General features: G+C 40.0%; 1 protein-coding gene across 2 annotated transcripts; it reads right to left on the minus strand.

The window, feature by feature from the left end:
- Positions 1–1,939: 1,939 nt before the first annotated feature.
- BTAF1 (B-TFIID TATA-box binding protein associated factor 1) lies at positions 1,940–93,120 on the minus strand. 2 transcript variants are annotated; one of them, XM_067552884.1, is made up of 38 exons: positions 92,809–93,120; positions 82,375–82,498; positions 81,209–81,323; positions 79,782–79,928; positions 73,150–73,313; positions 72,674–72,810; positions 71,279–71,390; positions 68,871–68,939; positions 64,979–65,068; positions 61,537–61,632; positions 61,267–61,443; positions 60,513–60,653; positions 60,215–60,339; positions 55,415–55,535; positions 55,095–55,199; positions 54,683–54,832; positions 53,109–53,251; positions 52,725–52,899; positions 51,883–52,086; positions 44,218–44,644; positions 42,715–42,905; positions 40,072–40,225; positions 39,872–39,981; positions 38,514–38,715; positions 33,890–34,038; positions 24,225–24,377; positions 17,676–17,797; positions 17,421–17,588; positions 17,131–17,208; positions 16,910–17,039; positions 15,976–16,117; positions 15,671–15,801; positions 15,060–15,185; positions 13,939–14,091; positions 12,469–12,680; positions 9,453–9,612; positions 2,897–3,067; positions 1,940–2,555 (listed from the first exon to the last, which is right to left on the minus strand). In XM_067552884.1, exons 1-38 carry the CDS (start codon positions 92,820–92,822, stop codon positions 2,415–2,417), a joined length of 5,529 nt encoding a protein of 1,842 aa, XP_067408985.1. In that variant the 5' UTR covers positions 92,823–93,120; the 3' UTR covers positions 1,940–2,414. The 2 variants fall into 2 exon arrangements, with proteins under 2 accessions (XP_067408985.1, XP_067408984.1); XM_067552883.1 differs by having other exon boundaries at positions 73,108–73,313.
- Between the last annotated feature and the right edge of the window lie 8,759 nt (positions 93,121–101,879).

The raw sequence follows: 101,879 nt of genomic DNA on the forward strand, positions 1-101,879 counted from the left end.
AAACTTGACTGAGCTTGATGTCATTCAATCTCAAAATTTAGTCAGATTTTCCTTTAGTCTGACTTTATATAAATTGCTTTGAAGCATCCCCTCATTGGTGTTTTAGGTCTCCTTCCTGCTCTAAAACATTTTCATTGAAGGATTATAGCTTGCACATCCAATCCTCTTATTAAACACCAACATTAAATTATTCCAGGCTCCCCAGCCCTTGGCCAGGGGCAAGGACCATCTTGATGTCACATCCAAGAAGACCACCAGCATAAGGAGGATTAGAGTTGCATGGCAACATAGAAATGTGCCAAAGAACAGCCAATTTAAAGTCGGCACATGGAAATGTAATGCAGTGTAGGTGACTATATGGCAGTGAACGGGGGTACAGCTTTGCAGTGCTCCAGCAAATTCCCAGCATGGAATGCTTGTGGTTGCAGAGTTCCCCAAGTTACTTTTAAATTAATGCAATGTTTTATGGTTAGATAAAAACACTTCTCTATTGAAAATAAAGAAAAACATTTATCTTCTTTTTCATCATTGATGTCTTGGAGTCACTTCAAGATTAATGCATAAAAGAGTTGTCAACATTATCTCCGAATGCTTACAAAATTCATGCATAGTAATTTTTAGCAATAGCAAATAAAATTTTAGAACAGAAGGACACCAAAGCCTATTAGTCACACACTGTTCATCTTTTCTTGAAGTAGAAAAAACCCAGGCACTGTACATGAAGATACTTGCTATGCATCTAAGGGAGAAAGATGCTTCATCTTTGCAGTGTATAGTAACAAATCAGGTTCATCCCAGCACCAAAATATTCACCAATGACCCAACTATACTTTTCCAAAGAATTACTCACTATGCACAAAACTGGTCTTTCGCATTCACACCCCATACAAAGAGAGTTATATATTCCCAATTTTGTTTTTATTATTCTTTCCGTGGAATGCTAGTTGAATATTACAATATTGCAGTTTGTAACTACTGAAATGTGACATTCATTTCCAAATGCATCAGAACAGTCTTGCTTTTTAACAGGATTTTTTGTGGGGTTTTTTTGTTTGTTTTAACAAAGCAATCTGTTATTTTACATAGTTGAGGTCTCTGATGGTTTTCAGTCTCAAAAGCTTAAGTGCACAACAAGCTACAAACCATAGATTTTGATATCTATACATATATCCTATATATGTATTCATTCAGACAGCTTGTGTAAATGTATCTATAATTTAATATATTTATAAAATGGTGTACATACATGCACATCTATAAACAAAAACACCATCTTTACTATCAACTCCCTTTCATAAAAAGCTGCTTAATGTACAGCTACTGTATACTCACTCCCATCTATTAAAGTCCTTTATAATCTGTTACATGATTTTAACTCAAATACTCTATTCCCTCAGATTGAGTGTAGGTATTTCAATGATGATATGTATGTACATCTATATCCCTAAAGAAAATATTTCCCCTCTCCTGTTTAAGAGGTTTTAATTCATGCACTAGTACAGTAAACAGTCCCTTCAGCATGGATTTTAGAATTCTAAACAGTGTAAAATCTACTTCTGGAAAAGTTCTGTTTGTATATTTGTTCTTTTAGTTACAAAAAATATATAGGATTGAAACCTATTGAATACATAGATCTCTGAATGGGGCTATATTCTATCCTTATAGATAAATTAAAAAAGTACACCCTCTTAATGGGATGTATAGGTGGCCTTAAACAGACCATTTACCTGTATTTAGTATAACATTACATTAAAAAGTTGAAATCAACTGCTCTCAAAGTGATGTCAAAAGACTGAAAAGCATTATATATTTATATTCAATATACAAAGATAGGCAATAAACCTAGCTCCATTTAGTTTCCCAACACACTTTCTAGCTTTTAAGGTTTGCCATGGATGATATACATCCTGAAATGATCTGAATGAAAGATCATTATAACTTGTTAAGTTGAAAAACTTACTTTTTAATAAATCATAAAAGCAAGTTGTGTTTAAAATTAAAAAAAATGTACACTGAACAACCTGAAGTACTCACTGAAATATTTGTACAAAACTATAGATACAGCAAGGAACAATGGTGGACTTACTTCAAAAGGAAGTAACACTTGTTAGCATATGTAAAACTTGCTATATTTTATTCCTCTACCAAGTAAGAATTTGCATCTGTTTAGCATGTAAAATTCAAACCACCTCACAATATGTTTACATTTAAAGTTTTATACAGTGCAAATATTTAAGACAGAATAACTTCCCCAGTGGAACAGATGACACTATTCAGTGTCAGTCTTTCGCTGATTCTTTTCAAGAAGTCTATTTACATATTGAGCTATAGGTTCACTATATATGCTTTGAAATTTGCTGAATATCAGCAGAAAAATGTGAACTAGCAGCAACTAAATTAAGAATATATGATGGTTACTTGAGTGAATGCATAAAATTTTCTAGACTGTATTCAGAATCATACTGTTCTGGATCCCAAAGTTCTCCCAGATTTTCAAGAACTGATTTCATAGATGCTTTCCCAGAAGTAGTATCTGCTTTTTCAGTTTTCCCATCCTTAAAAGGAAAAAAATGGACACATTTCAACTGTAAGTTAAAAAACAGATATGTAATTCTATAATATTTATTAGTCAAACATCTTATTTATTCCTAGTTTCCCTTTACACATATTAACACCGCAACATCTCTGAAGGATTGATATTGGTGCTTTTTGGAGCATTGTGGAGTCTATTCCAAGAGGACGAGAGTAACTGCTACTTGGGGAATTTCTTGGTGTTTATTATTCCATTTCAAATGCTTGTCTGCCCTGTAATCTTTGGATTCACATCATAGCATTTTTTATTTTTAAAGCTTTAATTGCTTATTTTTAGTAGATAATTTTGCAAATGATTCTTTACCTTGTCAAGAGTGAATAGGTCAAGAAGCTGATCTGTTCCCATGCTTTGTAGGCTAGAATTCTCTTGGCTAATCACTGTATTTGCAATATTCATTTTAAACTTCTGCAGACCCATAATTTTCTCTTCCAAAGTTCCTCTCGTTATCAAGCGATACACATTGACAACACGTTTCTGAAAGAAAAATGTCATTATGCAAACAATATTAAAATAGTCTAGACATGGTTTAAAAAATGTTAATTACAAACCATGGCATGGAGTAAGGAAGATTTGGGCAAGAGGCAGCTTTTAGTGAGTGGAGCCATACAGGTAAAGGCAAAATAAAGTGCCAACCTGCTCAGGTAGTGCTCTCTGCTGTCTTATAGTGACTGGAGTAGATTTCCTAGACTCTTGTTCTCCCCAGCTCACAAGACATGGACAAAGCACACAATGTCCTTGAGGAAAACGGAAGAGTCTTGTGTTCACAGCAATATTTCTACTCATTAAGGGCATGATCCTGAACACACAACTCCCATTTAAAAGTCAACTGGTATTGTGGATGCTTGACACCTCTCAGAATAAGGACTTTAGACCACAGTTCAGCAAAGCACTTAAGCACATGCTTAAATGCTTTTCTGAATTAAGGTATTTACAAGGTCTTCAAAAGACAGTCAATTTCAGGCATTTGTTGATAAAAGGATACACAGGGATGTTAAGTCAAGATGATCACAGTACACCATGGGAAAAGTAAAATCTAAACTCCCAACATGAATGCAGATGAGAGGAAAAATAATGAAACACTTACATAGCCCTTTTCACTTAAGGTGCTCAAAAATGCTTTCCCATTAAACCTCCAACCCTATGAAGTACAGCAAGTATAACCACTTTATAAATGAAGATCTGAAGCACAGTCCGTTTAAATAACTTGTCTAAGATCAGTCATTGGCAGAACTGAAAGGAAAATCTAGAATATCTCCTGATCTCACATGCAAGCCACCATACAACATTCCTTTCCTCATTCAGTTGTTTGATCAAGCCTAGCTGTACTTGAAAAAAACAATACAAAAATCACAAGAAAACAATGGACAAAGAGCAAGCACTGATGTTTTCATAGTCTAGCCATGCTCCCTCAATTCCTGCTAGCTTCCAGATAAATTATTCCAAAGATGTAAAACTTGCAGATTAATAATAAATATATAGAGGTAACAAAATAACTATGTACATTAGATAAACGAAGACAGTCATATGGCAATGATTCCACTTAATATCTGACCTTTGACTCATGAGCCATCCAGGGTGAGTAGAACTGAGAGAGATGCTGCTAGCAGAAAGAGAATCAGTAGGAAATTTTACATTCTGCAGCCCAGCATCTTCCACATTTCTTGCGGTCTGGGAAGTAGCAAGCAGTAAACAGATGTAGCAAATGTTATAGAAAAGGTCAGAAAAAGGTCTCTCTCCCAATCTATATTTGTTCAAAAAGGCAAAGTCATGTCCAAGCCACTGCCTGCAGAACTTTCCTCCCAAAGTATCCTTCTGGAGAGAACAGGAAGTCTATTTTGTAGTGCTCATTAAAAGTGGTAGCATTTGATCAGGTGGCAGTCTCATTCTGAATTAGATAGTGCTTTACAGGGTTATTTGAGATGGGGGACTAGACAAAAAATGGGTGGGTGTGGAGCCCATAATTTGAGGGAGTATCCCTGACTCACTGGTCTGTGATCAAAGCAACCCATTCTTCCAGGAGATGGGGCAACTTGTTCTCAAGCTTCACCGGGTCTCAGAACAAAGACCTGAAATGTGGTCTCACAGATGATCTGTAACCCATCCAAATATTTTTTCCTTGGGTATCATGGAGGTGACCAAGAGGTGGGCCAAAAGCCTGCATCGTAAGTTTTGAGGTACTGGTTCTAAGCCTCTTCGGTGGATAAAAAGCTGGATATGAGGCAGTGTGCCCTGGTTGTCAAGAAGGCCAATGGCATATTGGGCTGCATTAGGAGGGGCATTGCTAGCAGGCCGTGAACCGGGTCAGTTTTGGGCCCCCCAATACAAAAAGGATGTGAGAAGGATCCCCAAAGAGGGACAGGAGAAGGTGAAATGGATAGAGTACCCATCACAGATGATCTTTAGCACCCATCTGTCAAATATTATCTATTCCCAAGTGCTGTGGAATGGGGTGAAGTGGCATCCATGGATGTGAAAGGTTGACCAGTGTTAGATGGTGTTGAAGGGAATGGTCTGACAGCACCCTGACCAACTCATCAGTACTGAATTTTTGAGGTGGATGGTTGGAAAGGAGCAGGCTATGGGCCCAATGGTTTACGTTTTCAGAACCTAGACTACTTCTTTTGTGGTTCGTAAAAAATATTGGATTGTGTAGTGTCTCAAGCGAGATTTGAATAAGGGCTGAGGACTATTTTGTCTTCTGCCCCAAATATGTAAATTCCAAGCAACAGAAAAGTAGCCCTGCAATCTTTAAGTGTGTGGAGGGAAGTGTGTTTTTTGCAAGCTATTTTGTGTCTTTGAAGTGAAGGTCCTCCACAGGTGTCTGCAATTCCTTGGGGGAAACCCAATAAGTGTAACCAAGAAGCTCCCTTCATCAAAGTGGCAGTAGAGATGGGACACACTACTGTGTCAGCTGCATCGAGCGCTGACCGGAGTAGCGTCTTGGACACCAGTTGACCTTCATTGAGGATAGTCCTAAATTGATCTTTGGTCAGATTCTGGAAGCTGTTCTACAACATGGAATTGAGTTTTGAGTAGTTGACAGTCCTATTTTGCTGTTGGGGACTTGTCATTTGCAATGTATAATTGTAACATGGTAGATTAATACACCTTTCTCCCAAAGAGGTGGAGGCATTTCCAATCCCTTTTGGGGTTGGATTTCATCTGATGTTGGACGACCTCTTGAGTTTACCACATCCACAAATGATCAAAATTAGGGGGTGGGTGGGAGGAGAGAAATTCCAGGTCTTTTGCTGGCATATAATATTTAAGCGGCCCGCTTACAGGTTGGTGAGACCAATGAAAGGGTCTGCCATACAAGTTTGTCTGGGTCCAAGGGATCCTCATTGATAGGGAGAGCTACTCTGGATGAGGCAGAGGAGTGCAATATGTCCAGTTAGTTTATGGTGTGATTCTGCCGCCTCATGTAGTGGTAATTGCAGTGTGTCTGCCACCCTCTAAACCAAGTCTTGAAAAAGTTTAAAGTCATCTGCTAGTGGCAATGGAGGGGGCATCACTGTCTCATCTGGTAATTAGTCTGAGGTGTACCCTCTTCCTCAACAATCAGCCTCCTGGTTCTTCCCTCATCTCTTCAGAAGGTCTGGATGTGGTGGCAAAAGGAAGGTGCCTCACTGGCACCTAGTAAGCCATGCTAGAACTTCAGGAGACACTAGGTCTATATGCCTGCTACAGATCCCAATAAAGCCATTGGGATGGCAAGAAAGGGTCCGGTGGTTGGTACCATGGTTGTCCACCATACCAGGGATGCTGAGGGTCAGATGGACGGTATGGTTGAGGAGGTCCAGATTGGTAATGGGTATCATAAGGTGTGAGAGAGGAGAGACGAGAAACTACCTCTTCCTGCTCACTGTTTGACTACCCACTTCAGAATGGGGGTGCATGGAATGATGTTGAAGGGGAATCTGGGCTCGAGGCAGACTCAGTACCAGAACTCTGGTACCAAGTAGAGAAGACTCAGGTACATCAGACAATATCAGGTCTCTCGAGTATCTAAAGTCTGGCACCTGTGGTGGACGATGGTGTCGAGATGACTGTACTGATGGAGTCGGTGATGCAGTCCTGGTTGAACAATTCACCAGTGTTTGGCATACCATTGACAGTACGGACGCTGTTATCCACACCAATGGAGCCTTCCCTAAGACAAGGTCTCTGTCTTAGTCTTGTCCAGTCGGTACTGATGTTTCATTGCTTGTGCCCACTGGGTCTTTAGGTAGCCCAATGTGCTCCGCTGGGACAGTACTGTGTGAGCTCTGGGTACCACATTTGGACGGCTTTGGTGCTGTCGGTATTGATTATACCAAATGAGCTGGTCATCTTTACCTGGTTCAGGGCTTGTTCTGGGGACCCATGGCTGTCTTTTTAGAAGCCTTATGGGAGTGGCTCATAGTTGTCGTCTTAGGCTCACCTCTCTTGGATGTAGAGAGCTGTGGTGAGGATTCCCACTGTTCTGAATCCTAATGTGTGTCTGAAGGCGGTTGGAGAGCTGCTTCTGTTAGGAGTTTAAGCTTCAGCTCTGTCCTTTTATGCCAGCTATTTAAGTTGCGGTCCCAAACCATGCTTCTGGGGAATGTGGTTTCCCTAAGGTGACAGACACAATGAAGATGTCCATCTGTCACCAGGACAGATTCTTTGCAGCTGAGACACTTCTTAAAGTCCAGTGAACTGGGCATGCTCTGTCCCGGGGCAGTCCCCAGACTGGGAGTGGTTGAACAATTTTTTCTTAAAAAAAAAAAAAAAAAAAAAAAAAAAAGAGACAAAGAAAACTAAGTTGTAGCTAGAAAAGAAACAATTAACAGGTCTTTAGTAGGTTAATGAGCCGAGAAATGAACAGTTGAAAGTTTTGTCTCTAGTCAGAGGTGGTTGAGAAGGAACTGAGGGTTTGCCCATGCAATGCTGGTTAGCTTCGTGACAGAGCACAAGGAGGGACAGTGCGTATGTGGGGCGAAGGGACACTGCTACCAATGTTCTCTGATCAGCAGCACACACACCTACAGCAGAGCACCCATAGGGACACTATTCAAAGAAGAACACCTGTTCCAGAACCCTCACTTGATCTTCCATGTGTCCTGGCGATTAATCCCAGACCTTTAAGATGAAGTCTTGAAAGGTATCTGATGTGTGTGATTGCACCCATAGAGTGATTCCTTCTGCATGATACTAGGACACCTAGCAATTGAAGGCTCAGTGCAATAGTGGGTCTCTTGCTGTTCCAAAACAATATGAGGATGTCTTGAGTCTTCTGGAACCTCTCTAGAGATGGATAGATCCTTGCTATTGAAGTGTCTATGTTCGTTCCAAAGTGAGTTATTTGGGTGGACAGAATGCAGGAGCTTTTCTTGATGATAAATCAATGTGCCTGCAGGAAATTCAAGGTCAGAGATGTATTTCTGTGTGCTGTTGGGAAGGATGGTGCTTTGGTTAAGATGTCATCCAGGAAGGGATGCCAGTGGATCCTGTGTGACCTGAATCTGGCTATTATTACCACCACCATCTTTGTAAAGACTCATTACCAGATCCACTGAAGTCAGAAAGTCCCCCTGGGACAGGGATGACACTGTAAAGGTTAAGATCTCCTTCCAGAACTTAATTTTCTTCATCATATGTTGAGCCTTTTGAAATCTAGAATGACTCTGCTTCTCTCTGTACGCTTCTCAATGAAGATGAAGACTTTCTTCTGAGGGAACATTCTCTATTACTTCTATATCGAGGAGGTCGGAATTACAGAAGGGTAGAACCAGAAGGGATCTCAATAGGTCATCTAATCTAGTCCTCTGCCCTCAAGGCAGGACTAAGTAATAACTAGGCCATTCCTGACACGTGTTTGTCTAACCTGTTATTAAAAACCTCCAATGACAGAGATCCTACAACCTCCCTAGGGAATATGTTCCAGTGCTTCATTACTTGAAGTTAGATAGCTTTTCCTAATGTCCAGCCTAAACCTTCCTTACTGTAATTTAAGACCATTGCATCTTGTCCTAGCCTTAAAGGTTAAGGAGAACAATTAAAAAAAAAAAAAAAAAAGTCTTGAGTGAGATCTAAGTCCTCACCTGCTGGGTCCCATTCCCCCAGGAAAGGGGAATGGGGAAATGCTTCCAGAGCCTTCCTGGCCAAATTGGGAAGGAAGAAGGTGCTTATGAGCCCTGCTTCTTTTCTAAGGGTGCTCAGGAACCATTTTAGGATGGAGGTGGGGAAGGGGCATTTATAACTCCACAATTCTGTCCCCTCTGTTCTCCAGGGGCCCCTTAGGTCAGCTGACTGAGGTCTTCCTCATCCTTGGGATTTCTTTCAGCTCTGCCCATAGACTCCTGATCCTTTTCCCTCATGTTGGCTGCTCCGTGGGCAGGGGATACCACATGCCTGGGATGTAACAGTTAAGGACAAAAGGCTGGATACAGGCTGGGCAAACCCTAACCCTAACCCTGTGAGGGCAGTCTCACAGATGAAGCACTGTTTGGATTTCACTTCTAGGTACAGCAGAGCAGCCAGCAGGGAGGCACTGCAGCCAAGGCTTTGTGGGTTTCCAACACCTGCCCAAAAAACTAGCTCAGGGGGAGAAAGGAGATCACTGCTCACCACTGCCCTAAAATTCTGACAAAACAAACCAGCCAATCCAAAAAACCCTTAGGCAGATACTGTAAAAAATGCAGTCCACATATTGCCCTGAAAGCAAGCAAGAGCTGAGGGGGTGTAACCAGACTATGCGACTCCAAAACTCTTGTCTGTCCATGAGCTGCAAAGAGGAGAGCAATACAGACCTGAAAAATTGTTGAAGATGCTGGGCTGCAGAAACAAAGAAAGGGGTTTTTGATAACTCATGAAAGTTTAACAATTGGTGTTTTACCTGCCCAATACGATGCGCTCTATCCATTGCTTGCAGATCTCTCATTGGGTTCCAGTCATGTTCCACAAACACTACTGTGTCAGCTCCTGTTAAGTTAAGTCCCAGTCCACCAACATGAGTGGTAAGCAAAAGAACATCTATGGATGGGTCATTATTAAACCTATATATACAAATAGAAGAGTAAAGTATTTAGAAGGTCATAGAGTGACAACGCATGACTGCAGAAATGAAAATTATTCTAATTATTTGTAGTTTTATTCATTTCGTACAGAACTTTGCCCAATTTTTTTCCAATGCTTGTTAAAGATTTTTTTTAAATCACCTGAAAGAAGTTAATTTACAAAGGCAGAGATTGTAGTTCACTAGAAGAGGAAATAATTCAGTAAAAACTACTTTACATTATTTATAAAAATAACCCACATCCCAAAATTAAAGGTTAGTTGAGGTAAAAGCTAATGTGAATGAAAGCATGTGTTTCCTTAAAACACTTCTCTAATCTGTTTCCTAAAACTCAGAAAGGTTAATTTTTGACTAACTGCTACCATGTCAATAATGCTAGTGCCCCAATTCACTTTTGTTAATGTAGAAAATTTCCAGTAGTTGGTGGCACAAAAATCATACAAACCACTTGCAACCTCCATTCTGCTGGGGGATTCAGAGCCAACTGGTGCAAGCCCTTTACGCAGGTGGGGTTGGCCAGGGCATGTTAATTCAATGCATTGACTAGGCCTGGCTCCTTCGGGATTACTAAATGGAACTTAAAGCTGCCCTCCCTGGTTGAATTCCCAGGGAGTGGTAGCAATACTGCTGCCTGCCCTCTCCATAGGAACACTCTCTCCTTGGGTGCAGCTGCATCCATGGATACACAGGAACCATTTGTGGGAGTCAATCTGACCTACAGTCACCAGAAACAGCTGCACTATAGGTGAACAGTGGAGGGTACACTAATCTAAACAGGCTTTTCAGAGCCTTACAATAGGGTCACTATTATAATACTGGAAAGAACAGGCCATTGACACAAGTTTGTGTCAGGCTATTTAGAATTCTAATGGGTCTAAAAAAGGAAGTCTACATAATACTACCATGTATTATTTTTTGAAGTACAAATATGGAATCTAGTATACTATTTAGTGGATGTTTTGTTACAGGTAAGAGGATATTTTCTTCACCAATCCTCCTGCCTGAACCCTCCTGATTATTGGGATCAGAAGTCTAAATGGGAACAAGGGTGTGAAAATTAGTCAGTGCAACTTCACTGTTCTCTAATCTCCAGGCTGCTAGTACTGCTGCTCAGGTGTGTGCATGATTTACTCTATTCCACTTCCCTACTATTTACTATTCCATTTCACTACTATGCATAGCTTCCCAAAAGCAGCAGCAGATTGAAAGTTAGTTTCGCTGTTGTCCCCAGTGTTCTGATAAGCAGCAATGAAATTAACTACAGCTGTCCTTATTACCATATTCGGATTCTATGAAAGCTATGAGCAGCGACATAGGCTTTGGAGTCGTTTGTCTTAAGACAAGTTTAGCCGGGACAGTGCTGGCTTCCTCAGTTCACAACCATAAGAACTAGAAACTTTTTTTCTTTTTTTAAATAAAAGTTAAATCTGCAGAAGCACTCTAGTCATTAGGGAAACTTTCCTAGTTGTCATTGGCAAGTGGACTACTGAATTTACAAGTCTGTTTAATCTAGGATAAATTGGGTTTTGAGTATTGTCTTGTGATGTTACTGGCAGGCGCTTTCAAAGACAATGTTATTGTAACATACTGCTGGGAATACCCAGATCTGGGGGCCATCATGTTACTTCTCTGCCTCCGCAAGCATGAGTTTTACTCGAGATTAGACTGAGTCAGTCCCTGGCACACCATATGTGTCTTCCTCACCAGCAAATTTCTCAAGGCTCCCCCAACCCAAGCCTTGCCAGTGAGCTTCAGCTCCGCAGAGATGTTTCTTTGCAATGAACAACATCACTATACATTCACAGAAGATATTTTAGTATGCTGAGACAGTACATTACAATTTATTAAAATAAGTAAAAACACACTTCCCTTCAAAACACAGCATTGAACTGTTCTACAGTAAAAGCAAAACGAGTGTATTAAGGAAAAAGAGCATGGATTAAGTGATACTAAGCAAGAGAGATAAAAGTAGAGATGGTTACAAACAAAAGTGAAAACATGCATCAAAGTCAAACTTAATCTAGTAAAATACAGTCTTTGTTCAAGATGGTGTTTCTCTCAGCTTGTGTGAGGGGTCAAGAATATATGGAAGGCTCCAGTCCTCTTCTTGAAGAGCACCATACAAGTACCAACAGATACAATTTTGAACAGAAGGCCAAATCGTCTATGGATAGATGATTCTGCCACAGTAACAAAGTACTTAATTTCTCTAGGGAAAAAACTACTATAGCAATAGTCTAAATATTCAAAAATCATGAGATTGGCTTTGAAAAAAATTGAAAACTTTTAAAAATAAAATTTTGGTTATTTTTATTTGCTTCCTGGTTGCGTATTACATTTGCAACCATGAGGGATATAAGTTTATTTTAAAAAGAAAGCAAAGTTTCTCCCATATTCAAGAAAAAAACACTCAACATTGCAAAGAGTTGGAAACATTGCAATAGACCAGGACAGCAAGAAACCAGGAATTAGTATTGCATCCAGGTCTCTGCATGATGGACAGAGGAGCAAAAGATGGCTCAGAAATAAATGTTTTTGGCTATAAAATAAAGACCTGTTCCTTGCTAATCAACTAATATTTGTGAACACATATCTTTACACTGGTTCATTTAATCAGATTAAAGTTACAAGATCAGTTATGCAATGATGGTCTGCCAGTATAATCTAATGACATGTAGCAATTACATTTACATAAGTAGAAATTATAGTACACGATCATATTTAGAAACTGCAAGAGCTCCCATGAGATAAGAGCCACTTTTATTCTGTACTCAAATAAGTAATACCATCGTCATCTGCCTTAAAAACACAAGAGGAAAAGGAGAGAGTAACTTACCGTGAAACAATGGAATGCCTTTGACCAGCAGGTATGCTGCCATCTAATCGCAAATATGTAACAGAGGGTAAGTGAGGTTTGAGAAGGTCATGTTCTACTATATCCAGCATGCTCTTGAGCTGACAGAAGATGAGTATCCTGTGCTGAGCCACAACAGCTTCTGTGCCACTCTCTGAAGAGCCACTGTTTCCCAAACCACAGTCTAGTAGCAGCTTCAAGTAAATTTTAAAATAAATTACCACAATGGATTATGTCTCTTGTAAATATTTATATTTACACTACTGGCAGAATAAAATAGAATACACAATGAATATGAATAAAAATGCATGCTCTCTAGAAAATTGGTTTTAAACAAGAGGTTTGCTATCCAATATTAGGTTCATAAGAGGGGTATAGCTTATTTAAAAATAATACATAATCATGTGTGGTTATACAGGACACTAATTCAATGTCTTCAACCACCAGGTGATTATATATAATCACTAAGTCAAACAATTTTCTGCCAAGAGTAAGATGAAGCAGTAAACCAAAGAACAGAAAAAACAACTTTCATATTTCACATACCTCGCACAAAGTACTTGAAATAAACAATGACTAAGGTCTGATCCTGCACTATGATCAATGTTTGCAGACTACTGTGCCCACACAGATTACAGTGCAGGACTGGAGACTTAATGAGATCTCCATGCAATAACTACACAACTTCTGTATTTGTACAAAATGAACACTTCTTACATATCCCATCTTCTTAATTACATATGCTTATAAGAAATGTAGTACTATTTTTCTAAAAATTAAATTTTAGCAAATATTTCTAGTGATAATTTCCAAATATATTAAGATTTGAAAAGTTATAGCTGCTTGCCTGAAAACGATGGTCCCATGCTAAGAGTGAACACATCGTTAGAAAATAGTCCAATACATTCAATTTTACATGGAAATTAAAAATACATCAAATATAAAAATACATCAATTTAAAAATCACTTCTGCCTGAAACCTTTTAACTTGCTGTTATTAAAAGTAACATCTCTGCTTGTTAGAACTAAGATTAGAGTGGAAAAAAAACATCTCCCCATTTTTCCCAGTTTGTTTGCTGGCACTGTTATTTGACTGCATGTTTACTGTCAGCTTCACAGCCTCCTCTGTAAAATCAAATAGTTTTGCCCCAATTCAGCATCTCATATTGACTGCAAGGGGTCTCTTCTGTTTGTGTGAATCATTTGCATAGCAATGATTGACAGAAATTATTTAAACATTACCCCCAAAAAACCAAACCACAACAGGAAAGTGGGTCTGTAAAACCAGAAAAATGGCAGAGACTCAGGGACAGATTAACTAATTTTTAAAATAAACTAAATTTCTAATTGATAGTCTTTTAAAAAACAGTTATACAATAATCATAGTAATTATGGAACTGTATATACATTTATTAATTTTGGAATACATAACATGTATTTAAGTATACTTACTTGTTTTAATGCGGACAGTTTAGGGGCATGCTGGATATCTCGAAGGGATGAATCATGAGCAGCAAGCTGCTCTGTGGTTCTCTTGTATTCTGGATGTTGGGTTGTTAACACTAATGCTGGATGGTTACATAGTTTTCGTAAATATTGCAATGCCTTTTAAATTTTGAGAGAAAAAAGTTCAGTGGTGAGGTTAGCAACTAAAGATGATGGAAAATAGGGTGAACGAAATTGATGTGTAGTGTTGTGGCCTACTTGGCCTTATTTCACAAGTTTGACTACAAAATAGATTTTTAAAGATGTTTGCATCATACAATTATTTAAAATAAAGTTAATTCCAGCTGAAAACCTTGCCACTGCCAGTATTAAAACGATATTGGTTCCAGCTATAGGACAGTGCATGAATCCCTCTCAACGGAGCGTTGTGACTGAAACAACAAGACAGGGACCTGGAAGCTTTGTGAAGCCCTTCAGAGAAGTACTGCCTTCCCCATTCACTCAATGTTTTCTTTGGATCTAAATTTATGAAGGCTTGTGATCATTTACAGTTCAGTCTGATGGGGAAAGACTCCAACTTCTACCAACACAGAACAGCATGCTTTCCATTACAATAGAAAAAATAAATTTAGTGGGATAATTTCTAACATTTATTTCAGTGTTTGAGACTATTGTAATGAAACTAATACTGATAAGATTAAAATTATTCTTACCTGTAGTTTTTGATATTTAAATAAATTCACTGGTAAAAAGAACTGTTTAGAATCCATTTGCAATTTAGAGTAAAAGCCTCTAGCATATGGAATACTTAAATATAGATTAATTCAGCAGAACACATAAAAGAAAGCTTAATATTTTAAGCAGGAAGTTTCACACTAAAATGATAACACATCAAAATGTAATTTAACCATCATAGCTCTTCACACCACATTCCAGACAATTTGATAACAGCTATGGAAATTGCTTCATTAAAGTAACTGTAGCTTCAGGATTTAACCAAACTTAACTATATTTCAACATCCAGTGTACAAATTACCTTTTCAGCTGAACGTAGGAAGATTAAGTAGGATTTCCTGGATTTTACTAGAAATACATTAAGGGAGTACAAATTACTGAAAAATTTGTACCTGAAACACATGTCCTGTAGCTTTAAGCTTTGGCCTTTCAGTCTCCTCACTCAGTGAAGCTGATGAAACAGTTTCATCAACATCACATTTGGCACGAGACTTGGCAAAATCTTCATAAAGCTGAACCTGTAGGGCCCCCGGACCCCAGGAGAAAGAAACGAATGCTTGTTCAACATAAAACAAGAATTAAAGAATTTAAATTCCAAGCTGCCTAATAAAGCAATAAATGGAGAAGAAAACTTTTAAAGTCAATTATCTCACCCTACATATAAATTGTGGTATCAATATTAAGTTATTTCTCATTACTTGAAAATTTTACTTTTCAAGCTAAAATTTGCAAATTCGTGCATATTGTTCAAGTAACAAACCAGTAATTATCTCCTACAACTACCCATGTTAGTGATGCCAGAAACACACTCCCTAGTGATTTTAAATGCAAATTTTATAAGAAAAAAGCCAAGATTTTCAAACCTGGGTGCTCTAAAGTATGGCAAGGCTCACACTAAACTGACTCCAGGATCATGGAGCTGCAACTGGCTCCTTGGTACTCCCAATTATGCTGAGCAGATGCCGAGTACAATAGAGATTCTTTTCCTTTTTTTTAAATTTACCTGCAGAGAACTGAGAGTACAATAATAATCTTGAATAATTTTGGGTGGAAGATCCTGTAGTACATCTTCTTTCATTCTTCTCAAAAGAAATGGCAATACTTGACGGTGCAGTGCTTCCATTGCAAGAACTCCTAGGTGTCAGACATAGCAAATAGGTCAGAAACCACAACAAAGTAGCAGATTCTGCTTGTGATGTTGGAAGTAAAGACTTTATACTCCTATATTAAAGGGTTTGATGGTTTCAGCAGCAAATTTGAATTACAAAGAAATAAGCAAGAAAACTGAGTGTGGAGCTTGTTCCTTACCTGCCTCTTGTTCTCGACTAGAACTCCGGGCATCTCTACTTGCTAATATTGGTTTGCCATAACGAGCTGCAAACTGGCGTTCAGTACCCAAAAATCCTGGCATTAGGAAGTCAAACAGTGACCACAACTCTAAAACGTTATTCTGAAGATAAGACAAAAATTTGTTAAAACATTTCCAAGACTGGCACAGTTTCCAATATTATGGAGAATTTCCTTTTTTATTTCTGAATTTTTACCCTAAAATACAGTGCAATAAAAACTCTCAAGATCATTTATGATCCTTTAGCTATTTTACGTGTCTGGGAGATTGACAATTGGGTAGGAATGAAATCAAGGATTAGGTAAGGGGAAAGCCCCAATGGCACCTTTTTAGGTGGGGTCAAAGTGACATCAGAGAGTGCACTCTGTACCAGTGACTCCACTTTCTACCTTGTTCCACCCAACACCTCCAGGCACCAATCAAACCCAGCCCTCTGGATAGCAGCAGAGAAAGTGGGAGTACAGGGGGGCACTGGAGGCTTCAACCCTATGTGAGGCAGACATCCCAGGGAGAGAGGTTTTATATAGCGGCAGGGGGCTCAAAATGCAAGTGAGTTCAAGTTCATATGATGATCATGTGTCGTGAGTCCTTGGCATGGAACCCCCCTGGGTTCCATAAAGGTGGAAAACCCACCCACTCTGAAACAAACAGTTTGGAAAAAAATGGAGTGGGAGATACTTGAATACCCCCACTACTGTGGGTTTTTCCATATGAAAAATGGAGAGAGTGAGCCTCAGATATTCAGGAAAACAATAATGGATATTTCACGGCAATAAGCTATATACTGAACAGGACAATAAAGGATAACGAAGGCAGCAAAGTGACTGCAAAAATAATTTACATTTTCAGAGGGTGGGAATAGAAGAGAAGGGGCAAAAGGAGAGTAGCAATTACCTGGATTGGTGTCCCAGAAAGAATTATCCTATAATTTGCAGTCAATTGCTTTACTGCTTTTGACAATTTTGTTTTTCCATTTTTGATTACATGGCCTTCATCAAGAATACAGTAGTTAAACTTAATATTTCTAGGAAATAAAAAGGAAGTCTTATTTAGGATTTTTAAAGTATTAATATATAGTATTAATATATAGCAAGCAGCCAAACATCAGTTCTTACCTGAAGAAATCAATGTCATTTCGCACAACATCATATGAAGCCACTATGAGATTGTGCCTTTTCACCTGATGTTGCAATCTTAAAACAGAAGAGGAGAAATGATGTACAGGGAAAATATAAATAAACAGGTTTTCATTTACACCCACAAAAGTAGATTAAATATTCTACAGTTTATTGTCTACATAAAAAACTAAGTTATTTTTTCAGCAGTATATAAATAATTTTTAAATTAATCTTAATCAGAGAATATATTTTAAAGTCAAAAGGTTTTTTTGCAATGTTGTGCTTACCTTGCTCTTTCAGTGGGAGGTCCAGTATAGTGCAAAGGATTGAGATATTCTTTGGAGCAAAATTTACTCACTTCATCCACCCAATGACCTGTAAGCGTTGGAGGACAAACCACCAAAGATGGAAGAGGAACACTGTCTACCAGTTTAGTTCTTGCATATTCTTGAGCCCTTTAGAGTATCAAACGTTAAAAAAACAATGTTACTTTTAGCATCTTAAAAAACATCTTCTACTTGCATGACAGAACAGCAGCTTACCTGAGGCAATGATCTCCTGCAAGAATACAAATGGACTGCAATGTTTTTCCTAAACCCATATCATCACAAAGAATTCCATGAAGTTTGTACTTATTGAGAAATGCCAGCCAATTCACACCATCCTTTAAAAAGAGAAAGTGCAGAAGACAAAAAGTGTAAAAAAAGTCAGGTGTTTTGATTAGAGCAATCAATCTCATTCAGAACAACACTTGAGTAATGGATCTGCCACGCATGGTTGACCTCCTGCCTAAATTTAATCAAACTTTTAAAAGACAACGATAGGTGTCCATGTATTGCACTGGGTGCCTATCCCATAAATTCAACCCCCCCAAAACAAGAGACTGCCCATAAATGTATCCACTTCAAACCACCACCTCCATAGCAGCTTTACAAAAATTGCTCTTAGGAGGCTGGAAAATGGATCAGCAGCCACTGAAGAAACTTTTAAACAAACACTTGCCAAGACAAATTCATGAGCATCCTAGTCAGTTTCCATTTCAAGTCCTTCACTGTGTAATGTACCACTGCTTGGCTACTAAAATATCCAGAGGGCAGAAAAAGAGTATCTCCCCAGATCCACGGCTGATGGCCTCTGCACTTTGTTTGCTTTGATATTCATTACCACCAACCTCAAGATTCAAATATCATGAGTTAGATCATCAAAAAATGATGGCATGCTAAGAAAAAAAATACATCTGGTTTCTAAACCTCCTCCAATATATGTGACCGATTGAAAATTCAACCTTAATTGCATATAAGTATATGATAACTTGGATGGAAATCTCAACTCCCTGTCTCTGTCTGCTCCCTCCCTCAACTGCACAAAGGCCTCCCTTGAACACCCACTACCTCTATCGGACTCCCTCCTGGACTTTGCAGTCTCCACGCCTCTGCCCTCTTTCTTCAGTCAGAAAGCTGTCCTGGGCTTCCTCTGCCATTAACTATTCTTCCTGGATTTGGTGGGGTGGGGACTTTGAGGGTGCTGCTGCTGCTAACAAGTTCATGGAGAGGGAAGGGGGGGGGGGCGGGGAGGAGAGTTGACACCCACCCATACACTCCACTCTGCTCTGCTCCAGGGATTTATCTTGTTCAGAGCACACTGGGGAGCCCCAGTACTGCTGCTTGCAATGGCCAAAGGAAGGAAAACTGCAGCACTCAGACAACTCCTGTGCTGCCTGATTGTTAGCAAGATTGCAGGTGCTGTCCCCTCCCCTGCCAGAAAAAAAATATGCCTGAAATCATAGTTTTCACAATAGTATCCCAGATGTTGTTAATAGTGATATTAGGGGCAGCTCAGAATTGCTGCTGATCAGTTTTCTGGCAAGTTTTCAGAAATTCTGAATGCATGGGAATGAGGGGAAGTTGTGTTTTTAGCTACTTTAAGATCTTCAGTCATCACTGTTCCTTGAAGAAGTTTTTTTTTTAAAACTAAACTTTCAAATGACATCAAACTTCCCAGTCTTACCTTGCTAGAAAAGTTTCAGTGCTATTATTTTATTCTTACCTTGCTTTTCTCCCTGCTGCTTCTTAAAGATCGCAGCTATGAGAGTAGTTCATGTTTTATAAATTCTTTTGCTCTTAAAAGATCTTTTCCAATGTGCCCAACTTCATGAAGTAGAAGCAGGTTTAGGAAAATACATCCTATTGCAGTAATATGTAGATATTTGTCCTTTATGAGGTCTCCTGATGCTTTTGTATTACTGGTATTGTAAGTCAGCAGAGGAGCAAATAACTTTCCCTCCTCCTATTTTCTTTAGTACTTCACATATTTCACTAATATACTCTGCTGAATGTCTGTTCTCCTGTTTCAGTGCTCTTGTAAAATAAATCTGACATATATGAAGGACTGTTTATGATTCCTTTCCCCTGTACATCTGACCACTCAACTTTAAGTGATGCCAGATGAAATGCTTCATTGATTTCTTTTCGTGCACAGTTTGCATTCAACGTTCATATTCTGAGTGCAGAAGAGGCTTGCTCAAAGAATGTCTGCTAGGTGCCCTGTATGATGGTATTAATAGTTTAAATGGTTCCTGCCAATAACGTTTTAGTGACTGATAGTGGAGAACTAGAAGCATATATTGCCCTTGCAAGAACTTGGTTAATATTTTGTCACTATACAGGCATCACCTTGTCTATAAATGAAGTCATTGTTGGGAGTCTTCTGGATATAGCTGGCTAAAACGCTTAGTTTTCCTGATGACTGAAGAGCTGAACTTGAGTGTACAGCACTTCCAGATGGTGGTGTCACAGAAGCTGAAGGACTTATGGATTTAGGATGGATTGTTGCAAACACAACCATTGTCAACGTCATCTCTTTTTCTTGACCTTCATTTCCACTCATGAAGGATTTTTTTTTTTTTTTTTTAAACTTCTGCAGGACATTTTACATGCAAGGATGTATTTGGCTATCCTGGTAGCATTTGAAAATGCATATTTCACTTGGCAGTATTTGCAAAATAATTTTTCTGAGTGACTTTCAGTGTGGAAATGCTTCTATGTGATAGAAGGTGGTCATATCATTTTTGTTAATAGTTTTATTTTCCTTCTCCCTTAAGAGCTCCTCCATGCTAGGTACATTTGGTTCCTACCACAGATCTCCTGGGTCAGGAGCTGGATGGAGAATCTATTCCAGCTCTTCAATATTCTCTTTCAAGGCTCTGAAGGCACAGTCCTCCTGCTATTTGTCCCAGTGACTCCACACAAGCAGGCAGGCTGGCTGCAGACTGTTAGGTCCCCTGCACGACTGAAGGTGTCCGCCTCCCAATCCACTGAGAAGAGATGTCTCTGTATGAGTGTGCTGCTCATCAGGGCCAGCCACGGAGTACAGCAGCTTCAGATTAGCAGCTGCTTCCCCCGCATGTTCACACTGTCTCCATACCAAACTCCACTTCCAAGACAGAAGTCACCAGAGGCAGGCAAGCTACCAGAAGGGCCTCTAAGTTTCTAGGTTTTTCCAGACCCTCACATCTTTAGCCATGCCCCTTGCTTCCACCCACTACAGCTGCGGATTTTTCACACCTCTCCCTGATGTAGTTATACTGATACAGCTCTGTGGTGTAGACCTGGCTGAAGAGTTTTTCTTAAAATTGTAAGAATCACTTAGTTGATTTAGTAACTAAATCAACTTTCGAAAACTTCAACTATGCACATATTTTTCCCCACAGAAAATGAATCAATTCATAGCTTCCAAATTCAAAGACTAGCAGGGTGGGGTGGCTGCAGCAAGCATTAATCCCGGAAACAAAAAAGGACCACTTTGCTATCATGGAAGATACAAGCAGGGTTCTTCACTGACTGATCAATTTCAAGACCCACATCATTCAGGTGAGGCAACTAAGGATAAGTATTCCCAGGGAAAGATGATTGGACACAATTCTTAAGTATAAACTTGTCTGAGTTTCGGCAGCCAACAGCTCCACTTCAGAACTGCCAAATTTCTGCCAAAGGAAAGACCTCCTGATTTTACAATCATTTGAGTTGTGAGTCAAATGTTTAATCAGGAAGTCTGCTTTCTGATTTAGGGTCCCCCTTTATATGGGCTGTAGTGATCAATGAAAGGATTCCTCATCCAGAATAGTATATATACTATTCTGGAGTGGAATTTTGGGCTGCTTCTATTTCCTTCTTGGTTGTTAAAAATCCACCAGGGAGGTTTTTCTGTTTGTACTAGAAGGAAGTCACCTTGCAGTTGAAGCCAGGACCTGAGAATTGCCTGATTCACTATCCTTAAATCCAGTAAATTTGTTTATACTTACTTTCACAAAGTTCCTATAACTCCTAAATCGTGGGATGAGGGGGAAGAGACCATTTGTAAAATGTAAGAAAATTGGAGGGTTCATCCATTTGAAGAATATTTTTTTGAATGGTTGTCTGCTATCCAGGATCTTAGCAACTGCTGCTGTCTGAATTAAAGGCCATGACACTAGCAGCAAAACCCATGGAATCCTTAGATGAGTGACTCATCTAAAGCAACAGAATGCAAGGTTTTCTTTAACACTGTCAAGAATTCTTTGTGTTTGATGGGGTCTACATAGGTCAGGTCAGTTAAACATGATAGAATAGCCCAGGCAAAACAAGTGGCAGCAAAGGACTTTGTAGGAAGGTTTGTAGTATCTCTTAGGGAAACCTAAATTTTTCATCATTTCAATTTTGGGGGAAAAATCCCTTCAGACAGGCTCATGTTTGGTGAAGTGGAGTCTACTGCTACTGCGACTTTAAGCAAGACCTGTCATTTTCTTTTGGTTCCTAAACTATAACATATTCTGTGGTCTCTCTCTCACCAGGACATTTGCCTTTTTCATGGTTTTCCTATGGACAAAAACTTCCAAAGAGGGTGGGGGGGGGGGGGGGGGAAGGGAGGAAAGGGTTGTTTTCAACTTCTATTTTAAAAATAGACAGCAAAACACCCTATTGGCTAAATATCTCCTTTTTTGGCTGGATTTCAAATGAGCACCACAAGTTCAATGAAGTCATATGGAATATCAGCATTCTTCAGATTCTTTCCAAGACGTTTCAGGGGAGACTTTTTCCCTTGGTAGTGGATGAAAGCTAACTTTGGATACAAAGCTTCTTCTACTTTAATTGCAAATAAATATGGTGGAAAGTCAGCATTTTTACTGAAGTACAACTGCCTTGCAATTCCTTTTTCCTCAACTGACAGTTTTTCCTGCATATTTTCTATGAAGGAGGTTGGCCAACTTGTGCACAGAATTAATTGCCTCATGAAATCTCTTTTGCACTTTTGCTTTGTGTGGTGTAAGATCTTAATTTATCAGCAGATCACATCATATTTTGCATGCAACAGCATTTGCTGATGTTTCCCTTTCGAATATGTTAAGTGTCATAGCAACTGATTTCAACTGACTTAAGAACGCTTTACTTCTTGGTAAATCCCTTGATTAGTTATACTGATCATTCTGTCTTCAAGTTTTGCCTCATTATCACTCACAATACTGAGATAATGCAGCCAATTTTTAAAGTATGTTTCCAGGCATGTTATTTGACTGTTCATTTGAGAGTCACCAGGAATTTGGGGGTTTACACACCGTTGGCATTCTTTTAACAAGACTTACGAAGATACTTCTGTAAATCTACAACATGTTTAATCAACATATTTGGTGCAAGGTCTTGTCCAAGTAGCTTTAGCCAATGTGATGTACATCCATATGTAACCAAAGTGTCATCATCTTGTTCTAAATCACTTCTCACATTTTGCATCTCTCTCATTGTCTGTCCAGTAGCTCTTAGCAAATGAACTGTATGGCTGTGGTGTTAATACCTTGGCTTTTCTTGCGAGTGTATGCAGTACTTTCCAGTCTTCTTATTGCTTCCAGAATCAACCACTGGCACATAACCCTCAGTTTTCCCTATCTGCACACAGTTATCTCTGGGTTATTATGCACATTACTCCAGCCATTATGTATTAATATGACTGCTTTTCATGTAATTCACTGAACACTTCTACCATCAAGCCAACAGTAATTACCTCTAGCAGTTTACCGGCTTTCAATAAGTGCTTTGTAGTCTGGCCTTCGGCAGGTGATTATTGCTTGAAAATTTGGATGTGTAACAGACAAGGGAACATTACAGTCATTAAAAAAAAATTCTGCAATTTTCAAGTCTCTTTTGTTTTAGTTCTGGAATTGTTTTTATTATAAGCCTATCCATTTGTGGTTGAAAAACCATACTACTACTACTTTGTTGCCGTTGGCTAACCTCAATCTGTTTGGTTTTTTTAAAAATGTACTTAGCAATGGCAATACAGTATTGTCATTATCTTCATCCTCAGTCTGATTTTAATACTTGGATCCGTTTAGCCAAAGTCAGTTGTTCTGATGTGTTGGTTCTTTCCACTGCATTTTGATTAATATTTCAGTCTGCCTTCTAACTCACTTTTTCTTTGCAATTTCTGTATGTAAGACTCTGCCATCTTCAACGTTCTCAAAATTAGCCATGAATTGGTCAAGTGGTCTTCCACCTTTACTCCTGCTGAAATATTTTACTTGAGTCACTGTATTCACAGAGTTCAATTGCATGGCAACCAGGAAGTTCAAGAGAAGGTACTGACTGGACAGTTAGTTTGGTAGTTTACCTCAAATAGAAGAACTTCTGAATCTGGGAATCCCTCTGTTTGCTAAACATATTATTTTCATTGCTAAACAAAGAATGGGAATTTCCAGATTCAGACGTTTCAGTTTCTGTTTGAAGTAGACAGGCAACAGCATACAGCTTTAGGTTGAGCCTCTTTTTTGTTTTATTACCTCTGATTAAAATTAGGCCATGTTACTGCAAAGCTATCAAGTTGCTATATGTTTTCAGTAATTTTCATTAATCTATTTTAATAGTTTTATTTTTCTCAGTTTCCAGATTAAATTGGGTTTAAACCGGTACTTACGAGTGCCCTGTCCTAAACTAGATTTTCCCAGGAAAATTGCCAACCCTGAAAGTCAGTTGGTTTACTGTTAGTTTGAGAGTTCAAAATTTGTTACAATTATGCATCAATAAGTCATCATGCTTTTCTTGTAAAGTAAAAGCAGAAATTTTTACCTGCTGATATTTTCTGAGCTCTGCTTTGATTGGGACTGGAATTTTATAGTTTTCCAATTTTTTTCCATCCAGAAGTTGCTCCAGAAAATGGCGCTCTTTGGCTTTCATTAGGATTAATTCTTCAGACATGTTCGGTGGATCTGGAATGCCAGCCTGAAATGATGATTAAAAATACAGTTACATTGTACAAAAGGAGTCATTTCTTATCTAGAAAGTGAATGAATGCGAACTAGAGTCTTACATTCCCCAGAAGAGCGTTTAATAAGCATATAGCAATTTTGCAATGTTATATTCCAAAGGCTTCCTTTATTACATACTTGAAAAAGGCCACTTGTTCGATCCCCAATAGGCTAGCTCATCCAAAGCTGTAGAATGGACAAAACATTTACCAAAAGGAAAAAGTGCACTATAAGCTTTTGTAAACAAAAAAGAGGAACATTGATCCTACCTGTAAAATTGTGAGGATGCTGGGCTGCTCTGACTTTACTAAATAAGGTAGTTTCACCAATTGGCTGATAAAAGACTGGAAACTTTTCTTCCTAAGATACAACCTACCCCCAAAAACTAGTAGATCACTTCCCCAAGAGAACTCAAATTCCAAACCATAATCTAAGGTGAGAACAAACTAGAAAGATAGGGTTCCAGTTGTTGGAGGGGTGTGAGTGAACACTACAACGAACCATTATCAGGACTTTTTAAAAAAAAAAAAAAGACAGTTGCTGATCTTAGGCGAAAAGGCAAAAGCAGAGAACTGAGAACACTGACGACCTATGGTGAATCACAGAAGTGTGTTGAGAGGCGGTTATAGGTATGAATTCACTGAAGGTGCGAAAGCCTCCTGGCTTCATGACTGCAGTGTTGGACCAAATGCTTGTAAACTGCAGGCTCTTGAGCAGTCTGACATGAATCAAAGGATCTTTTTGGCAGCCTAGGAAACTTACACTTCGCCATAGGTAAGGCACGTTTTACATCAGGTTTCACCTGGATTCTGAGATTAATGACCTAACAGCTAAGTGAACTGGGAAGCAAACATCAGCCTTTGCCTGTGCTTAAGAAAGGAGAGAAACTGTTTCTTTGCCTCAGAGAGTTTAAAGGTAGATGACACTGTCCCCACTAAGTGTCTCAAAGTCTTCTGAAGGAAATTGTCTAGCATACTATTGACCAGAGGGCTCCAAGTACTGGTTAACTGGGATATGGGGTCCCAGTCCAGAAAACAATTCCCTTCTTCTGAGCTTCCAAGGATGGTGGGCCTGCAAATGTGATGGTGGTATTTGTGGCCTTTGTGCAAGCTTCAATGTCACTCACTGATGACTAAAACGGGAACAGTGGATGGGAAGATGTTGAATTAAAGAATATGAAGCCAGTCCCAGACCATAATTTGGCAGTTTGTCTGCTCCCTCATTTTGTTTTGTGTAGGGGGAAAAAGAGAAGGCAATGATGGCTGCAGTTGAAAAGGACAGAATGGAACCCCTCTCACAGAAGAGCATGCCAGCCTATTCCTGAAGCCTGACTGCCTCAGGTAAGTAGGGATGATGATGAGAGATTTCCTTCTGCCTTAATCTCTTGGAAGTCAGAGTTTAAAAACCACCCAATGTTCAGATTGAGGTGGGGTTGCCTGTTCCCCTTACCATACTTCCCCAGTGGTCAGCCACCACTTTCCAGATAGATTCAATTCCAGCTGGGCAGCCCTATAGTACCAAACCTAGGGACAGGGTGAACTCAGTGGCCCTCTCTACTCCCTAGTGGAAGAGTGGTTCTAGGTGGCAGAAAAGTCAGACCTAAATACCTTTAAAAATCTTGCCCATAGGGCCTACTCTGGTACCATGTTTGAGTCACCTACAAAATGCCTTGAGACTCCTCTTCTGATTGAGCTGCCCCCATCTTTACTTAGCTGACTGAAGTGTCAGATTTCTGTCAAGCCAAAGAAGTGACTGATTAGTGGGGGTTGGCGGCTAGTTGAGGAGATAAAGCTCCAGAATCTTCTCAGCCACATGCTAGTGCTATTTAATAAAGGAAAGGAGCAAGCAACCCAATTTTCAGATTGTTGTAGTGCTCCAATCAGCAAGGTATGCAGTTTTATTTTGATTTTTTAAATACAGTACCGGTTCAACCACCTTTTCTATTTTATATTTAAAAAATGAAAAACAAACAAAAGTCCTGTGTCAACTTACAGCAAAACTGTTCATCAATAGAAGGTACAAGACAGCAATGATAAATTGAATTGTTTACTCTGTAGTATCTCTTCCAAACATTTTTCTAGTACTATATTTTCATGGCTGATTGGAATGAATATAGTGAAGTTAAATGATCAGAGAAATACAAAAACTGAGTACACTGAATTATCAACTTCCAAATACAATCTCACAACCACTTTAAAATAGGCGTTTCACTGTTCTGCTTGATTAGGAGCTAATATACATCAGAAATCCCATGTTTGTTCATAGCTCTTTTACTCATTCAGCAACTGAAGAGATCAGGTGGCAATCCTGACACATCCTCCAAAACACACACATTTGGGATAAAGTTTCCCTTCTTCTGTAATTAGGAATATTAAAATCAATTTTCATACTAATGCCTGGACCACAGTCCTGACAAAAAAGGACTGCTTCTGAGGATTAGACGTCCATTTTAGGAGACATTTACAAAATGTGTTGATGGATTACCAAATGGCACTTTTGCTTATTTCTTCTGTAGAGGTTGATGGTCTTTCTACACAACAGACTACCACGGAACAAGTCCAGTGGGCTCTTCTCCCTTCTGTAATCAGTCTGTCTGCAGCTGCATGTGCTTCAATACAGCAGTAACTCATCCACTTAACTACGTAGGATTTACATGCTTTTAAGAACAGACATTTAGGATGGAATGAGAAGAGATGTAACCCTGAATGAATTAGTTCCAAATTAAATCTTCCCCATTCAGAAATGTGTACATTTGGTGTTTTAAAGAAGGTCCAATCTCCCAAAACCAAAAAGCAATCATGAGAAACTGAGTGGGAGGAAACATTTATAAAACAAGTGTCAGTGTTGCTGGCTACTTTAAGGGGGGGTGATCTCAGTCCAGGCTACTAAAGATGAGCTCATTTAAGGGGAACAAGTCTATCTTGATAGTTAATTGAGGAATGAGCACCTGGACCTGATAAAACACCATCAGGGTACTGTTGCAGGAAATGCTCACAGAGACAGACACTCCCCTAAGGGGGAGAGACTGTCAGAGATCACAGCTGTGAATCCTACAAGTTCAAGGGGAGACATTATTTCAAGTTTATTTGTGGATTTAATGAAGTGGAACCCCAGCTGGGGAATTTTGTCTTGCACCCTTTTGGGCTCTATGGAGTTCTTAAGGTGTCTTGAAGGAAGGGAAACTGAGGCAGGGAATGTTTGCAGCACCACACTAGATCAGCAATGGGGACACCTCATGTGACAATAATGTGAATGATGGGAACAAATCAGTTTCACAGACCAATATGGATCATGTGGTATGGTGGGATCATTTAAACATGTATAACCTTGCATTTGGTTGTATTATAATGCATCTAAACACAAAGAAAACCGGTTGCACTTACAAGATGAAAGACTGTACCCTTGAATGCAGTAGCACTGACTCTGGAGCTACTGTAGACAACCAACTGAACATGAGCTCCCAGTGTGATGCTGTAGCTACAAGGTCAAACATGATTTTTGGTTGCATGACTAAGGAAACAGCAATAGCAAGGTACTACCTCTCTGTATACCACATTAGTGAGGCCATTAATGGAATACTGCATCCAGCTCTGTTGTCTGCACTTCAAAAAGGATGTTGAAAAATTGGAAAGGGTTAGAAAAGAAGAGCTAAAAATTGATTCAAAGTCTGAAAATCATGCCTTCAAGAACTAAAGCAGCTCAATCTACTTAGTTTGTTTATCAAAGAGAAGGTTAACAGGTAACCTGTTAACTGTCTACAAGTATGTACATAGGGGAAAAGTTTCCAGCTCATTAATCTAGTAGAAAGAGGCAGGCAAAAATCAGATGTTTGGAAACTGAAGCTAGACAAATTCAGACTAGAACAAAAATGGTGAAAATATTTAACAGTGATAGTAAGTAGCAACTGGGACAATTTACTTAAGGATGTAGTAGGTTCTCCATTACTTGAAGCCTTTAAATCAAAACTGAGTATTAAGAGAGAGAGGCTATAGCTTTAATAGAATTAAAAGGGACTGATGCAGAAGTTACTGGGTAACGTTCTTTGACCTGTGCAGGTCAGATAGATCATCAAAATCTTCCTTTCTGGCCTTAAAGTTTATGAATCTATGTTAGGCTTTTGGCCACATGACTATTTCCCACTTAAGGATGTGAGAGAACCCTTGAGATTTTCCTTTTAGAGGGAGGACTGATTGAACCAGAGGGTTGTTGGGATTTTTAAACTCTTTCCACTTCCTCATGTCCAAAAAGCCTCCCATATCTCTGATTGGTGAGAATAATTCAGCTTGTTGAGCCCCAACTGCTCAGAGAGACTGGTCCACCTTACAGAGATGTCTTTGAAGGCATCTTAGCCAGAGATGAATGCAAAGGCTCCACCCTGTTGGCTAGACTAAGCCACTTTCTGACAAGTTAAAGGTCCACAGAGGTGCCAGAGATTTACTTCTGCAGTTTCTGCGATGGTCTCCTCTCAGATAAATTAATCACGCCAAAACAAGGAGGGGCTCTATTACAACTAAGGAGAGAACATTTGTTTAACGTTTCCGCTAGAATCCAGTTTTTCCTATTTGTTCAATTTCATGCTACCACACTGCACCAATCTTAAGTGTTCATAGAAGTTACAATAAATTAAATCAAATTCTTACAATATTTTAGTTAATATTTATTTGAAAAAGGGAATCAAGAAGGAATTAAGAACTCAGGTGGGAGTTTCTAGATTCATGAGCAGATACTGATCTCCAGAACCTATGCCAGCATATTAAGGTCCTTAGTCTCTGCTGTTCCCTCCCAGGGCTTATGCATTTTCTTTTCCTCCATAAAAGGCTGCTTGCCATCCAGTCATTAACAGATAATCAGAAAAAGCCATCTCAGTTTCCTGAGTTTTATATTTAAAAACAAATTAAAAACTAAAAATCTGTCTAAATCTTTGGGGGAACATTCAATTCTAGTCTCAATGCATATATGACTCAAAAATATCTTTATTAAGGTTTTAATATAAAAACTTAAAGTGCTTTACAGAAGGGCTAGCTTTTAATTCTAGTTCCACTGCTGAACAGAGCTGTGCTGTGCAAATAGCAAGGGATTAAAAACAAATGTAAATGTAGGCCCAATCTATTTATCTAGTTAGCAAGGGTGCTCAAGTGTCTTTTTTAGAATTAAAATGTTGTAGCTTTAGTTTCTTATTACAAGATCTTCCTTTAATTTTTTGGATATTGGCAAATCTCATTCTAAAAGTATATTTAATGTCTATGTTTAGTCAAATTCCATGTCACATGTCCATAGAATTAAAGTAGTTCAGTTAGTTTCTTCAGAAGAGTTTTCTAATTGAAATTGATAATGGTCCAAGGGCTCAGATATTCCTCATGAATTATCGAGACATTTAATTTATTGACGAAGAACTCTGTTTTACTTATTTATAACCTTTACACTGAATATTTAATATAAATACATGAAATCGATACTATTGTCTAACCTTACATCCTTGTACTGCATATTCATTAAAATTTCATCCAATGAACAGTTCTCCCCCCAGGCTAAGTCAGTCACGTGAGTGACTTATTACAGATTGTGGGAGAGAGTCCTACTTTGGGGTGAGATTGGAATGAATTTTGCTCATTTGTACCAATTTGTGATTAAGCGGAGGTACAGAAATCGACTAAAGCTCCAGATGTTTTAAAAGAAAAAATTAAAAAATAAAGGTAGTTTATACATCAGCATGAATGTAACGGTGAACTCAGAGAAGTTTGTTGACAAATGGTTCAGAGGAAGAGAAGGAGAGCACCAAGTATACAGCCCTGAAGGATATTAAAAAGGTGGCTCAACCCTAAGGGAAATGCAAATAAATGGCTAGGGATACAGAATCACCAAGAAAATACAGTACTCCAGAAGAACAAAGAGGAGAAGATGTGGAGCAAGAAAGTAATGGACAGTGTAGTGTCAAAGACAGATAGGTTAAGAAAAGTGGGGAAGAAAACACTGCCAAGAAGAAGTCATTAGTAACTTTGGTGAAAACAGCCTGTGTGAAATAGCAAGCCAAGTTGCAAAGGATTAAATAATTTTAAAAGAATAGGACCAGACTATTTGCTACTCAGGGAGTTTAGAGATGGAGAAGGGAGGAAGGGGCAACAGTTAGAGAGACTGAAGAAGTTGATTGAGAGTTCTCAAGGCAGGAGAAACCAGATTGTGCTTGAAGATAAGGAAAAAAGAGGAAACATATGAAAGCAGGAAACTATTGAATTGAGGGAACCAGTCAAGAAAATAATAATTTTTTCCCCTAATGTATTAGTCTAATTTGTAACAGAAAAAGAAAGATCTCCTTTTCTAAAATTCCCCCCCCTCAAAAACCCTACCACCTGCAGCATTCTATCCCTCCTTCTCAGCTCCCCCAGCTAGATCATCAAGTCCCTTCCTGTTCTTGTCTCCACTCACACATCCTCTAAAATGACTCCAATCCCTTTATCATTATACATTCAAGTTCCTTCTTTTCAAAGTGAACCCTCTTAGGTCTCCCTTGTGAGCCAGCAGGGTTTATTAAACCTCCAAACACTTCTGAACCAAGGCAGAACTAAATTTTGGCCTTTGTTCAGAAATTTAGGTATGTGTTAAAATCCACTTGTCACCAGAAAGTTCTCTTTAAGACTCTAGTGCTCATGAACATACATTTCTCTTACGGCAATTATCTGGTGAAGAAATATTGGTTTCCTGAAAAAGAACATTTACTTACCATACAGTAACTGTGGTTCAACAGGCTGCAGTCAGTGTGGATCCCCCTGTAGGATGTGCATGAAACTAGAGCCTTTAGAGTGAGAGGTCTGCTGGGGCTGCACATGCACATCTCTGTGCCTCCTTGCACTCCCCTACAAGGGCATGGCCAGCCCTTCCCTCCATTCCCTCACAATTCAAAGCCCATATTGTGAGGGCTCTGAAAAAGCAGGTATGAAGAGTGGGTCATGGGATTCATACCAACTACATTACTTAGAAAGGATAAGTAACCAGTCTTCAGTAATTGTGGTTCTTCATTTTTTGAGTATGCCTCAGTTTGGATCCCACTATAGGTAACTGGCAAGCAGTTACCACTCTGGAGGTTGGGAATGAGGAGTTTTACCTGTGTTAGTCTAATGACTTAATTACTGCTCTCCCAAACTTGGCTTCAGACCTAGATGCCATGTTGAGGGCATGTCTGACAAGTCAGTGGCTTGCTCAAGGTTACTGTTTTGCAGAATATACATATCAGCATGTTTCTGATGCAGGATAAGACACTGCCTATGTTCTGCTAAGAGTGTACCTTGACATTTGAAAGGAGATGCTTACCAGCTAACTGATAAGAGATGGAGAATGCAGTGTGGGCCCACCTAAACATTCCCGCCATGAGATGGCTTGATCTTTTGATGAGCTGGATATAGCCACAACAAGAATCTAAAAAGCTTAGGTCCTGTTATAGTAGGTCAAGGACCTGGAAATAGCCAAAGTATTCAGCTTCTCTCCAGTATTGAACGTGGCTTCGAAACAAAGATTAGTAAATTAATCGTTTTAGGGATGCAGTTACGTTGTGGTCTCGCAACCAACCTGTCCTGTGAAAAGATGTGTAGGGAGATATGGCCATAGGGCTTGAATTCACTGACACGCCATGCTCATACAACGACAAGAATGAAGACTGTCTTAAAGATAAGAATAAAACAATCCTATGATGACTCAACAAAAAACAAAAAAACAAAACCAGAGGTCCCATGTGAGAGGAGAGTAAGTATGCAGGAGACCCTTGAGGAATCTCAATACTATCTGATACAAGCAGATTGAGTACTCTTACTGACCTGTCGCATTCAGATATTGCTACAAGGGAGAATTTGAGAGAACTAAATGCTAACAGTATGTCATCGAGGATCTTTGGTCATCACAGTTGCTCCAATACTGCAGCCAAGATCCAGTGTTATCATTTATGTTGACTAGCTCGTCATAGGTACGAGATTTGACAGGAGCACTGCTTCAGGCAACGTTCATTTGTTTGTCTTGAGACTCTCATAATTAACGTGGGGTCATTCCTCAGCTTCTGCTTGATCATATTGTCACCAGTCTTCACCACCACAGTGCTAGCTGGCTTTAGAATACACCAATATTTTTGTTCAAGGTCAGTGCCTTCAGAAGTTGTTTTGAAGGAGTCTGGTTATCCAGGATCATTGGTATTTATTGGCAATTGTAATTCTGTAGTCTTCTGCAGTGATTTTTGGGGTAAGGGATTTTCAGAGGAAAAGCTCTTTCTGGATTTCAGCCCTATTTTTCTTGTAAACCCTGCTTTAAGTGCAAAAAGTCACTCTGCTTCAACTGTGGAATCACAACCAGTGTCTCCATAATAATGGAGTAGCCATCTGTTCAAAGTGTAGGAGTAAACCTTTACAGTACTAGAAATCATCTTTACAAAATACAATTAATCAAAAATGAAGGTGTGTGTTTAGTAAGTTTGTTCATTCGCAAACTCATTTGTTTTGCCATTTATAAAAATAAGAACACAGAAGGCAGCAAAGTTCAATTTAAGTTCAGTGTAAGCAAAACCATGAAGAAAACAGTCTAGTTTAGAGAAATTGCTTGATACTAGATTCAGTTCTGAATCCAGAAAAAACCTTAGTATCTTGAGTCATACACAATCTTGTTAACAGTTCTCAAAGAGCTGCAACTCACGGAGTCATATCACTGATGAAAATCCAGTGTAAGTGAATTTTGAATCCTATATTCTATTACCATCTACTGGTGAAAAAAAGTTACTCACAAACAGTATTTTCTAGACTGCAACACTGGGGAAAACCTTAAAATAAGCAAAATTTAGAAGAAAGATTTAACTGTGTTAATGATAATTAAAATAAAATATCCGATAAACTGGTTCCTACTTAATGTAGTTACAATATATTTAACATTCTACTTGATCTTTATTTAGATTTTCAGAGGTTACCCAATGTTAAAGGTGAATGTATACCATTTACCAGAGTTTTATTTATTTTCCATGACTAGCATTTCATTTTCCCCCCTTTCGCTCAATTGAACAGTTTTCTGTGCATTTCTCATGACATAGTAACAAGAAATATTCATTGGAAATCAGGGTAAAACACACTTTAAATGTTAACACGTGGGTCTCTTAAAATAATTGTGGAAAAATTAGGAAGAGTAGAATAATGCACAAAATAGGGAATATTTGATCTTACCTTAATAAGGTGGTGTTACACACATCATCAGCTCTGAGATTTTTTTTTTTTTTTAAAAAAAAAAAAAAGAGAACCAACCACCATACTGGAGTAAGTTGTCTAAATTTAGAAAAATGCTAATGGAGGGTCCAATTTTGCCCTTACATACACAGGTGCCCCTTCTAGTTACTTCTATATGAACTGAACCTATATGAGAGCTGAGTTGGTTCCTTAGACTCAAGAATTGGCAATCTTCAATTTGTGGTTAATGAACAATAAAAGGGCAAAGACCACACCCCCACCCATAAAAAGTCCAACTTACCTCAAGGGGCATTAGTCTAATTAGTGTTGCAAAGCACTGAGTAGCCATGAAACGTACACTGTCCGTCTGATCACTCATTCTACCCAAAACTGGGACCACTAGAAGGACAATATATGGAACAATACCAACATCTAGCTGTTCCATTACAGCTGGATTCATTATTAAGGAAATATTTTAACCAGTTCAATACCTTCTTTACATTAAAACCACAATGGTATATTTTGTACTTGTGATTAGTAGTTAAGACTTCAACAAATCACATCCTGTACATCAGCAAAAAAAATTTGCATTAGCATCAAGTCAACAGGAGCAGAATTTTATACAAATACATAGTGGGAGACAATTGGTCAGGCAATATTAGAAAAATTAAATCATTTAAGGACAAACGACTTCTAGAAATGCTGCAATTCTTTGAAAGGGATACTGAAAACAAAAGAGCTTTCATCTCTCCAAAGGACTGCCAAAGTTAAGTTAAACCTAAATAGAAATCATGTTGACATTTAAAAAGTCAGATATAGAATGACGTCGATTACACATGTCCTCAGGGAGAGGAATCTTAAAAAAAAAAAAAAAAAAAAAAAAAAAAGAAGTGCTTAGACTGCCAATACAATCATAAAAGCCAGGAAATCACTTAAGTCCTTGGCCAATCTTTATCAACCTCAACCACATTTGCGCCTTCTCCAGTTCAACTTGCCTGCATTCTCAACCCACAAATATGCAACCTTTGATTCTGACCACATGGAGGGTTAGAAATTGGATCATCACTAATTATCTGAAATGTTGTATTGAAGTAGAGTGTTAGTGTATATGATGTAGATTTTTAGTTGATATTTTCCTAGATTGTTAATGGACAGAATGGTTTGCTTCTGCAAGATTTAGTATTCATCTTAGGAAATAATTGTTTGTAGCTTTAGTAATGTTATTTAGGTATTGCAATGAGGAAATAAGCATTGCACTTTTTCAAATGGTTATGTGGTTGGAATTAAGGTTGCACATTTTGTGTTAAGGAGGCACATGAACTATGACTAATGGATATGGGAAAGGTAAGGTGGAGAAAGCTAAACCTTGCCATTCACAATTATGATTTAGGTGAGATAAACCATAAAAGAGGCAGAAAGTCACTAGTTGTATCCATCTATATCCCCAGTCACTACCACAAGCCTAGTCTCCCTCCCACCACCGTGCTTCCCTCTTCTATCATGTGCAGCTTTTAACATAAAAGAATATAAAAACCTCAATGTTTACATGAGTGGCGTGGTGGGAAACGTGGATAGTGGATACATGGGAGCCAACTCTGGGAAGCAGGGTGCTGTGAGGACATGAACATAATGCAGGAGAGAAGATTACAAGGGTGCTCAGAGCTGAAGAGGGTTGGGCCATGTGTGGGCTGTGCATGAGGAGGATGGGAAAGAAGTGGGGTGGGAAAGAGCACCAATAAACTGGTTATGGTTCACCAGAATGTAGTTCCTATAGGCTCCTCCTATGCCAGCTTAGTCCCCACATACTTGTTCAACCCCTTCAGCTCCCCATGGTATGGGTGCATCAGGAAAATTGAGCAGGAAAGGTAGTAAAACGTGAGAATTTAAGTTGAGGAGTGGGGCTAATGGGTGTTTGCAGCTGTACAGATACAGCCTAGATACTTTATATCAAGCATCAGCACTTAAATATTCCACCAATGCTGCTGCCTTAAAATCACCTGCTCATCAGGCAGCAACCTCCAGGAATCAGAGATTCTACACAAACACTAGTGCAGGGGATGACAAACTTTGTGGCCTGAGGGCCACATCTGGGTATAGAAATTGTATAGCAGGCCATTAATGCTCCAAGAGCAGCTCCAGTCAGGGCATCACTGGGCCCACATGGTAGGAGAAGGTGAGGGAGGGAAGGGGTGAGGCTAGGAGGGGAAGCAGCTGCCATCGTAATCCAGCCAGAGCACTGCTGAGCCCATTGGTGGGAGAGGGGCAAGGGAAAGGTGTGGGGCTGGGAAGGGGAGCGGCCACCACACAGTTTGTTCCGCAATCTTTCTGAGGACCACCTTAATGGAGCTCTTGGACCACTGGTTGAGTTGGAGGGCCTGATAAAAAGCTCAGACAGGCTATATGTGGCCCGTGGGCTGTAGTTTGCCCACGCCTACACTAGTGCATTGAGAGCTCCCCGGATAGGTGACATGGCTGTCTAGCTAGACAAATGCAAACAAATCTGAGGACAACGGCAAACATTCAAAAGTTAGTAAATATTTTCCTAAAAAATTAAAGAGAATTGCATTTTCTGTTGTACAGAATTAGTTTGGCAAAATTGGAGACAAACAAAAAATAAGGGATTTTAGCCCTCTGAAACGCAAATTTCAACATACCTTATACTACAAAGTTGCTTCTGACACAATCAGAATATTTTTAAAATTTAACTGAAGTAGCACAAAAAAATTCTAGGCTGGACACACAATAGGACTAAATGTTTCTCTTCCTCCCCTCCGTCTAGAAAACTGCACAATCCAAAGATTTAATGCACCATTACAGTGATAAACACCAGCATACTGCTATTGACAGGAATCTTGATGTCTTGTGTCACAGCCTGCAGCATCTGCTACAGTACACATCATTACTCAGCCTAAGTGCTGAGTAACTCAGATATTGAAATTACTACAACTATAAAAGGAGAAAAATGTGAAGTAGAAAAAAGAGTGGGTAGGCACAATCACATGACCAATTTAAGATTTGCATTCTGCTTGAAACTAGTGAAGTAATAATAGATCATTCTACTGGCTACAGGCTAAAGGTTTCCCTTCTGCTTCAGGACTCACTGTTGACTCATTTGCTCGGATATCTCACATGCAAATAAATCAAGAAAAATGTGTTTACTTTCAGGTCATTTGAAAGTGAAGTTTTCTTTGGCTATGAAGATTTGTAGAAACTGCTCAAGGTTGAAATGATTGTATGGACAATCATTTCAATGAAGACAAAAATAGTTAACTGCAAAAGATGCAGATATTCCTTCCCTGCTCACTTAAGAACTATTTTCTTTAGAAATGCTCAAAATAGTTCTTTTTTTAAGCTCTGGCATTACAAGTGAAAGGAGAGGTTATTTAACTATATAGTAACTAGACAGATGTTTTGCCCCTATGGGATCCTCCAATTCAGATATGCATGTGCACCCATGCACCTCTGATCAGAGATTTTCAACAGCAGAATCCATGGATTTGCACCTGTGCCCTACATCTCCTTGTGCTCTGGATTGAGGATATGTAGGGAATGGCAGATCCACTGCTGCTCCAGTTTGTCCTCTACTACGAAACTTGGTGAGAGACCATAACTCAGAAGCAGAGGGGAAGGACAGCATCTAGTGGAACACCCATATAGACAAAGCACCTCAAAGAACTTCAGTTTCTGTACAAGTGAATAACCTCTCCTTTGTGTATTGGTCCCTGTGGGTGACTCCCTAGCAGTGCCTCAACTACTGAGGTGGGAACTGAGGGGCAGGGTCTAGTACCAACTGGCCAACTCTTATGGACTCCAGACATTGTGGGTTGTGCAAATACAGAAACCCTATCACCAGCTGAGCAAAAAGCTGCGCAAGGTAGACCCTGACAGAACTTGCACATGCCTGAGGTTCTCAAACTCAACAGGTAGTTGAGAACGTGAATCAAGGAGGACTCTGAAGGAGACAGTAGTCTCTGGGTGCATTGGAAGTGGAAAAAATTTCCATTTTTGTAGGCAAGTATTTCTTGTACATGGCTTCCTACTATTCAGCAGTATATTGCAAACTTCAGATGAGTAGTCAATTTTGAAGTCCAGGAGCTATCCAGGAGCCAGGCCCTGGGGATTCGGTGAGAAAGGCTGGGTGGCTTTAATTTTCCAGATTCCTGCATCAGCAGATCTGGAATCAGAGACGGGGAAAAGGTGGTTACAGAAATAGGTGGGTCAGCTCTGGGAACCATACCTGCCTTGGCCAAGTTGGTGCTATGAGAATCATTCTTGCTCTCTCTTACTGTTCAGGAATTTGAGAAGTAATGACATGGGAATTGCCACATTGGATCACACCAGTAAGTCAGTCTGAAATCCTGCCATTAACAGGGGCCAGTACCAGATGCTTCAGAAGATGGTGCAAGAATTCTAGGCAGTTAATAGTTGGCTTATGACCTAAGCACAAGGATTTACAGCCCTTATAGAATGCTTATCTTGCCTTAAAAACTTGCAGTTCCTTATCCAATTAAAATGTTTAATTCTTTTGATAGCTCCATTTAGCTTTAGGCCTTGATGCTTTTTGTGGTAGTTTGCCACAGATTCACAACAACATGATGTGCATACCCTTTTATCATTTAAAAAACCCAAAACTTATTGCCTTTCAGTTTCACTGGCTGTCCTCTTGTTCCTGAAATAAAAAGGAAGGGCAACCCTGCAATTCTCTTTCATACTATTTCCACTAAAACCCCACCAGGAGCAAAAAACAAACACACAAACACACAAACCCTCATCAGCTGGGCAATTGAAGTATCCAACCAGAAGCCCAGGATCCTACTTTAGGACCACACCACAACATTTTACTTTCATTCTCATTTTCTATTTTTTACATTACAAAAATTATATTTTTTGCTAATCACAATTTTAGATAATACAAGCAAGGATACAAGCAAGTGCTTCAATTGCACCCTCTTGTTTGGTATGGTCATCTATTGCTCCCAGCCATGGAAGAACCTTCTCTAACAAAATATTCATTGTTTCCATGGTAGCTATTTTGCTCATGACACCTAGACAACGAGCAACCATGTGTCTCACTGCAGTACTGGGATGTTGAAGGCACATATAAAGATGAGGCAAATGCTGTATCAACTGAAAAGAGAAAAAAGGCATCTCAATATGGACTATTTTCTATTTTAGCAATTATTGTATCCTAGCCAATCTCAAAAGATTCCTATATCTCAAGTCTTCTCAGATATCTCTTCATTCAGGAGAAAACAGTATATACGGCCCACATAAACACAACGTGAGACTTTAGTTTACTTGCAACTGGACGAAGAATATTCTCCAGCACAGCAAGAAGTCAATTAGCAAGACAGATGTATAAAGTTTTGAAAACCAGAATTTAAAAATCTAAGTCCTCTATAGATAGAGAAGAAATTTCAAGCTGCAAAATTATCTCGATCTGTGATATTTGTTTGGTGCTTAGCACTTTTCAAAAGTCATATTTACTGAAGTGCCTAAATATGGCATTACGAACCTAACTTGAGTCTTCTTTAAAAATCTTAGCCTCTAAGTTTAGGAGAGAGAGTCTTTTCAGTTAGTCACTTTCTCCCTTGCCAAGTATACAGGGAAATATTGGACCACCTGGTATCCCAGTCAATCATATTGGCCACCCTTCCTTCCACTTGAAATCATTTCACATTTCTGAGTCAGCTACAGCAACTGCTTATTCAGAAAACAGAATTAGGAAAATATTTAATTATATTTGTCTCTATACTTTACAGTTTAACAGCAAAGAAGAGAGAGAGGCCCAAATGACCAGTCAGCTCCCCACATACAATTTGGAAACTTTTGAACCAGAACAAAGTACATTTAAATTCAAGGAGCTTGCTGTTGTCTTTGACATAAACAGAATGATGCAAAGTGCACTGTAGCTTGAATTTTAGAAATTACTAACAACTAGATTTCCAAACAGCTTTCCTCCTTCTTTAGGGAGGATATATGAACAAATAAGAAAATTTGATTTTTTGACCTATCCTACACCTTTGTAGATAAAACAAATATAGACCTGAACTATATTTAAACACATACATGGCATAAAGGAATAGAACAAGAAGCTTTCATATCTAAAAGCTACATAAAAAATGCAGCAGGCTGTGTCTTTTCTTAAGGAGATTAGTATAAGTGAAAAGAGCACACAAGCAATCTAAAGAACTGAAAGATTGTACCAAGTACATGGAAACAATGGCAATGAATGCAAATTGTTTTGTCAGGAAATTGCTTTGGAGCATAACATGCTAATTACCAAAGGATGAAGCTGAATGTCCATTGAAGCTGCTGTTGTTTCAAAAACCTGTAGAGAATTCACCAACTCCTGAGCAGGAACATCTCCCTTTTCCAATAAGGACCTTCGATCTGTTAAAACAGATGTCCAGTTTCAGATAACAAACACTGCTATAATACAACAAACAACCACCACCAACTTGTCATAAGAAGTGTACATACCAAAACTGTTTAGGTCAATATTATTTCTTAGTGGACCAACCATAGCATCCCAGAGATGTGGCAATCCTATTGCCATTTCAGCACCAAAATGTTTAGCTATAGTAGATAAGGCAAATTCAGCTCCTCTCCTCTGTACAATATATGGCTTCTGAGCCTAGAATTAAATGTGATTCAGGTAATAAGGATATTAGAGGAATTTAAAAATGAAGCAAAGCTTGTTACATTCTAGCAAGGTTTACATGTTACACAATTCTGCAAACTGAACAAAAATAAAACAAAGAATTCCCCCACACACAAATTGTAAGCAGACTGTTTACCAACATTATACACTACTGTTCATCAAGATGAAGATTTAGGGCTTGGCTACATGGAGAAAAGCCTGGACTAGCTAGCGTACGCTAGCTACTCTGCATGAACCCCCCATGCAGAGACACTCACTGTGTACTAACAGTGCCTCGTGCATTTATAAGCTTAATAATCTTTAGAAATGTATTAATCTAAACCACACAAAGCCATTGTTAGTGCACAAAAATTGTGTCCACACACAGAGTTCATGAAGAGAAGCTACTGGTTTTAAATTCACACACATACACTGCACATTAACTTCCCCATGCAGACAAGTCCTCAGAGCACAATCTGAGTTTGCTGCACCTTTGGTGGTAGAAGAAACTGAAGGAAAATTGGGGAATGCTCCCTCTTTTATACCTTTGGAACCCTGTACCAAGAGAAAGAGGAGAGGGAAGGGTGAGTCACTTCAGTGACTACTGCTCTCTAGAAAACTCTGGAGGCTCACAGTACAGATAATCTCACTTGTAGAGAATTTAAGTATGTAGGAGGCAAATTTGAACTATTTGTGGTTATTATGGAGCATCCAGTTAGTAGTTCCTTCTGTTATAAATCCCAAATTTAACTACGTAGTTAAGCACATGCATAACAATTAGCAGGCAAGTAATCCTATTAAAGTCAAGGGGACTTAGTCACCTGTTTAAAAAGTTGTGTTTTAACTACCTTGCTGAATCAGGGCCATAACTGCTTACGAATTTCAAGTTACAATGTAATAGATTTTGCCAGCCTTACTGGGGTTGAGTATTTACCTGTGTAAACAGTCCCAGTGAAGTAAATGGAAGTCTTTGCAGAATAAGCATGGCAAAATGTGTCTTACTTCTGCAAATATCCTGTTGAAGTTCATGCTTTGGACTTGTCTACACTAAGGAGTTTTAGAAGAAAAATATGCACTGATGGGAGCCAAAAGCATACACAAGGCTCTGCCAACCTGCGCTATGTATACCACAGTCAGTTAAAATCCTGCTGTGGAGCAGGTTTAAACTGAATTAGAAAAAAGTTCCCAGTGTTTTCCACTAAGATTCTCTAGAATAGATGCACCCCTTGAGTTTCAGAGCCACACAAAGTTACATTTGGCATTATAGAAACTGTTCCCCTCCCCCCTTACAGAAAACACAGCAAGCATCTCTTCTCCACAAAATACCTCAAAATAGCTACCTCTCTATTGAGCATACAGAACTAATTTTGTGCCATTTCCAGTTTACTGGTTGGAATTACTTCTAAAATATGCATCTTTTTTCATGGTTTGTGAACTTCTTAACTTTCCCCAGATAAGCTTCTGCAGAAGATACTCAACTTTTTTTTTTTTGATCTTTTACAGGAAGAACATTGTGGTTCCTTTTTTCTTTTACAATTAAAGAAAGTGTGTGTAAGAAAGATATTTTTCTCAGTAATTAATTCATTTAATTATTTACACAAAGGCATGTATGTAGAATGTGTGTAAGGGAACAAAATAATGTATAATTACAAAGCCATGTTACTATACCTCTGAGAAACTTCTAGATTCAAGCTAAAAGTTAGTGATGTGTAGAAAGAAAGATACTTAGCATTTAACTGTTGTGACCTTATCTTAGCTAGTGTAAGTTCAGTTGAAAAATATCAATTCTAAGTCTATTGTATGAAGCAAATGAGTTCTAATTTTCTAGCTACTATTCATATATCAGTTTAACACTACCTTCTACTGGGTTCCCAAAGCAATACTATATCTATACTTGCATAGTAAATAATAGCTTACAATTATTTAGCAGTAAATTTTAATGAATGTGTGTTAATGGGATGCTTTCAGATTCCTAAATTAAACAAGTTAATACAACAACACTTGCAAAAATAATTTCAACACGTTACAAGAGTGAAATTCACACGTTCTTAAAGTCTTCTGGTTCTTGAGACATTTTTCTGCCTCAAATTTTTGTAATACATCTTGAGCATTCTTTCTTCCCTCCCTGAAAATATACAGACATCAGGGAGGGGGCACATTTTTGGTGTAGTATTTGAGAATTTAACTGCACATCTCATTTATATTCGTAACTCTTTTGCTCAGGACTAAGTATTTTCCTTCAGAATTATTTTATTTTAAGTTTAATACCACTTCAGATATTTAATCTTTCCTGTATTTGAACATTTTTTTAATTAAGCAGCATGATGAATTTAAGAAGTTAACATGAACTCAGTTTTACCAAGAAAAAACTATTTCTTCATTCTTTGTGTAACCCCATTGACTGAAATACAGCTACATTTAGGAAGAACATTTTCATTAAGTATAATGATAATCAACATAAGAAAGATCTAAAACATATTTACCTCATCAAGTTCTGTGGTGATATTTCCACTACTGCCTGTGGGAAGGTCTGCAATTTGGGCTTTTGGAGCCTTTGGTGTAGGACCTCGCCTACTCGTGATAGCAAAAGCAGCTTTCTGATGTCTGTATAATGTAATTATTCCTCTGTGCTGGGTGACAGTATGGTGCATCCCATCTCTCTCAGAGCTGGGTCCTATTATAGAATAAAGTTGACAATCTACTTTAAAAAAAGAAGTACCAGAGTAGGTGGCAGTGGTAAAAACCTGCTATTGTTTGTCTGTCTCTCTCAACTTATTTTACAAAGAAGGGTAAATATCATTATGGGAACAATGAAAGGTGCTTTACACCAGATCACACTGAGTCAGTGACAGAGCTACAAATGGAAGCCACATCTCCCAAATTAGTGAGTATCTAATCCACTGGGCCACACTGAGGGGAAGAAAAAACCACACACACACACACACACACACCCCCCCCCGTACTTCATAGTGAAATGTAATGTATACTTGCAAAAACTTTAGGGAAAGCAGCATATATTGTCATACCAAAGTTATTATGCTGCATACTCATTCCCAAACTGAGTTGTTTTTTGTTAAAAAAAAAAAAATTTACCCTGAAATTTAAGATGGAAAATATACTTTGGGCACCCACATACCTAAAGGAAGGATTAATACAGATGTGGTTAACTAGTTTTATTTTTTTAAGCTACTTTTCAAGTAGTACCAGCGATATTAAAGTCAGTTAACCACAGTTTTAGATTTCATGAGATATGTGGGTACCATATACATCATGCGTTACCTGGAATTTCCTTCAGAAGTATTTTACTTCCAAATTCTAAACACACAAAGGGCATAAAAATGTTAGTCTAGGCTTACAGTAGATTTAATGTCTCAAAAAAAATTGTCTCAAATTTTAGGATTCAGATTGTTCATTCGACAAGTAGAGATTTACTTTTCAGCCACAAGAAAAGAACAGCATTAATTTTCAAGACTATTTTTGCAGGATCTGATTTCTTCCATTAAATTCTTACATGTATTTGTGAACATTTCCTTTTCATTTGTCTTTTTAGACTGCAGAACTACAGCATGCAATCAAATTAGGTTTATTCCATGTAACATTCTACCAGCGATATTATTCTCCTAACATAACAGTTACACACCCCTCATTTCTATACAGCATCACACTTCTGCTTTATGAAATATTTCAATTTAAAAAAACATCTTAAGAATCAGGGTGGGGTTTTGTGTGTGTGAAGAGGTCTTTCACACAAACTTTCAGAAAATTCCCTAAAACCCACCCTTCAGCTACACTGCTATGTTCAAAGGCATAAATGTACATAGCACATAAGAGATGTCTGAAAACCTGTTACTAGCTGCTACATTTAAAACAGCTAATTGTACTTTTATATAGTAGATAAATACATAACAAGCAGACCAGTCATGTAGATAAAATCAAATATTGCATTTACACAATTATTTTCAAAACTGACAGACTAGGCAGTATACCTTTAGAGTTTTCATGGCTGCTTTGAGGTTGTGCAGGACATGCTGCTAAGGGAGTAAGATGGGGGTCCACACAGAGAGAATTGCAGAGATTTTTTATGATCTTCGAGTTGGGGCATGGAGATCTTGATGTACACTGTTGAAGTAACTTAGCTACACATAAAGCTGCATAGTTTTGTACCAGTGTATTCTCTTCTTTTTTGACAGTTTCCATTAAAGGTTTTATGACAGGGTTTAGTTTTTCTGGAAGTTGTTGCAAACTCACAACAGCACATGCAGCAAAAGTATGGACTCGCAGCTGTAACACTTGCCATTCCTGGTTTGTTTCTGTAACAGTCATTTGCACTTGCTGTCGTTTGCTGTCTAATTGTTGTAAAATTTTAGAATTTAAATTAAAAGCTGATGTAACTTCATTGAAAACGGTAGTAACCTAATGAAAAGAAAACCAGAATTAAAGCAAACTTGTGCTTTTAACAAAATCAGATTTCCTCCAAATGAGGAGGTGGAGTGTGTAAACGAGGAAAGAAATACTGGGTCAAACACACACAGGTGATCACACTTTCACTTCAACTTTAACACTGAGTGAAATTCTGGCCCCAATTAAACCAATGGGAGTTTTGCTTAAAAGGCCTTTCTTCCCCATTTTTCCCCCCTTGCCTTTTTCGTTTTATTCCCCTCATTTTTTAAAATTACTAGTTAGTACCTATGACTTGGGATTCCCACGAAACAAAATTTATTTTGATATGGTGGCTATTTATTAGTTCTACATAAAGCTTCAGTCAGAATATAAAATAATGTTTCCAAGTTTTTTTAAACCTACACTCAACTTCTCTTGACATCTGTCAAACAGAAGAATCCTCCCCACCCCCACCCGGGGCCAAGCATGTCCTCTTACATTCCTCCAATAGATTTTACCCTTCCTTAATATCTCTCATCATTAACTTTTGTCTCTCCTCACTTTTGTTTGCCATTCCATTTCCCTCCATTTACACCCACAAGTCCCTTCTCCCTTATTTTCCCCCAGGTTACTTGCAGGACTTCTGTCCCATTATTCCTCACCTGGGACATAAATAGGTAGTTAGAAGGATTCCACGTAAGTCCCAACTCCAAAGAATACTCTTTAGTATCTGCCCAACTCCCACCAGTCAATTCTGCAGCAAGACCCAGTTGACTGGCAAAGTGGCAAGTTACTGAAACTTGGAGTGGGATGAGGGAAGTCTGGGAACTCCCCATGTCTAGGTTGTCCTGTGACCAGGCAGAAATAGCCAGATGTTCCCTACTTGCCAGCATTGGAGTCAGAAAAAGATATAAGCAAGGGGAGTTGTGCTGTCCAGCATGCTGGGGTGCAAGATGTGCAGTGCTGCAGAGACACATGGAAGTTAAGCTGCTCCTCAACTGACTTTGTAATAAAAGAATTGCAGTGCTCCTGGAATACTTAAGATCTTTGATTTAACATGGGCCTTACATTTGCTGTCTAATGGGCTTTTGCTGACCTCATTACCCCTTAAACTTGCCCCCAGTACACAGATAGAGAGCAAGATGAAATCTGGTAGGGACACTGCTGCACATATTCTGTGGTACAGAGCACATTACTAGATGAAAATAGTAAAATTGTTAATAATGAAGCAGCACATTCAAGTGTGCCACAAATATTTGTGTTGCATTTGTAAAGAAGCAGGATGATCTATTCATATCATACAGAATGATGCAGTACTTCCCTGTCCATTAGTAATTAAGGTGAGTTAGACAACCTTTGCTACAGCTAAGTGTTTAAGTCATCAGGCCTGGATAACTTGCACCCAAGAGTCCTATAAAAGAGGAGATCAGATTGCTAATGTTAAGTTTTAATAAATCATGGAATACCAGAAAAAGTCCAGAAGCCTGAAAGAATGCCAATATGGTGCCAATATTCAATAAGGGCAAACAAACAGAAGACTCAGGTTGCTATAGGCCGATTAGCCTGACATTAATCCAGGGTAAAATAATGAAAAAGTTGATATGGTAATTTAACTGATGAAAAATTAGAGAATGGAAATAGAATTAATACCATTCAACTTGGTTTTATGGAAAAAAGGTCGTCAATTACACCCGATTTCATTCTTTGATGCGATTACAAGTTTGATTGATAAAGGTAACTATGTTGATATAATATACCTTGATTTAGTATTGCACTATATTCTGTATAAGAAATTAACAGAACACAATCTCTCTAAAGACACAGGTTAAATGGATTAAGAACTGGCTAACTGACAGATCTCAAAAAAGTAGTGGTCAATGAGGAATCATCATATAAGTGTGTTTCAGTAAGATTCTTCACATATCTGTTTTCAGCTGAACTCTGACATTTTTGTAGGTAATTGAGGAATAAATATAAAAATCACTGCTGAAAAAACGTGTGGTTAATACAATGATTGCTGGAGTGGTAAAATAATGAGAACAGAGTAGTCACACCCAGAAAGCTGGATGACTTGGTAACCTGCACCCTTTCACACATTTTAAAATAGCCAAATGCAAAGTTCTGCATTTTCTGGAAGCATACCAAACTTACAGAATGGGGAACTGTATCCTGGAAACAGCAATTCTGAATAGGACTTATAGGCCATCGTGGACAAGCAACAATGTGAGCTCCCAGTGCGATACTGTGGCAAGAAGGGACAACATGCTTCTTGGATACATTAACAGAGAATTAGTGAACATGGAAGAGAGAGGTAATTTTACCTCTGTATATGGCATTAGTAAGACTGATAACTGTACAGTGTTCTAGTCTGGTGTCCACATTTAAAAAAAGGAGGAGGAAAAACTGGAGAGGGTTCAGAAAAGAACCAGAGGGCTAGAGAAAATTCCTTACAGTGAGATTCTTAAAGCGCTCAATCAGTTTAATTTATCAAAAAGAAGATAGAGGTGACTTGATTAGAATGCCTAAAGCACCTTCATGGGGAGAAAGTACTGCATATTAAAAGGCTCTAATTTAGCAGAGAAAGAACCAATGGCTGGAAGCTGAAGCCAGATGGAAATTAAAATTAGAAATAGGCTTTAAAAAAAACAACAAAAAACAAAAAACACAAACAAAAACAGTGATTAATCATTGGAACAAAACTACCAAGGGAAGTGGTAAATTCTCCATCTCTTGATGTATTCAGGTTAAGATATGCTTAGTCAAAACACAAGTTATTGGGCTCAATACAGGAGTAACTGGATGAAATTTAATGGTCTGTGATATACAGGTCAGATTAGATAATCTGATTGTTGCTTCTGGCTTTATACTCTCTGAAAAATCTTTATATGCCATCAATTAACATCCGTGTCTGCGGTCAGTTACTAAATCAGGTTACCTTGCAACACGCACGCAATCTTAAGGTCGTGTAAGTGCTAAGTGCAGAAATTTTATGAGGCTTTTCAACTGTGTTACTGCCCAAAGATGTATGATGTTAGCCAAAAATGCCTTGTTTAAAAAACCCCTTTCAAGAGAAGTTTTTTTAATCCATGATCATAAAGTCTACAACTACGTTCTTATGTACTACATTATGAAAAAAGGGGAACGCAGTCTGTTGAGGATTTCATTTTATAAACCTCAAACTATAGTAATACACACAACCAAAGCTATTGCATTTTCTTACTGATACAGTACGTGTCCTCTCTTCACCAACCCCCCAAAAATATCAAGTTACTAGCCTGTTCTGTAACTTAGATGTGTTGCTCATGTCCATTCCACTTCAGGTGCGTGTGCGCCCATTGCGCCAGAGTTATAGATCCCCCCCCCACCCCCTACTGCTAGTACCTTTTGGTAAAGTGCATAACTCAACTGCTGTACAATGCTATAAAGGGCAGAGCCACCCCACAGCCCTCTCAGTTCTTTCTTACCTGACAAACTGATATAAAAGGAGAAAGGGGGTGGGTTGTGGGACAGATGTGAAACATCTCAAAAAACAACATTTACAGAACAGCTTAGGTTAGTAACTGAGTGATTGCACATGTTCATTCCATTTTAGGTGACTCCCAAGCAGTTCAAATGGGAGGTGGGTTTCAGAGTTAGTTGTAATACGGTTTGACTCACCACCTTGGTGCCTCCTGCTGACTATCTGGGGAATCAGCTCTCAGCCAGGGAGATAGTCCTCTCTGAAGTGTCTTGCACTCCACCCAGTCTCTGCTGAACCCTCCTTCTTGTGACTCAGCCCTCCAGCTGAGTCACAATCCATGTTCTCGCCCCACTCAAGGATTCTGCAGTGTTCTCTCTCTCTCTCGCCACTTCCCTTTGTGGCCACCACAGTCCTGCCCCCACTCCAATGGTGATCGAGGAACGGGGGAGGGACCCAGGCCTGCCCACCACTCCGGGTCCTGACCCAGGGACCCTGTGTGTGGCAGTCTTTAGCTGAGTCTCCTCCAACTCCTCTGTGGATTTCCTTGGGCCACTTCCCTGCAACCCCAGTATCTTCTCCGTCCTTGCTTCAGGGCCTTCGGCTCTGCTGAATCCCAGCAGCCAGCCACCGTTCTGTCCAGGGTGCCAATAGTCCTCCCTCTTCGAGCTCCTGGGAGTCACTCCTTTTGCTCTGCAGCTCTTTCGTATTGGCCTCCTGGGCCCTTATTGGTTGCCATGCAACTCCTTCCTATTGGCTACCTTGTGCACAGCCTCTCCAAGAGCCCTCTTAACCCTTTCCAGGCCAGTGAGGAGTAGGTGACCCACCACAAGAGTCTACCTGAATGAGGACTGAAGAACTGCTCATCCAACCTTGTCATCTTCTCTGGATTACTGAGATTATAGTATAATGAGTAGTAAAAGTATGCACCAATGACCATGTTGCGGCTCTACTAATGACTGCTATTTGGTATCTAAGCCAAAAATGCTGTGGAAGCTTCATGAGATCGTGTAAGGTGTGCCACCACCCTGCTGAGACAGGGTACATTGCCAATGTCAAAGGAATATGCAGGACAAAATCCTCTGCACAGAGACTCAAAGGCCTTTTATCCGTCTGCAACTAAGATGAACAGCTGGGATGATTACCTAAAAGACCTAGTCCTCTCCAAGTACAAAGCCAATGCCCCTCTAACATCTCCAGAATGGAATCTCTTCATTCTTATGACAATGAGGCTTAGGAAAGAATGTCACTAAGTAAGTGAATTGATTGAGGTGGAGTTCCAAACTACTTTAGTCAAGAATTCTGGATGCAGAAGTATACCATTGTCCTCCTAAAAACTAGAGGAAGGGTCAGACACCAATACTTGTAACTCTGTCACCCTGCTCATGAAAGTAATAGCTACTAAAAATGCTAGTTTCAAAGAGAGATGCAGCAAAGAGCAGGAAGCCACTTGTTCAAAGATTGGATCCATCAACCTTGTTCGCACCGGATTTTGGTCCCAGGAAGGAATGGCATCCATGTCATAGGGATATAACCTGTCCAGACCTTTCATGAATCTGAAAGACATTGGATTAGAAAATACTGTGCAGCCTGCAATAGGAGGGTGTAAAGCAAAGACAACTGTGAGGGGAACCCTGATGGAATCAATCAGTCGACATGGTTTCTGATGGAACAAGTAATCCGAAAACATTATTAGAGAGCAGGACTGACAAATCACCCTTCTACTTTGACTACCAGGAGAACCATTTCTACTTCACCAGGTAAGCATACCTAGTAGAGAGCTTTCTGCTATTCTGAAGAATGTGTTGCAACATTCCTCAAACACTCCACCTCCTAAAGTGTTAACCACAGAGCAACCAGGCCACGATATATGGACAACAATGGTCCTAGGAGATCAAATGAGGTTCTGAAGATAGTGGCAAAGAAGCCATGGCCAATAAGCTCAGCAGAATGGAGAACCAATGCTGGTGAGGACACACTAGTGCTAGGAGCATCACGTGAGCATGATTCTGCTTGAGTAAAACTCTTGCAAGGAATGGAATGGGAGGGTAGGCATACAGTCTTTCCAAGACTGTAGGAAAAAGTGTGGGTCAGAGATCCCTGAATAGGAATTGCACTAGAACAAAAAGAGAGGCTAGATGACTAGCCCACAACTCCTGCACAGTTAGATGGAGAGCCAAATCTTTTCTTTTAAGGAAAGGGGTGCAAATTTGAGGGTGGCTACTTCATTTGATTACACTTGGTATGCCCTGTATTCATTCTGAGCAGGCTTAGAATCCTCAGACGGCAGTCTTATCAGGTGATGAGGAGGAGTAACAAAAGGAGGTTGAGATTGAGTTTCCTATATTGAGGTGGATTCAAGTGCTTACATCTGAGGCTGGTCTTGATGTTCCTGCTCAGCACTGACCTCTGTAGCAGGGATAACATCATGAACCTCCTTCATGGAAACTAGCCATGTCTGCTTGGCAATCTAGATGAAGGAAGCAGGGAGGATCTGATGGAGAGAGAGAGAGAGAGAGAGAAACACTATGGCTCCAATAAGGCCAAGTCTCTGGACCGTCATCATCTCCGAACATCTGATAGGTACCAGGAGCAGAATCCGCAAAACAAAAGGTGAGTGTTGCCTTCTATCCTGGAAACAAGGAGCATAGGAGCCAGTCTCTGATTCGGAGGAGAACCAGAGTTACTGGACTATGGAAACAGTATCATGCAGTGCAGAAATCTGGTGGCATATCTCCAGCGATGTTGGTATTAGGGATAGCATGCTGGGTTTATCCTGTACTGTTCTGAGTGAGGAAGCACTGAACAGTCTGAAATAGTCTCCCATGGTATTAAGGGCTGAACCCATCTTGGAGGTAAATTTGTAGATGAAGCTGGAGATCAAATGGTACTGGCTGGTTTGTCTCCTGAACTGCTGGAATCTGACTCCAGGATACAGTGCAGGTTCCATGCTGCTGCACAGCCCTCCAGAGAGTCGTCAGTACCAAGGTATTTTTTGCATTGAAGGAGTCATTACTGGAGTGGTGGACAGCCTCAACGACTGTTGATGAGACAGAGGTCGATATTGGGTAGCATTTCTTCCCAACCAAACCTTTAGTTTGTTCCATCCTCCACCCTGTCCTCCTGCTTGTTTACTGGTGAATGGTTCCAGGGATCTAAACCTTCTAGAAGAGCATGATTCTTTCAGGGAATGTGGTCTGTGCTTCTTCTTCAGCAAGAGAGAAGAGGATCAGTGCTGACTCTCCACAATATCCGGCAAGTCACTTCTAAAGGGCAGTGAGAAGGAACCATGGAGGGCCTGGAGCAGCACCTTCCTTTATACCATCGTGCAGCAGCACAAGACAGCAGAGTGCACGTGCCATCCTGATGGGTACTTATCAGGGACAAGTCAGTGACTCTAGGTGTGTGCACACAAGTGGAATGGACATGTGAAACTACTTGAAGAACTGCCTTTCCCAGGAAGCCCTGATTTGCATATTCCCTATCAGCCTCAGTAACATCTGACTGAATAAGTATTTTCAAAATGTTGACCTAAAAGGATTTTGATAGTGAATCCAGTAGGCAGGTTTAAAACGCTGCCTCTAATTTTATAAGGTATATATTTCAATGGAAAAATATGTTGCTAATCTTTTGGTTCTCTCTTCTGTGCACAGGACATAAATGAACATCTTTTTCTTATCTTATGCCAGAGAAAGTGACCAATCAAGTCACAATATACCTATGACTTCTGAAAACTATTGCAATTCTTCAGCATTATTACACAGCACATTTAAAATTAAGACTAGAGGCTACCTCTTCATTCACATTTACTCACCAATTCGTTAGCTTGATCTATTGTAAACACACTGTAGTTTACTCTGTTCCCAATGTCAATTTGTGCATCAGCTAGTGATGAAATGAGTTGCTTACATTCATTCTGCATTCGTGTAAAAGGAACAGCAATTTCATCATAATAGAGATGCTCACAAAGGACTCCAAGTAAGCGTGGCTGTACAGAAAGGGCCACAGCTTTACATTCCTAAAAGAACAAAATCACAACAAATTCAGATCTTCAAATGTTCATATTGGTTATTTTGTTCAGTTAAGATTAAGGAACACATCTGAACTCTGCTAGTTCCTGGACAATAATTAAAACATTTAACAAAACAAGACTTAACTCCACAAAAATGAAGATGAGCACACAGAAACCAGTATACCATGAAATAGTTAATGGACATTCTATGAAAACTAAGAATCTGTACTGTATTAGTGGAAAAGTTTTCCCAAGTAGATTTAAACACCCTATTTTACATTGATAGACGATGACTTACTAAACAAGAACAAAATCACTACAAAAGGAAAGCTGGTATATATTGATGCAGAATACACGGATATTAAACAGACAGCCAAGTATCCATCTAGAGTCAATATTTGTAGTAGAACTATTAACACATTCATTGAACAGTTGCCTTTTAGACAAAGTTCAAAATAATTCAGAATCATTCTGTACCATTGCTTCACCTGTCAGATTATCATTTAACAGTATAAATAGTTTTAGCTTTTCTGTTGTACTTCTAGTTCAGACAATGACAAACGATTCAGATTAATTTAATTAATTAAACTTTTTTTTTTTTTTTTTTTTTTTTTTTTTTAAAACAGCAAAAATGAGTGTCCTACCTTTTGCAATGCCGCCCACTCACAGATTACCAACGCCACACTAATTCTCTGCAAGGCAGATTTTGAATTCAAATGGAAAAGCAGTAGCTGAGCTAATGATTCAGCTGGCTTTATTTCTTGAGGAACAGTATTTACACTTGGATCACAAATACAACAGCACAGTGCTCCTAACAACCTTGACCAAAGGAAAAAAAAAAAAAAAAAGTGTTATTGTAACACTCACTCAGTTCAGATTTTAAAGACAAAAGTTAAACATGTCAGATTTTAGCAAAAAAGTGCTGTGTGAAAATTGTGCTTTCAGTTACAAATATTTTAATCTAAAAAAAGTTATGTATTGCTGTTCATTTCCCACCCACCCCTCCCCCCCATTTTCAGCAAACTGACCTTGCTGCCATTACCCGGGCTCGCATAACGACATAATCCCTGTTTGCCGGATCTTCTGTAATGCTGTCTGCACCAGCAATATACTCTTGTATCACTTCTTTGTTTTGGGTTTGACCTTGACGCAGCTTGCCACCTGCTTTTTCCTATGGAATAAATGCAGACGATATTTATCAAGTAGTAAGAAATCTTGTCTGTTTTGTTTTCCAAGGTAATTTTTTTCTGAAGTACAGAATACGCATTCCCATATTAAATTATAATTGTTCTCTGCAGGGATGTGACAAATATCCAAACCAGATTTGATTGTACATTAACCCAGATCTCAGACTCACTTTGATGGTGACTTCTGAAAGTGCTTATATCATGGACAGATGACTATCAGCAGTGCAGGGCCACAGCAATAGCTAAGTATGTGGCCTGGTTTGAATATTAGTTAATCTCAGCCAGTATGGAGTTAGATCTCCAGTTTGAATCGGAGGCCAGAACAAGTGGAAAAGAGAATCATATGACAGTTTCTCATAGGTAAAGTAACCTTGAGAAAGCAGACTCAAATCTGCAAAACAGAAGTTGGAGAAACAGTACACTTAAGTACTATAGATCACATATGAAAACATGTTGAAACAAGTATCCAGAAGTTTATAAAACAGTAAAGGGTTTACAAGGAGCACAGTGCAGAGTCTGAGCCATCCACGGATACTAACGGTATGTCTACACTACAGCAGCACAGGTACAGCATTGCAGCACTATAGCATAGACACTTCCTACATGGAAGTGAGGGGTTTTTCTGTTGATTTTACTTACATCAGTTTCCAACTCTGGTAATATCAACTCTTTGAGAGGCAATAGCTAGGTTGATGGAATTCCTTACATCAGTCTAACCACATCTACACCAGGTTGACCTAATTATGGTGCCCTGGGCACAAATTTTTTCCCCACAGCCCTGAGTGACATGGCTAGGTCGACCTAAGTTTTAGGTCTAGACCAGGTCAAAAGAATATTTATTACACAAAGAATTAGTATCTGCCAGACAGGTTCAGAGGCATTTTTAAGTTATATGATGATAGTTTCGAATCTAAGCAATATATCTGAATTGTTTAAAATAATTTTCCACTAGAATATACACTATATACTGGAGAAAACTAATGTTTAAGTTACTTTTTTTTAGTTAGAGCTTCTATGAATTGTGCATGCACACAGAAGAAAAATTGTGTCACATTTGTACTATTAGAGTGAAAACTTACCAAAACGTCATTTTATAATTCGAATGCAAGACCAAATTGCGCCATTTAAGTTCTGGCACATCAGGGTGATGCAGAACTGCACTGCTGCAGGTGGAGCCCCAATAGGGGCTGTATTTCCTTGAATAGCCACATACATACACAGGTAGTGATACTGTCCTGCAGACTGCTCTGGGGAATTTGTAATTCTACCTGTGGTAATTATACCCACAGAGTCACATGGAGGAAATAGCATTCTCCCTCCTTTCTACACAGACCAGGGACAGTTTCACTACAGCACCACAGTAATCACTGGTTTACATGATTTCTTACAAAAATGTTCTAAAAAATATTTTTTACCTTTGATCTGGCTTTTACTTCTAGTAACATATTTAAATCAATAGGCAAGTGGGAAGGCTGCATCATTAAGCAGAGCCAGGCTCCCATCCATGGACAAGCAGCTGCTACCACATATTGTACAGATGCTTTGTTTAACAGTTCCAGCCACACCTTGAGGGAGGGGGGAAAAAAAACAAAAAACCACACATTTGTGTATACTAAAAATACATATCATGGTATCTACGCAAACATTTGATTAACAGGACATCCAACATCTAGGAACAGTTTCAAAACGATCATAGTGAAATCAATGTATAGCAGTATAACACCATGCAATTATGTGGACTAAAGGCCATGCATCTGACAAAGGGTGCTATATTAAAAAGTCAGACTTACGAACAAGAGAAATCATAGTCATAAGCTAAATAAATACCTTGTGAATAAGGTCCAGAATATCTTGGCTGCTTTCTAAAATACAAAACTGAAAAATGTGCCTCAACATATCTTGCAGAATTGGAGTTAGCCAGGCTGAAGAACTCTGAAGACAGGGATATAAGTGTGAGAAAATGACAATGTAGTTAAACATACTATTTTAGGTTCTTTCTGTTAAAGTGGCACCCACCTCTACACAGAGCAGGAGCAGGTCACAAATGTTTTACACAACTTCTAAGAGTTGTTAACAAGTGACTCAAAGACCATACACAAACCATTTCTGTATTGTAATTGGTAAATGTTATAGATATTCGTTCTTACCTCATCTTGGGTAGATAACAGCGTAAATAAAGTTTCCAATGCTGCTTTTCGAACAGATGATATAGTATGATGCAAAAATGGCCATACACGTGGGACCAAGACAGTGAGTGATTGCTGGATACTAGTACATTGAGGTGGGGAGGGGAGCAGAGGAAGGAGAGAGAAAGGAAATAAAAAGTTAAGTTAGTCCTATATTATACACTCAGTTATAATGTTTAGTTTAAAGAAGGATTTTTTTTAAAGGTTAAAAAAAAAGTACCACTGTATATTCATGAGGTCATTTTAAGTGCAGGATCAAGTTATAGGTCAACTACACAGGTCAAAATAAATAGTTTATTTAGTGTGTTTATTTGTTAATGGCAAAATTCAGAAGTTGGTCCAAATTAGTGAGGTTCTACAGTAACTACATGCTTAATTGCTATTGCTTCTTCCACACTTAAAGTATGCTCCTGCTGCCTCCAACCACACAGCGAAATAAGTACATTTCATTTTAAAGGTCCATCAGAATTTTTTCACTTTTGTGCAGCTAGGCATTAAGGATGAAACTTTTCCTTAATTAACTCCTTGTGCCACAGAATTAAGTAGTTATCACACATCAACTCATCTGACATACCACTTGTTCCACACAATGGAGTGGATTACAGACAGTTTCTGCCTTAACTCTGATTTTTCCTGCTTGAGATTTTAATAATGGCACGAACATAGTAAGAATATACTGAAACACTGATTATAATATTAGAAATTAGAAGCAAGGACAGGAAGCTCTGTAAAAGTGGCTCTCTCAAAATGGAGGTAGTTTCCATAATTTACATGAGAGCCTGTGACTAAGGCATCTCACGAACTGTTCCTGAGAGATTTAATGACAGAATTCTATCTACAGAAGGGAACTCAAGTGGATTTATTGTCTTCACGAAAGCCCGAAGGTGAAATATTTCTTCTCTTTATTGTTGTGGAAAGTTAACTGGTTTAGTCCTTAGTTTCCTTTTTAAAATGTTATGTAATAGCTAAATCAGTTACTGCAATAAATCTAAACAATTAATCAAAAGCCCGTACTCAAAACAGTCAAATATTAATTAATAAAACCACTGGATTAATCCAAAACAAATACTTTACCAATCCTTGGTCTTTAAGAGGCAGTTAATTACAGCTACTAAAAAGGGTTATTGTCCTGTGAATAAACAGCACGTGCACGATTGTGAGATGGTAAGAAACAGAAATAGAAGACAGTGGAAGAATTGGGAGGAACAGTTACAGAAAGTTAACCATCTTTTCTTCAAGATAATTCCAATTAGGTGACTCCCAAGCAGTACCCTACGTGGTGGGGGCGGAGTTCAATGGGATACCGACTGCAGAACTTCCATGCTGACTGCTGCATCGTCCCTGGCTTGGTGAGTGATGGCACAGTGTGCCGCAAAAGTGTGGATGGAGGACCATGTTGCTGCCCTACAGATGTTGTGGATCAGGACTTGAGCTAAGAAGACTGTTGAGGTTGACTGAACCCTGTGGAATGGGCTGTCAACGTAAGGGTGGAGGACGGACCTGAAAATGAGACGCCTGTGCATGCCCCACTGCGCTACTGGTTAAACTGGAGTATGTCCAGTACCCATGTTGGAAGCGACACTATCCTCTCTAAACTGTCCCTTGATAGCCTGTACACCAAGGTCTCAGTCCAGCATGCCAGACTGCGCCTATGCAAGTACAGGCTGCTAAGTGGCCCAATAGTCTCAGACAACTCCTGACAGTGGTCATGGGGTGCCGTTCCCATTCCTTTATGATGGGGAGAATGGACCAGAAATGAGCATCTGGGAAGGAGGCCCTGGGTAGGCTCAACTCTATGACTGCCCCTATGAACTCTGTTGAGCAGGCACTAGGGTTGACTTTTGTGCATCTATCAGGCATCCTAAATTGGCAAACAAGGGTTACTAGCTCTATGTCAGATCATACCTGCTTCTGGGAATGACCTTTGATCAACCAGTCATCTAGAGACGGGGTAAACCTGTATCCCTCAGTGTCTGATGAACATGGCCACCACTGCCATGCACTTCATGAAGACCCTGGGGGCCACTGAGAAGCTGAACAGTAGCATCAAACTGATAAGGGGATTGTCCGACCACGAATCGGAGAAATCTCCATGGTTTGGGATGATTGATACACAGAACTATGAATCCTTCAGGTCAAGGGTGGCATACCAATCTCTCAGATCCAGAGAGGGAATGACTAATGCCAGGGAGACCATGTGGAACTTCAACTTTGTGTGTTTGCTGAGGTTTCTCAGGTTCAAAAAAACAAAAAACCCCAGAGTCTGAGGCCACCATTGGCTTTCGGGATCAGGAAGTATTAGGAATAGAACCCTTTGCCCCTCAGAACTGGAGGAACCTCTTCCACCATCCCAATTTTTAGGAGCTGCTGCACTTCTGGAATTAGAAGTTGCTCGTGAGAGGGGTCCCTGAAGAGGGACAGAGAGGAAGGGAGCTGAATTGGATCGAGTATCCCAGTTCTACCATGTGTAGAACCCATTAGTCTGTCATAACCTGGGTCCATGCATGGTAGAACTGGGATAAACAGGTAGAAAATAAGATGTAGAGGATCCAAGATTTGGATTGGTACGTTGTCCCCATGCGCACCCTTAAAAGTTGCGCTTTTGGCCTGGGGGCTGCTTTGTTGATCCCTTGCTGCAGCTGGATGATGCTTGGTAAGACCTCCTCTTATTGCTCCTGCCTCTCCTTTGATTAAAGTCCTGCTTCTGTTGAGGCTGGTGGAAGTGTGGAGGTGGCTGAGGTCTGAAGTGACATCTCCACAGTACTGGTGTACCCAGAGATTTGAGGGTGACTCGAGTTCTTAAGACTGTGCAGCCGAGAGTCAGTCTGGTCTGAAAATAAAGACCAATGCTCAAAAGGGGAAGTCTTGCAGAGTTTGTTGGACCTCATGTGGGAGGTCTGTAGCCGTGAGCTGCAGCACATTGTGACCCCCAAGTCCAATGCCCCCTGGAGCGAGGCTTTAGCTGTTTTACCTTTGTCTACCAGGGCTACGAACTCCTTCTTGGCATCTGGGGGAACAGTCTGCAAACTTCATAATACTCCTTTAACACCTGGGGGGCTATCTACTTAATTGATCCTGTTGGTTTGCCACCATGAGTTGCAGGCCCACAGTAGAATAAGTCTTTCAGACAAAGAGGTCCATCCTTTTCACATCTTTTGGCCTTCGGTTGGATCCCTGGTTCCCCTGCCTCTGCCCTTCATTTGCTGCAGCAACAACCAAAGATCCTGCAGGCAGGTGAGTATAAAGATACATGTCCCTAGCTGGCACAAAGTACTTTCTTTCAACTCTTGGCGGTCAGGAGAATTGAGGCAGGGGTTTGCCACAGTGCCTTCATGTTCGTCAATAGTCTTAATCAGGGGGAAGGCAACCCTAGCAGGCCATGACGGAGACAGGATGTCCGTCACTGGGTCCCCTCCTGCTTTGAAGACTTCCTCCACCTGGATTGCAAGGTTTTGCGCAATTCTGCAGAGGAGATCCTGGTGGGCCCTGCAGTCATCAGCCAATTGTTCCATAACGGAGCCCTCCACTGTCATCTGGCAATGAGGAAGAGGATTCCCTCACTGGGATGGTATATCCTGCCCTTCTGTGCTTTGTGGGTCTTGCGGTGCTGGGCATTCCTTCACTGTGTCAGTGCCACCAGCGTCCATCCTGGTGCTGTATTTGGTACCGTGCACTGGGGCTCCTCAATCTGTGCCAGTGCTGCCCTCAGGTCTCAAAATAGTCTCCAAACGAGGCTGGAAAGATCTACTCCCTGACACTAGAGAGAGATTGGCCTGACTGCAGGCCTTGGGCTTGATAGATGGCCTAAGGGGTCCAAAACAACTACTGCGCTGGGATCTGCCACTGCGGAGGCCATGGCATGGAGTACGTGTGAAGCATCTCCCATTTCCGCTGCCCACATCTGTCCCGGTGCCGACTCCTCTGTGAAGCATAGGACTTTGCCTGAATTGGATTCAGAGCATTCATTCCTAGGAGACCAAAGTGGTGCGGTGCCCCTCGATGCCAGTGTGACTGATGGTGGGACATCATCGCTGGTTTCCCTGCCGATAGTGTCATGTGCTGTCTCAGCACCAGGGGTGCTCCCTCTGATGATCTTTCACGGGCGAGTGGTGGCGGTAGCTTGACATCCTTGATGAGGAGTACCCTGGCCACTTCAAAAGGTCCCCAGGGTAGATGGCGGATGCAGCTCTTCCTCCCCTATTTCCCTGGTAGGGGAACTGGTTGGCACCAGACTCAACTTGCTTCCTTGCATCAACTGGTTGCCAGTGGTTCTGTGAAGATGGGCTTATTAATTTGCATTTCACCAGGGATCTGACCTTGAAGTCCTTGGGGTGTGTTTTTGCATGTATGTAACTCCATTAGTGCCAACAGGTTTTGTGTACATGAAGTCTGCAGGATTGGGCTGTTTAGCGCAGGATACCAGCTCCCACACAGCAAAACAGAAATAATTAAGGGTCATGCATAAGTAGGACCTATTGCTTTTTAACCTTCAATTTCTCAGCAAAGAGTAGTGCTAAATCTGGTGACAAAGTGGGTTAGATTTTGGTACTAGATTACTAGTGTCCTAAAAAAAGGAAAGTACACTGCCTTCAATCAATTTATAATAATTTGTCCTCAAATTTATATCAGTGTCCATTTACTGCAAAAAAGATACCTTCCCAATATTATTTGCTAGGACTTCAGATTATTTCAATACGAAAATAACTGTTTCAACAACAAGAGTTTAAATCTGTTTCCTAAGTAGTAGCTAGAGAGAGTTACCTGAATTTCTGGACCTGAGGATAAGTTAAAAGGGAGGAAAGAAGGATCATGATGCTGTTTGTAGAAGCTGTCAGATCATCCAATTCCAGAAGAGCATCCCATAATGTATTAAGAATAAAGGGCACCTAAGAAAATAAGCAGAAGGAGGGAAGTTATTTTTCTGTCTGTGTAATGTAAGTCAGTCTTCTATGAAACAAAATGAGGAATTAAAATTGTGTACTGCATTATAAACATTGCTTTCTTGTTCAGATCCACGATAATCCCTTCAAAGTCAAAATATAGAAAATAAGCCATTCACCTTCTGTGATTGAAGATGAACAAGGCTTTCCACTACTGGTACTAAAGATGCTGCCGCAACAGCTCGGACATCATCATCTAGGTCTTGGAGACCTTCAATTATTGCAGGCAAGACTTTCGGCAATAAAGTATTAATCAGATCCTAAAAAATGACCAAAAAAAAAACCACAAGTTTAATTCCTAAACTGAAGAAGAAAGCATTCAAACTAAATACCTTCTCAATCGGAGAATGCCTCTATCTTTTAAAAAAGGAAAAACCAGCAGTTTGTTCAGGAACAGAAATAGCACTCATTCTGAATAGTTAAAATTTCCACTCATGGAGGAAAGCTCACCAAGCTTCTAGATTAGAGTGATTTTTAGCCAAAATGTGGGGTTGGTTCTAGCAAAGCGTGCCATTCCTCATGCTGTCCTACAAATACGTCTCAGTCAGAATCTGCATACGCTCTGTGTTATTCCACTATTACAACCTCTAACCATCAATCTTCAGTTGTGCCAAGCCTAGCATTTTACCTTGCGGAGGGCGAGGGGGAGAGAGGGGAGGGAGAAGTCACCACTGGATAATATCTTCAGATTTATTTAATATGCCATATATTTTAAAACATGTTTCTTGAAAACAAATAACAGCATCAAACTCATACCACCCTCCAAGTCTCTTCACTGTTGTTTCTGGATTTTTACAGAAAGTCTCTCTGTGAAAGCAAACATTTTTGTAGCATTAGACACTTCGGAGGAAAAAAAATGCAGAAGGTGATTACCTGACGAATTGCCAAAGCATATTTTATTCCTAGTAGACCTCCATGTCTCACTTCCCACTGATCTTGTGTGAGCAACTTCAGGAGAATATCCACAGTTTTATGAACTCCAGTCTCATTCATATGTTTCAATACTACTCCTAAAGTCTGAGCACAAGTCTCACGTACTGGTGCTACAACCTAGGATATAGTGAATGATGGACATAAATCAAAGCATTTCTACATGAAGTCTGACATGGAAATTGATTAGAAAGGCTAAGAGTTGACACTTACTTCATCTGAAACAAAGTCTCCAAATCTGTCTAATGCAAACACACAAAGGAGTCTAATAACTAAGTCTTCCAACCATTCCTGATGCTGCTGAGCCATCTGTTTATAAAAAAAAAAAAAAAAAAAAAAAAAAAGAAGGAAATTAAATACCATTTACTAAATTAATTCATAGATTCTCTAAATATTCCTTTGCTTTGCCTAAATTCATATTGAGAAGACGGTAGCATAGTAATAACTTGGGACTAACTGTGTATCTGCATTACAAGTGGACTGAAAAAAGTTCACCTAACTCTCCAACTGTGAAATTAATCCTGTGTGGAAGTCCATAGGAAGATTACCAGCTCCGCTTAAGCCTTGCACAGGAGTTGTGCAGCAGGACTACAAGTGGAGCAACTGTACAAGGGTGTCTGTGCACGGTCCCTAAATAGGTCAAAGGCCAACCACAGATGAATCACTGATGATTAATCACTGCAGTTCCAATATCTAAAACTGGCATGGGGCATAGTCTAGGACCCTAGCCCTGGGTTTGGGGAAGGGGAGTTGGGCCTCATTTCATCAGTACCTCTGCACTCCTCCCATATGAAATCTGAACACAAAGGCTTTTGTGGGGCTGAACCATATATGAAGGGTTAAGTGATCACATCAGAAATGATGTTTGGCGGCAGGGAGGGAGGGGGGAAGGGATGGGAGGGCGGAGAGAAGCCAGCATTAGGAACTTCTCTTATCCAAATAAAGAGGCCAACTACTCAGAAATCTCTGCTTCTCTCATCTAGAGCAACTGGAAACCATCAGCCAAGCTTCACTGGATTTTAATGTGAAAAAACAAAAACTACTTAGGCAATTCAAGTACACTGCAAATATTAACATAACCTTTTCCTTCTCTGAATTGGTCAATGTGTTCATTATGGGCAAATGGTGACACTAAGCAGATGTGAAAAGAAGAGATGTAACAGCTGATATTTTATGCACTCATCTAGTTACTAGGTCCAGTTTTGCTCCTATATTCCCACTTCTAAGGCGTATTAATACTTATAAATATTACATTTTAGAAAATCTTAAGACTTGCAAACAGTAAGTAATTTTAGCCTATTCCCTACTACATAAGTCAGTTACTTAACCTTGTAGTAATGGTTTGAACACATTTACAGATAAGTCTAAAATAAATCAAGTATTGTGTTATCCTCAGAAAACAGAGAATGAAAGCAACACATTCTTGCTAAGCCCAGCTCTACTTAAGGTTTCCTCCATCTCTATTTAGATGAAGCAGTAAGACAAGTTCACCAGGATCTAGAGACTGAAGACTGTACAAATGCTAAAAGACATTACCAAAAACATCGCCTTCACCCCAAAAGCCAGCCTAAATTATCTGATCTCCACCAACCACTCCCCCCCAATAGCCATCATTTTAATATTTGTAAAATTTATGTAGTTTTATTTCTATACTTCATTCTTCCCAGCTCTGCCAATGAACTGCAATCTCCATTGGGCAAGTGCATTTTCAAAGAAAAGAGCTAAGGGCTGTATTTAAAATACGTTCAATGGCTAAATATTTAGGCTCGTGTTCTCCCATCCTTACTCACAATGAGTATCCTGCAAACAGTCCAAATGGGGCAAATTCATCCTTGCATGGATGCAAAAGGAGAGATGGCAGCTTGTGCACCCCACCCACATTCAGGAGTAATGGGCTCCCAGTGCAGGGTAGGACAGCCTAACTTGCACATCTATGACATGGCCTCTCTGGGCCACTGCAAAGGTGCCGAATTACTGGTGCTTTAAAAAAGTCTGTCTTGCATGCCCTCCCCCAAGAAAAAACCCTCCTGAACACTCTCTACACCAGCAGTTCTTAACTGGGGGTCTGCGAGTTGATCTCAGGGGGTCTGCAAGCCCCAGCGCTTGGCAGGGCAGAAGTCCCGAGCCCATGGGCAGAATTGGAGGGAGCACGGAGGGCATCCCCCCCTAAATTGCAGTGCCTTAAATCACAGCAGGGCAGTCCTGGATGGGTAGTTTCACTCCACCTGAGGCCCCACCTCATGGCCAGGTCAAAGACTGGAAGCCAGAGCTGGGCAGTGCACAGCAGCTTCTGCAGCTGGTACCATGAAGCTGGCAGCTGCAGCGCTCCCCCATCTGCTGCTCGGGTGCCCCAATGTTGCAGCAGCTCCTCCACTTCCAGCCCCCTTTGACTGCTCATGCAGCTGGTAAGAGCTGCCTGGGCTGGAGGGGCAGGGGGAGGAGGAAGGAAGGAATCTGGCTGTAGGGCTGGTAGAACCTTTCAGAAGCAGCAACTGCAGGGGGCCCCCCCTCCCATCCCAGAACACAGCCCCAACTATCCCCCTACCTGGGCCCAGAGCTACATCCCTCTCTGCATACAGATTCTAGCTACCCTGTTCACACCCTGAGTGGTTTTTCAACTTTTTGAAATGAGCCTCCTTGCTTAGTGTTATAGTATTTGGTTATGATCCACCCCACCAATCCAGACAGGCTGGGTGGCCTGCTGAGGCGAGTCAGAGGGTAGAGGTGGCACTCTCTCCACAGGTCCTGCCATGCATAGCTGGCCCAAGCCTCACCAGGCCCTGCTATCCCAAAACAGAAGTCAAACTATGCCTATGGGCCCCCCACTCAACTGATGCCCCCTGGGATAGAAGCCCTGAGCTTTCCTCCACCTCCCACTGGATCCTGGTGTTTTTCTAGTATGTTGGGAGTGGGGGGGGAGGAGAGGGCTCAAAGAAAAAGGTTGAGAACCCCTGCTTTACACCAGGGGTTCTTTAAGAGCAAGCGGAAAGTCTGACTGGAGTGAGGAGCTTATGCCTTCTTTACAGTCTCTTTTGCAACAGCCAGCTCAGGGGGTTCATAGGGCAATTAGCTATATGAAGAAGGGTGGCAGAATTTAGCCCTCAGTATAGGCTTTTAGAAATACTTGCCATTAACAATAATTGCTTTTTTAAAATAAATGGGGGACTGCCTTCTAAATAAGTTTTCCTGGTTTAGTAATCCAAAGGAAGGCGCTTTCCTATTAAAAAGTATTATACAATTTGCTTGTTAATCTAAAAAGCATTTTACCTAAATTAGGTTTATTACATTAGCCAAAATATTTTAAGCTTCAGAATTTGCCTTGCCACAACTTTGGAACATACTGATTCCGATACTTTTTAATGGCAAAGCTGATTCTTGAAAGTCAAGCTTGAATTCAATTGTCAGACGCTCTTTTGTTCACATTTTTTTTTTTTTTTAAAAAAAAAAAAAAAGGTGATTTACATTTTGTCATTAGATACAGTGATTAGAATACAACTTTTACAGCCACTCCCACAGTCCTAAATAGCCTCTACTATCTGTGTATCCCAATTTTAGTACTTGAAGAGAAAGTTCTGCAGGCTGCAAAAGAAGCCACACTTAAATACTGCTTGGCCTCCATTTCAATAAACTGGTCATTGTCGACTTCTAATTTTACCTCTTCTATAGTACTGTCTCCCATTTTGCCACCACTTTTCCCATGTGCTTTAAGTATTTCCCTCAGCGCAGTGCCTGCACCATGCCGAACCTAAAAGGTGCAAGGGGAGGGAGAGGGGGAGGAGGAGGAAGAGAAAAAAAAAATCATTTCTGTTTTTAAACATCTAGAAATGCTCACTGTAAAATGAAGCTGGAAAAATGGTTAAAAACAAATTGTTCTTCCTTCCCAGTAACCGATTTCTGAATGTTACCGATTTTATGACATTTTGTAACATTTACATATACATATACTTAGGAAGTTTATGGGCAAGGGTGATGGAAATCAGTAATGATTCTATCACTGGTATTATAAGTGAAAGTCAGGGACAGGTTGCAGGCAATAAACAAAAATTCACAGAAGCCGTGACCAGTCTGCCATTTTTATTATATTTTCCTTTTTCTGTGATAGGAGTGTCAGATAGTTCTCAGAGAAGGTTAATTCAGAGACATGATGAGTAATTATACAAAGCGCCTCTTCTGACGCTGGATGAAGTTTTAGAGTGACCACACAAAATCTTCCTAATCATATCAAGGGACTGCAACATTTCTTCGATTAGGACAGCAGCAAGCATCTCCAAGTATCTAAATGTGGGTTACTTACCTGTAATTCTCTTTATCTGAAGATATCCATTATCTAGGACTCAGGCTCTTAGTTGCCTGCATAATAGTCAAGACAAATCTTCCCTCCATCTCCATAAGTGTTCCAATCTTAATTACCACTGATTTAGCACCCTCTAGACTGCTCAGTCAGTTCCTAAAAGCACTGGCACCAATAGCTCCTTTACAAATATCAACTACAAAACACAAGAGTGAATTCTCTACGTAACAACCATGAGAGCAGAAGCAATCTAAACTTTGAAAGACCATACAACCCCAGAACAGAACTCCAATGGGGGAATAGCAGATGGGTGAAACAATGGAATTAGTGTGTATTGATATCAAAGAAACAGATCTCTTGGTGAACAATTGTCCCTTCTAAAGAGGTGTCACGTGCAGGATTCCTGAACTTTGAGTGTAAACGTTTGAAGGATGTTTCTCAAAGCCAGAAGAGCATGGTTAGAAGGGGAAGACATTATCAAAGTTTTCATTGTTAAATAAACAATGAGGCAGAATACCGAGCCATACAAGTCATCCCTAAAAACAAATTATAGGGCTGAGTTATGGGCTACCACCAATCTGAAATACAGGCACTAGAGATAAAAAAATCCAAAATCAAAGAATCTTTCATTAATGCTAAAACCAAATATTAGCACCAATACAATAGACTACGTGAGCTACAAGTGTGATTAGCGATGGAGATTGAGAAACATGGATCTCAAAAAAGAAAAGTCCTCTTCACCAGGGAATCAATTAACTGGTGTGGCTTGCAACAAGTGTTCTAGGCTCTAATGGCCTTCGTGGTTCCATTAGCCAAAGCAAGAATCATTGGAGATGCAAATCCCTCAAATATGCTCTGGTCACTCCCTATATGACAATGCAAATGATTCACTAGGACTCCTCCTCCTGTACATGCATATCAGCTTCCACAGCTGAATACAAAGTCAAGGAGTTATGTTGAACAGCTGTATTAAGGAGAAGAGGTATTAAGATTTACCTTTCAGATAAATCAGAATAAAATATTCCCTCAGTGGTTTGGGAAGCCATTCAGCCTTAAATTCTCTGAGATTACATGAAAGGCAGGGGTAAAAATACCCAAAGCTTTCCATTTCATTTCTAATGTAAGGATGCTGAATGCAACAAAGTATGTAATTCTACGTAGAGCCAAAGACTACATTCACGAACAATTTTTAACTCTAAGAGTAAGCAGCTGATATTTATCCTCATTACTGAAAATATTTTGAAGATTGTAACTGAAAATTAGGATTTTTTTGTCCCGTATGCAAAATTAGTCTCTCCATGAGACTATAAATAAAAATAAAAATCTCAAGAAATCTGCCCATCTTCAAGCAGATATCGAAGTATCTGTGTAGATTTTTCTTTCCCAGCTATACATCCAAGGATAAAACACCCAAATAGATCATTTCAGACAGTCAATTCAGAGACCAGGAAAGAAAACATACAGGAGAAAATGGCAGATGAATTCCTATTAAAAAACAAAAACTATTGCCTTCCCTTAATCTTCTGACTCCTCTTTTCTTCTCAGTTATAAAAGAAAAGGACAGGATATACTCCCACCAGCAAACCAGAAGTCACCACAAAACAAAAATGAAGTCCAGTCTCTGACGACTAGATGGGGGAAAAAAAATGGAAAAATGTATCTATTTTATAGTATTCTACATTATAGATGTAGTGTAAGAAATGAGATTAGATTGCTTACAGGACTTGGACTGAAAATAGAAAGCTTTAGGTCACCTTTAATATGCCTGGAGAATGTAAACAGAGGTAGGCGGCTTTGTAATTTTTGAAGTGGAAAGGCCTGCTTTGAGTTGCCTACTAAAGTAGACAGAAATTGGGTACATTGTTCTCATAAGAGGAGAACAGGTTTGTTTCCTCTAGTGCTGTCTACTTTAACGGCCATCTTGATCTGAGATAGGTTTGTTTATTTTTTTTAAATTATTCTATAGAAAAAGGAGGATGTTTGAATTAAAGGAAGTGCAATTTTAGGTCAGGACATTTTACCACTTTAACCAATACTTAAATAGTCTCTCACTAAAACAAGACAGTGATTTTGACTCCAAAAAGGGAGATGTACTCCACTTGACAGCTTATTAATGAGAGATTAATAGACTGAGAAGCCAGAAAGGATTTTCTGCAACTGCATGTTATCCCAAGGGTTAAGGGTATGTGGTCAAAAGCATTATCTTGTTCCATTTGTCACACCATTCCATAAATTTTGCACTCTTCGGCTCCGCACCACCATATAAAACATACATAGCATCACACCAACTATTTTGTCTCTTGGTTGTATACATGGTTCTATAACAGTGATGATAAAACAATAAAGGAAGAGCTACATGAGTTTAAGGTTTAATAGAACGGTCTTAACCTAATTCAGAATATATTTTATGTTTGTCTATTACGAGTAACAAACAATATCATATTAGTTTTATTTAAAATTATTGGGGGTTTTTTGATCCACTACTAAACAAAGGCTTTTAAAAATTAAATATTGTGACAATTTGTTCTCTGTGAGGATGCACATCCTAAGATTGCAATTAAAAAAAAAAAAAAAAAAAAAAGAGCCGCATACTGTTAATTAGTGTGACGACATGCATTAATAAGTTATGGAAATTCAAAGACTGGCAATCCAGATGCTTTCCAAGAGCAGTTGCTATTGCAGCACTCAAAAGGTGGACACTAAAAGCGTGTATCGGGGAAGGGAGAAAGAGTAAAACCTCTTGGGGACAGATCTGCAAGTCAAATCACATTCAGAATTTGCTTTTTAGATTGTGTATTACAAAGGTATTTGCTGAAAAGTTTAGGTTACTACATAAAGAACTGTAACTTCATTCTTATGAATTAGGACATTACTAAATGCCTTTCTAGAATAACTTGTATTTCAATGCTACCTTGGAGTCTACATTTAGTTATTCTGAGTAAGAACAGATGTTATCTAAAGAAACAAAAGCCTCCTAAAAGATATTTAGGCCATCCCAAATCAGGGAAATCTAGTATAAATGAGTGGGACTCAACACAGGTCTAAAGCTCCATTAGCAGACCTCTGGGCATCTGTGTGGAGTCCTACTGGAGTAAATAGAAACCAGCACAAGCACAGAGGACTGCACTTGCAGACCCTGATGTAGGATCAAGGCATAAGCATGAAATGTAAATACACGTCCCAATTTCTAATGGCATCAATTCCTTATTTGTACAAATTAGATAGAAGGCAGCTATATAATATGCCTAATCCTTACCTCCCAGGATGGGTTAAAAAGATCATTGCATACTTCTTCGCAAAAGCTTTCCAAAGGCCATTCGTTTGCCTAAACAAACACACACACACAAAAAACCAAGAGAGACTATTTAAAGTTAACTATCAAGGAAATCTCACATTCCATGCCAAACAGAGATACAAACTCGAGATAAAATAGTGGAAGCCCATGAAAAAAAATTAAACACTACCAAGTCAAAGTAACTTTCTTCCACTATGGCTTGTCTACACAGAATGTTAGTGCACAGCAAGCCAGAGTGTGACCATGCAGCAGCTTGCCATGCTTTAACTTACCATGTAAAGAAGCCCTTAGGAAAAATTAAGCTGTTTTTAAGGGAAATACAGACTGAAGGAAAACTTTTTCTAATGATTGAAAAAGACAACCCACTTTACCACATCATACTGAAGAGAAAAAAAATTCAAGAGAAACTGACAGGAATTTCCAAGTTTTTGACAGCATGCCAGCTATTATTTTAAATTTCCTGTCCTGTTTAGTAACAGAGCACAAGTTTTCCCAACACAAACGCAACATTTAACAGCTTCAAATTTCATAGGACTCTGAACAAACCCACTGAAGAGAGTGTTTCTTACAAGGCTGTTTGAATCTGGAAAACTTTCTTTCTGGCACCCTCCTAATGTGGGCTTTTACCAGCGTTCTTACTCACACATCCACACTTTCATACCATACAATTAAGGAATAAAAAGGCTGGGATGTCTCCCAGTTAATAAAAACAAAAGAGGGTGTTTGTGAACTCATCAGATCTCAGTCGTTTGGCATCTTCTGGCATAGAAATTGGAACTGTGATTAGAGTCAGATTGTGATGTTGATAACAGCACTTCTCAGCTCAGGTGCAGGGAGACTGGTTAAAGGCTGTCATAGCCTATTCATTATGCTGTGACTTCCTCTCCCAGAAGTCATCAGTATGAGGGTTCTGGAACAGTCTTCTGTCAGGTGTCTCACTGATACAAAAGGTAAGGGTTCTTGGCTTTATTCTGGATTCTTATGGTATGCAAGCTTTGCCTTCAGCCAGATAAGATGCAAGTCCTACTCTGAGCCATGCAACTTAAGCTACAGCTACACAATGAGTTATGCAAGCTGGGAATCGCAGCCCTACACATTCCCATCAAGTTAGTGTGAGTGCTTGCACAAGCATAAATGGTAGCATAGCTGTGGCAGCTCAGGCCTATGGATTTCAGGCCAGTTTGTACTTGGCAGAATACCACTGCCTGTGCTGCCACAACTGCACTATTGTTTAGCTTGATGATAGCTAGTGCGAGTATGAACCAAAGTGGCTGGGAATTACACCCTAGTTTGTCATGTAACCATAGAAACAGTCCTATCAGGTTTGAGTTGGGACATCTTTAACTAGTGGTTGAGCCAGCAATTTTAAAAGGTATTGGATGTGTGCACACTACAGAGGCAACATTATTTGTGACCCCCCCACCAAATATCAAAAAGATACAGAACAGAAACCAAATTTTGAGGAAGATGTGGCCTTTTTTGGATGAAGAGGTTTTGAGATTTCAGTTTACAGAAAGTTACACCCAAAGTCAGATAAAAATATATTTGTTTAGAAGACCTTAGCAATCAGCCACTCAACATTCAGCCATCAGCAAAAGTAAAAATAAGATGAACAAATTAGGACAATGTCAATCTCAAACAAGACTGTGTAAACTTTGTATTTAGGAACTAGATTGCATGTCAAACACCTTATCTCTGAAAGTCTCATTTTGACACAGACGATATTTCAAATCTTACAAGAGAAGCCCACTTTAAAAAATACTGAAGGGTACACAAGGTCTGTTTTCCCATATATGCTATTTCTCATATCCAGATACAGCTACGCCACAATTTTCCAAACTTCAGTCTTTCCATAATTATTTATTTCTTCAAAAAGTCTGTGAAACCATTTAATTCTTGTTATAAGATAGACATTTTAGTCTAAATTAGGCCTGATTTAAAAGGTTCCATTAATCTGTGTCTCTTACCAGCATTTCCGGAACAAATTATGTGTCAGCAAATTACCTGCTCTAGCCTAGCTTTACAATTTAACACTCTAAAGGCACCTAAATTTATGGCTACAGCCACCAGCAGTGTTAATCTGCCTATTGAATAAGAAGCAGTTCACAGGTTACCACCAGTCAATTAATAGTGTTCTCGCTCTCAACCTCACATGCAGTGTCGGGGGGGGGGGAAAACACACCAACACAACACTCTCCTATTGTAGCTGTAGTAGATTAGTTGGAAGGGAAATTCCCTCTTCTGTTTTAGGTAAATTAATGCTAAAATGAACTGAAGAATTTGGGAGCACAAAGCAGTCTAAAAATAAACCTAACATTGGCCCACATTACCAAGTTATCAGTCCCTTAATAATGGAGGACATACTGTACCTCTTCTGGTGCATTATCTACCAAAACTTTTGAGTCAATGGCAGGCTGGTTGATGACAACATTTGCTACTTTTCTGCGCTTTTCTTCTGGTTCCCCATCAGTGCTATCATTACTAAAAAGGAAAGTAAAAATGTGTCATGTTTGGGACTAGAAACTTTATGCACTGTAGGAGGAGTAACACACCCCTCTCCCCCGCCAAGAGTCTCTTGAAAACATTCCTATCAAGTTTTCATTTATGTTCATTCTTTACATAACTTCAGCATAAAATGGAAGTGACTTTTCTTAACTAACTAGTTGAAGACGTCAGCTACCAAATTACACCTAGCTGCTAAATATGTTGAAATTTATTCCTTAAATGCAACACTTACTATGAACTTTATGATTGAGTAATCTAGCCAGTCAAGGATAGGAAAACAAGGATGCAACCCCACTTTCCAACTTCGCCCAGATATTTGAACAAGGATATGCAAGATGAGAAATTTTCAAACGAACAGTGTCTAAAAGTTATTTTATTTGTTTTTTTTCCATAACAGCAATGGACAATTCATTGGTATAAATCACAGAAGAAAATATGCTATATGTTGGAGAAATTACAGAGATGAGAAAAACTTTAGCCACTATTGATCTTCATAAATCTATTATTCTGATCCTCAGTACCATCAGGTCCTAAATAATAATCAAGAGTGACAAATGTAATGTCATATTACATACAGAAATACAGGTTCCCAACTAAAGGGTTAGAGACCTAGATTCATAGTAGTTTTTAAAAGTAAAGCACAACATTCTTATAACTAAATGTTTCTCTTAGGGCTATTGACAGATCACCTGAAAGATTAGTTCAGTTTCATTGGATAGAGCCATCAAAATGTTTGGTCAGTTAGACTTCCTAGGATGGGTAGAAAGGGACCTGAAATCTAGCCTGTTTCTGTAGGAGATAACAGAATGTCAGTAAGATTGCTGTTTATCCCATCACTGGTGCTATTGTATTCTCAGTGAAATGGACTTCTGAAACATCACAAAAGTACATTTTAGGTGACATCATTGTAATAATGTGTCTGATTTTAGTCAAAGGAGAAAATTAGACAGCAGCTGGTTTGAAACAGGACATTCTTGAAACAGTCTGGAGTGGGGAAAGAAAAAAGAGGCCAAGTTCTCAAACTTCTGAGGACAAAAAGCACATTTATACTTGTCTAACAATCTAAACGATAATATTTTGCCTGTCTACATTATGCAACAAAGTAGTGTGTATGAATAGTTTATATTTTATTGGAATTATAAAAAAGTGGAACCAGGCTTCATGAGGAGTTCTCAGAACCAAGTCAGAATGGGAATTTCTGAGCTGGCCGGATGACTTCCCCGCCCCCGGTAGCCTAATAAAAGTGATTGGTATAGTACCTCTTCTCATTAGTCTCGACTGCATCCTTGGATCTTTGCTTTGCAAATAGCTTAGCCATTCTTTTAGCTTTATTCTTTTGTCTACTGCTCATGCCAGCTCGAAATTCTGAATCAATCAACTCAGCAGCCTGAAGAGTCTGAAAAAGTAAGAAGTCCATTCAATGTCAGTCCTTCCTGTACCCAAAGTTCCCCACCCAGCCCCAAGAACAAAGAAAACATGAAAAACAAAAAAAACAAACCACCACCCTTCTCACTTCCCCATACCAGCCACGTTACTTGGAACGCAGGGCAGCAATTTGGCACTGTACTAAATGTGACTAATCTGCAACTTATGAAATTTAAATGTTTAGAAGACAGCACCAAATTACAAGTTAAGATTAGTATTTAAAATGCAATTATTTACAATGGCAGAAGCACAAATGAAGCAAACCCACTGTATTATTCCTTGCAGTCAAACAGCCCGAGGTTTTACCTACAGGTTGTTTGTTTACAAGTGAAGCTGAAGCAGGAGTATAGTCCAAATCCTCGTCATTGAACAGGTCTTCTGTGTTCATTCCAATTGCAGCTCCCATATCAAGGCCAAGTTTCTTCTGTAACAGTTTCCTTTGTCGTGCTATCCTCTCTTTAGGATCAACTTCACCTAAAAAAGGTCAGCTTTTATACTTCATTTCAAAAATAGATTTATTGCTGAAGCCTTGATTAAAAACAGCAGTAAAACTAAAATATTCTAATTTATGAGAACAAAACAGAACTAGAGTTCAACTGTACTTTGATATATTATGCCACAGAAGCTTTAAGGTTTTGTAAAAAATTTCTTTTAACCCAAAACATACCGACCTTTATAAAGAGTGGGTTTTGTAACCCCATAGCTACCTAATTAAAGGGGCTTTAGCTTTCAATAGAAAAATTCTAAAATGCTTTTAAACAGCTTCTATGAGACTCACTGAGCTGCATTATAGGCATGGGATTTTAACGGTAACATTTTTCTGGATTTTGCGGAAAAGCATTTGAGGAAGGGAACAAGTAGTTCCTGTATTGCGTAGAGAACTCTGTCAATAATTGTAGCCTGCTAAAAACAAATTAAATATTGTTATTTTGCACACGTATCATTTTTATGGAACAAGTCCCCCTCCGCTCCTCCCACCAACAGAGAATGAGGCATGTCATTCAGGATTTTTAAGTTAAGATGATTCAAAAAGACCCATACATATTACGTGAACATCTTTACTGCCTGTTAGAAGCAAGACAGCCACGTTTCTCTGGATATGTCATTCTTAAAAATAAGTAGATAGATTACACATGGTATCCAAGTCTCTTCTATCCTAGGTTCCCACACCTAATGTCTCCTGCTGGAGAGCTGGATTCTGTAGGGAGGAAGGATGGTTTTATGGTTAGAGCTTAGAACTAGGGTCTGTTCAGAATCTAGTCTGAGTTCTGCCACAAAACTTCATGTGGCAAGTTGAGCAAGTCCCAACCTTAAAAACCTATAAAATGAAGATAGTGGGTATTACATTTAAATTTTAGTAAAAGTCAGGGACAGGTCATGAGCAAACAAACAAAAATTAAACGGAAACCCGTGACCCATCCCTGACTTTTACTAAAATAACTGACAAAATGAGGTTGATAGGCAGGGATGGAGGGGGAGGATGAGAGCCCAAGCCCTGCTGTGGGGGCGGGCTGAGGCCCGGCACTTGCCCCCACAGTGGCTGAGAGCTGCAGGACCCCCCGGGGCTGAAGCGCTAAGTGTCACGAAAGTCTCTGGAAGTCATGGAATCCATTACTCCGTGACATCATCTTATCCTTAACAATGGTACCTGCCTACCTCTCAAGAAACTTGCAAGGCTTACTTATAGCTTGTGAAATTCTTACTACTTAGATACCATGACAGGCACTTCAAGATTACATGCAAATGAAAGAGGATTTCAATTACTTGAATAATACATAGCTCATGGCCTAAGCCTAGATATCTAGCTGGTGATCTTCACATGCTTAATCTATCAATTTCTAGATATAGGATATGGAAACCACTCAAGTGATGTCCACCTTTGGTTTTTGCCACTGCTGCCTTTGCAACTAGGGAAGGATGAGTACCAGCTGAAGATAGCAAGCAGAAAGGAAATAACTTATCTAGAGGTAAGATAAGGCTCCACACCCCCTTTCAATGTTTGATTTAAGACTGAGTCAGATGGCTCCTATTGCCAAGATCTTTGGGGGGGAAACTCAGATGTATGGATGGATTTAATTACATCCATGCCTAAATTTATGCATTTACAGGATTAGAGTGTGGGATTACAAAAAAAAAAAAAAAAAAAAAAAAAAAAAAAAAAACCCCAAGGGAAAGTCAAACAGCAGCCACTACCTAGAATAGTCCATTTTCCTTGTACTGGACCATCTTGAAATCTAGTGACTGTCATGACTACAGAAACATTATTTAGGTTTGTCCAACAAGAGCACAGGTTTGATGTAGTTTATACATCAATTTATGCAAGATTTGCTTTAACATAGAATCATAGAAGTGTAGCACTGGAACGGACCTTGATAGGTCATCTAGTCAAGTCTCCTGCATTCATGGCAGGACTATGTAATAACTAGATTGTTCTGGACAGGGGTTTGTCTAACCTGTTCTTAAAAGCCTCCAACAACAGATTCCACAACCTCCCTAGAAAATTTGTTCTGGTGCTTAGCTACCCTTAGGAAGTTTTTCCTAATGTCTAATCTAAACCGCCCTTGCTGCAATTTAAGCCATTGCTTCTTGGCCTGTCCTCAGAGGCTAACAAGAACAATTTTTCACCCTCCTCCTTCTAACATTTTATGTACTTGAAAACCCTCAGTCTTCTCTTCTCCAGACTAAAACTTTTTTTTCCCCCCCCCAATCTTCCTTCGTAGGTCATGTTTTCTAGTCCTTTAATCATTTTTGTTGCTCTCTGAACTTTCTCCAATTTGTCCACATCTTTCCTGAAATGTGGTGCCCAGCACTGGACACAACACTCAAGCACAGAGTACAGTGGAAGAATTACTTCTCATGTCTTGCTTACAACATTCCTGCTAATACATCGGAGAATGCGGTTTGCTTTTTTGCAACAGTGTTACACTGTTGACTCATATTTAGCTTGTGATAACCCCTAAATCCCTTTCTGTAAAACTCCTTCCTAGTTGGTCACTTCCCATTTTGTATGTGTGCAGTTGATTGTTCCTTCCTCAGTGGAGTACTTTGCATTTGTCCTTATTGAATTACATCCTATTTGCTTCAGACCATTTCTCCTGTTTGTCCAGATCAGTTTGAACTGTAATCCTATCCTCCAAAGCACTTGCAATCCCCTCCAGTTTGGTATTGTCTGCAAACTTTATAACTGTACTCTTAGGCCATTATCTAAATAATTGATGAAGATATTGAACAGAACCAGACCTAGGATCAATAACGGATTTAGGTTGTAGATACAAACAGCAGATAGCAGAGAACCCTATGTAAATTAATCCACTACATAAAAAAAGCCAATAGCTACAATTCACTTTCATTAATAAGAATATTAATATTCACTATGCATATACTGTACATAGTTTCATTAGAATGGGTGAGAAACAACTTAGTCACTTCATTCAGACACTTTATATTTTCCCAAGAACAGGTACTCTCTGATATAAGATTTTTAAAGCTGCTCAAGTCCACATAAGGAGACCAGTGCCAAAGACAACATTTAGCCACACAGCTGAAAAGCAAGCAAAGAGGGTGAGGAAAACCATCAGATTTTATCTGTTCTGATTCAAATAAAGAGGGTGACAGAATAATTAGGCATGAATAAAAATAGTTAGTTTTAAGTTTAAGGCTTCTGATAAATAATTAAGGATAGTTTAAAGCAAGTTTTAGGTAGAAATCCAAAATGGCAGCAGATATCATGGCTAAGAGAATGAAACAAAATGGAGCTAGTAAGAAACTGACCAACAGCAGAAAGGTAAGCTAGGGTGAAATAAAGGTCACTCCTAATACCTTCTGACCCTTCCCTGCAGGTAAGGCAGCGGATCCAAAGTCTGAAGTAAACAAGTTAAGATAATTAGCATATTGGGCAATCGACTAGTCAAAAATGATAGCACCCCTGAGTAGGAAAGATGCTGTTGACTGACATTAAGAAAGCAACCGGGGGGAAGGGGCGGGGGGGAGAGAAATCACATATAAGGCAAAGAGCTGGCAGGCTTGAGCATAGGTGACTGATCACCGAAGGAGATCTTGGCAGCAGGAGTAGTGGAAGAACAGCAGTGGCAGCAACACCAACAAACTTGACAGAGCAGAAAAGACCCATAGATGGAACAAAGGGATTTAAGAAAGAAAGGAAGTATAACTTTTAAAAATAAGAAATGCATGTGTATGATTACAAATAAAGCTGGATGTCTTCGCTTGAACGATAACTCCACCCATTCTATGATTGACTGATCAATATTGACTCAAAGTGTGTATTAGTAAGTGTTCTATTGTAATGTCACTGTATACAACTCCCTTACAAATGTGTATGTTATATTGCAATACGTCTGGTATTCTAATGTAACATTGTATTAAGGCTTCATATATATATATATATATATATATATATATATATATATATATATATATATATATATATATATATATGTGTGTGTGTGTAGGCAGGCTCTCTTTATGTTATATGTCACAACATTGTAGGTTTACTATGACACAATGCAATTAAGTATTCATAACATTGTAATGCATGCTATGGAAGTGTTACAATACAATAATCACAACACAATGTAATTTTATTGTTTGTTATATTTGATTAGGTTATGGTGTTCTGCATTGTCTTAAGCAGCTTATTTCATACGTTCTATTTTTTTTTTTATTTAGAATCCAATTGTATTAAAATTAGTATTGAAAAGAAAGACATTTTGTTTTCAAAACATTTAGTGTTTAAGTGTCAGTCCTTTGAGCAGAGGGCTGTATCCGTATCCTCTCAAGAGTAAACTGAGGCAGGCAGATCTAAGGAGTTTTTCCAATGATTTCAATGGAAACTCCTGGTACACCCTTTTAAGTCCCCTAGAGTGGATCATTTTTAATTACCCACTTATAGGAGTAAGGCTTGGAATTAGGTCACTAGTATATCCTATAACAGGTTGGGTCTCTTGGGTCCAAAGGTTTTAGGGTAACACACTGTAAATATCTGACATCTATTTTTCAGCAGTCACTGTTTAGTAGATGGAATAAAGAGGCAAGATATTTTATTAGAAATCTAGATGCTCTATTAATTTCTCTTAATTAGCCTATGATCAATGAAGATCCAGACAGACACAATGAGGAGGCAGCAGAGTTGAGTGCCTTTTGTATTACTATTTAAGTTTAAGATAAAATTGCTTCCGAGTACACACATTTTTTGTTGTTGTTAACGTAACTAGGACCAACATTTGGTGACACCCAGCACCAATAAAGGTAACTTGACCCTGAGAAAATAAGGTGAGATTTCTGGTTCTGAAAAATATTCTGCAGGCTACTTTTTTTTTGGTGCAATTTGAATGTGTTAGCTAAAGCAGAAAAAGGAAAAGCAGTAAAAGTAAAGCAACCAGAGCCCAGAAGTCTACAGAGCAATGGAACAGCCCAGCATGCCTGAATTGGTTGGCCTGGGCCAGCGGCGGGTTTTTCTTTGTTGTGTAGATATACCCTTAATGAGTCCTCCATTGGTTCTGCCCTTCATTCTCTCATCAAAACAGACTTTTGACTTCACCTGTCAAGGCCTTCATAACAGTCCTTCCCTACCTAGCTGAACTAGTGGTAATGCATCATGACAACTCCCAGTTTCACTGTTAACTTTTCCATTCTTTTCTGTGCACCAGTCAATCAACTTCCTCCCTTAAGGATCTTTGTGTTCTTGTATCACTCCTCTTATATCACTACTCAGAAAAAAACTCGCTGATATGACTCTCAACATGCAACCACTACCCTATCTTTTAAATTCTTCCTTAAGACTTCTCAGTTACAATGCCTGCCTAACCTAATGTGCTGCCCATGGCCAGTGATGAGCAGTGACTGACCTTTTTTCACCTTCCTTCCCCTTACTCTTATTAACTTCCTCCTTAGTCCTACTACTGCCTCCAATTTAAAGAGCCCAAAAATAAAAAAAATAAATAAAAAAAAATAAAGTCACATGAACCTAATGAAAGAGGACTATTTCGTCACTTTTTCCTCATATGTTAAATCCTTATCTCCGACTCGGTTTTGTCTTTTAGATTGGGTCACAGTCTGGGGCAAGGACTGTCTTGCATCTGCACAACTAACACAGTAGGATCTCAGTCCTGATTGGTGGCCTTTGGATACTACCATAACACGTTCACTACCAACAGTCCCTGAACCACTGAGCTTTCACAGAGCACTTGCTGGACAGCTGGCTGGTCATATGGTGCTGGCTCCTGCCCTTTATTTCCTGCTGCTATTCTTCACTAACAAAACTGGAACAGAGCTTTTCTAATATTGTTTTTCCCATATAAAAAGATTACTGCAGTTGTCATAGGAATATTACATGAGAGGTCTACAAGATATCTTCTCATACACAAATGAGAACATGCAGTCCACCCTATGAAAAACATTTGAGAACCTCTATCCTATGCTATCCGATGTTAAGGTTGAGCTGTCTAAATCATGATTTTATAAAAAACAGGAAAATTAAGCACTACCACCACATACTGGATACGTAAAGAAATATTATAATAGACAGATTAAAAATAGAAAACCTGTACATGCACAATGTGGCTAAGTTTTGTTGCTGTAGAAACCTAATGATTTTTTTCTTATCCTCTCATTTCCCCTTTACACTCAACTGCAAAGCTTTTATTTCATTTATCATAGATCTGCTGGGACAATGACAAAAAAAAAATCCATCCCACTACTTTAGTATAGAAACTATTTCTCAAGCAGAACTATGTAGTAAGAATTCATTCTTCTACCTCAAAGTGAGAATTCAAACCAAAAGACAATCATGATTTAGCAAGTTCCCCACACCTACTTCCTAGCAGTATGGGAGATCTTCAGTTGCTAAAACCTACAATATGGTCAACACATGTACAGATAGACAAGAAAACCTACGTACAGATCTAAATCAAATAGAACACATACCTGATGGGTCATCTTGAACCTCAAATTCTGCACCAGCAGATCCAAGGAGAGATGCTCCATGTTTTAACAGTCGACATATATCAAATCTATCAAAGCGCAGCCGATCACTGGCAGATGAATCTTCCATAGGACTTTCTGAACCAGATTCTAGAGAGACATTAAAAATACAACTTAGGGAAACAGTCAACACCAATGCTCTTTCAGATGAAAACAGGGGCAGAGGTGGGAAAGAAGGGAGAGTTTCTCGAAAAACAAAAAAATACAAGCATTTTAATTGGAGTTTAAAGGCCACATGGGGGGGGGGGGGAAGGGGAGGGGAGGGAAGGATATACATATCACAACCTATCTGAACCAATAAAAATATCTTTATAGATATGTTGCCTTGATGAATATGCTGGTGCTTGATTTTCAGACCTTACTTAGCTGCACATTCAGATGCCTACTTAGTGCACACAGTGATCTGTAGGCCCAAGGAGCTGGTAACCTGTGAGCCTATCAGGATTTGTGCACTTCAAACCAGCAGCGTATACATAAATGTGGACCTACCCAATGTCTAAAAAGTAGGCCAATTATTTGCTTCTCTAATTTAAATGCTACACTGTAAGTGAGCAATATTTTGTGTGTGCTTTATTAGGAAGTCTATGAACATAAATAAAAATTAGTACAACCTATTTTCTTCAGTTTTAAAAAAGCTGAAGAGTTGTATGTACACACCCAAAAGACAGAAGGGAGAATTGACTTGCCCCATAATTGTATTTAGCATTCAGGTAACAGGATCATGACAACAGAGCAACATATACAGAACCACCAAATATCAGAAGAATCAAATGGTTTCACTGACTCCAAAATTAAAAAGACTTCCTACAAACCTGGTTGTTAGCAATTTTAGTCTTACAGGGCTTTTGTAGGAAAGTAACTGGAGATTTTCAGAAATTATCTGAGCAAAGCAACACAATATCACATGACACCACTTTCTAGTAAGCAGGCAAGTTTAGTGGTGCAAGAGTGTGGAGGAGAGTGTTTGCAATAGGCTTCAAAACACTCAACTATGAGAGTAATGATCCTCACAGTAAAGTTTTACGGGTTAATGGAAATCTGCTGTTTCACTAAAGTTGGCAATTTATTATCCCACCCGTTTTATAAGAGACAAGTGAGAGTTGTTTTTTAAATCTTCTGACCCAAGAGTGTGAGCTGAACAGTCCTGAAATCCTAGGAGAAGCCAAAGTCATGCAGAAGATTTGGGTGAACCTTATATTATATTCTTTGTAATAAAGCCATACCCCAGTAAGAAGTTGAACTTGGATTCTACGTATGTAGTGAGCAGACTGTGCTTGTAAAGCAGGTTGGGAAAGATTTACTGTGGTATAAAACTTGTCAGACAGTGTACATTAGAGTTATTGTCAACTATACATAGTTAACTTAAGCACCTTGTTTTGGTCTTGGAGGTGGATTCCACTCAGGTACATTTTTCACTACTGCTTCCACAGCCTGGCCAGCTGCAATGCGAGTGTCCCAATTTGTACTCCTTAAGTATATTAACACCTTTTCAAGAAAAATTTGAAAATTAGTTATACAAACCTTGAAATGTTTTAATTTCATGAGTACAGCAGGCATCTGTACTCATGCTGTACAAGATAGTAAATTTTAGATATAAGGAGTCAAAAATATCCATTTAAAATATAGTTCGGACATGGAAGAAACAGTGAGACTACACATTGCTTTGTTACCAATAGCATTCATGCTGCTCAATAAGAAGCACCAATAATAATCTGGCACAAAGAACTAACAAGTAGTTAAGACAAAGTTTTGAGTCCCATCATTCTAATTCAACTGGATGCGTTTTAAAATCTAGACTATTTTCTCAGAGCACTGAGAAAGTAGGCTCAATATGCAAGTTTTGCCCAAGAGGGCCAACATAGGCTGTGATAGCATACACTTCTCTACACTGATCTACCATAATGCCTCAGCACCTGAAAGGACTCTTTGGGTAAAAGTGGCTTAATATTCATGACTCTGGCCACTATGATGATAGCATCAATTGTGGTATAGACACCCATTCAATAAGAATAGAGCTGAGATCATTCCATTGCCACCCACTGTCAGACAAATATTACTTTTTTTGGTTCTTCTTTTAAAAACTGGATTTGGCCAATTTAAAAGTTGAGACGTAATGAAAATATATTTCATTTCCAGTCCTTTAATATCATCTAGTCATCACCCAACTACTAACCACTTAACCCTGCAACACATAGATCAAAGTTTTGATCTAACAAGGCAACAGCAGGAACCTGAAAAACATCAAGTTTCTCTTTCCAGATTGTTCAACATTTGTGGTAAGTTAGGAATTAATTAAATCAAGAAAACACAATAAAACCTGTCTGAAGTGACCACTCCAACGGCTGATAAAAATTAGCAGTTTCATGAAGCAGAATAGTATTCAATATATTTGGGGGATTCCTTTAGGTGGTCTCCTAAAACAGAAGGCTGCCAAATAAGGCTTCTGTGTAGTACCAAAAAGCAAACCTACTTTAAATCTCAATTCAATTCTCTATCTGGCAAAATTCTGATTTTACATTAAGAATCAAATGCTTACTTTAGATAAGAGATTATTCAGTTCATGGGGATGGAGTTTCACCACCTCCCCAAGTTGCTGCGCAGCTGCTTTTCTTGTTACCGGTGTGGTACCAGTGTCCAGTAAAATGAAGAGACGATCAAGCCTATACAGATGAAAAATGCTAAGTTATTATATTTGCTGAATTTGATTGGCTCACTCTAACATAATCCCATCAAACTGTCCATCATACCTGACAATTTGAGGGGAGGGCTGGTTGTTTGAGAACTGACAAGATGTAGACCAAAAAATCTGCAATTATTTTTAGTAATAAAAAAAATTTACCCATTCTGAAAGAATATTCTAATTGAGAATAAACTAGAAAATTGATTTAATCCAAATCTGAGTAAAAAAATTAGTTTATCCACTCCTTTTTAGATGCCTGCAGAAAATGAAAAGGGTATTCACAAGGTTGTAATCATGATCAAGTTGTTGCTGATCTCAGAACAGGATGGAAATTCTCTATTTCAGGATAGAAATAACTCTGAACTTCAATAAAACATTCTAGCCCAATAGTGAAAGGAGAGATGCTATTAACCAAGTGCATTTGGACAAGACTGCAATAGAAATAACTCTTAATATTCTATATTACAATTTGTTGGAAATGGAGATTATAATCCATTATGTAGTTTCGTCTCTCTTGGATTCCACTTTTGTCATCAATTCTCATTCCTCCCTGACTTGGCTGAGTAGCCAAATGTGTAAGCATCAAGCCTAAAAGAACCTCTGAAGTACTTATGACAGAGGAATAACAGCATTACAAGTACTGTGAAATACTCTTTTGTAAAATATTTCACCTCACTGCTAGCTGAGAGCTAATGATGGCAACATTTAAGCCAAAAAGATTGGACTTTGTAAGAATTAGTTTTCTTTGTGTAACTTTCCTACAGTAATTTAAAAAAATGGAAGTATTTCTGATTTAATTGTGGAGCAAATCAATGGATCTCTTTGCCAAAGGATATGAAATACTCTAAAGTGGTGGAGTGTGTTTAAATCAAGATCAGAAGCCTTTCTAAAAGATAATGTCTAGATGAGTTAGAGTATGAGTATAATTCAGGAATTACTGGGTGAAATTCTATCATCTGTATTTTGCAGGTGACAAGAATAGTTCCTTCTGCCCTTAAAAATCTGTTAAATATTTGTTATAAATTATTACAGTAATATGTGAAGCTTGACAAGCTGAAGTGTAGGTAAGATGAGGATTCAAACCAACTATACTCTAATATTCTACATCCTCAAAAAGTTGGTCACTTAACACAATCAGTCCCTCTAGCTACCAGCCTTCTTCCAAACTCAAAGAATGTGTGTAGTTTGGTCACATCACTTCTTCATAATCACTATGCAAGGAAACACTATTATGGCCCATCCCCCAAATTCTAGATCCTAATTCCAGTCAGGACTATGGAGAGTCTACTGCCTCTCTAACACCTATACTGTCAGAACTAGACCCTGGTCTCACAGCTTCAAGAACACAGGTCTCTGCTCTGGAAGCTCTAAGAGAATATTCTTTTCAAGTGGCAACACTTAACAAAATGAGAACATTCTCTCTTCCCCCTCCAGCCCCACTGTCCTCTTCCCAATGAAGTCAATGACAAAAAAAAAATATCCCATCAATTGACATCAATGGGAGGAATATTTCAGTTCACACCTCCCAATAAATCAGTGGGTGTAGGACTGATCCTAAAGCTAAATACTGCAGTTACTAATAACTTAGCCTCATTACATCTGGTTTTCTTCAAGTTTAACTGGTGCATAAGTTTCTAGAGAAATAAACTACTTGGGTAGCACCCAGGCATTTCTGAACTAATGGGAAGAAAAAAAACCTGAGAGACTACTAAAAAATTAAAACTAGAATAACTGTAAAGACTTGCAATGCAAAACACAATTTGACAAGTTCTCTTGAAACTCTGCAGAAACTTTTTTGCCTTCAGAATAAACCTGGCAACATTAAGGCCAAACCAAATTTTCCAAGCCAAAGTTGCTGTGGAACTAGAAATACAGCTTTATAATGGAATCTGGTTGTAACCTCAGCTACCGAGAAGCAGCCTCCTATTTATAACAGCACCATAAATGTACAATAGGACCCTCCCCCAAAACAGGTCACAGTTTAAATGCACAAGTACAATATAGAAACAAGATCACCACTTGTGATTATAGCTGAAATGTTCCACAGAATAGGTGTTTTTCCTCAAAAAAAGCAGTTTGAGGTATTTTAATTAGCTGTTTCAAGCATATGGAAATCATGAAAGAAGGCAGAGTTCTGAAAAGGCAACAGAGATAGAGGGAGCAGTTGGGAAAGAAACTTAAGTACACAGAAATAGAATAGCGAAGATGCAGGCAAAGAGATTTCTGAACTAGTTTGAAAAAACTGGACTATATAAAGGAACTTGCCTCCCTGTACTGATCCCAATTTTAATGTAATAGCAGTCCACCTGCATAAGTTCACTGACAATTTAATTAAATAGTTTCCTTCATTTGCCATCCCTAAAGCAATTGTTTATGCAACTAAAGCGGCTGCCACCATCTTACCCAAAGATATTTGCATTTCAGTGGTAGGAGAACAGTCACAATTTCTTTATGTGTTTTTGCACTTGCTTTATTGTGATATAAATAATGTGTTTAACTTGTTAAATCAAGTCCTTTTTTACTTTCCTGACAAGTTCAGGAATCTCCATTTGTTTTGGAATAGCTGATTAAGGCTTGTTAAAAAGTATTAAGAAAATAGGATGCTCAAGTGTTAATAAAGTTTCTAGGTTCTGTTTTTGCTGTCTATAAATACATTCCAAGAAAAGAAGCCCATAATCGTTAAAGTCAGTTGTTTTTAGAACTACAGGTGTCCCCCTCTGTGCTTCTTTGTTGCTTTTTTGGAATGGATGGCAATTTATGTAGCTTCTAAAACAGTATGATTTTAGAGAAAATGTGTATGCACACATGTGACTCAAGCAAAAACCAAAAGCAAGCCACAGGCCACCCACAAAAATACCCCACAAAATGCAGGAAGTGTGGCTCAGCAAATGTGGCAAGTAACAAATATTTTAGAATAAGTGTTTAGCAATTGCCTTTTAAAATCTTAAAATACTGATAGAGGCACAAATACGTTCACTATACATGCCACATTAGAAAAAACCCTTTGCGGTGCCTATATTTAAGGTCACACAGTTGTTATTCGGGACTTAAAAGCACTACTTAAATTTGATATGCTTTTCTGAGGCAAGGAGCACATTTTTCTTCCTGCAAGTTTCATTCAAACAGTTGAGCCATTTTAAAGTAGAGGAGTGGGGAAAATGCATTTTTTTTTTTTTAAACTGACTAAAAGCAGGAAGGGGATAGAAACTTAAGTTCGGCAGGAATACAGTCCTGAGGTCATAAATGTGCCTTTCATGTCCTAGTAAAAATTTGATATGGCCAAGTTTTAAGAAGTCCTATTTTTAACATACATACAACAGATTGTTAGATAAAGACAAATGATCTTCCAATGTACCAGTGGCAGCAAAAGAAAATGTTCACCAAATAGATGTCTCAGGATTACACTGAATGTGTGGACATGTACATGAAATAGATTGGAATTTCGTTTTTCTAGACTGGGGTACTGAGGAATAAGTGAAGGTTTGTACAGAGAGAAACAAAGTTCCAAAGGAGATTTGTCTTCCTCCAAATGAAACAGGTGTATGAAATGAAGCAAGCGTTCTTACCTCACTGATTGCCCATTGTGCCGTGTTGCTGTCTAACAGTTTAATATAACTAAGACAGGCACAAAGTCATCAATTTTATGTAATGAAATGCTTATATGTAAAGAAAATAAGACCACAACTAAAGACTGCTATAATACATAAAGCACAGGGAGGCAAGATTAAGGTTGCACAAGCAGCCTTAACTCAGTCATTTCCTTACTTTTTACTACTCCACTGTACAACCGGAACTTGGAAATATTTTTATATCTATAATTTGTACATTGCAGACACGTATATACGAAGTGGATGCCGAAGCTAGCATGATGCTTTACAATCAAGTAAGCGGGTAAGGTTCCTGCCTCAAGAAGCTTATCTTACGACCTGAGCCAGCTCCCATTTAAAGGGCTATATCTTGTCCCATTGCCTTAATGAGAGATAAAACAGGCCCTTAAAGTAAAGTCCTGCAAAGCTATATTCAAGTAATTTTACTGGCCTCAAAAAGAAGTTATCATAGGGCTAAGAGCTGCAGAATTGAACTCTAAAATGAAAGAAAGTAACAGACCATGAAGAGCGGGAATTTGAGAGATGGGAAGAGAAGTCAGAAGTAAACAGGAAGGGAGTATTACTTTGGGGCAATCACACAGACACACATCTCACAATGGAGAGCAGAAGGTATAAAGAGTCATTTAGACAAGAAATACACTAACAAGAGACAACATCTACTGAAGAAAAAGAGTTATTTGTTTCAAGGCTTTACGGGTGTGTTTTGAGGGATATAAATTGCCTGGTTCACTTTGCCAGGTTTCACAATTGCACTGTGGCAGTCTGAAACCTCTTCTTCAGTGTTGTAACAAACAAACAGTGTCCAGTTCTAACCAACAAGATGATTCCTTTACATGCAAAACACCCCCCACACCCCAAATTGCTAATCTATTACAATGTACAGTGTAACTGACAAAGAAAAACTGAGCCTTCTTAGAACTATAAATGAAATGCAAATTTCATTCTCATTTACCCACCCTTTCCATCTCAGATAGCATCTTCAGAACTAAATGAAGCACGTATATGACCAAGTAAGTTGCAAAAATGGTGACAAAGAAAAGCAACAAAAAAGCACAATTAGATCAGGGCTTCAAAAATTTATTAACACCTAGTAGCCAGAGACGGATATGAAAAATATACCAGCAATATCTATGGGTAACGTGTTGGTGATAATCCCAGCTCCACCTGCTGGAATTCCTATCAGGATACTAGCCTTGGATCCTGTTCAGGAGTTTCATCTTTCATACCAGCCTTTGAGTAGGAGGGGTCTGAGAAGTTTCACGCTTTCTTGCTGCTATATTGGTGGGGACGGAGGGAGAGGTTCCACTGCTCTATCCTTTCACCACCTGCCTGAGGCTAGTAATAGGCAAGAGCAATCTTCCCCAACTCTATCCATCTAGCACTCTCCATTACTAAGGTTCTAGTACTAGGAGTGCCTGCTTATGCCACTGTTCAGCTTTCCCCAGGAGCAATGGCAGTAAAGTGGAACAGAGGAGACTCAGGTCAGTTTCACTGTCTTTGAAAGCTTGGGGTATTGATGAAACGGATAAGAATCACATCAATAATCACTTCCACCAATACCCACAGGCTTTTAAATGACAATCAGATTGACCTCCCCTCTGTAAAGTTCACTTTATTACTGTTGCTGCTTGGGGGGAGCAGCAGCAGCAATGAATCTCTATACAGACTTAGAAAGACAGCATCGCATACATTCACATTTGGAAGGTTCTCTGGAACCACACAGACTAGGGTGTTTGGTTTTTTTTTGTGTGTGTTTGACTAAATCAATATCAGTTTTTGCTGAATAATCACATCAAACACAATTTTTCTACAAACATACAGATTTGTCAAGCCTTTACTGAGATTTTGGGTTACCTTGGATAATATGTAAATCATAATAAATCCACCTCTACCTTAATGAAATATTAAGTTTGAAATTTTAGATGTTTATGATCCCACAATATTTACTGTTCTTAGGAACTCTTATGTGACATAGCTTCACACCTTATAAAAAACTTGGCAGGTTCAGCATATGAACTAGTCTGAGGGCAGATCTACATTACTGCTTAAGTCGATCTAACTTATGTCACTCAAGGGTGTGGAAAAAGACACCCACCTGAGTGATCCAAGTTACAGTAACCTAAGCACTGTCCACACCAGCACTATGTCAGCAGGAGATGCTCCCCCATCAACATAGAGCTTTTTCACTAGTTACATTGGCTCAGCTGCAGTGCATCACTTCTAGTTTAGACCAGAAGTCGTTCTCAGGGACTTTACTATCATGATCACCCTTAGTAAGGATCAGAATATGGGTCCTGCATTATGGTCCCAATTCTAGGGGTGTGCAAATGAAGGATACTATACTGAAAACACAGAAACTGGTGTCCTATTTATTTACAGACTAAGTACAGCACAGGTGTCAGCAGCTTATGCTTCCCCACACTTGCTTATTAAAGTGCTTCAAATTTTTCCCAGTGAGACAGGAACTGGAAACCTAATCAATTTCATGAAGTGAGTTAAAGACAAAGATAAAAGTTAAAATTATTATACATGCCCCTAAATCATTCTGCCACTCTGGTTTTACAATCACATTTTCCTGTTTTAAAAAAGTGTTTCTTCTCCCCCCTCCCAATGTTGTGCATGAGATTTCCTGATTACTCTTCAGGGGAACTGGCTGACTAAGCAGAAGAAACAATGATATATAAAACATCTTTGAATACACATAAGAAACAAAACAAAACAGGTTCCTGTCTAAACTCTTTAAATTACAGTGGGTCTTGGGTGGGATTTTTTTTAAAAAGCTTAACTTAACTTTTTAGTTAAATACCTTAATTAACTTTTTAGTTGACAGTGTCCTTTCCAAACTTGATGTCACATACCCAACAACATTACTGAATAATGTCCTTTTTGCAATAAGAGTGGTCTGTGATGTGAAAAATGTTCACTAAGTAACCTACTTCACAAAGACCACCAAAATAACCATCACATCATAATGACTGTCAATATAACAGGGGTCATATTTGAGCAAGTGACTTTAAGGTGAAAGGGTCTGCTGTATCCCATTACTAGTCCCATCTTGAGCCATTTAGTGCCACATGGTCCCACAATTTTATAATTTCTTTCTCAAGCAGGGGTTCCTATCATGCTCACATTTGTGTACAAGCCTAGAGAGAGAGAAGAATGCATTTCTTGCTATTGCAATTGTTTGTTTCTACCAAGAAAGATTTCTATTACCCATATATGCTCCCCTGTATAGTTAACATGGAAGGAGATGTGGGAGAAAGAAGAGCATTCCCATCAAATTATCTCTGTTCAAGACTTATTCTTGGAGATTGTGACAGTACCCCCTTCTCCAATGTGGATTTGTCTCCTGTAAGGAAGGCTAACCGGCTTAAACACCTATTTGTATTTATTATTGGGGATGTCATCCATTGGGTATCCCCTACTTGTCCAGATTATTTCAGGAGATATGGCACATAACTGTGTTTTACTATTCAGCAAGCCTTTTATGGGGCTTTTGCTACTCTGTCTTAAAATAAGTAAATAAACCCAAAAAAGACAAAAATAAACAGCAGATTCTATAAAAATTAGATACTGCCACAAGCAAGATTCCTAGAAGACAATCTGGTGACATCTTCTCATCCAATAGCATGGACATGTTATACAGACTAATATCCCAAAATTGATTTCCTTCATTTCATAAGTGCTCAACATGTCTTAATAAATACTTAAAAAAAAAAAAAAAAAAAAAAAAGGACAAGCAGACATGTCTTAGCTATAGCAGCATTACAAGCTCCTAATCTGGTTTGACAAAGAAGTTTAGATTCTCAGATTTTCTGCATCTGTTCAGACCTTTGTTCTGACAAGCCAAGTTTTGAGGAAGGTTTTTCCATTCATAGCTAACCTTCACACGTGCAGCAAGGTATTTGACAATTTTTGTTTTTGAAATATAGGAAACTATAAAAGCAAATCAGCAAACACAGGGATAGGATTTCATTTATGAAATAAGGTTCTAATACTAAACTAGCCTTAGGGAAGTTTCAGGCTAATAGCAGGCAGTATTATACTACAATGAGCATACAGAAGTCAGCTAGACTTATTCTTTCCACTATTTATAGTTAATATTAAAAAACCAAGATTACTGTTTATTACATATGTAAAACATACTTTTAACCACAATTATCCACAGGGAGTGTTTAGATCTTTAAGTTTAAATGAATCTTGTACAGACCATAACACTAAGCAACCAGACTTCATGTGAAAATTTATATATTCATGCAAGTTTAAAAGGAAAGCTTATTGAAATTTCTGCATTCAGAAGTAAGAACTCTTGGAAACAAGGTTTTCTATTGTCAGGTATAACACAGACTGCTATAATGCTCGTGTTCCTATATTTAACTTTACAGAAAGGTCACTTCTCAGAACAAGAGTTACTGTATATTATCTGCATTGTGAGATGTTTCTGATGTATCTATTGTAAGAATGTGCAGAGGCCAAACTTATACAGTATCACTTTTGTATGTAAACGGAAACCCTGGAGACAACAGGAAGGTCCAAACTGTTACAAGTGTTTCAAAATATGCAGTTCCTTTACACTACTCAGCTCTTGAAGTGAATCCTTACTAACTTTCTTGAGACTGTCTCACAGATATTCCACTAGTTCTGTGGAAATAATATCTTTTACATCATACAAGCAATAAAAATTTGTATGGTATTTCCAAAACTGTCAGACTAGTTAAACAATAACTGCATAGCTTTCCACTGCAACAAGTGTGTGTCACATGTGAAACTACATATTTAATAGAACATGTTAAAAGTAAATACTAAACTTAAAGCATGCCTTGGGTCTACACAGGGAACACATTCCAATACCAACCCTTCGAGGCTTGGAACAGAAGCCAATCCTTACTGTAGGCAAGGCTTTAGACTATACATCAACGATTCAGCTAATTCTTAATATTCCAGTTATCTGGAGCATTGCAAATAAAGTAATTAGAGATTTATGTAAAAAGAAGAATTATTTAGCATAGCTGCCCCAAAAATAAAGGGATTAGAATACTTCTGTTGTGGAAATGAGGTGACATTCTGATAGCAGAATTTAACTACAGTCAACTTTTTTTAATAATCTCTTAGTGCTTTAAATTCTTAATTTATGAAGAAATTCAATAAACAATTGTTTTGAAGGGAAAAATAGAAAACATGATTAAAAATTCATGAGACATTTTGGGTGAAACTCAAAGCTTATCAAATCAATTGTCCTCACTGCTCTTAGGATTTTGGGTTTTTTTAAATCTTTCTATTGCAGTCTTGAATTCATGTTGCACAACAGCTTTCAGTGGTGAATGAAATTCCCATACTCTAATAGATCAGATGATGTAGGACAAAGACATACCCTTGCTACCTACTTAAAGTATATTTTGGGATTGGGATCTACTTTTGTCACAGAACTTTTAAAATATAGAGGTACCATCCATGTACATTATCTCCAAATCACTGTCACAACATCTAGGTAATGAGAGTTAGATGTTGGGGGATAGGGGTAGGGAGGGAGAACGTTCAGTGTGAAGTTTTGCATATCTGTGTCTGAAGAATGAGGGAAATTTAGTCAATTTTATAAGATACAAATATTTTAACAAAACAGCAGGAGTCCTGTGGCATCTTAAAGACTAACAAATTTATTTGGGCATAAACTTTCATGGGCAGAAACCCACCTTTGTCAGATGCAAATATTTTAATAAAATTGTATCATTAAATACTTAAACCCCAGCATTTCTAGTTCACATACTTTTAAGTAGATACTACCCAGCAACTAGAGAGAGCCAGGCTCTCCTAATCCAGGAGTTCCCAAATAGGGGGGGAGAGGGAGGACCCCTCAAGGGGTCACAAGATTATTGGGGGGTCACGAGCTGTCAGCCCCCATGCATGCCGTAGTTGGGCTGTCAACCATGTGCATGGCTGACAGCTAGAGCCCTTCAGATATGGGTAGCCGGAGAGCAGCAGCTGGGTGCTCTGAAGGCAGTGCCACCCCCAGCAGCAGTGCAGAAGTAAGGGTACTATGGCATAGGGCTGGCATAGCATGGGGAGGTCATCTTTTTTTTTTGGGGGGGGGGCCTAAAACGATTTCAAAGGGGGTCTCAGAGAAAAAAGTTTGAGAACCCCTGTCCTAATCACTTCTGTGTGGAAGTCTATGATTTTATTAACAACATACTAGGAGGTAGACAAAGCCAAGCAGTTCCTGTCAATTCAGGAGGCCATGCAGTCATTGTTGCCAGTACACTCGTGGGCTATTCTGATGTGGCAAGATTCCACCAACCTGCCGCATGGACAGTGGTCTATACATCCCTTGACAGAGTGTCTAGGACGTTGGGTGGGTGGGAAAAAAGACTTTAACGCAGAAGGGAGGGGTCCTCCTCCACCCTTTACTGGGCTAAGAGCATCCCTCTGCTCCCGGGACTGCAGTTACTCCAGCTGGTGGACAGGCAACGGACTGAGCCCACAACCAGGGCATTGTAGTGGTGCTAGAAGCCACAGGCGAGACCGCGAGTGGCCCCAGCTGCTGGGCAGGAACAATACTCCAGTGGGGCCTCACAAAATTAAGGAAGCGTCGGGCCACGGGAGCGAGTCACCTCTTCACCCCACACAGCAGAGGCTCCTTAGGGGCTGAGGCCCATGGGCCGCCGTCCAACACCGGGCTTATACAGACCTGGAAACCGCCATAGCCAGAGGAAACCGCCTGGGCCTGGTTGGATGAAAGCAGCGTGATGACAGGCGAGGGCCGTTGCTCTCCCGGGAAGGAGGATGTAGGGGCCTGGCTTAGGCCTCTCAGGCTCCCCACCCCAACTTCGGCCCTCGCGGATAAAGGTAGGGAGCGACTGAGCGCCTCGATGGGCGACGGAGTCCACTGATCCCCGGGGATAGCAGCAGCGCAGTGGGTAAACGCAGGGTAGCTTTAAAGCACGGGTTAAAGCCTCTATTTGCCCATCGCTGGGGAGAAGCCCAATGCCTGGTTTTATAGGAGCAGCCATCTTGTATTTATTCCCTTCCACCATGATAGCCGCTTCCTGATTGGCAAGAGCGCCGAGCCGCAGCCAATAGGAATAACGCTTCTAAGAACGGGGAGGGAGGGAGCGTAAAGAAGGAGGTTGGCGGGGGTGGGGGACTGAGCAGAATCTACCATAGAGCCTGCCGCGCCTGCTGGGGGAGAGAGAGAGAGAGAGAGGCGGGTCACCAGCGGGACGTACCATCCATAGCCGGGAAGGGGAGACTATAGGACGGATCGTACCGTTAGTGCAGGAGATGGGGAATCCCGAAAATGTGTCAGGCAATTTACATCCACCCCGTAACTTCAACCGCAATGTTCTCCGCGGGGTTAGAGCAGGAAAGGTCACTCCCCTCCCCTTCGCGTGCAATGGTACGAGCCCCCGTCCCCACAACTTCCACTTGCAAACCCCCATTTCTATAGCGCAGCTGCGCACGCGCGGAGGGCAGCTCTGCGTAGCCGGCCCGCCTGCCCCGCCTCCTAGGCCCTGGCTTGGAGCTGAGGGTAGGCCATCGGCACTACAGCTCCCAGCATGCACTGCGCCCAGCTGAGCTGGGTTGCGTGCACGCCGCTTCAGCTTTCTCTTGCGGTTGCGCTGCACGGCGTCGCTTTTTTTTCTCTTTTCCCTGAGCCCAGCTGCAGCGGGAGAGGCCCAGGCTCTGGCGTGAGGGAGATTCGGCCGTTATAGGGGGATTCTCTGGCGTGGGGTAGCTCGCCCCGAGTAAACCACTACTAAGCAGCCCGGGGGGCGGTTGCCTCTGCCTGCCCATGTCGCGGTGCCCGCCTTCTAATCCGAGGGCGGCTCGGCTGCTGTGCTAGTGGGCCCCAGCATTGGGGCACGTTTCAGTAGCTGTCTCCGCTTGTGTCCTGGCTGGAAGAGCCCCACACTGTCATCAGAGCTCTAGCTGCTGCCTCAGTGGCTGAGCAGCTCTAGCAGGGTCAGGGCAGGATTTACCTGCTCACTTCCGACATTTAGAGTGGCTCTAGGAAAACGAAACAGTTAAGAGACGTACTTTCAGTAAGATACTGATGTACGGGTCACAGCACCTGCACCTCTAGGTAAGCATTATGCTGAAAAATGGAGGCTGGAATACAGTAACAAGACCCCTTGGATTTACTTACTGTTATTTATTAACCTGCAACAAATTCTCAAAATAGCCAGGGCATGAGAGAGTTTCCACATCTGTAGCTCATCCTACTCCCTTTGCAAAGAGGAATTACACTGTAAATGCCAGAGGTAAAATCAGCAGTATTTGACATTCAGCAATAGTGAATTGCTTTTTTCTTCCATGTAACACAGTTTCCCCTCAAACTTTCTTTGCAAATTAAGTAAGGTAAGGTGTGTAAATTGAAGCAGAACCAGTTTTAAAGGCTACGGTGACTCCACCCAACAATTTGTTCCACCAATCATAGCTCTTTCTTTGCCTGCCATAATTTATTTCCCTTATATGGGGGGAAGATTACTGAACCTTTCCTCAGGTGCCTACTATCAGCATCACATAAGATTTGCTGGTTTCTAATTTCCAAGATCACCACAACCTGTTTTCTAAAGAGAGACACAACATTTTCTACCTTCACTCATCTGGTATAGCAGCTGATTTAAATTATAGATGGCATTTTTTTTTAGTAGCTCAGTCACTTTGGCCGAGGTCCCCAAAGATATTTAGGCACCTAACTACAATTGAACTCAATGGGAGTTAGGCACATGAATATCATTAGGGATCATATGGGCCTTTATGCCTAGATCCTATCAGAAGTCTTGTCTGAATACCATCCAGTCTAGTGCTCTCAATTTATCCGTTTGTTCTGGCACCTCATTTATTGATATCACAATCTCTGGTGATGCTTTATTAATCAAAAAGAGTTGGTCTGAGATAGGTATTTGCAGTGTAGACTGATACAAATAAATCATGTAGCTTCTCTGCCATCTCCTGATCCTCTCTTAATTGCTCCCTTTATTCTCTGATAGTCCAGCAGAACAACCCATTTTCTCACAGGCTTTCTATTTCTGACATACATGTAAATTTTGTTATTTATGTTTATTGTCCGATTGTATACTCTTCAATTACCACGTAACATTTTTATTTATTTTTATTTTATATCTTACTTGCTGTAGTTTAGGCTCCTATCTATTCCTTCACTAAATATGGATTTCTATTTTCTGAAGAATATCTTTTTAGCTTGAGTAACCTCTAGTTATTACTATTTAACCAAATGTTTTTCTTGTCTTTCTGCTGCCTCTGTTTAGAGGTATGTTTATTCAGCTAAACATGCTGAATCTGAGGCCAAGACTACACTAAAAAGTTAAATTGACCTAGCTATGTTGCTCAGGGTTGTGAAAGGTGACATAACCCCCAGTTTAGACAATGCTAGGTTGATGGAAGAATTCTGTTGACCTACCTACTACCTCCCTGGGGAGATTGATTAGCTACAGCAACAAGAGAACCCCAATGCTGCTGTAATGTTGTAAGTGTAGACATAAGCTTAAGAATTTTAATTGTCTCACTTCTGACTTAAAGGACTTTTGAAATCGTTCCATAATTTTTTTGAAATGCTCTTTTTAAAAGTACAGTGTCAAAGTACTAGTTTCTGGTACAGTCCATCCTTTGAGGATATGGAACTCATATTATGGTCATTGTCATTTAGTAGCTTATCTACGGTTACTTCTAGAACTGACTTCAATGTGTTACTTATAACTAGGCCAAGAATAGCCTGTCTTCTTGTATGCTATAGAACTAGCTGTTTCAGTAAGCAATGTTTTAAGGTGTTGAGAAATTGCTTCACTAAATCATGTCTGATTGGGGTGTTTGATCAGTTTACATACAGTAAATGAACTTATTCATTATCACTAAGGATACGAGTCTGGCACGGAGGTCACTGAAAAGATGGTTGCTTACCTTGTAACTGTTGTTCTTCGAGATGTGTTGCTCATGTCCATTCCATGGTAGGTGTGTGCGTGCCTCCGTGCACAGATACTAGAACTTTTTTCCCTTTAGCAGTACCCGTAGGGCTGGCTCCAATGCCCCCTGTAGCTCCAGGAACATGCTGCAGTATATGAGGTGCTTCTGGCCCTATGCCCCCTCAGTTCCTTCTTGCCGCCAACTCTGGCAGTGGGGACGGGGAGTGGGTCATGGAATGGACATGAGCAACACATCTCAAAGAACAACAGTTACAAGATAAGTAATTGTCTTTTCTTCTTCAAGTGCTTGCTCATGTCGATTCCATTGTAGGTGACTCACAAGCAATACCTTGGAGGTGGGCCAGAGTTATGGATGAGCTGCTTGCAGCACCACTCTGCCAAAGCCCGCATCGTCCTGCACCTGTTGGACAATGGCATAGTGGGACGTGAAGACGTGTAGAGATGACCAAGTGGCAGCCCTGCAGATGTCTTGCATAGGCACTCTCACTAGGAAGGCTGTAACTGATGCTTAAGCTCTGGTCGAGTGGGTTGTAATTATCCCCAGAAGGGGCACTTTTGCCTGCTCATAGCAGAACTTGATACAGGAGGTTATCCACGATGAGCTGTGCTGGTTGAAAACAGGTAAGCCTTTCATCCGATCAGCCACTGCGACAAAGAGCTGTGTAGATCTCCAAAATGATCTCGTGCACTCGATGTGGAAAGCTACTGCCCGTCTAACATCTAGCATGGGCCCTCTCCTCCTCCAAACCATGCGGTTTGGGAAAAACACGGGGAGAAAAATATCTTTGTTATTATGAAATTGGGAGACCACCTTAGGCAGGAAGGCCGGTGTGGCCATAAGTGAACCTTGTCTTTATAAAACACAGTAAAAGGAGGCTCCGAGGTCAGCATCCTAATCTCGGACACCCTCCTTGCTGAGGTAATGGCCACCAGGAAGGCCACCTTCCATGACAGCAACAGTAAAGGGCATGTCACCCTGGGCTCGAAGGGGGACGCTGTGAGAGAACAAGGTTGAGATCCCAGGGAGGCATCGAGTCACGGACCTGCAGATAGAGCATCTCCACCCCCTTTATGAACCTAATTGTTATAGGGTGGGAGGAAACTGATCTGCCCTCTAAAGGCTGCTGGAATGCCGAGATAGCCACTAGGTGCACCCTCAGCAAGGCCACAGCTAGGCCCTAAAGCTTTAAATCAACAAGTATTCCAGGATCGCCTGTATTGGCGACGATCCAGGTGAAATTCCCTGGGACTCTGCCCAACAAGTAAATCACTTCCATTTTGCCCGATATGCGACCTGTGTGAAAGGCTTCCTGCTACCCAGCAGGATTTGCTGGACTTGCACCGAACAGGCTCGCTCATCTGTGCTCAACCATGAGATGTAAGGAGTCCAGGTCCGGGTGTAGCAAGCGGCTGTGGTCCTGCAACAGGAGATTATGCCACCTAGGAAGTTCCGGGGTGGGAGGCAATGGATAGGTCCAGCAGCGTGCTGAATCAGTGCTGGTGCGGCCAGGCCAGTGCAATCAAGATAACGTCTGCCTTGTCCCTCTTGATTTTCAGCAGGACCTTGTGAAGAAGAGGAACGGGCGAGAAGGCATACATGAAGCTTCTCATCTACTGCAAAAGGAAGGCGACAGATAGCTACCCGGCCTCCAGACCATGGAGGGAGCAGAACTGTGGGCATTTCCTGTTCCATGAGGATGCAAACAGGTCTACCTAGGGAAAACCCCACTTTTGGAAAATCATAGAGACTACATCTGGATAAAGCGACCAGTCGTGGTGGGGTAAGAATGACCTGCTGAGGCGGTCTGCTGCCTCATTCCTCACTCCAGGTGGTAAGTGAGAGGCTATTATGTGAAAATTGTGCCTCACTGCCAGGTCCCACAGACAAATTGCTTCTTTGCAGAGGGCTGAGGAACGGGCTTCCCCTTGTCTGTTGACGTAATACATAGCTGCTGTATTGTCTGTCAGTAGATGCACTACCTTGCTCGCAATGAGGCAGAGGAACACTCCACAAGCTAGGCATATAGCCTGTAACTCCCTCATGTTGATGTACATGTGTCTCTCCTCCCTCGACCAGACCCCTTGCATGCTGAGGTTGGCACTGATATGGGCCCTCCATCTTAAGTCCGAGGCATCTGACATCAGAGTGACCAAGGGGACTAGCTCCTCGAATGGCTCACCCCTCAACACTGCCCAGGGTCTCTGCCACCAATCTAGTGCAGCCAAAACCTGGGGGGGACAGTGACCACCCAATCTAGGGAATGTCTGTTTGGGGCATAAACCGTGGTGAGCCACGATTGAAGTGGTCTGAGTTTCAGCCAAGCAAGCCTCACCACATAAGTGCAGGCCGCCATGTGGCCTAACAGCTGCAGACAGTGCCTGGCTGTTGTAGTCGGGCAGAGGTGCAGGCGAGCAATGATGGCGGACATCGCCTTGAAACAGGGCTGGGGAAGGAAAGCTCTAGCTTGCAAAGAGTCCAGGACTGCCCTGATGAACGTGGATTTTTGCTCGTTTATTAGCAGGTCCAGCCGGCGGCAGGTGACACATGCTAGACTTACACTGCTCTGGACTTGGGCCTGGGACCTGGCCCTGATTAACCAATTGTCCAGGTAAGGGAAAATTTGGACCCTTTTGTGTCTCAGGTGCGCTGCCACTACCACCATATATTTTGTAAATATCCTTGGGGCTGAGGAAAGGCCAAAGAGCAATGCCGCAAACTGGTAGTGGGAGCTGGCCACCACGAAGCAGAGGAAACGTCTGTGGCTGGGCAAAATAGAAATGTGGAAGTATGCGTCCTTTAGGTCGAGGGCAGCATACCAGTCTCCTGGATCCAGGGAGGGAACGATGGAGGCAAGGGAGACCATGCGAAATTTCAGTCTCTTGAGATATTTGTTGAGACGACACAGGTCTAGTATAGGCCTGAGACCCCCTTTTGCTTTGGGAATGAGGAATTACCTTGAGTAAAACCCCCTTCCCCTCATGTCCTTTGGGACCTCTTCTACGGCCCTCAGATTGAGAAGGGTCTCTAACTCTTGGGTGAGAAGTTGCTTGTGAGAGGAGTCCCTGAAAAGGGACGGGGTGGGAGATTGTTGGGAGGAGTGGAAGTAAATTGGAGGGCATAGGTTGCCGAAACTATGCCAAGGACTCAGTGGTCCGATGTGACCTTGGCTCATTTGGACAGGAAGGGAGCTAGGCTGTTCAGGAAGGGACAGGAAGGATCTAGAGAACAGGCTGGTACACCATCCTTGGGCGCATCTTCAAAAGGACCACCTTTGATTGTTGGATTGCCTAGATGACCCTTTCTGGGAGGCTGAGGAGGATCCTGGCATTGGTTGACATCTCCTAGACCCCCTATTTCTGTCCTTTTGCCTATAGGGCATGAACCACTATGGCTGTTCTCTGCTACTGCTGGCTTTGAGGACAGAACTGGCGTCTAGAGGTCTGGGGCGTATAAAGACCCAAGGAGCGGAGCATGGCCCTTGATTCTTTAAGGCCATGCAACTTCGCATCCGTCTGGTCTGAAAACAAGGCCGATCCGTCGAAGGGGAGGTCCTGGATGGACTGTTGGACCTCCTGGGACAGTCCGAAGGATTGCAATCACGAGCACCTACGCATACAGATGGCCAAGGCCATGGCTCTGCCTTCCGAATTCGCTGTGTCCAAAGATGCCTGCAGCGGTGCTTTGGCCTCCGTAATACCCTCCTGTAGGATGGTGTTAAAGTCAAGCATCTGCAAAGTGCTTAAGAGAATCCCAGAGGTTGAAATTGTACCTGCCGAGGAGAGCCTGCTGATTTGCAATGCAAAAAACAGGGTTACTTACCAGTAACTATTGTTCTTCAAGATGTGTTGCTCATATCCATTCCAATATAGGTGTGTGCGTGCCTCATGCACAGATTCCTGGAACTTTTTTCCCCTTAGCAAGCCCTGGAGGGCCGGCTCAGGCGCCCCCTGGAGTACCGCGCTCATGCCGCGGTACATAGGGCGCCGCAGGCCCTCAGTCCCTTCTTTCTGCTGACTCCGACAGTGGGGATGGAGGGTGGGTTTGGAATGGATATGAGCAACACATCTCGAAAAACAACAGTTACTGGTAAGTAACCCTGTTTTCTATATTCGAGTGATTGCTCATATCCATTCCAATATAGGTGATTAAATAGCCATACCTTGGAGGTGGGTAGAAGTCAGCGTTGAGCTGCCCTTGCCAGCACGGCCCTGCCGACGCCTGCGTCTTTTCTCGCCTGCTGCACGATGGCGTAGTGGGATGTAGATACCTTATATGTTACCCTTTACAGATAAATATCCTGTAAGATGTGTTGGTGTAGTGAGTTTGTCAGGTCTGAGGTGAAAGATGTTTGCAAAGAACAAGGAACCCTTTGCCAAGGGGTCTCTATATCACACAAGTCTAGTTCACAACAATTAAAATGGATGTCAACATAGTAATATTATGTAATTACATATAAATGGTAGATTGTAATTGACATGGTTACTTAAATCCAGTACTATATGAAGATTACACAGAGGTTCCATTATTCTCTCCCAAACTATAATTATCATGCAATCTGCAGTCTTCGGATATAGATAAAACTTTTAGGAAACACTAACAATATTACAGAATAGTGCAATATAGTACTCAGACTGTGTTATATTTATGTGTGTTATTCCTAAGCAGGCTACCTGGAAATCATACATAGGGTTACTTTTAAATTGGAAACAAATTTTGGGACTGTCTTAAATTGTTCAGTCTGGAAATAGAAGTTCACAAGTGAGGCTGAAACTTCAGGCTTCACTCACTGCGGGTGCTCCTTAACAGCTGGTGATCTTATAAAGAAGATATGTAACATACTGGAAAATTAGTAAAATAGCTCCAAATGGGATGGAAACAAAGACATACTGAGAATGTTTCACACTAGTAGCACCTTGAGTCATCAAAAGATGACAAAGGGGAGCTGAGGCCACTCCTCCTTTTATGTACTTTGAACGTTGAGCAAGGGAGGATAGGCAAGTGGTTCCAATAAGCACTACTTGCTAGAAGATGCTATAGTTGTTATTCCTGGGGGAATTCTGCATCACTATGCACATGCAGAACTCATGTCCTCTGCAGATTTGTTTCCCCGCAGAAAAATGACTTTCTGCCAGGGAAGCAAAGAGAAGTCACAAGAGCGGTTACATGCCCCTACTCAGCAGCATGGGTATGTTGTTTTGGGAGTCTAGAACAGGTAAATCACTATGGGGGAGAGGTAAATCACTGTAGTGAGAGTGGCAGGGCTGGGGATGCCGGTGGCTCTTACCCTGCACTGGGCTCTGCTGCTAGTCCTGGCTGGGCTAGGGGGACAGGACTTCCTTTTCCCCTGAAAGGAGGGGCCAGGACTGGGTCAGACCCACCCCCAGAAACCTCACCGAGCTGCAGGAAGCTCTGTACCTCCTCCCCCCTGCATCCAGCACTCATGGCTCCTCAGCCACAGGGAGAGAGGTCACTGTATGGGAGCTACTCCCCTGTATTCCCAACCCCCATGCATCTGAATCCCCCTCCCCGTATCTAGATCCCCTTGCTGAGCTCTTGCATCCAGAGTCCCTCTCCCGAGCTTTCCACACTTGAACCCCCACCCCACCAAGCCTCATCCCCTGCATTCAGAGTCAGGGAAAGCAAAAAACATGGGGGTGAAATCCTGCCCCCATTGAAGTCATTCATATTTTCCTATGAATGTTATATAAACTCTAAAGCAATTAATCAGGGGAAAAGGTATGCTGGTTTTTAATAGAAATTCAGTTAAAATTATATTGTATACTCTTGGGAAGATGTATGATCTAGTGGTTGGAG

Source organism: Emydura macquarii, unplaced genomic scaffold, assembly GCF_026122565.2.
Source record: "Emydura macquarii macquarii isolate MOO-44397 ecotype Brisbane River unplaced genomic scaffold, CSIRO-AGI_Emac_v2 contig_1390, whole genome shotgun sequence".
NCBI lineage: Eukaryota > Metazoa > Chordata > Testudines > Chelidae > Emydura > Emydura macquarii.

What these genes read in the sequence shown, in the direction of transcription:
- BTAF1 (XM_067552883.1), bottom strand. An exon ending in ATGCTTTGGCAATTCGTCAG is followed by an intron (nt 60,654 to 61,266) that starts GTAATCACCTTC and finishes GTCATTTTTTAG; the next exon opens with GATCTGATTAATACTTTATT. An exon ending in CTACAGGACATGTGTTTCAG is followed by an intron (nt 14,092 to 15,059) that starts GTACAAATTTTT and finishes AAAATTTAAAAG; the next exon opens with GCATTGCAATATTTACGAAA.